At 35.7% G+C, this 144,179-nt stretch overlaps 2 protein-coding genes across 5 annotated transcripts in view; both read right to left on the bottom strand.

Moving 5' to 3' along the window:
* Positions 1-2,343: 2,343 nt before the first annotated feature.
* LOC142337841 (uncharacterized) lies at positions 2,344-86,347 on the bottom strand. Its single transcript, XM_075387392.1, has 8 exons — positions 86,169-86,347; positions 85,201-85,736; positions 37,110-37,259; positions 30,069-30,223; positions 29,027-29,468; positions 6,831-7,086; positions 6,260-6,390; positions 2,344-3,857 (listed from the first exon to the last, which is right to left on the bottom strand). The coding sequence occupies exons 2-8, from the start codon at positions 85,516-85,518 to the stop codon at positions 2,511-2,513; spliced, it is 2,799 nt and encodes a 932-aa protein (XP_075243507.1). The 5' UTR covers positions 85,519-85,736; positions 86,169-86,347; the 3' UTR covers positions 2,344-2,510.
* Positions 86,348-107,115: 20,768 nt separating this feature from the next.
* Positions 107,116-144,179, bottom strand: part of LOC142338616 (cathepsin G-like) — a 78,811-nt gene continuing 41,747 nt past the window's right edge. For 2 of the 4 annotated variants that reach the window (XM_075388450.1, XM_075388448.1), the window contains 4 exons: positions 142,706-142,841; positions 136,355-136,405; positions 135,299-135,545; positions 128,581-129,226 (listed from right to left, as the gene is read on the bottom strand). In XM_075388450.1, the coding sequence (XP_075244565.1) occupies positions 128,996-129,226; positions 135,299-135,545; positions 136,355-136,405; positions 142,706-142,841 (665 nt within the window). In that variant the 3' untranslated portion in view covers positions 128,581-128,995. Of the gene's footprint in view, positions 107,204-128,580; positions 129,227-135,298; positions 135,546-136,354; positions 136,406-142,705; positions 142,842-144,179 lie in introns of those variants that run through there. The other 2 variants (XM_075388449.1, XM_075388451.1) reach the window with 2 other exon arrangements.

A 144,179-nucleotide genomic window follows, 5' to 3' on the forward strand; every position in this document is an offset into this window, starting at 1 on the left:
TTTCACAAATCATTCTTCATTCGCCATGACTTCAAAAATAGTTTCAATTAGTTTGTGATTTACTTCCAAATTGGAAATGAGTTTTAAAATATTCTTGTTGACAAATATTCTGATTTTTGAAGCGATTTGATCCAATAACTCCTGACAAAAAGACGAATCAAAAAAACTGAGTGAAAGTTTTTACGAAAGAGAAAACTCCTATCTGGACGGCGCGCTTTGTTCTAAATTAATAGTTTTCACTTGCTTGTAAGTTTATTCAAACTGTTTCATAATTGCCAGGTATTTTTGTACAAATTAAGCAATCTATTCATAAAAATCTTATACATTTCTTGCACCCTGTTTCTTGTCTGAAAAAGGGTTTTTCGAAACAAGTTTGTAGCTCAGAAAACTATTCTAGAATCTTTGAGATTTTTGATTTAGAGATTATAGAGAAGGGGTCTAGGAAATAAACCTCCACGGAAAAAAACCCACTTAAGTTTAGATAGGAAATAAACTCCCACGTAAAATAGCCCCCACGCAAATAAACCCCAATTTTAAAAACGAATTTCGGTCGTTATAATTTGTTCGGTTGTGATAGTTTCATATCAAGTCCCACGGGCCGCTGAGGCATGGCCAAACGCGCTAAATTCGCAGCTCTTTAATAGTAAAGTGGGGGTTTATTTCCGTGGGGGTTTATTTCCTACCTAAAATGAAGTGGGTTTTTTTTCATGGGGGTTTATTTGCGCAACCGATAGAGATCTTTGATTGAAAAGATGCAATGATTCTCGGTATCTTTTCAATGTGTGCCCCCCCCCCAAGTTTACAGGATGGATATTATTTTTACCCCCAGACACACGTGCCGTATTTTTACGTTTTGTTTTACTATGCTCTATAGCGGGGGTGCATAATGTAATGAAGGGGCGCAAACGGACAAGATCCGGTTCACGATTGTTTTTTAACTAAAAGGTTTTCCAATAAAGATGTGCGTACCAACAGACGTGGCCATAACTTTGATTATTTTTTTAATGACTCGACAAAGCGCAGCTAAAAGAGGTACAATTGGTTCTGTTTCTGAGTTTTCAAATTAAGTCAATGGCTCAAATATCGCGTCAGTAAATCAACTAAGATTGGATTATTTGATCTCGAACTACAGCCGGGGTATCGATTCAATTTTGCCTGATTCTGTCTGGGCCCCGGCGTTAGTAAACTGATTATGTCATAAAGCTCAGAGGGGGTAGCACTCAGTGAAAATGTCAATACACTCGAGAATTTGAAATCAAAAGAATGATCTGGAAGAAAACGGTGAAGCCAAAATTTTGCCAAACTAAATATCCACGTTTTAAAAAAATTGCTTCAAACATCGTTCGAGATCAATTAATTAACATAATAAGGAGTTCTGAGCGCAATTTCAGCTTTTAACTGCCACTAATTTACTTAGAAGCTTTAATTCTCAATAAGAGTAAAAGAGAACACGCCAAAATCGAGCGTCAAAAAGTCCAATTGCTCAACCGAACGAAAAATATTCTAGAACAAACGGTCAAGCAATATTCTTTCCATAAAATAGACAGCGTCCACTTCGTTCGAGAGCAATTGAACCGCACCGCATGATTTGTGTCTACGATAGAATATAGAACTGAAAATGAACAAATCGCTTGAGTACATACCGCATTTGACCTGTGCCCAATAAAAACTATACAATTTTCTCGTTTTCGAAGCTTAATATTTCAGCATTAGGTTAAAAGAAATCTGATTCCGAAAGAGAAACTAAAGTTAAAACACTCAACTGGCACTTTCAAAGAACTATTGGTAGACTTTAAAAAGATGACAATTGAAATAACATGAAACAAAAAATTGATTCTATCAATTGCATAAAACAATCAAAAATCATCATGAAATCAACTGATAAAACGCGAACAACTTTGGCGGTATTTGATTCAACATCAACAACATTTTTCTACCAAATCATAAGAACTTTGAGTATCATTTGGTTCGATAATCCACAATTGAATTTTATAATATACTTCATCCTGAAAATAGCCATATTTTTCAACAAAGACAAAATTTATCATTTAAATTTTAATTTAAACAATCAGTTAATGTACTGTTTCCAAAATGTTCTTTGAGATTCATTTCCTCGCATCTTCAAAATTCATTTTTTGGGCTCGACAGTCTTTACGACAGCATCAAAAAATCTTCGTTTTAAATTGAAATAACCACGAGAAATGCCACATGCTAACATTTATAAACCAAACATTCTCTTTCATTAGATTAACCTACCGATTGGGTTTCCTTAAATAATCTAATAAAAATTGCATTTATATCTTGCCACTTTATCTTGAAAACAGGTGAGATAATTTTGTGAGGGTGGCGGAGGAAATAAATTTGAGGTATCGCTATCATTCCTAAAAAAAATCACTTTCCATTTACCTTTTTAGATCTCTCGAATGCCCGTTTCGAATGATCAAAATGAAGTTTATCAGCGATTTGGAAACGTCAGATTTTCCCTTCAAATTCTAGCAGAGCTTTTAACTTCACATCGGAGCAATTGGCAACAATGAGGCTTCTAACACATTCGAGTAACATTTCTTTCCGTTCAATTTGTTCACGCAGTTGGCCGCGTCTTCTAATGAACAAAACATCAGTTTGCATTGCGTGTTGTTTCGATTGTAACTTTTCAGCTTGGACGAGATGGGTCGAAATACTTTCTGCAATTCTGCGTCGGGTAAACTTAGTGGAATGTTTCGCAATAGAACGAAAAACTCTTTGGGCAAAGCTAAAGACCCATTCGGCTTAGGAGGACAGTATGCCGTTTGAACAGCTGGCATGTACGAGTCAAAAAATGAGTTCACACTCGCGTTTGTGGGCGAGAATTGATTCATTGGCAAAATCGGAGGCGAAATTAGAGACGTTTGATGACTGTAAGGTTGCATGTAATCAAAAACCCCTGCATTCGGGACAATTGCAGCAGTTTGTAACGCGTGCTGGTTGTTGTAAGTAATCGAGGGTTCGATTCCCGACGATGCCAGTTGGGTGGTTTGGGTAATTTCACTTCTGGTGGAAGCAGCGACCAAAGGAGGAAAAGAATAGCCCAAAAATCCCGGACTGTGAGGAGTTAAAGGCGATACAGAAGCTTGCAGAGGACTTACAGACGCAGTCGGAATTGAAATCTTACTTAAATCTGATGCTTGACCAGTCGTGAACAAGCTCGGATTCTCGTTAGGAATATAATTCGGAAATGCAAAACTAGGCCACTGGCTCGGCAGGGTTTGGTTTGCAGGCCCGGTTCCGTCCCGGGTCGCAACACTCTGACCCAAGTTCTGGTTCAGAATTGGTGGCGATGTTTCGTTCAACCAAGAGAACTGTCGATTCAACTCAATGTTTGGAACATCTGGTTTGTTTCCAGATAGATTGAAAATGAACGGATTCGGTGACACACCAGAGAAAAAAGTTGAAGAGTTTGGGGTGACAGGGGTTTTCGGTGTCACTTGAGAATCCAGTTCGTCATTTTTGGAACCATGGACTTTAACATCTGCGCTTTCTTTTTTGACCTCAGTATTTAAGTTTGCGTCAATAAGTTTTCCTTTGACCTGATCGGGATCTGAAATTTGACCTTGAACTTGACCCAATTGTTGTTGAGCATCGACCTTTTGCCCTTGACCAGGAGCAGCAGCTGTTGGAACTGCCGCGACATCCGTCAACTTCGCAGCCAGTACTGTAGGCATGCTCTTGTACGGGTATGGAATCTCAGCACCCGTTAGTTGATGAAGCATGGCTTGTTGGGGAAAAGGGAGAGCAGCTGTCGTGCATCCGTAATTGAGGAGTTGTTGGAACCCGAGTGGGTTCTGTTGTTGCTGAATTGCATAGGACAGGTACTGGATCTAGAAACAAACACAAACCGCCTAACTTGGGATGAAATGCTCTCGAAAGACAACCGGGGCAGTTTAATTTATACAGTGGATGATGGGTGCGGCTAGAAATGTTTTTTTTGGGTTGCAAAAAGCCGAACCCACATGGTTTCGAACCCCGGACCTCCAGGATGCCAATTCGACGTCTTATCCACTAAGCTCTTAGTCCTCGTTATTTTAGCAACAAACTTTAGAACAGAAAGAGAGCAACTAAAGGCCACTCAAAAAAAAACTCAAGCGCGAAAAAGTCACTCAAAGAAAGTTCCAGAACAAAAGTGCAAAAATAGTCATGCGAACATTTTGCTTAAAAAAGACACACACGTTTACAATAACTGCTTCAAATTTCGTTCGAGAGCAATTAAACAAGACAAAATTACACTCACTAGACAAAAATCAGTTCAACACAACCTTGCCTATCAAATATTAAAAGAGTGACAATGGGAGGTATGTTTAAGATCTAGAATGCAGATATGCTAAATTAACATTGCTATCTATCATTCCACAAAATTTCGATTAGTGAAATAAGGAGGGGCTCAGTCCTTATTTTACCCCCTTATAATGAAGATTATGAATACACAATGAGTTTCTGATCAAAAACCCGCATTAACCTTATAAAACTTACATTTTGTAGAAAAAATATTCTGGGGGGCACTGCTTATTTTCAATGTCTCCGCCGTCTTCATGTCTTCATTCCTTTATTGCACAGACCCCCCCCCCCCCCCCCAAAAAAAAAACACTGAAAAATTACACACAAAATCATCGAGTTCTTTGCAAAACAACAGTGCTTTGTTAAGGTTATACTCAGGAAGCGAATCCCTTTTATTCAGAAAAGCCATCGGCATGGATTCGACCGAAAATAGCAGTCAGAACTTACAAAACAACTTTGAAAGCATTTTGGTAATTTGAATAGCAATTGGATTCATGCTGTGCTGCGGATACTCTTAATCCAACAACAAAGAAATCCTGACCCAACAATTGGCCGACATACAAAATAGCGGACACTTTTAAGCCGACAATCAAGTAATTAAATCCGACTTATCGAAAACTTAATTTCATTATTATCCGCGCTCTAAGCGGACAAGTTGTCTTAGTTTAAAAAAAACATCAATTGGCGCAAATTACTTGCTAATTCGGCCATGCCTCATGAAATCTGTCGGCTAAAAGGGGTGTCTTCTAACTTGTGTGTCGGCTAATACCTCTAGCCCCCAAATAAATACAGCGCATCGTGACACATATTCTTTCATAAACTGCCAACCCGCCTTGACAAAGGTGACTTTATTCCTAACTACTCAATTATCGATCAACCAAGCAGCAATTAAGATAAAAGCTTCATTTAAACACGATTTTCGGTGTTTCCATAATCAAAGCTTTGATGGTCAAGACTCACAGCCGATAAAATGCAGAAAAATTTTTTGTCAAAAGTATTGCAACTTTTGACTGGTTAACTTGACTAAAAACCCAAACAAACTTACAGCTATAAAATCTATACCTTCGCTAAAAAAAATTACGAGAAAAATTTCGTTTACTGCCCAAACAGAAGAGAGAGTACTCACCAAAAATGAAGTAAAGTTAAATTTACCAACATCGCGGATATAAAATTAGGGAAAACAAGATTTACTAAAACAGAAAATTTATAAAAAATTACGTCAACGCTTAAGTATACTTAAAGTCACGTAATTTAATAAACTTCCTCGTAAAGATCATAACTGCTTATTATTATTCTCGAAGGTCCAAAGATACCGATTCATTAATGAAGCCGAAAGAGAAACAAAACCGCTAATAAATTATCTCAATTTTGCTAGTTTTGTACATTTGATTTTATTCGCCCCAAAGGCCTACCTCCCGACCTATATTTGCAATCCATTAAAAACTTTATACATCGAAAACCAGGTGACATAATATACTCTTAAGTCCCAAAACAGTATTACAAAATTTGATTTGAAGAAATCGGATACTGCGTGACATACACTAAGAGCTCCAATTAAACATAAATGGGTCTTTCCCATTAATTTTCAGACTATACCGGATAAGTTTAGCCTGGGTGAACTCTATGACCTCAATATAATCATAATGAAGGAAAACTGCACATAAAGAAACTTAAAATATTCTGGAGATTCAATGATTCAGAACTGAATTCAGTTTATACTTTTGAAACGTGCTGGTTCAGCGCTGAAAAGCTCTGCGACTCAAGTCCGGGCTATACCCCCCCCCCCCCAGCTTAGTAGTCATATAATCTATAGCCCCCATCATGGTAACTATACCATAATAAGGGGCTATAATTTCGTTTTGATGGGGGGGCTGCAATGGGAAAGACCCAGATATATTACTTCATAAAAGAGCAGATCTGAGAACTTGTTTAGAAACTGTGATAATACCTGCTGCAAATGACTTATAGCAGCCACTTGCTGGTGAGGAACCAATCCAGAGCCACAATCCACACTCTGGCTGTTCCCCATTCCTCCTGCTCCTCCGCCCGATCCCTCGATCCCAGATGCCCCCACCACTCCTCAAAACATTAGATTCATTTAACTATTTTGGCTACAAATTAAACTGCTTCAGCTTTTATTTGTTAATTAATTAACCTTGCATTATAATTGATAATATTACAGGTTCATATTGATGTGTTTCATTAGTCGAAACACGTAATCAAAGAAAAATCATTAGTTTGTTCAATCATGATAATGAAAAGAAAACTTTGTTCACGGTGGAGTGGAAACAAATCTAAGTCGACAGGTATTGACTTTGCTAAAAAAAGATGTTGAGAATCTTTTATATCAAAATATGTCATTAGATATTAACAACAGTCCCCCTGGCCCTTGAGATATTTACAAGATAAATTTTTGCGACATATACAACAAAAATTAAAATCAAAGAACAAATTAATAATTGCGAGTTTCAGCTTCACCTCGCTTTAAACTAGTCTTTAAGTTTAAAAACTCTACTAACCTTCAACAACTCCCAAGCCGGCTGGATCGCCAACTATCCCGGATCCACTGTTCACACCACACATCATTGATCCAGCATCCTTTGGAAGGGGTTCTCCAATACCAGTCGCTACTGCGGGTTGTGCAAAGGGGGTGTTGCCAATAGGGTTTGGTAGGATGGGTGTGGTGCTGTTCAGGATTCCATTTGGACTCATTTTTGGGGGGTAGCCATAGATGCAGTTTGGATTAATGCAGCTGGGAACGTTGCAAATTGGCATCTAAACATTTGCAAAACTCAACGCTTGTGAACGATTTTCGACGGGCGAATTGCTCTAAAACGACTGGTGAGCGAGAATAGTAAAAGCTTAACTGAGAAAGAGGAACATGAGGTACTATAAAAAGCATCAGGTGCTTAGCAGGCGGGGGGTAGCTAGATTATGATAGGAGAGGGGTGGATGCGAGTGGCGAGAGATGGAGTAGACCATGGGTGATGATTTTGGGGCAAGTAATAGGAGAATGTACAAATTAATGATCTTTTCAATGATTCAAAGCCAATTTGGCAGTATAATCACTAACTTGATTTGCAGAAAAACACAGCGAACAAAACAAAAAATTAATTTACAGCTCCAATATGGTTCGCGCTTTAATATTTCCTTTTTGTAAAGTTTGAGCATCTGCATTGAGTGGCTTATTATCGTTTCCCTTTCCCTCATCGCTTTAATCGAGTTGCTTTACTTTGTACTCAATGTTAGTTGCGCGCATTGACTTATATATGCAAGCAAATGATTAATAACTTTGCTGTGCGCCCCCTCGCTTCCTTTAGGTTTTCTTTAATATTTCTGGCAGGGATTCAAGCTTGTTGTGAAGTTGTAGTTGCTCCGGGATTTCCTCTTCAAGAATGCGAACAATTCGTGGATAGATTACCTTTACTTTGTCGGAACGATCTCAATCTTCAATTAATCTGAAGCGCAGTGTTCTTTTAGCCTTATTTTCTCACTGAAATATTATGCCTTTGACGTATTTATCCGCTCTTGACCAAATCTCTTCGCCAATAAATAAGTTTTAAAAGCTTGATTGCTGTTCTCTTCTGCATTTCTTATTTCTTTTAGGCAGGGTTCGCACTTCGATTTCTTGAATGAAATGCTTTTCGAGTCACCTCGATGACGTTTCGTGAACGGTGCCTTTTGCGGTCTCTCTACCAGATTGGACAACTCTTTTCACTCTAAAATCAGCGGACAGAAAGTAACCCCTTCTTCTACTTATGGTAAGGAAGATTTACACCACCCAGTTCGACTCAGTGGTTCAAAATCTGTCCTGATAATAATTTTTTGAAATTAGATTTGTCAACAGTATTATCCACTACACTGTAGAATACCATTTCATTACATGATAATTGTATAGTCCTGATAATTATACAAAACATCTAAAAACACCAACACAAACCCAGACTCGGCTTCGTGAAGGCTAATAAGGGACACCGTCATTCTTCGTGTACGAAGTTTCCTTTAAATAGGAAGTTTGGTCCATAGAGGGAAAGATTGGCAATATATTTTGAATTTTCTTTTCAACAATTTCACGATAGTTTAGTTGTAAAATCACTGAGTCATGAAAAAATTAGAACTCTGAAGAACATTATTCCAAAATTCTATACCGACAAAAATCAGTATTCAGCTCACGTTATTTTTCCAGCAGTTGATGCTTGGTTTCAAATTCCCTCATTTGCTTTTCTAGCTCTAATCATTTTCATTCAAACAGTGTCTGCTCTAGACGCAAGCTTTGTTTCGAACTTTATCCCAAGTTCTTCATCTTTTCTCGACACAAGCTTTGCTGAAGAAGTTTCCGGAACGATTTCCGCATCCTGGCCGTTCACTATAGATCCTTTTTCTGAAGTTTGAGTAACTGACTTGACGGTTGCCTAAATATCGTTATACTGTCTTTCATTCATTGCTTTAATTGAGTTGCGTCGCTCTGCACTCAAGTTGCAAACCTTTGCTTATATATGTAAACTAATGAAATCTAACTCAGCTCTGCACTCCCTCGTTTGCTTCATTTGTTCTTGAATAAAAATCTGTGACAAAGATTCAAGCTTGTTGCGAAGCTTAGTTGCTGCGGGATTTCCTCTTCAAGAAAGTTAACAATTTGTTGATAGATTACCTTTACTTTGTTGGGTCGATCTGAATCTTCAATTGTTTTGAAGCGCAGTGTTCGTTTAGCGTTATTTTCTTTCACTGAAACAATACACCTTCGGCGTATTTATCCGCTCTTGGCCAAATCATTTCACCAATATATACTTTTATTGGCTCGGTTGGTTTTAATCTGTCCTGATAGTATTTTTTCGAAATTAGATTTCTGAAGAGTGTTATCCACTACATTGTAGAATACCATTTCATTCCATGATAATTGTATAGTCCTGATAATTATTCAAAACATCTTAAAAAACCAACACAAAACCCGACTAATAAGGGACACCATCATTCTTCGTGTACAAAGTTTCCTTTACATAAGAAGTTTGCGTCATAGCAGGAAAGATTGGCAACATTTTGTGAATTCTCTTTTCAACAATTTAACGATAGTTTAGTTGTACAATCACTGAGTCATGCAACAATAAGAATTCTTTACCGACAAAAAAATCAATATTCATCTCATGTTATTTTGCCAGCACTTGATGCTCGGTTTCAAGTTCCCTCATTTGCTTTTCTAGCTCTAATTATTTTCATTCAAACAGTATCTGTTCTAAGACGCAAGCTCTGTTTCGAACTTTACCCCCAAGTTCTTCATCTTTTCTACACACAAGCTTCACTCAAGAATTTTTCGAAACGATTTCCGCATACTGGTCGTTCACTATCGATCCTTTTTCTGACGTTTGAGTAACTGATTTGTTACTGAGTAAATTCCTTATTATTGTTAACCTGGCTTTCATTCACTCCTTTGATCGAGTTGCTTCGCTCTGAACTCAATGTTAGTTGCAAGCATTTGCTTATATATGTAGGCTAACGAATTCTAACTCGAAATATCTGTGACAAGGATTCAAGCTTGTTACGGAGCTGTAGTTGCTGCGGAAGTTCCTCTTCAAGAATGTTAACAACTTATTGATAGATTGCCTTTACTTTGTTGGGTCAATCTGAATCTTCAATTGTTTTGAAGCGCAGTGTTCTTTTACCGTTATTTTCGTTCACTGAAACAATATACCTTCGGCGTATTTATCCGCTCTAGGCCAAATTTTTTCACCAATAAATACTTTTATTGGCTCGGTTGGTTTTAATAGCTTGACTGCTGTTCTCTGCTGCTTTTCTTATTCCTTCTCAGCAGGTTTCGGACTTCGATCTCTTAATTTTCTTAATTGAATTGCTTTTCGAGCCAACTCACTGAGGTTTTGCGAACGATTCATTTGATTTTTTTCTTGCCTTTGGTGGTCTCTGCCAGATTCGACACAACTCCTTCCATTCTCCAAATCAGCGGAGAGAAAGTAACGGCTGTTCTACTTATGATAAGGGCTATTTACACAACCAAGTTCTTCTGAGTGGTTTAAAATCTGTTCTGATAGTAATTTTTTGAAATTAGAATTGTGAACAGTATTATCCATTACACTGCAGAATACCATTTCATTCCATGATAATTGTATAGTCCTGATAATTATTCAAGACATCTAAAAACAACAACACAAAACCAGACTCGGCTTCGTGAAGGGTAATAAGGGACACCATCATTCTTCGTGTACAAAGTTTCCTTTACATAAGAAGTTTGGGTCATAGCAGGAAAGAATGGCAACATATTGTGAGTTCTCTTTTCAACAATTTAACGATAGTTTAGTTGTACAATCACTGAGTCATGCAACAATAAGAATTCTGCAGAATATTTGTCAAAAATTCTTTACCGACAAAAAAATCAATATTCATCTCATGTTATTTTGCCAGCAGTTGATGCTCGGTTTCAGGTTCCCTCATTTGCTTTTCTAGCTCTAATTATTTTCATTCAAACAGTATCTGTTCTAAGATGCAAGCTCTGTTTCCAACTTTACCCCCAAGTTCTTCATCTTTTCCACACACAAGCTTCACTCAAGAATTTTTCGAAACGATTTCCGCATACTGGCCGTTCACTATCGATCCCTTTTCTGACGTTTGAGTAACTGATTTGTTACTGAGTAAATTCCTTATTATTGTTAACCTGGCTTTCATTCACTCCTTTGATCGAGTTGCTTCGCTCTGAACTCAATGATAGTTGCAAGCATTTGCTTATATATGTAGGCTAACGAATTCTAACTCGAAATATCTGTGACAAGGATTCAAGCTTGTTACGAAGCTGTAGTTGCTGCGGAATTTCCTCTTCAAGAATGTTAACAACTTATTGATAGATTGCCTTTACTTTGTTGGGTCGATCTGAATCTTCAATTGTTTTGAAGCGCAGTGTTCTTTTAGCGTTATTTTCGTTCACTGAAACAATATACCTTCGGCGTATTTATCCGCTCTAGGCCAAATGTTTTCACCAATAAATACTTTTATTGGCTCGGTTGGTTTTAATAGCTTGATTGCTGTTCTCTGCTGCTTTTCTTATTCCTTCTAAGCAGGTTTCGGACTTCGATCTCTTAATTTTCTTAATTGAATTGCTTTTCGAGCCAACTCACTGAGGTTTTGCGAACGATTCATTTGATTATTTTCTTGCCTTTGGTGGTCTCTGCCAGATTGGACACAAATCCTTCCATTCTCTAAATCAGCGGACAGAAAGTAACGGCTGTTCTGATTATGATAAGGGCGATTTACACAACCAAGTTCTTCTGAGTGATTTAAAATCTGTCCTGAGAGTAATTTTTTGAAATTAGATTTGTGAACAGTATTATCCATTACACTGCAGAATACCATTTCATTCCATGATAAATGTATAGTCCTGATAATTATTCAAGACATCTAAAAACAACAACACAAAACCAGACTCGGCTTCGTGAAGGCTAATAAGGGACACCATCATTCTTCGTGTACAAAGTTTCCTTTACATAAGAAGTTTGGGTCATAGCAGGAAAGATTGGCAACATAATGTGAATTCTCTTTTCAACAATTTAACGATAGTTTAGTTTTACAATCACTGAGTCATGCAACAATTAGAACTCTGCAGAATATTTGTCAAAATTTCTTCACCGACGAAAAAAATCAGTATTCATCTCATGTTATTTTGCCAGCAGTTGATGCTCGGTTTCAAGTTCCCTCATTTGCTATTCTAGCTCTAATTATTTTCATTCAAACAGTATCTGTTCTAAGACGCAAGCTCTGTTTCGAACTTTACCCCCAAGTTCTTCATCTTTTATACACACAAGCTTCACTCAAGAATTTTTCGAAACGATTTCGGCATACTGGCCGTTCACTATCGATCCTTTTTCTGACATTTGAGTAACTGATTTGTTACTGAGTAAATTCCTTATTATTGTTAACCTGGCTTTCATTCACTCCTTTGATCGAGTTGCTTCGCTCTGAACTCAATGTTAGTTGCAAGCATTTGCTTATATATGTAGGCTAACGAATTCTAACTCGAAATATCTGTGACAAGCATTCAAGCTTGTTACGAAGCTCTAGTTGCTGCGGAATTTCCTCTTCAAGAATGTTAACAACTTATTGATAGATTGCCTTTACTTTGTTGGGTCGATCTGAATCTTCAATTGTTTTGAAGCGCAGTGTTCCTTTAGCGTTATTTTCGTTCACTGAAACAATATACCTTCGGCGTATTTATCCTCTCTAGGCCAAATTTTTTCACCAATAAATACTTTTATTGGCTCGGTTGGTTTTAATAGCTTGATTGCTGTTTTCTGTTGCTTTTCTTATTCCTTCTAAGCAGGTTTCGGACTTCGATCTTGTAATTTTCTTAATTGAATTGCTTTTCGAGCCAACTCACTGAGGTTTTGCGAACGATTCATTTGATTTTTTTCTTGCCTTTGGTGGTCTCTGCCAGATTGGACACAACTCCTTCCATTCTCCAAATCAGCGGACAGAAAGTAACGGCTGTTCTACTTATGATAAGGGCGATTTACACAACCAAGTTCTTCTGAGTGGTTTAAAATCTGTCCTGATAAAAATTTTTTGAAATTAGACTTGTGAACAGTATTATCCATTACACTGCAGAATACCATTTCATTCCATGATAATTGTATAGTCCTGATAATTGTTCAAGACATCTAAAAACAACAACACAAAACCAGACTCGGCTTCGTGAAGGCTAATAAGGGACACCATCATTCTTCGTGTACAAAGTTTCCTTTAAATAAGAAGTTTGGGTCATAGTAGGAAAGATTGGCAATATATTCTGAATTCTCTTTTCACCAATTTAAGGATAGTTTAGTTGTACAATCACTGAGTCATGCAACAATAAGAACTCTGCAGAATATTTGTCAAAAATTCGTTACCGACAAAAAATCAATATTCATCTCATGTCATTTTGCCAGCAGTTGATGCTCGGTTTCAAGTTCCCTCATTTGCTTTTCTAGCTCTAATTATTTTCATTCAAACAGTGTCTGCTCTAAGACGCAAGCTTTTTTTCGAACTGTACCCCAATTTCTTCACCTTTTTCCCACACAAGCTTTGCTGAAGAGGTTTCCGAAACGATTTCCGCATCCTGGCCGTTCACTATAGATCCTTTTTCAGAAGTTTGAGAAACTGATTTGACCGTTGCCTAAACATCGTTAATCTGCCTTTCATTCATTGCTTTAATTGAGTTGCTTCGCTCAGCACTCAAGTTGCAAACCTTTGCTTATATATGTAAACTAATGAATTCTAACTCAGCTCTGTACTCCCTCGTTTGCTCCATTTGTTCTTGAATAAATATTTGTGACAAAGATTCAAGCTTGTTGCGAAGCTGTAGTTGCTGTTGGATTTCCTCCTCAAGAAAGTGAACAATTTATTGTTAGATTACCTTTACTTTGTTGGGTCGATCTGAATCTTCAATTCTTTTGAAGCGCAGTGTTCGTTTAGTGTTATTTTCTTTCACTGAAACAATACAACTTCGGCGTATTTATCCGCTCTTGGCCAAATCTTTTCACCAATAAATACTTTTGTTGGCTCGGTTGGTTTTAATAGCTTGATTGCTGTTCTCTGCTGCTTTTCTTATTCCTTCTAAGCAGGTTTCGGACTTCGACCTCTTAATTGTCTTAATCGAATTGCTTTTCGAGCCACCTCACTGAGGTTTTGCGAAGTATTCATTTGATTTTTTTTTCGTGCCTTTGGTGGACTCTGCCAGATTGGACACAACTCCTTCCATTCTCCAAATCAGCGGACAGAAAGTAACGGCTGTTCTACTTATGATAAGGGCGATTTACACAACCAAGTTCTTCTGAGTGGTTTAAAATCTGTCCTGATAAAAATTTTTTGAAATTAGATTTGTGAACAGTATTATCCATTACACTGCAGAATACCATTTCATTCCATGATAATTGTATAGTCCTGATAATTGTTCAAGACATCTAAAAACAACAACACAAAACCAGACTCGGCTTCGTGAAGGCTAATAAGGGACACCATCATTCTTCGTTTACAAAGTTTCCTTTAAATAAGAAGTTTGGGTCATAGTAGGAAAGATTGGCAATATATTCTGAATTCTCTTTTCACCAATTTAAGGATAGTTTAGTTGTACAATCACTGAGTCATGCAACAATAAGAACTCTGCAGAATATTTGTCAAAAATTCTTTACCGACAAAAAATCAATATTCATCTCATGTCATTTTGCCAGCAGTTGACGCTCGGTTTCAAGTTCCCTCATTTGCTTTTCTAGCTCTAATTATTTTCATTCAAACAGTGTCTGCTCTAAGACGCAAGCTTTTTTTCGAACTGTACCCCAATTTCTTCACCTTTTTCCCACACAAGCTTTGCTGAAGAGGTTTCCGAAACTATTTCCGCATCCTGGCCGTTCACTATAGATCCATTTTCTGAAGTTTGAGAAACTGATTTGACCGTTGCCTAAACATCGTTAATCTGCCTTTCATTCATTGCTTTAATTGAGTTGCTTCGCTCAGCACTCAAGTTGCAAACCTTTGCTTATATATGTAAACTAATGAATTCTAACTCAGCTCTGTACTCCCTCGTTTGCTCCATTTGTTCTTGAATAAATATTTGTGACAAAGATTCAAGCTTGTTGCGAAGCTGTAGTTGCTGTGGGATTTCCTCCTCAAGAAAGTGAACAATTTATTGATAGATTACCTTTACTTTGTTGGGTCGATCTGAATCTTCAATTCTTTTGAAGCGCAGTGTTCGTTTAGTGTTATTTTCTTTCACTGAAACAATACAACTTCGGCGTATTTATCCGCTCTTGGCCAAATCTTTTCACCAATAAATACTTTTGTTGGCTCGGTTGGTTTTAATAGCTTGATTGCTGTTCTCTGCTGCTTTTCTTATTCCTTCTAAGCAGGTTTCGGACTTCGACCTCTTAATTGTCTTAATCGAATTGCTTTTCGAGCCACCTCACTGAGGTTTTGCGAAGGATTCATTTGATTTTTTTCGTGCCTTTGGTGGACTCTGCCAGATTGGACACCACTCCTTCCATTCTCCAAATCAGCGGAGAGAAAGTAACGGCTGTTCTACTTATGATGAGGACGATTTACACCACCAAGTTCTTCTGAGTGGTTTAAAATCAGCCCTGATAGTAATTTTTTGAAATTAGATTTGTGGACAGTATTATCCACTACACGGTAGAATAGCATTTCATTCCATGATAATTGTATAGACCTGATAATTATTCAGAACATCTAAAGACACCAACACAAAACCAGACTCGGCTTCGTGAAGGCTAATAAGGGACACCATCATTCTTCGTGTACAAAGTTTCCCTTACAAAGGAAGTTTGGTTCAAATTAGGAAAGATTGGCAATAAATTGTGAAATCTCTTTTCAACAAGTTAACGATAGTTGAGTTGCACAATCACTGAGTCATGCAACGATTAGAACCCTGCAGAAATTTTGTCAAAAATTCTTTACCGAAAAAAAATCAGTATTCAGCTCATGTTATTTTGCCAGCAAATGATGCTGTTTCAATTTCCCTTATTTGCTTTTCTGGCTCTAATAATTTTCGTTCAAACAGTATCTGTTCTAAGACGCAAGCTTTGTTTCGAACTTTACCCCAAGTTCTTCATCTTTTCTACACACAAGCTTCACTGAAGAATTTTCCGAAACGATTTCAGCATCCTGGCCGTTCACTATCGATCCTTTTTCTGACGTTTGAGTAACTGACTTGTTACTGAGTAACTGCCTAATTATCGTTAACCTGGCTTTCATTCATTGCTTTGATTGAGTTGCTTCGCTATGAACTCAAAGTTAGTTGCAAGCATTTGCTTATATATGTAAGCTCAAAACATCTGTGACAAGGATTCAAGCTTGTTGCGAAGCTGTAGTTGCTGCGGGATTTCCTCTTCAAGAATGTTAACATTTTTTTGATAGATAACCTTTACTTTGCTGGGTCGCTCTGAATCTTCAATTTTTTTGAAGCGCAGTGTTCTTTTAGCGTTATTTTCTCACTGAAACGTTATACCTTTGGCGTATTTATCCGCTCTTGACCAAATCTTTTCGCCATTAAATACGTTTTAAAAGCTTGATTGCTGTTCTCTTCTGCATTTCATATTTCCTTTAGGCAGGGTTCGCACTTCGATTTCTTGATTGAATTGCTTTTCGAGTCACGTCACTGACGTTTCGTGAACGATTCATTTGAATTTTTTTTGTGCTTTCGGCGGTCTCTCTGCCAGATTGGACACAACTCCTTCAACTCTCCAAGTCAACGGACAGAAAGTAACGGCTGTTCTACTTATGATAAGGAAGATTTGAACCACCTAGTTCTGAGTGGTTTAAAATCTGTCCTGATAGTATTTTTTTGAAATTAGATTTATGAACAGTATTATCCACTACACTGTAGAATACCATTTCATTACATGATAATTGTATAGTCCTGATAATTATTTGAAACATCTAAAAACACCAACACGAACCCAGGTTACCCCAAGTTCTTCATCTTTTTTCCACACAAGCTTTGCTGAAGAAGTTTCCGAAACGATTTCCGCTTCCTGGCCGTTCACTATAGATCCTTTTTCTGAAGTTTGAGAAACTGACTTGACCGCTGCCTAAATATCGCTAAACTGTCTTTCATTCATTGCTTTAATTGAGTTGCTTTGCTTATATATGTAAACTAATGAATTCTAACTCAGCTCTGTACTCCCTCGTTTGCTCCATTTGTTCTTGAATAAATATTTGTGACAAAGATTCAAGCTTGTTGCGAAGCTGTAGTTGCTGCGGGATTTCCTCCTCAAGAAAGTGAACAATTTGTTGATAGATTACCTTTACTTTGTTGGGTCGATCTGAATCTTCAATTCTTTTGAAGCGCGTTTTCGTTTAGCGTTATTTTCTTTCACTGAAACAATACAACTTCGACGTATTTATCCGCTCTTGGCCAAATCTTTTCACCAATAAATTTTTTTATCCACTCGATTGGTTTTAAAAGCTTGATTGCTGTTCTCTACTGCTTTTCTTATTCCTTCTAAGCAGGTTTCGGACTTCGGTCTCTTAATTGTCTAATTGAATTGCTTTTCGAGCCACCTCGCAAGCGTTTAGTGAAACATTAATTTTAATTTTGCTTGTTGTTGTCTTTGGCAGTCTGTTTGACAGATTGGACACAGCTCCTTCCAATCACCAAATCAGCGGACAGAAATTAACAGCTGCTCTCCTACTTATGACAAGTAAGATTTACACCACAGTTCAATTCAGTGATTTAAAATCTCTCCTGATATTTTTTATAAATTGAATTTGTGAACAGTATTATCCACTATACTGTACAATATCGTTTTATTACATAATTGCATAGTCCTAATAACTAATCAAATCTTCCAAAAAACCAATAAAAAAACTAGACTCGGCATCGTTAAAGCTAATAAGGTACTCCGTCTTTCTACATGTACAAAGTTTCTCTTAATTAGGAAGTTTGGTCCATAGGAAAGATTGGCAATGTCAATGTGAATTCTCTTTTCAACAAGTCAAAGATAGTTTAAATTGTAACGGCTGCTCTACTATCAAAGTCAAGGAAAACTTTACACCGCCCAGTTCGTTTCAGCGGTTTCAAATCTGTTTGGATATTGTGTTTTCGCAGTTAACTTTTGTGAACTGTATTATCCGCAATACTGTAGATTACCGTTGCATTACTTGCTGCTCTTTTACTCTTGATAACTAATTGCTCAGCTTTGCTGTATAACAAACTCGTTTCACTCAGAATAACAAAATAATTCAAATTGAAACAGTCAGTATTTTGTTGAGTTTCGTTAATAACTCGATTTTTAAACCGAAAATAGGAATTCCCGTTCCTACAAATTGTTGCCCTATAACATGGCTATAACTATGCAAATTTTCAGCTTTCGATCTCAAGAATTGAAGAAAAAGTCACACTTAGTGTAACAATAACTGAACAACAATAACAAATTTTCTAAATTTAATGTTTGCAAGTCTCTCTATTGGCTTCAATAACACCTATGTCGAACTAGAGTAGGGGTCGTTAAAGCAGTAAAAGCAACAGACTATGTGCTTTGCAAAAAATTTCTCTTAATTAGAAACTTTGTTCCTCAGAAAGAAGGTTTGAGACTATCAAAGTTAATTCTCTATTCACAAGTCAAAGTAAAGTTAAAACTGTACAATCGCTAATATGATCTACAGAAACAAGACACGATAACAAGTAATTTACCGCTCAAGAAAGTGTGCTTCAATACGCACTGTATGTCTGTTTAATATTACCAAATTTTACCATGATTTTTGGTAATTTTTCAAGCTCTATTTATACTGCCGTACATGTCAAAATTGCATCTCTGATTGGTTGTAGAATACTATTTCGTAAGATTCCCTGAATACACTGCCTTTGGGGTTCGGGATACCGTATACTGAGCCCCGCACTCTCTGAATTCGAATGAAAATAGCAAAATTCATCGAATCTGGCTTACCAAGTTGGGTATCTCTTGCTCCGTTTGAGCTAAATTTGTGTTATTGTGAACACTTGAAAAGGTGGCAATAATAGCGTAGTTAGAGTTTGAGTTTCAGTTTAACTTCAGGTATGACGATTGTGTACTAATAATAGCTGCTAAATATTAATGTTGAACAAAGTGAACAAATCCGTATGGCTTCAGTAGAATGTAGCATTAAATTTCGCTGTTCATGCGTATCTAGCTTTAATGCTTGAAATGGCCTTGAAGCTCTATTCAATTTGGTTATTGAGTTAGTAAGCTCAACCACAACATTGCCGGCCCTTTTTTCTATCGCGAAAACATCTTTTCCAGGTAGTACTGGGGCGAGCTTCACTACTGGTCTCTTGTACACTCCGTCGTTCGTTTGAACTATCACTGATCGAATCACACCGTCAGACCCATCGATGGTCTCTGTAAGTCGACCTAAATTGTAATATCCACGCTTATCGCTGTCTTCGATCGACCAAACAACATCGCCTTCTTTAAGGGTTTCGTTTGCCGTAGATCGCCATTTTTGCCGATTGTTCAGAGTTGGCGGATTTTCTTTACGAAATCTGTCCCATATGAGATTTGCATAAACTTGAGTTTGTCGAAAGAGCTTTCGATAGTCAACAAGTTCTTCTGAGCACGGTAGGTAGGGTAAGCAAACGTTCCTGTTGCCAAGCAAGAAGTGATTGGGGGTCAATGCTTCTAAGTCATTAACATCTGAATTGACTGGAGTCAAAGGTCTTGCGTTCAACGTCTGCTCTACAATACATCGTAGTTGACAGAACGTCCTCTGTGACTGATCTGTTCCCCAAAACTGCATACATTACTTTCTTGCAGTTTCTCCCCAACCGTTCCCATACTCCTCCAAAGTGAAGTGCTGCGGGTGGGTTTAACTTCCATCTGATTCCTCGTTCAGCTAGAAGTTCTTCGATCCCTTCTTTGTTCCATGCCGCAACGTACTCTGCAAACTCCCTTTCAGCTGCAACATAATTTATCCCGTTGTCATTGAAGAATGTACTCGGTTTGCCTCTTCGCGCAATAAATCTCATTATTGCATTGAGACAACTATCTGTGTCCAACTTAGGTACTACCTCTATATACAGCGCACACAAGCGCTTTTCATTTCTTCGCTCAATCCTCACAATGAAAGGGCCAAAGTAGTCAACTCCAACATTTGTAAAGGCTGTTGGAGCTTCTAACCGCTCTTCGGGTAGATCTGCCATTACTGGTGTTGTCGTTTGTACTCTGCCTTTTCTGCAGGTAACACACTTGTTCTTGATTGATCTTGAGGCGTTTCTTATGCATAGGATCCACATCTTCTGCAGCAGAATGTTTCTTACATGCTCAGTGCCGTCGTGTTGATTGTCCTTGAGCTCGTTTTGCAAGAATAGCTCAACCGCATGATGTTCCAATGTAGCAATACTGGATGCTTTGCATTGAAATCCAATAGAGTCCTTCTTCATCTAGGAAGGGTGAGAACTGTACGATTTTGCTGCCTTTTGAAATTTCCTTTTCAACTTTGAGAGATTTCATCTCTTCACCAAACTGTTCTTGCTGTAGTAACTTGAAGATGATTGACTTTGCTTTTTCTCTTTCTTCAATTTTGGCTACAAGTGTTGCTGGCTTGTGTTCGTTCAATGCTCGCTGTACTTATGCTACTGTATTCACTAGTCTGTTGAAGTTACTGAATCGTTCCCACTGAATAACAGCTTTCTTCTCTTCTGACTGTATCATGAAGACTGATGAGGGTATATTCTCTTCATCTGATGCAAAGATTAGGTTCACTTGCTCTGGCCATTCATTTTCTGGTCGTTTCAACCAAGCCGGCCCAGGTGGGCCAATCACTTCTACTAAGTTCCTCGATGTTGATCTGGTGCCAATCTCTACTGGGTTGTTGATACCGCTCACATGTTTCTACTGTGAAACATCAGTTGTGTCTACTATCTCAGCCACTCGATTGGCCACAAGCACTTGTTATTTACGATGGAAACCGTGTATTCACTGCAATACCGTAGTTGAGTCTGACCAAAAACTGCAACTATTTATATTCATCTCATGTTCCTTGACCATCTGTTCGTTCAACCTCACTGCCATGACTGCCGCTTGCAATTCCAAACGTGATATTGAAAGATGCTTTATCGGTGCCACTCTGCATTTTTCAATGACAAATGGTAAGTCAGCTGAGTATTCTTTTGGTTGTGAACGTAGATAGGCCACTGCACACATCGTCTTCAGATGCGTCAGCAAACACATGAAGTTCGGTTTTATCCCTATCTTTGTTGAAGTACCTTCTATCGATGCTTGTTTCAGCCACTGTTGGAAGTTGTTCTTTCCATCTCAAGAATTCTGCTTCGTCACCAGGCTCCACTTCGTTGTCCCAATGTTGCCCATTCTTAGTCCAGTTGCCTTTCAGAAGTCGCCTCATGTGAACACTGAACGGAGCAAACAATCCCATCGGGTCGAATACTGGGTCGAAAATACCAATGGCAAAATCTTCCTCTGGGTTATAGGTGCTTCAACTTCCTTGTTTATACCTCTGCATATTTGAAGACTGTCATCAATAACGGTCCATTGTAGTCCTAGCACTGAGGATCCCTCCGTATTGGGTTCCACTTCGACTTGCTTTGTATTGCTGATTGACTTCAAGTCTTCTGGGATTGCTTTTGTAACTGCATCGTTGTTGCTTATCTACTTCTTCAGTTCAAATCCATGTCGTGAGAAAAGAGGTTGCAGTTGATTGAAGACTTCATTTGCTTCTTCCGGGGTTTCTACTGATTTGATGAAATCGTCCAAGTAGTTGTTTTGTATTGCCTTTGCTGCAATTGGATACTCTTTCGTTGTCCAGTCCCACTCGCTTGAGAGCACAGTTTGCACAAAATGGAGAACTTTTAGCTCCAAACACGTGACGCTGACATTCGTATATCTGAACTGGTTCATTTGTTCTTGGACGCCATAAGAACCTCAAGCAACTTCTATCCTGTTCGGGAACTTGCACTTGTAGAAACATCGATTCGATGTCAGCTGTCAGGGCTATTGGTCCTTCACGGAATCTGGATATTGTTCCAATCAACCCATGTAGCACATCAGGTCCTGCTAGTAGCGTATCATTTAGGCATACTTCTTTGTATTTTGACGCAGCATTGCAAACACGTCTTACTTTACCAGGCTTGTTCGGGTTTAGCACTGGATGGTGTGGCAAATACCATTCTTTCCCGAAGGTGCCTTTCACTTCGGACTCAACCAAAAATTATATGAATCCCTTTTCTACATCTGTATCTATTGACTGTTGATACAACCTTTTCAGGTTTGGGTCTCTTTGGGATCTTCGTTCCAGTGAGTAAAGCTGACCCAAGGCTGAGCTGTAGTTGTTCGGCAGGTTTGGCTCTGGTTCACTCCACAGCGTTCCCACTTCGTACCGCCCACCTGTCAACTTCTTCGTACTCTCTAGTATCTTATGTGCCTGCAGTTCCTTCTTTGACTGACTGACGACGTTGATTTTGGAAGTATAGGTTTCTATGTCCCACCAGGTTGGTTTTTCTCAGCCACTTTCACATCTTCAGTGAAGGCGAAATGACAAACATTTTGTCTTCTTTTGCCCGTCATGGGTCCACTGCCTGCCCATCCTAGCTCTGTTAAAACGTCGAAAGGTTCACTTCGTGTTCCTATCTTGTAGTCCAATGGGCGTTGTAGCTCATAAGCATCTTGACCAAGGATGATGCCAACTTCCAGCAAGTTGAATCTTTTGTTGGGTAGAACACTCAAGTGATTGGAGCTTTGCTTCAGCTTGTTGTAGTTTTAGTTTGTGTTTCCCAAGGAGATTGAAGGGTCTGCAAACGCTTCGATTGAATGCACCTTTGAATGTAGTCCCTTTATTTTGAGAGAAACCTTCTCTGTCTTCAGATCCTTTGTTCCGTGTATGCTAGCTATGTTGAGCGTCACATCGGTGCCTTGGGCTCGTAACTTCTCTTGCACACTTTAATCGATGAATAAAACCGTTGATACACTGTCGAGGAAAGCATGTGTTCAGCCTGTTGCCACCGCTCTGTATTGAGACAGGCACTATCTGAAGACAGCTAGTAACTTCTTCACTCTGGTTGGTTGTTGCTGCGCTTACGTTGACTGAGTGATTGCCCTCGTCCATTTGGTTTTCTGATTGTAGCAATCGGTGTTGCTGCTTGATGCATCCATTGATGCCGCACGCATTGACTTTACAATCTTTGATTGCATGTCCTTTTCCTAGACATTCGTAACATAAGCGTTGCTTCCTCACTGCTGCGTACCGATCATTCACACTCACGTTCCTGAATAGTGGACAGTTCCATATTTTATGAGTGCCATCAGCTAGCGGACAGTGATCACTTTGCGTTTGCTTTGTTTCCTTAACGTTCGAACTAGCACTGAAGTTCGATGTTTTTGAGAACTGTTTGTCTCTATGTATGCCTCTTCGGTCTTGTTCTCTTCGCTCGCCCTTGAAAGCTGAAAACCCTTCGTGCACGAATGCTATCCTTGATAGCCAATTTTCAAACATTATCAGATCAGGTCAATCTTCATCTTTATCATCAACATAGAACCACCACTTCTCTTTGAGAACTTGAGGTAGTTTATCTACTGCCATATATAGTGTCGAGCTTTATTGCAGATCACCAATCTGCTTGTAATCTTTGAGCACATTCACAAAGTTCGAAACAATAACTGAGAAACTGATCAGACCTGTTGAGTCGTGAGGTTTAACCTGACTTGCTATGCGAAGACTCTCCAATTGTGCATCAATGATCACATGAGGCCTTCGAAATTTCCACTCCAGAATGTTCCATGCAGCACCATAGAACTGTCCAGAATAGACCATTCCAGAGATTGCTGACCTTGCCTCGCCTGTCAGGAGAGTCTTTAGATGGCTCATCTTCTCTGAGTCTGGTATTGGTCGTGGATCCACTGTAGCAATGAACATACTAGACCACTCCGGCCATTCGAGGGGATTTTCATCAAAGTTGTTCAACTTCAGCTTTGGTAGGCTACTGCTACCTGCATACCAACTGTTGTATCGTAGTAGACCAGCTCTGCGGGAAACGTAACGGTCTTCAACACTTGAGGAACGGTCTCGTGAACTGCGATATCGTGAGAAGTGACTCTGCCTGTTCACTTCAGCGGTTGTTTCGAAGCGAGCTGTTGATCGTTCTGGCCTTAGGAGGCTCTCGATCCTACTGGCCCAGTCAGAGACATCTTTCTTCTTTGGGGTCCAGTTCAAGGGTGATTTGTCTCCAGCTCTAGTTGATTGGGAACAGGCATCATTCTCTAATGCTGTTCTCTTCACTTTGCGCTCTAGCCCGTGCTCTTCCTCCAGTAGTTGGTGCTTGGTTTCCAGTTCCTTCATTTGCATTTCCAGCTCTAGCCTCCTCCGCTAAAATCCTGCCTGTTCTAGTCGCATCTTGGTTTCGAATTCAACATCGAATTTCTTCATCCTTTCCTCGCGCCTTTGCTTTGTTGAAGATGTTTCCGAAACATTCTCCGTCTCTTGGCCACCTGCTGTTGCTCCATTTTGCACTGTTTGCGCAACTGGGTTGTCCGTTGGGTAGTTGTCATTGCTCTCGCTGTCGTTCACTGCTTGAGTTGAGTTGCTTTGCTCTGCATTCATTGCTGGTTGCGTGCCTTTGCTTATATAATGCAAGCCAATGATAGTCCAAACTTGCTTGGCACTTTCTTGCTTCTTTCAGATGTTCTTCAACAAAATTAGCTTGATAGGGCACTAGCTTGTTCCGACGCTGCGGGTTGCCTGGGTATTTCTTCCTCTAGAAGGTGAACAGTCTGTTGGTAGAGGACCTTTAGTTAGTTGGGTTGATCTGAATCTTCAATTATTATGTAGCCAATCCCTGTTTTAGTGTTAACATCTTCCACTAAATCTAGGAACTTCTTGTCGTACTTTTGAGCTGCTGATTAAAACTCCTCTCTGCTGGTTGTGCTCGAATTCCTTGGTTGCTGTTTGCTTTGCTTGTTCCTTTTAAGCGAGGTCAACTCTTCAACGTGTTTTGTGAATTGCACTCGCACCTTTCGCTCTGCCTCACTGGCGTTGCGCTGTCGATTCGTTTTTCTTTGCGGGCTGCCTTCGGCACTCTCTTCATCAGATTGGACAGCCGTTTGCCTTCCACTGTCCGGGTCGGCGGACCAAATGTAACGGCTGCTTTCCTATCAAAGTCAAGGCAAACTTTACACCGCCCAGTTCGTTTCAGCGGTTTCAAATCTGTCCGTATATTGTGTTTTTGCAGTTAACTTTTGTGAACTGTATTATCCGCAAAAATGTAGATTACCGTTGCATTACCTGTTGCTCTATTTCCCTTGATAACTATTTGCTCAGCTTTGCTGTATAACCAACTCGTTTCTCTCAGAATAGCAAAATAATTCAAATTGAAACTATCAATATTTTGTTGAGTTTTGTTAATTACTCAATTTTTAAACCGAATAAAAGAATTCCCGTTCATACAGATTGTAGCCCTATAACTTGGCTATAACTATGCAAATTTTCAGCTTTCTCTCTCAAAAATTATAGAAAAACTCACACTTAGTGTAACAATAACTGAACAACGATAACAAATTTTCTAAATTTAATGTTTGCAAGTCACTCTATTGGCTTCAATAACACCAATGTCGAACTAGAGTTGGCTTCGTTAAAATTAGTAAGAGCAACTGACTATGTGCTTTGCAAAAAGTTTCTCTTACTTAGGAACTTCGTTCCTCGGAAAGAAGGTTTTGAGAATATCAAAGTTAATTCTCTTTTCACAAGTCAAAGTGAAGTTAAAACGGTACAATCAGTAATATGATCTACAGAAACAAGACACAATAACAAATAATTTACCGCTCAAGAAAGTGTGCTTCAATACGCACTGTACGTGTTTAATATTACCAAATTTACGAGTTTCAACTGACTTTTGGTAATTTTTCAAGCTCTATTTATACTGCCGTACATGTCAAAATTGCATCTCTGATTGGTTGTAGATTACTATGTCGTAAGATTCTCTGAATACACTGCGTTTGGGGTTCGGGATACCGTATACGGTGCCCTGCACTCTCTGAATTGGTAAGAAAATAGCAAAATTCATCGAATCTGGCTTACCAGGTTGGTTATCTCTTGCTCCTTTGAGCTAAGTTTGTGTTATTGTGAACACCTGAATACGTGGCAATAATAGCGTAGTTCGAGTTTGAGTTTCAATTTAACTTCAGGTATGACGATTGTGTACTAATAATAGTTGCTAAATATGAATGTTGAACAAAGTGAACAAATCCGTATGGCTTCAGTAGAATGTAGCGTTAAATTTCGCTCTTCATGCTATTCTAGCTTTAAAGCTTGAAATGGCCTTGAAGCGCTATTCAATTTGGTTATTGAGTTAGTAAGCTCAGCCACAACATAAATTTACAATCACTCAGTCATGAAACAAGCAACAGTGACAAAAATTTACCACTCGTGAAGGAATCCAGCTTTACACAGCAATGTATGTTAATTTAATATGACCAAACATGTCAAAACGAACCTTTCAATGGCTCTGGACAAAGATGTAGGCATGCTAAACAAATCTCCATAACGTCTTATTTTATTGAAAAGTTGATGACAAGGCTTTTAAATAAGTAGAACTTTGTCGAATAATCTATGCCAACCACATAATCCATCGCAAAGCAATGGTCAGGAAATAAATGAAATAATGAAAATGATTTAGTATATTGTGCATAGGTGACAATACTGATAAAGTGGTAGTGGCGGATTCCGGATCTTTTTTTGGGTTTCGCTTCATGTATGACATTATCGTACTATCAATAGTTACTATATGACTATCTTGCAACAAAAAAAATTGATTGCATTTTGCTTGAATGCAGCAATAAATTTTGCTCGTCAGGCTATTCTACTTTACTGTTTAATTTGCCATTGAGTTGAATTGTTCATTTAAAAAGTCTAACACGCTGAGAGCAGATGACCTCTTATCCGTTCCCTACCCGAATGCGTCTGAGACCTGTACTACTACGCTATAACACTCTAAATAATGTATAGGTAAATTTACCTGAACAGTGTGCAGGTAAGGCCAAGTGCAGGTAAAATTTACCTGCACAATTTTCCCCGGAATTGCTTACCTGCACATTATTCAGGTAATTTACCTGCAAATTTTATTTGTGATTTTAAGGTATGAATTTGAAGGAAAATTTTTACAGGAAAACTGAGTTTGAAAATAAAATTCGTAGCTTTTCTTTTCAGATAGCAAAGACAATTCCATAAAGCTTCCCTATGATTTTTCCAAAGATGGACTGAAGTGAACAAAAAATTTAAAATATCATTAACAAAATTTCATTTTCGTTTTTAAAACACTTTCAAGATTTCCTGAATTGCTCTGGGACTTTTCTTGGACCGGAAGTTACTATTGAAAAATGGTGAACAATGAATATAATTTTGTTGACTGAACTGAAAAAATTTAATCTTCCACTCAGCAAAAACACATTTAAACCAGAAACCGCAAACTTGGCTAGTTCCAAGCCTCCCCTGCTCTAACGAAAAATTTGCTTTGGCAAATGGAAGACTGAGAACTTAATACATACCACCGAAAGTTATTCTTTGTAAATTCATTCACTGTAAGGGTAAATTACCTGCACATTTAAGGTAAATCGTGCAGGTAAAATTACCTAAAATTTTTACTGTTCAGGTAAATTGCAGGTAAAATGTGCACGGGGACTACATGCACATTTCAGGTAAAATTACCTGCAATTGCAGGTACGTGCAGGTACCGTGCAGGTACTGTGCAGGAACGCCAAAATACATGCACAGTTCAGGTAAATTTACCTGCATTTTTAGGTAAATTTACCTGCACGTTTTTTAGAGTGAACGGCTTTGCTATTTCCTCGCCTACAGTCGCTTTTATAGCAGCAGATTTAATTTAGGAATGAGAGCAAATTGGATCACGCAAAAATAATAATTCAAGCGTGGAAAAGTCACTCGAAAGCTAGAAATAATGTTATATGACAAAAGAGCAAGAATGGTCAAACAAAAATTTTGCAGTGGCAAAAATAAGACAAAGAGGTTAACAATAATTGTTTCAAACTTCGTTTGAGAGTAGTTAAAAAGAAATTCATTGAAAATTTATAATCAAGGTTGTACATCAATTTGGGTGCTCGTCATCATAACGTAAAAAGTAGGAACTAAACAATGCTTACTATACGTTCAATGGTCTTATCTCAGAAAAAAAATAAAATTCATTCAAGTGTTCAATTGCTCATCTCATTTCTACTGAACATGCTCAAGTATTTTATTCTGTTATTGAAAACTTTTCAGTATAGGCGATATTTTTCCAGTTTTCTTCTCATTAAACTATTTTTCTTTCACAAAATTAATTGTCTTGTCTGGTTTTTATTTCAATTGAAACAGCTCTGCACCTTTATTTTCCCTATTGCATCACAGCTGCGATTTCTTTAGGGTTAATTTAAATAGTTAATTGGAATGGGAGAACATCAGATTTGATCAATTTAAACCGACAAAGGCCATATTTTTGACATACTTAACAATTTCGATGCCCCAGTTTAACAGTTGATTTATAGGGTAGGAATTCTAAACCGACAATGTTTTAACAAACATTCAACTGAATATATTCAAGAGCACAACTGATTTGAAAACGACCAACATGTTTCAAACAAATTTTTTGGCAAGATACAGTGGGCGAACAGCAATACCTATTTAACATTAACAGCATTTCAAATAGTCATGTTGAAGTAAAAAAGAGTTCTGGACATAATAACCAACTTTTTTGATGTAACTAAGCTGTTTCAGTCTGGTTTTACAAGTTAATATTGAAATACGCCGGTTCAGTGTACTGAAACACTCTGGGTGGTCAGCCCGGGTCGATATCGGAGGTTAAACAGGAATTGCATTCGGTTTTAATTCCTTTCTATTAGAAAAAAGGTATCTTCAATTGATGTTGATAAAGGTCATTTAATCATACTTGAAGGTTTTCATCATATAAGGCTAGTTGACCTCCACGCGAGTAAGTAGGCAACATTTCTTGGGAATGTTTCCTCCAGAATAAAATTGACTGAATAAAATTCAGAAACTTTGTGTATCATTATTGTATTGAGAATAGCTTGTAAAGTCATAATAGTTTCAGATACAGAACTTCGCACATCAGCTGATATAGGATTACAAGGACTGCAAAATTTTCATTTTATTTGACCTGTAAGTTGGTGGGTGTTTGGTTGGTTGAGAGGGGGAGGGGGGGGGGGGGAGGGGTGGAGGGTGAGTCAAAATCAATTACCTTTCGGAATTTGTTCCCACTTGTTCGCGTTTTCCCAGTTACCCCACTATCATCCGAATTGAGAGGTCGCTTCTTGTTGGCCGAAGACAAACTCCCACTACCTGAACCAGTCTCTTTATCTTTCTCGCTTCCCAAACTTTTCCCATATTCCCCCACTTCTTTCTTCGCTTCATTCGGACATTTCTGAGACAGATTCCTATTGGATGACATTGCAGCTGCCATGGCCCAATCAAGAGCCGTAACGTAAGAAGGTGAAGTTACAAGCCCATAGTATGCAGCAGCAACGGCGTTATGCATATTTGCAGGTCCACTGCCGTTAGGGTTTGCAAACTTGACATTAAGGCGTTCTCGAAACCCTGGAAACTTGCTTCCGTTCAAATGGCTGATAGCTCTCTCGGCATTGTTGTGTGTATCAAGGCGGACAAAGCCCACACCACGTGACCTGTTAGACAATTAATTGAAAGAATAATAAATCAAAATTCTTTTTTTCACAGAACGATATATGCGCCGTTTACCCAAAATGCATAAAAAAGCAAAATTTAGATGTACGAATCAGATAATTTTTTTCAAAAAAACCAACTGGTCCTCGCTTCTTTCTTCAGAAACTGACGTGAGCTTCATTAGAACCTTAAACATGCAACAAATCCGTTATACTTTAAGTGCGCCTGCAATTTGATATAATCGGAGCAATCTACAATCGATTTCGAATACCTATCTTGCAAGATATTTGCAAAAAAAAAATGCATCTTACAAAATTTCTGCCACATTACCACTTGCAACATTACCACTTTTTACAAGAATCTTGCAACAAAACCTTGTTTTTTTTGCAAGAACCTTTCGAAATAACTATTTTTTTTTGCAGGAGCCTTGCAAGAATCATCTGTCTCGACTATCCTTACAAGACGAAAATTCCATTTTTCTGTAAATCGCTTCATATAGACTCTTATTTGAGTCAGCTCAGCTAAAATTTAGATCAGGCGGATCGTTAATGATGTTAGCACAAAATTTCAGATCTTCAGTGCGTTCAGTGTGACTACTTTACCTTCCAAGTGAGTCAAAGAGAATCCTGGCAGTGATGATTTCGCCATAAGAGAGAAAGAGACGACAGAAGTCCTGCAGGGAAAATGTCCTTGGGAACCCACTGACGTACAAATTGGCATCCTTGATCTGGGGAGAACTGGGACGGGCTATGGAAACCTAACACAACAAACAATATCCATGAAACTTGATGGATGATTGTTCTGACCCCTCTTGAGGGGGAAGGAACTATATACTCAAATGGGTTTTTTTTGTTCAGTCAATTTTGGCCGATCGATATATTCATCGTAGAAAGTTGAGACTGCTATCATTAGAAAGCTTATCCAGCGCAGAATATGGAATTAAAAAGATTTTTTTAATTTTCGTTTTTTTACAGGGAGTTAGCGAGGTTTAAATTTTGAGAAAATAGAGTGAATTCCGGTGAGCTTTTATTCACATTTTCCGGAATTTTTTTACTAAAACTTTGCCAATTTTGCTAAAATTTGTTAATTTTTTTTTTAAAAGTGTTGTTGATTTTTATTTGAAAAGACAAAAAACTTTATTGTAGGCTATTTTTATTAATTTTTTTGTCAAAAATTCTGGCTAAATGTTTCAAAATTAAGACTTTTTCATCAAAAACAACACGAAATAAGTTTCTTCGGCCCAGTTTGATTAAATTTACAGGAAGTACAGATCCAACCACCACTAACACAATCTTTTTAGACTCAAAATGGGGATTTTCTAATTCAAATTCCGTTGAGAGTGCTCTGTAATTAAAACTTTGCCGTTTTTGTTAAATTTATTCGTTGATTATCAAAAACGCAGCATCTATTTTTGAGTTTTTAACTAAAAAAATATCAATATCTAGAACAGTCGAAGAATTAAGTGTTCCTAATGAACAAACAGCATTAGCAGGGCTAGTTTTGTACCAATCTTGGACTGGTATAATCCAAAAATGATTCTACATTAATTAAATAACAGAACATTTCAAACCAAAGGTTATGGTTGTTTTGACTTTAAGTATTTGATTTTTAAATAAATAGTGACTTAGTGAACTTTGCCTCTATTTTTCTCTTAAATTGGTCAACTTGTAGCTTATTGTCAGCAATGAAAGAATAATTTTTCCTTCTATTGAAGTCAAATTCAATCTTAATTGCGGTTTTACGTCTTAAATTATGGTTTTCTGGCTTTGATATTACTAGATTTCATAAAATTTTTTTAGGTATTTGCCCATTTTTCACGTTTTCTAGTTTTGTCAGATTATCACGTTATTGACAGTTCGTATATCACATTATCGGCTTTCAATTAAAGCAAAATTGATAAAAATTGAAATCCTTGAAGATATAGATTATGATTTTAACGGCTTCGACACTACTTTCTCGAAGAATTTATTTGTATTTTTTAAATTTTGTCTTTAACTGTCCTTTTTACTTTGTCTTTTAAGTCGCATGAAAAATCCAGTACAAAGACCCGGTTTCACTGGCTTTTCATGGAAGAATAGATGATCCGATATTTTGATATTAGTAGATAGCTGATGGCTTTCATAACTTTGCAATTTTGCTCCTTTTGTTGTCTGTTTGTTATCTAGTCTTGTTAATTAAAAGCCAAATATGACATGATTGTTGTCAAATGACTGTTTCAAGAGGGATTGGTGTCAGACAATCTAATGTTTTTAAAGAATTCCTTTACTGGCTTCGACACGAAAAAGTAAATTAATTTTTGATTTTTGTCATGTTTGACGTTCTTTTTGTAGACGTAAGACATATTCTGGATAGTTTCAATTCTGAGGGGCTTGCTTTGGAAAAATAAACTAAACTATTTAATTATTTCATTCTGTAATTAATGGCGCTCATGTCTTCGGAAATTTTTTTTCGAAAAAAAGTTTAAGTGTTACTTAATTTTGCAATTTTTTTCATTTTTATCTACATGTTACCTAACTTCATTTTTGAGAGGTTACATAATACAATATCAGTGCTCCCAAAAAGTGCAATCGAACATATTTTGATGGCCATAGTATGGCTTTACGGTTTCGAAAGCGTTTTCTGCCAAGTTTCAATTGATTTTTTGTTTGTTGTTTATTTGTTGTTCTTTTTGTAACCCCATAAAAAATTGAATACCGACAGTTCTTAATTCCCTCTATAGAAGAATTGGTAAGGTTACACCTAAGGGATATTTTAGTTGATTTCTAAGAGTTTTCATTACTTTGAAATTAATTGTTTTAAAAAATCGGTTTTAAAAAAATTAATTGTTTTAAAAAACGAAAACAGTAAAGAATTTTACAACTTTACTGTTTTTGTTCTTTATTGTCTAATTGTTACCAAGCCTTTTTATTGAGTAGTCCCATATCTTTTCGGATGAATTAAAAGTTATTTTGTTTAATATCAGTTTTATCTGACGCTATTTTGACTTTAAGTTTTGTTGTTTAAAACGGACATGAAGTTTTTGATTTAATTAATTTTTGTTGTTGTTGTTGTTTGATTTTGTTCCTCTTGACTCGCTTTCTTAATATTTGCACATCACATCAATCTAATGCACCATTATTCACTCCACCACTGAGTTATTTGCTTTGGAGGCTATCTTTTCGTTCATACACCAATTTTTAAAAATACTTAATTTTTTTTTTTGGGGGGGTTCTATGTTCCTCATTTTGTAGAAAATCATGCCAAAATTGTGGATGAGCGGGGTCGGAACCTTATGTGCAATTGCACATTACCGAGCAGCCTTGTAAATGTATAGTACCAAGGTTTTAAATCTCACGAATAAGCCCATGGTGGCTGGGTTATATTTAAAACAATGACAGACCGACTATCGAAGCTGTGCTTTTAAAAGTTTTTTCAACAATCGAAATCTCAGGACAAAAGTTTTTGAACATTTGACTTTGCACAGTCAAAACTTTGAAAAATAGGCATCATTGAGCTAAGGTTGCGAAACTAACATTAGTTTTGGAATAGGGCAAACCTACGGTTGGACTCAATAACCCATCCTCAAGATGTCACCAACTTGGGGAATTTGTAATTAAGTTATATACAATTTCAACAATTTTAGAGTGTGCGGATTGCAGTAGCAAAAACTCTAAAAATTATTTGATAATTTGGCTATATTCAATCAGCTCAATTTAATTAAGTTCTCAAAAAGGGGTCAAAGACTGTCAACGATTATCCTATGATTTAAAACTGAACAAACTTTAGTCATTTATTAGTCATTTTCTTGCCATAGATATTACTTCGCAGAGCAGAATAAAATAACGAATCAAAATATAAACGGGCATTAAATTTTAACATAAGCCTTTCTAATCCCTTCGCTTGAAAAAAAAACGCAATTTATTCCATTACATTTTTGTTAATATAAATAGGGTCAGATTGCTCAGAGAAATAATTAGAAATTCTGAGACCAGAAAAAACTCTCTGCATTCTAATTCTGCTTTTTTTCGAAAAGTAGTTCAATCGCCTAAACTTCTGAAACATTTCCTCACCACTAACAAGGATGACTATTCTTATCCATTACTCTCCCATATCTACAGCTTAAAAAACTGAATGACAAAAGGCTATTCATAAAGACTCAGAATTATAAAATGTCAGGAAGACAATAAATTTGATGACTTCTGGCTCAGAGAGACTTTAAAAGCTCATTAACTCTAAATCAAGTTATTTTTTGTCCCATATACTGCTCATGCAGTGACAATTTTATAAACCAATCAACGCACATACGATCAAGTTGAACTTTCAAAAATTACCTTTCAAAAGCAAATAAGACACAAGAATTGCTTCTAATCAGGATTACAATCAATCATTTTGGAAAATAGGCATTTTTGAAGCACGATATTCGGCAACGTGCGCTTGCATCATATTTAGACCCTCCCATCGCAAATTTCAAAAACAAAATTAGCTCAATCGGCTCATTTGACGTACGGATTGACAGATAGTGGTGGCTTAAGATTAAAGAAACTAGCTTAATTGGGTTAGTGCGAGTAATTGATAGCGCGCAAACGTGTGTGTGAGGGGAAAATTTTCCTATAATTGACCTCAAACTCGTTAAATTATGCAGCTTTGCATCTTTGGTTAAACGTATACGTACAGACTTGAAGAGCTCTGAGAGCACTGAATTCGATCGGGATTTACTCAATTGTACCGTTTTCAAGGACAATATGTCAAATTGTCAGACAGAAAACTGCAAAAAAACCAGCCGGCCCTAAATAATTTTAAAACTATTTTGTTTGAGAACAATAATAACTGGATTAATGGAATGTGAGCCAGATTTTTCGACGAAGGGACTATGCAGAAAAATTACAATCTCTGCAATCTTTTGAAAGACCAATAAGGAAACGATAGGCACTGTAAACATAGCCGGCAGATTGCCGGAATAGCTGCGAAATAGACTTGCGTGCCCTAAAATACAGATGGAAAAAGATACAGAAGTGAGTTGATAATAGTTATAGCCGCCGCCTATAAAACTTACAATTTTATTTCAAAGGAGGTTGTTTTTGGGTGCAAAAAAATTTTCCCTGTCGCGTCTCGAACCGGCGATATCCGGATTAACAGCCAGTCGCCTTAACCACTCGGCTGTCGGACCATACAATCTGTTATCTTACAATCAACCTTGTTTTAGGAACAGATTCTGTTTCTGAATAACCGCAATTTAGGTCACGCAGAAAGCGTGAAATCAAGCGCGAAAAAGCCATTTAAGCAGTGACGAGACAGAATGTTCTAGAACAAATGTAAAACGAAAATGAAGCGTCAGACGACGAAACAAAAAAAAACCAAGAGCACCGCAATATAGCTACGCTCAGCTTACAGCTTCGCAGCTATAATCACAAATTAGCAAGATAAGCATAATCTGAGCAAATAACCTCGAAAATTTAAAAAAAGCAGTAAAAATTGGTGAAATGTTCACAAAACTTTCTTGTTTAAATTTCAGGCCAAATTTGCTAAATAGTACATTAGCTTTATGAAAATTTGCAGATGGGTTAGATGTTTTTAAATCTCGTATCGTTAGAAGTTGGTCACCTAAGATGAAATCGTTTACACAATTTTTAGCGTGTCCGGACAAAAACAAATCCCAGATAAAACAGTCCCAAATTGTAAAATATTGCATACAAAATTGGCCCAAGAAAGCAAACAAAACAGTCCCAGACGAAAGAGTCCTAACAAAACATAGAAAATGATATATGCACACCAATTAACAAAGAAACTCGCTTAAATTATTCATATGACGGTAGGTTATTTAACAAAGATTAGGCTGATTACAACATAGTTTTTGCCAACCAGATGTATTTTGAAACAAGTTTTTGGTTTAATCTTAATTAATATCAATTAAAAACAATGCATTCAGATGCGTAACTCATAGATTACGCTTGTTAATTGTTTGTAGATTAGGTTAACAATTGTGCTGATATTTATTCGGGACTATTTTGTCTGGGGAAATTTAACAATTTGGGACCGTTTTGTCTCTGACAGTTCTGCCGGAAAGGTTAAAAAATGTGTAAAAGATCTCATATTATGAGAACAACTTCTAACGATATGAGATTTGAAAAATCTGACCTCTATACAAATGTTTTCAAAATGAATGCATAATTTTGCAAACTCGGCTTTAAACATCAGCAAGAAAGTTTTGTGAATATTTGACCAACTTTTACTGCTTTTTCAAACTTTCTGAGGATATTTGTTGAGATTAATCTTATCTTACTAATTTTGGAATACATTGCCCATCGTTTCCTTATTGGTCTTTTAATAAAAGATCGCAAAGATAGTAATTTTTCTGCATAGTCCTTCAGTAGGAAAAAAAGTGGTTCATATTCCGTTAATTCAGTTTATTTCAATGTTCTCAAACAAAATACTTCAAAAAGTATTCAGGGCCGGTTGGTTTTCCTGTATTTTTTTGTCTGACAATTTGACATTGTCCTCGAAAAGTGTACAAATGAGTAAATCCCGATCGAATTCAGTGCTCTCAGAGCTCTTCAAGTCTGTAATTATACGTTTAACCGAAGATACAAGGCTGCATAATTTAACGAGTTTGAGGTCAATTTTGGGAAAATTTCCCCCTCCTACACACACGTTTGCGCGCTATCAATCCCTCGCACTAAGCCAATGAGGCTCGTTTCCTTAAGCTTAAGCCACCACTATCTGTCAATCCGTACGCAGTCATTGACAGCGATTCCCCCGACGTTATTAGGTTATGGCTACACGAACTGGCGTCAAATGAGCCAAAAAGAACTTGTTTAAAAATACATATTTATGGCAAAAACTATGCTGTAGTGAGCTTAATATTTGTTCAATGACCTACAAGCATATTAATAACATAAGAAGCTTCTTTGTTAATTGGTGTGCAATTATTAACCTCTATGTTAAGTTGGGACTATTTCGCCTGGGACTGTTTTGTCTCCTTTCTTGGGATTATTTTGTCAGTGCCCATTTTGTCTGGGAATATTTTGCTATTCGGGACTGTTTTGTCTCGGACTGTTTTGTCTGTTCTTTTTTTACGTTAGGTAGTTTAAATGTTTTTAATTTGGACCAATTAATTAATCTGTGATCTATGGGTAGGAAAATAGCGACTGCTGCTAATCTCAGCAGCGATCGACCAGAACGAGCTCGGCCGCTTATTTGCAAATTTTTGCAAACCTGGCAATATTTCTACAATTTCTAAGGTGCAAATTAAGGCACACAAAGAGAATTTGCAAACACTTACAAACTTGGCATGATCTGTCAAAAGTTTTCACATTTGATCTTTTAGACTAGTAGGGCTTCATTCTTTCAAACTCCAAACGAGCTTAACTGAAGTAAGCCTCGAGCTAAGTGGAGTTCGTGAACTCTCCGAATAAAGTGAAATTTTTTGGTGCACTTTTTTACTTTTAGTAGTTTAACATTTGTCAATCCGGCCATTTTAGCTCAGCAAAACTCGGCAGAAAATTCAAATCAGTCAAGTAAATAGCTTGGGATTAAAAGATAGCAATTAGAATAAATGCTACAGACTTAGCTTCAGAGTAATTAAAAACTTGAGCGAAAGTGCACTCAAAGTTTTCAAAAAGTGAATCGTTGATCAGTCAAGATTTGAGAGCATGCACAAATTTCACCTTTAACTTTTTGGGTCCGACGAATTGTCCGTTGAAAGTGTCCACTGCCCTCTTGGCATCCTGTGCCAGTTTGAACTTGACAAAGCCATAACACAGTGACTGTCCAGTGATCTTGTCCTGCACCACTTTGGCGTTGTCAACTGGACCTATCTGGAATAACAAAAAGGTGTTCACTTCAGAACCTTTGCATGACATTGACAAATAAGGTAAACAAAAAGAACGAAAATTAGAACAGAAACACCCCTCCCCAACACTGGGTGAATATTGGCCGATCCGGGGTCCTTCCAGCTCTACGTCTTAATAAAGTATTTGGCATTTTTTATAAATCTATCAACAAAGAATAAGTATGAAACAAAAGTAAGATAAGGTAAAAGTCAAAGGATTAACAGCAAATATACTATAAAGTCAGAAAATAAGTTGAACGGATCAACCCAAAACGTTTTAAGATGATAAAAAATAAAAAACAAATATCAATAGAATCCTTTACAGGGGTAAGTGGAAACAAATAAAAAGTATTATACAATTGCATTCTGAGGAAGGATTATCAAATGCAAAGATTGTTAAATTATGCACCTAGAAACAAAACTTCGGTTAAACGCATCGAGTGACAATCTTTTCAAAAACCTTGTGAAATACAATCTCTAAAATTTTTTAACGACTACAGAGTTTTATCCGAAGCCAAGATTGAAAGTTATTGAAATGTTGAGATCAGTAAAGTTTTACAAGCGTCGAGTCCACTCTTCAACCGATGAAACTTGTTGGTTCCAAAAACATTTCGAATAAGTACATTTCCACTCGAACCATAATTTTTTTTAAAAAAACTATCAAATCTTTTATTCTCGGACAGCTCCGTTGATAAATAGACTCATAATTTACTTGATTGGATTACATACTACAGAAAAAAAACTTCTATTGTTTTCCACCTTCAGCAAAAAAATATTAATCATTCTTGTGCAAATTGTTAGATTATAAAGACAGCCGGCCCAGTTCGAGCAAGTTAAAATTTTCAAGTTATCGAAAAGTTAAGTTCATACAACAATTGTTTTTTTAAGATTTCGAGTATTTTTAAAAAAGAATTAATCCAATTCAATGTAAATTGCAGAGCATATTCGAACACAGATCGGACCTTTCATAGGAGCACCATCTGCGTCGCATTTTGTTTAGAAATAATGGTAATGGGGAAATTAGAACGTAAATAAATTTGTGAGTCGAAAATCTCAAAAAAATGGTTATTAGGATCTTTTCCGTTTGTGCCCCCTCCCCCCAGCGCATATTATTTTATTTACTATGTAATGACACATGCTCTCTAACTGGGGGGCGCATACCGTACTTGGGAGGGGGGAGGCAAAAACGGAAAAGATCCGGTTATTATTATGACAGAGACTTAAGACATCGTAAAAAGGCATTTTGAGCCTCCTCTCGGACCTAACTGTCTAATTTTTCCATTACTGAAAAAGTATAATTTTTTAACCATGTTTGTGCAACATGACAGCTTTCATTTCACGGAACATTCTAAATGAAAAGAATAAATATCAGTGGGCATATCAGACTTAGTTAACATCAAGAGCAAGATAACTGTCAAAACATTCGGAACACGAACATGAACTCGCGTACTGGTGTTTTGAGAAATCAAAATTAAAAAAATTTTTGTCAAGTTTTCATCACAGCCATAAAAATTAAGCAACCTTTGAAAATTAAACATCAAAGCCTATTTAACAGCAGTCTGTGAGCTGTAACGGAAATAGATTTAACGTATATTTGCTTTTTTTATGTCAATTAGAAACCAATTTTAAATCAGTAACAACTAAAATCACCATTCAGCGATGAGTAAACCCGGGTCCAGCCCGAATTGTTAACTTGTAAGATTTTGCAAGTTTCTTGCAAAAGATGGTTAACTCGTAAGAACTTGCGATTCGAATGGTTAACTTGTAGAAACTTGTAAGTCGAACGGTTAACCTGTAAGAAATTGCGAGACGAATAGCTAACTTGTAAGTTTCTTGCAAGTTCGTTCCGGTCGAGCGCAACTCCTATTGGTTAATTCAATTTAACATTCAGTCATTTATCGTAGAAAGCGCATGGGAGTTAGTTGCTATGTTTGGATAACAATACAATTCGATCTAAGTAGACAAATTTGTTGATTTTTGAATTTTATCAATTCAAGAGAAATCCTTTTGCAATTCCATTAAAAAACAGTAGATCTCAACTAGTTTCTTCGCGATTGCTTTTTTAAAAGTGTTCCCAAAAATTTGACTTCGATTGAATTTTCAAAGCCATATGTCAGCATTTTCTCAAAATAATTTAGTGGCCTTTCATTTTTATCTTATTATAATTTCAATTCACACTTTTGCAGATTCTATATTTTACAAACATCCGTTTACGTTCATGTCTTGCAACCTTTTTACGGTTTAGTGTGTGTGTGTGTATGTGTGTGTGCCTGCGCTTGTGTGTGCGTGATGCGTGTTGTGGTGTGTGGTGAGTGCGAATGTTTAACTTGAAGTAACTTGTGAGTCGAATGGTTAACTTGTAAGTCGAATGGTTAACTTGTAAGAACTTGCAAGTTTTTGGAAGAAAAACTTGCAAGGCGATGCATCGCCTTGTAAGAACTTGCAAGTTCTTACAAGTTAACCATTTGGCCTCGATCCAGGAATCAGAGATTAGAGAGTTACTAATTTTAACTAATTTTACCTCTCCCAAATAATAAGACAAAATTTGAAATTTTTGATTTCCTGTTAATCCTGTTCTCTTTATACTAACTTCCGAGAGCTTCAGTAATTCAAAGTGAATAGTTTCAGTAAAGTAAAGAGGGTTCATTTTCATAATCTTTTCTGTCTCTTTTTCTCAAAAAAAAAACAATTTTTTTTGCCATACTCTTTTCTTTGTCTTCTTTTTCTTTGTCTACTTTTGATTTGCGTTGTAGTCAATAAATTAAAATCCAGCGGTGAGCATGTCAAGAGACAAGTAGTTCTGTTAATCAAAAATGAGTTTTGGATGTCCTTTGCTTAGTAACTGACAATTTTAGTAGTAACTCATTCCAGCTTTGTTATACTGTCAACTTCTTTATCGTGCTTAATCATAGAGCTAACACTACGTTCGACCGCTAATTTAAATTTTTCAATTGATTGCAATTAATTTAAGTTTTTCAATCACCTGATGGATAATTGACTTCCGAGCAATCAAATAGCTGCAATTAATTGAATACAATAATTAATTGCAACTCACATAAGTATATCAGTCGGGTTGCACCTCCAAAACGTTAGATTTCCCATTTCAAATCCTTTACTCTGTTTGGTAGCTAGTAGTTCACCTTTCAAACTGATGATATTTTAGACAAAAAGCCAAAAAATGACAGAAGTTCAACCACGCACACAGACAACAATAAAAAATATGCTAAATTATTATTTCGGGCCAGAGCATCCAAATTATTATTTTTTTTGAAACATGTAAATTACTCAGACTATAACCCTAAGGTTAGATATCTACATGCTCTAAAATGTTAAATAAAATAATCAGCATTGTTATTAATATAGTAATCTTCAAATTGTGGCTGTTCGTTTTTATAGGTAAAAATAGGATTTGAAGGCTCCTATTTGTCTATTAACGGGTACTTACCTGTGTTGATCGAGCAAAAACTCGGTTAAAACATTTTTAAAGCAAGTTTTACTGTTAAAAGTTCTTATTGAAGAGGGCAATTTGTTCCATTTTTGAACGCTTTTCAAGATTAAAGATTTGTTACTCCACTTCGTTTTCGTTTTCTTTTTTATAATAATTTGATTTGTTCTGTCTGGCGTTATGGCGACTAGTGAACATTTTAAAATTTTCGGATGTTTCCCATTGTTTTATATCTGTTTGTAGCTTCATTAGGCTAACTTTTGAGATAAACAATTCGGCTGGTAGGATACGATCCTTAATGAGAAGATCAATGGAGTGGTCAAATTTTTGACGAAAATAACAAACTTTTATTCCCCAGTTAATTTGCCTGTTTATGCGGTTTATGTTTTTCACTGTAAGAGTTTGGAGGAATACTCCACTGAAAGAAAGATGAGAGAGTACAACTGACTTGAAAACATCAATTCTTACTTTCAAAGGTATTTGATTTCTTACAAGATACAAAGAACGAATTGCATTAGCCATTTTGCTTAAAACTGTATTCAGGTGATTTTCAAAGGTTAAGTTTGAATCAATTTGTACTCCCAGATAACGACATGCATGAGCTGGTTTGATAACTTCGCCTTTAAAAGAAATTTCTGGATCCGAATTAGTATGATCTGTAAAGAATAACATCTCTGTTTTATCGGCATTTAATGTGAGTTGATTCTCTGTCAGGTATTTGTCTGTTTGTTCTAATATTTTTTGAATTTTTTGGGGAATATTTTCATTACGTTCAAATTTGCATATAATACTAGTGTCATCCGCAAATTGAACGACATCATTTTCGCCTTCCAGCTTTTCAGCTTTCTTGAGAAAGATTTCATGTGAAATTGAATTGAAAGCTTTTGCAAGATCTAAGAACACAGCACCTGTGTCGTTATCTTGCATATTTTCCTATTATTTTTTCAATAAAGTAAAGAACAGCATCAGTAGACGACTTTCGAGATTGGAAACCGAATTTTTTTTTGTTCAAGAGCGCAAATTTTTCAAGATATTCTAATAACTGATTAAGTAAAAGCCTTTCAAAAACTTTTGCAAAAGTTGGTGTTACAGAAATTGGACGATAATTAGTTAAAACAGAAACATCTCCTTTTTTGAAAATTGGTGTGATGTGTGCATCCTTAAGAATTGTTGGAAAAACTTTCTCTTGAATACAATCGTTAAATATAATCTGAAGATGTGTCCCAATAGCATATTTTCCGGATTTCAATGCCCAAGCATTGATGTATCCCGGCACTGGTGCTTTGTTGTTGTCTAGATTGTCAATAACTTTATAGATTTCCCTCAAAGTAAAAGGTCTAAAATTAAACTCTTGAAAAGTTCGCTCCATTTTTTCGACGTTCAATGGAACAATCTGCCCTCTGTAGATGCCCATTTCGCTGAAAACTCTGTTAAAAGCGTTACATATTGATTTTTTGTCTTTCGTTTTTGTACCATTCTCATCAATTTCAGTGATGTTTGGACTGTTATTTTTCTTTCCAATTTTTTTCTTAATGAATTTCCATTTCTCTTTTGTGGTTTCAATTTTCTTAAAAAAATCCTCTGAAAGTTGATTTTGTGCTTCTTTTAACTTTCGGTTTACAAGGTTGCGATATTTTTTAAATGACGCAAAAGATTCAGCACTTTGTGTCAATTTGTACTCATTGAAGTAACGATGTTTCTCAGAAACTAAATGTTTAATTTCTTTTGTCATCCAAGGTTTTTCTCAAGTAGTCTTTTTTATATTAGAAACTAATTTCTTCTCTGTTGGTGCATTTTTCTCGAGTATTGTCAGAAAAATTTTGTTAAACTCTGCAAACATTTCATCGCAGTTTTATTGTTGATAAACTGTTCTCCAATCTGCAAGAGCCAGATCTCTATTAAATTTTTCCTCGACAAAATTTTTTGTATCTCGTATTAAAAAAAATTTTGTTTTTCTTCTAACAAAAAAAGTTTGCTCTGAAAAAATATTACATTATGATCAGTATCGAAAGGAGGTAAGCAGACTTTGCAACTAGTGATTTGCTTATTAGACGAGAAACAGTGATCTATCCAACTTTTTTTATTGTTGCTTATGCGTGTAGGAATATCAATGTTAGATAACTGTAATCCTAGTCCCGCCGCTAAATTCTGAAGGCTTTTCTGCCCATTTACGCTCAACATATCAATGTTATAATCACCAAATAAGAGAATATTATCTGTAGCTGAGAACGCATTAGAAACCTCTGCACTTAATTCGTCTAAAAAGAAGTCACCCAGGCTTTGATGTGGACAATAGGAGATGTTAATGAGACATTTTTCAGTTAAAGGGTTGCCTAGCTCCAGCCACAAAGTTTCAAAAATTTTCGGATCAGCTAACTCAAATTCTCTTCTGCGCTTAAAATTTATTTTCTTAGGAATCCATATTCCTACACCCCCACCCTTAGCTGCTCCTGTTTGATGTGACCGATTTTTATGCACAAAATTGTGCTCAGCGCTGAGGTTTATATTCCAGCTTTGATCTTCGCTCATCCAAGTTTCAGTTACAATAACAAAAGTTTCCGAATCTAGCTGCTGGAGCAAGTTTGATATATCTTGATACTTATTCTGTATGCTACGAGCGTTGAAAAGTAGAAATTTAATGCCAGTTTGAGCGCCAAATATAGCATCATCCAAAGAAGAAAGTTTTGAGTCATAGGGTCCAGGATTTTTTTCTATGTCACCACAGAGAAGCAAAAAATTTCTGTTAGGAAAACGTGAAACACTACGAACAGCCGCAATGAATAATAAAATCAGCATTCTCTGGACAAAATCAGCATTCTCTGGATAAAATCAGCATTCTCTGAATTATATTAATTTAATAATGACGGTGTGGTGGTATAAGCCGAACGGGACTACAGGCGCAAGTGAAAATGGCTGACATACCAAATTAGAAATTTTATTGCCGTCCAATCAGAATTGGATGATCGCACAACAAATGTTCCATGTTTTCAAATACGATATAAAAGTTAACGTAAATGTGCTTAGAAGCCGCGTTAAGCCGAAAGAAAAAAATGTGTATTTTGGAGAGAGACTGATCTCACGTTCGGTTGTGATAGATTCATATCAATGCATGGCCACACGCGGTAAAATATAATCTAGAATTAGACTATGCAAAATGTCGGTTAGTTGAACGCGTAAAATTAGTGTTTTAAAATTCTTAACCAATCAGATCCGTTGAAAATTTGATATTTTGGTACGTTTACTTGATTGGTCAATTTCAAACGCATCACTTTGAAGTATTTTATTGTGAAAAATACCAATAAAACAGCGTAACGGAGGTATATCCCGATGCAAAATCTCGCCTCTCCGCCCGTCGAGTAAGGGAGTGCAGCCACGGAGAACCCGAGTGGAGCGCAACCTGGCCACACCATAATGACGACAACTGATTTAATTCGCCATCTCTAAAATTTTAAGCGCTTGATTTTGGCGGAACGATTTATTGGCCAATCCCATTTCATTATTTTAAATTCGTTTCTGTGCCCGTTTGCCTCAATTTCCGTTGTATTTACAGTCATTGATATGTAATAAAACAATACTGGAGTGCAAAGCACAATGCGAGGATACATTAAGGGATACATTGATCCTTTTCGATTCATTTATTTTTTTGCTAGAAAACTTGTCTCCAAGACGAGAAGAAAAAATAAAACGTCAAAGGCTCTTAACTGAAAGTGAATTCATTAACATCGGGAAAAACAAAAACACCGTAGGTTAAAAATTTTATAATGATTTCTGCTCCTTTCAAAAACAGCTCATCCAAATATCCAAATCCGAGCACTTGAAATTACAACAGACAGCAAAATATAGCCAAAGCTTGAATTACAAATTTGACAAACTAGGCGACGTTTTTCAACATCCTCTTCCATTAAAAAAAGTGTCAATCAAGTTGCAAAAAATAATGAATTTTCATTTCGTTTCATAACAAAGCATGAATCATTACAAGTCCTCAGAATGCTGCGCCCAACTAAGCTGAACCCATACTGAGGAACGAAAACAATGCCAGCATGGACTTTCAGTAATGCTTCGGCAATTTTAGCAAGACCCATCACAGAACTATTCAAAGCTTACCTACCTTAAGGAGAAAAAAATTCCCTAAGAACTAAAATTAACCAACGTGATTAACCTGTACAAAAAAGGTGAGCCAGATAATCCAACCAATTATAGACCAATTTCTCTTACACCTCTCAAAAATTTTTTGAGAAACTATACAAAGCGCATATGGAAGACTATTTGCATGCAACACAATTATTAATCAACAGACAATTTGCTTTCAGAAAATATTCTACAGTAGACGCATCAGTTTACTTCACTCAGCGCGTTAGAAAGGAATTGATTGAAAACAAGTTTAATACATGTGCCTTTCGCGATCTCTCAAAAGCCTTCGAATCAATAAATCACACTATACTAGTAAAAAATTGATGTGTTGGATTCAATGATTTATCAGTAAAATTTTTATCAATTTTCTTAGGCGGTAGGATGCAAAGAGTAATTGTGAATGGTGAAACGTCAGCCTGGATTCAATAACATCATTGGGCCCCCGGGGTACAATTCTCGGACCGCTTTTCTTCAATGTTTATGTAAACGATTTAGAACTAAAAACGTGCAAAATTATCCTATACGCTGACGATTCTGTTCTTTAAGCGCTTGATTTTGGCCGAACGATTTACTGCCCAATCCGATTTAATTGTTTTATATTCGTTTCTGTGCCCGTTTGGCTCAATTTCCGTTGTATTGAAAGCCATTGATATGTAATAATACAATACTGGGGTGCAAAACACCATGAGAGGATACTTTGAGGGATATATTTTTCCAATTCGATTCATTTATTTTTTGCTAAAAAACTTGTCTCCACGACAGCGAGAAGCAAAAATAAAACCTCAAAGGCTCTTAACTGAATGTGAATTCACTAATTTTGGGAAAAACAAAAACACCGTAGTTTCAAAATTTTATAATGATTTTTGTTCCTTTCAAAAACAGCTCATCCAAACATCCAAAGCCAAGCGCTTGAAATTTCAACAGTTAGCATAAAATAGCCAAAGCTCGAATTATAAATCTATCAAACTGGGTGACGTTTTTCAACATCCTCTTCCATTTAAAAAAAGTTTCAATCAAGTTGCCAAAAAATAATGAATTTTCATTTCGTTTCATAACAAAGCATGAATCCTCATAGGTCCTCAGAATGCTCCCCCCATCTAAGCTGAACCCATCCAGATGACCGAAAACAATGCCATCTTGGACTTTCAGTAATGCTTCGGCAATTTAAGCAAGACCCCTCATAGAACTATTCAAAGCTTAACTACCTTAAGGAGAAAAAATTTCCCTCAGAATTAAAATTAACCAATGTGATTAACCTGTCCAAAAAAGGTGAGACAGATAATCCAACCAATTATAGACAAAAATCTCTGCCACCTCCTCTCAAAAATTTTTGAGAAACTATACAAAGCGCAGATGGAAGACTATTTGCATGCAAAAAAAATATTAACCAACAGACAATTTGGTTTCAGAAAATATTCTACAGTAGACGCATTAGTTTAATTCACTGAGCGCGTTAAAAAGGAATTGATTGGAAGCAAGCTTACCATATGTGCTTTTCTCGATCTCATAAAAGCCTTCGAATCAATAAATCATACTATACTATTAAAAAATTATGTCTTGGATTCAATGACTCATCAGTAAAAATTTCATCAAGTTTCTTAAGCGGTAGGATGCAAAAAGTAATTTTTAATGGTGAAACTTCGGCCTGGATTCAGATACATCATTAGGTCCCCGGGGTACACTTCTCGGACCGCTTTTGTTCAATCTTAATGTAAACTATTTAGAACTAAAAACGTGTGAAATCATCCTATACGCTGACGATACTGTTCTTTAAGCGCTTGATTTTGGCCGAACGATTTACTGCCCAATCCAATTTAATTGTTTTATATTCGTTTCTCTGCCCGTTTGGCTCAATTTCCGTTGTATTGAAAGCCATTGATATGTAATAATACAATACTGGGGTGCAAAACACCATGAGAGGATACTTTGAGGGATATATTTATCCAATTCGATTCATTTATTTTTTTGCTAAAAAACTTGTCTCCACGACAGCGAGAAGCAAAAATAAAACGTCAAATGCTCTTAACTGAATGTGAATTCACTAATTTTGGGAAAAACAAAAACACCGTAGTTTCAAAATTTTATAATGATTTCTGCTCCTTTCAAAAACAGCTCATCCAAACATCCAAAGCCAAGCGCTTGAAATTTCGACAGTTAGCATAATATAGCCAAAGCTCGAATTATAAATTTAGCAAACTGGGCGACGTTTTTCAACATCCTCTTCCATTTAAAAAAAGTTTCTATCAAGTAGCAAAAAATAATAAATTTTCATTTCGTTTCATAACAAAGCATGAATCCTCATAGGTCCTCAGAATGCTCCCCCCATCTAAGCTGAACCCATCCAGATGACCGAAAACAATGCCATCTTGGACTTTCAGTAATGCTTCGGCAATTTAAGCAAGACCCCTCATAGAACTATTCAAAGCTTACCTACCTTAAGGAGAAAAAATTTCCCTCAGAATTAAAATTAACCAATGTGATTAACCTGTCCAAAAAAGGTGAGACAGATAATCCAACCAATTATAGACGAAAACCTCTGCCACCTCCTCTCAAAAATTTTTGAGAAACTATACAAAGCGCAGATGGAAGACTATTTGCATGCAAAAAAAATATTAACCAACAGACAATTTGGTTTCAGAAAAAATTCTACAGTAGACGCATTAGTTTAATTCACTGAGCGCGTTAAAACGGAATTGATTGGAAGCAAGCTTACCATATGTGCTTTTCTCGATCTCATAAAAACCTTCGAATCAATAAATCATACTATACTATTAAAAAATTATGTCTTGGATTCAATGACTCATCAGTAAAAATTTCATCAAGTTTCTTAAGCGGTAGGATGCAAAAAGTAATTTTTAATGGTGAAACTTCGGCCTGGATTCAGATACATCAATAGGTCACCGGGGTACACTTCTCGGACCGCTTTCGTTCAATCTTAATGTAAACTATTTAGAACTAAAAACGTGTGAAATCATCCTATACGCTGACGATACTGTTCTTTAAGCGCTTGATTTTGGCCAAACTATTTATTGGCCCATCCGATTTAATTATTTTACATTCGCTTCTGTGCCTGTTTGGCTCAATTTCCGGTGTATTGAAAGCCATTAATATGTAATACTACTGGGGTGCAAAACACCATGAGAGGATACATTGAGGGATACATTGATCCATTTGGATCCGTTTATTTTTTAGCAAAAAAATTGTCTCCACGACAACCAGAAGAAAACTTAAATTGTCAGAGGCTCATAGCTGAATGTGAATTCATTAATGTTGGGAAAAACAAAAACACCGCAGGTTCAAAATTTTATATGATTTCTGCTCCTTTCAAAAACAGCTCATCCAACATCCAAATCCGAGCGCTTGAAAATTCATCAGATAGCAAAATATAGCCAAAGCTCGAATTTGGGAAACTGGGCGACGTTTTTCAATATCCTCTTCCATTATAAATTTCAAATAAGTTTCAATCAAGTTGCAAAAAATAATGAATTTTCATTTCGTTTCATAACAAAGCATGAATCCTCATAGGTCCTCAGAATGCTCCCCCCATCTAAGCTGAACCCATCCTGATGACCGAAAACAATGCCATCTTGGACTTTCAGTAATGCTTCGGCAATTTAAGCAAGACCCCTCATAGAACTATTCAAAGCTTACCTACCTTAAGGAGAAAAATTTCCCTCAGAATTAAAATTAACCAATGTGATTAACCTGTCCAAAAAAGGTGAGACAGATAATCCAACCAATTATAGACGAAAATCTCTGCCACCTCCACTCAAAAATTTTTGAGAAACTATACAAAGCGCAGATCGAAGACTATTTGCATGCAAAAAAAATATTCTACAGTAGACGCATTACTTTAATTCACTGAGCGCGTTAAAAAGGAATTGATTGGAAGCAAGCTTACCATATGTGCTTTTCTCGATCTCATAAAAGCCTTCGAATCAATAAATGATACTATACTATTAAAAAATTATGTCTTGGATTCAATGACTCATCAGTAAAAATTTCATCAAGTTTCTTAAGCGGTAGGATGCAAAAAGTAATTTTTAATGGTGAAACTTCGCCCTGGATTCAAATACATCATTAGGTCCCCGGGGTACACTTCTCGGACCGCTTTTGTTCAATCTTAATGTAAACTATTTAGAACTAAAAACGTGTGAAATCATCCTATACGCTGACTATACTGTTCTTTAAGCGCTTGATTTTGGCCAAACTATTTATTGGCCCATCCGATTTAATTATTTTATATTCGCTTCTGTGCCCGTTTGCCTCAATTTCCGGTGTATTGAAAGCCATTAATATGTAATACTACTGGGGTGCAAAACACCATGAGAGGATACATTGAGGGATACATTGATCAATTTGGATCCGTTTATTTTTTAGCAAAAAAATTGTCTCCACGACAACCAGAAGAAAACTTAAATTGTCAGAGGCTCATAGCTGAATGTGAATTCATTAATGTTGGGAAAAACAAAAACACCATAGGTTCAAAATTTTAAATGATTTCTGCTCCTTTCAAAAACAGCTCATCCAACATCGAAATCCGAGCGCTTGAAAATTCATCAGATAGCAAAATATAGCCAAAGCTCGAATTTAGGAAACTGGGCGACGTTTTTCAACATCCTCTTCCATTATAAATTTCAAATAAGTTTCAAACCAAGTTGCAAAAAACAATGAATTTTTATTTCGTTTCATAACAAAGCATGAATCCTTACAAGTCCTTAGAATGCTGAACCCAACTAAGCTGAACTCATTCTGAGGACCAACAACAAAGCGAGCAAGTACCTTCAGAGATGCTTCGGCAATTTTAGCAAGACCCCTCACAGAACTATTCAATGCTTACCTACCTTAAGAAAAATTTTCCCTCAGAACTAAAATTAACCATTGTGATTAACCTGTACAAAAAAGGTGAGACAGATAATCCAATCAATTATCGACCAATTTCTCTTACACCTCTTCTAAAAAATTTTTGAGAAACTATAAAAAGCGCAGATTTGCATGCAAAAAAAAATTAATAATCAACAGACAATTTGGTCTCAAAAAATATTCAACAGTAGACGCAATAGTTTAATTCACTGAGCGCGTTAGAAAGGCATTGATTGGAAGCAAGCTTACTATATGTGCTTTTCTCGATCTCATAAAAGCCTTCGAATCAATAAATCATACTAAACCCTTAAAAAATTATGTCTTGGACTCAATGACTCATCAGTAAAAATTTCATCAAGTTTCTTAAGCGGTAGGATGCAAAATTAATTTTTAATGGTGAAACTTCGGCCTGGATTCAAATACATCATTGGGTCCCCGGGGTACACTTCTCGGACCGCTTTTGTTCAATCTTAATGTAAACTATTTAGAACTAAAAACGTGTGAAATCATCCTATACGCTGACGATACTGTTCTTTAAGCGCTTGATTTTGGCCGAACTATTTATTGACCCATCCAATTTAATTATTTTATATTCGCTTCTATGCGCGTTTGGCTTAATTTCCGGTGTATTGAAAGCCATTAATATGTAATACTACTGGATGGGTCTACTGAATGATTTCTGCTCCTTTCAAAAACAGCTGATCCAACATCCAAAGCCGAGCGCATGAAAATTCATCAGATAGCAAAATATAGCCAGAGCTCGAATTCAGGAAACTGGGCGACGTTTTTCAACATCCTCTTCCACTATAAGTTTCAAAAAAGTTTCAAATCAAGTTGCAAAAAACAATGAATTTTTATTTCGTTTCATAACAAAGCATGAATCCTTACAAGTCCTTAGAATGCTGAACCCAACTCAGCTGAACTCATCCTGAGGACCAACAACAATGCGAGCAAGTACCTTCAGAGAGTCTTCGGCAATTTTAGCAAGACCCCTCACAGAACTATTCAATGCTTACCTACCTTAAGAAAAAAAATTTCCCTCAGAACTAAAATTAACCAATGTGATTAACCTGTACAAAAAAGGTGAGACAGATAATCCAATCAATTATCGACCAATTTCTCTTACACCTCTTCTAAAAATTTTTTGAGAAACTGTAAAAAGCGCAGATGGAAGACTATTTGCATGCAAAAAAAATTAATAATCAACAGACAATTTGGTCTCAAAAAATATTCAACAGTAGACGCAATAGTTTAATTCACTGAGCGCGTTAGAAAGGCATTGATTGGAAGCAAGCTTACTATATGTGCTTTTCTCGATCTCATAAAAGCCTTCGAATCAATAAATCATACTAAACCCTTAAAAAATTATGTCTTGGACTCAATGACTCATCAGTAAAAATTTCATCAAGTTTCTTAAGCGGTAGGATGCAAAATTAATTTTTAATGGTGAAACTTCGGCCTGGATTCAAATACATCATTGGGTCCCCGGGGTACACTTCTCGGACCGCTTTTGTTCAATCTTAATGTAAACTATTTAGAACTAAAAACGTGTGAAATCATCCTGTACGCTGACGATACTGTTCTTTAAGCGCTTGATTTTGGCCAAACTATTTATTGGCCCATCCGATTTAATTATTTTATATTCGCTTCTGTGCCCGTTTGGCTCAATTTCCGGTGTATTGAAAGCCATTAATATGTAATACTACTGGGGTGCAAAACACCATGAGAGGATACATTGAGGGATACATTGATCCATTTGGATCCGTTTATTTTTTAGCAAAAAAATTGTCTGCACGACAACCAGAAGAAAAATTAAAACGTCAGAGGCTCATAGCTGAATGTGAATTCATTAATTTTGGGAAAAACAAAAACACCGCAGGTTCAAAATTTTATATGATTTCTGCTCCTTTCAAAAACAGCTCATCCAACATCCAAATCCGAGCGCTTGAAAATTCATCAGATAGCAAAATATAGCCAAAGCTCGAATTTAGGAAACCTGGCGACGTTTTTCAACATCCTTTTCCATTATAAGTTTCAAATAAGTTTCAAATAAGTTTCAAATCAAGTTGCAAAAAAACAATGAATTTTTATTTCGTTTCATAACAAAGCATGAATCCTTACAAGTCCTTAGAATGCTGAACCCAACTAAGCTGAACTCATCCTGAGGACCGACAGCAATGCGAGCAAGTACCTTCAGAGATGCTTCGGCAATTTTAGCAAGACCCCTCACAGAATTATTCAATGCTTAACTATCTTAAGAAAAAATTTCCCTCAGAAATAAAATTAACCAATGTGATTAACCTGTACAAAAGGTGAGACAGATAATCCAATCAATTATCCACCAATTTCTCTTACACCTCTTCTAAACAATTTTTGAGAAACTATAAAAAGCGCAGATGGAAGACTATTTGCATGCAAAAAAAATTAATAATCAACAGACAATTTGGTCTCAAAAAATATTCAACAGTAGACGCAATAGTTTAATTCACTGAGCGCGTTAGAAAGGCATTGATTGGAAGCAAGCTTACTATATGTGCTTTTCTCGATCTCATAAAAGCCTTCGAATCAATAAATCATACTAAACCCTTAAAAAATTATGTCTTGGACTCAATGACTCATCAGTAAAAATTTCATCAAGTTTCTTAAGCGGTAGGATGCAAAATTAATTTTTAATGGTGAAACTTCGGCCTGGATTCAAATACATCATTGGGTCCCCGGGGTACACTTCTCGGACCGCTTTTGTTCAATCTTAATGTAAACTATTTAGAACTAAAAACGTGTGAAATCATCCTGTACGCTGACGATACTGTTCTTTAAGCGCTTGATTTTGGCCAAACTATTTATTGGCCCATCCGATTTAATTATTTTATATTCGCTTCTGTGCCCGTTTGGCTCAATTTCCGGTGTATTGAAAGCCATTAATATGTAATACTACTGGGGTGCAAAACACCATGAGAGGATACATTGAGGGATACATTGATCCATTTGGATCCGTTTATTTTTTAGCAAAAAAATTGTCTGCACGACAACCAGAAGAAAAATTAAAACGTCAGAGGCTCATAGCTGAATGTGAATTCATTAATTTTGGGAAAAACAAAAACACCGCAGGTTCAAAATTTTATATGATTTCTGCTCCTTTCAAAAACAGCTCATCCAACATCCAAATCCGAGCGCTTGAAAATTCATCAGATAGCAAAATATAGCCAAAGCTCGAATTTAGGAAACCTGGCGACGTTTTTCAACATCCTTTTCCATTATAAGTTTCAAATAAGTTTCAAATAAGTTTCAAATCAAGTTGCAAAAAAACAATGAATTTTTATTTCGTTTCATAACAAAGCATGAATCCTTACAAGTCCTTAGAATGCTGAACCCAACTAAGCTGAACTCATCCTGAGGACCGACAGCAATGCGAGCAAGTACCTTCAGAGATGCTTCGGCAATTTTAGCAAGACCCCTCACAGAATTATTCAATGCTTAACTATCTTAAGAAAAAATTTCCCTCAGAAATAAAATTAACCAATGTGATTAACCTGTACAAAAGGTGAGACAGATAATCCAATCAATTATCCACCAATTTCTCTTACACCTCTTCTAAACAATTTTTGAGAAACTATAAAAAGCGCAGATGGAAGACTATTTGCATGCAAAAAAAATTAATAATCAACAGACAATTTGGTCTAAAAAAAAATTCAATAGTAGACGCAATAGTTTAATTCACTGAGCGCGTTAGAAAGGAATTGATTGGAAGCAAGCTTAATGTATGTGCTTTTCTCGATCTCATAAAAGCCTTCGAATCAATAAATCATACTAAACTATTAAAAAATTATGTCTTGGACTCAATGACTCATCAGTAAAAATTTCATCAAGTTTCTTAAGCGGTAGGATGCAAAATTAATTTTTAATGGTGAAACTTCGGCCTGGTTTCAAATACATCATTGGGTCCCCGGGGTACACTTCTCGGACCGCTTTTGTTCAATCTTAATGTAAACTATTTAGAACTAAAAACGTGTGAAAACATCCTATACGCTGACGATACTGTTCTTTAAGCGATTGATTTTGGCCAAACTATTTATTGACCCATCCAATTTAATTATTTTATATTCGTTTCTATGCCCGTTTGGCTTAATTTCCGGTGTATTGAAAGCCAATAATATGTAATACTACTGGATGGGTCTACTGAATGATTTCTGCTCCTTTCAAAAACAGCTCATCCAACATCCAAATCCGAGCGCATGAAAATTCATCAGATAGCAAAATATAGCCAAAGCTCGAATTTAGGAAACTGGGCGACGTTTTTCAACATCCTCTTCCATTATAAGTTTTAAATAAGTTTCAAATCAAGTTGCAAAAAACAATGAATTTTTATTTCGTTTCATAACAAAGCATGAATCCTTACAAGTCCTTAGAATGCTGAACCCAACTAAGCTGAACTCATCCTGAGGACCGACAGCAATGCGAGCAAGTACCTTCAGAGATGCTTCGGCAATTTTAGCAAGACCCCTCACAGAATTATTCAATGCTTAACTATCTTAAGAAAAAATTTCCCTCAGAAATAAAATTAACCAATGTGATTAACCTGTACAAAAGGTGAGACAGATAATCCAATCAATTATCCACCAATTTCTCTTACACCTCTTCTAAACAATTTTTGAGAAACTATAAAAAGCGCAGATGGAAGACTATTTGCATGCAAAAAAAATTAATAATCAACAGACAATTTGGTCTAAAAAAAAATTCAATAGTAGACGCAATAGTTTAATTCACTGAGCGCGTTAGAAAGTAATTGATTGGAAGCAAGCTTAATGTATGTGCTTTTCTCGATCTCATAAAAGCCTTCGAATCAATAAATCATACTAAACTATTAAAAAATTATGTCTTGGACTCAATGACTCATCAGTAAAAATTTCATCAGGTTTCTTAAGCGGTAGGATGCAAAATTAATTTTTAATGGTGAAACTTCGGCCTGGTTTCAAATACATCATTGGGTCCCCGGGGTACACTTCTCGGACCGCTTTTGTTTAATCTTAATGTAAACTATTTAGAACTAAAAACGTGTGAAAACATCCTATACGCTGACGATACTGTTCTTTAAGCGATTGATTTTGGCCAAACTATTTATTGACCCATCCAATTTAATTATTTTATATTCGTTTCTATGCCCGTTTGGCTTAATTTCCGGTGTATTGAAAGCCAATAATATGTAATACTACTGGATGGGTCTACTGAATGATTTCTGCTCCTTTCAAAAACAGCTCATCCAACATCCAAATCCGAGCGCATGAAAATTCATCAGATAGCAAAATATAGCCAAAGCTCGAATTTAGGAAACTGGGCGACGTTTTTCAACATCCTCTTCCATTATAAGTTTTAAATAAGTTTCAAATCAAGTTGCAAAAAACAATGAATTTTTATTTCGTTTCATAACAAAGCATGAATCCTTACAAGTCCTTAGAATGCTGAACCCAACTAAGCTGAACTCATCCTGAGGACCGACAACAATGCCAGCAAGGACCTTCAGTGATGCTTCGGCAATTTTAGCAAGACCCCTCACAGAACTATTCAATGCTTACCTACCTTAAGAAAAAATTTCCCTCAGAACTAAAATTAACCAATGTGATTAACCTGTACAAAAAAGGTGAGACAAATAATCCAACCAATTATAGACCAATTTCTCTTACACCTTCTCTCAAAAAATTTTGAGAAACTATAAAGAGCGCAGATGGAAGACTATTTGCATGCAAAAAAATTATTATTCAACAGACAATTTGATTTCAAAAATATTCTACAATAGACGCATTAGTCTATTTCACTGAGCTGGTTAGAGGGGAATTGAAAGAGAACAAGTTTACTACATGTGCCTATCTCGATCTCTCAAAAGCCTTCGAATCAATAAATCATACCAAACTATTAAAAAAAATTGATGTCTTGGATTCAATGATTCATCAGTAAAAATTTTATAAGTTTCTTAAGCGGCAGTATGCAAAGAACAATTGTGAATGGTGAAAATTTGGCCTGGATTCAATTATATCATGGGGTCCCCGGGGTAAAGTTCTCGGACCGCTTTTATTCAATCTTTATGTAAACGATTTAGTATCAAAAACGTGTGAAATCATCCTATACGCTGACGATACTGTTCTTTAAGCGCTTGATTTTGGCCGAACGATTTATTGGTCAATCCGATTTAATTGTTTTATATTCGTTTCTGAGCCCGTTTGGCTCAATTTCCGTTGTATTGAAAGCCATTGATATGTAATAATACAATACTGGGGTGCAAAGACCATGAGAGGATACATTGAGGGATACATTTATCCAATTCGATTCATTTATTTTTTGCCAAAAAAAAAATGTCTCCACGACAACGAGATGAGAAAATAAAACCTCAAAGGCTCTTAACTGAATGTGAATTCATTAACATTGGGAAAAACAAAACACCGTAGGTTCAGAATTTTATAATGATTTCTGCTCCTTTAAAAAACAGCTCATCCAAATATCCAAACCCGAGCACTTGAAATTACAATAGATAGCAAAATATAGCCAAAGCTCGAATTATAGATTTAGCACAATGAGCGACGTTTTTCAACATTCTCTTCCATAAAAATAAATTTCAAATCAATTTGCAAAAATAATGAATTTTCATTTCGTTCCATAACAAAGCATGAATCATTACAAGTCCTCAGAATGCTGCGCCCAACTAAGCTGAACCCATCCTGAGGAACGAAAACAATGCCAGCATGGACTTTCAGTAATGCTTCGGCAATTTTAGCAAGACCACTCACAAAACCATTCAATTTTTACCTACCTTAAGGAGAAAAAATTTCCCTCAGAACTAAAATTAACCAATGTGATTAACCTCTAAAAATAAGGTGAGACAAATAACTCAACCAATCATAGACCAATTTCTCTTACACCTCCTCTCAAAAATTTTTGAGAAACTATAAAAAGCGCAGATGGAAGACTATTTGCATGCAAAAAAATTATTATTCAACAGACAATTTTTTTTCAAAAATATTCTACAGTAGACGCATTAGTTTAATTTACTGAGCTGGTTAGAGGGGAATTGAACGAAAGCAAGTCTACTACATTTGCCAATCTCGATCTCTCAAAAGCCTTCGAATCAATAAATCATACCAAACTATTAAAAAAAAATGATGTCTTGGATTCAATGATTCATCAGTAAAAATTTTATATGTTACTTAAGAGGTAGGATGCAAATAGTAATTGTGAATGGTGAAACTTCGACCTGGACTCAACAACATCATGGGGTCCCCGGGTAGAGTTCTCGGACTGCTTTTATTCAATCTTTATGTAAACGATTTAGAATCAAAAACATGTGAAATCATTCTATACGCTGACGATACTGTTCTTTAAGCGCTTGATTTTGGCCAAACGATTTATTGGCCAATCCCATTTAATTGTTTTATATTCGCTTCTGTGCCCGTTTGGCTCAATTTCCGTTGTATTGAAAGCCATTCTTATGTAATAATACAATACTGGGGTGCAAAACACCTTGGGAGGATACATTGAGGGATACATTGATCCAATTGGATCCATTTATTTTTTAGCTAAAAAATTTGTCTCCACGACGAGAAAAATCAAAAGTCAAGGCTCTTAACTGAATGCGAATTAATTAATTTTGGGAAAAACAATAACAACGTGGGTTCATCATTTTATAATGATTTCTGCTCTTTTCAAAAACAGCTCATTCAAACATCCAAATCAGTGCGCTTAAAATGGAACTTAAAAAATGAAGTTAGATATTGCAGTAAAACAGTCAGACCTTTTAAAAGTTTGAGGAACTCATTCGGTGAAATTTCAAAAGAGCAAACATTGCAAAACTCGAACCAAAAATTTAGCAAACTAGGCGAAGTTTTCCAACATCCTTTTTCCTTAACAAATTTTCGATCAATTTGCAAAAAATAATGACTTTTCATTTCATTTCAAAATAAAACTTGAATCCTTACAAGTCCTCAGATGCTGAACCCTAAGCCCATAGAACCGACTACATTGCCAGCAGGGGCTTCCAGTGATGCTTCGGCTATTTTGGCAAGACAACTCAAACTATTCAATGCTTACCTACCTTGAGGAAAAATTTCCCTCGAACTGAAATTAGCCAATGTGACTAACCTGTACAAAAACGTGAGACAGATAATCCAACCAACTATAGACCAATTTTTCTTACACCTGCTCTAACAGAAAATTTTTGAGAAACTATACAAAGCGCTGATGGAAGACAATTTGCATGGAAAAAAATTATTAATCAACAGACAATTTGGTTGCAGAAAATATTCTACAGTAGACGCATTAGTTTACTTCACTGAGCGCTTTAGAAAAGAATGGATTGAAACCAAGTTTACTGCATGTGCACTTCTCGATCTCTCTAAAGCCTTCGACTCAATAAATCATACTATACTAATTGAAAAATGAAATGACTTGGATTCAATTATTTGTCAGTAAAATGCAAAGCGGTAGGATGCAAAGCGAGTAGTAATATAGTGAGCTACACTCCCCGGGGGGGGGGGGGGGGGTGAGGTCCCCCATGTATTAAGATAGGGTATAGCGTATTTTTCGGGATTTGGGTCCTCCCTAACGTATTAAGATAGGGAATGAATTAGCATGTATTAAGATTAGGTATAGCGGTGTTAATGTATTAAGATTAGGCAGAGTTTGCATGTATTAAGATTGGGTATAGCCGCCATGTATTAAGATTAGTTATAGCCGGCGACATGTATTAAGATTAGTTATACGCGCCGACATGTATTAAGATTAGTAATAGCCGCCGACATGTATTAAGATTAGTAATAGCCGCCGACATGTATTGAGATTAGTTATAGCCGCGGACATGTATTGATTAGGTGCCGCCATGTATTAAGATAGGGTATAGGTTTTGTGTATGTATTTGTGCATGTACATTTTCTAGTAGTATAGTCGGTGCAAATGTGGGGGGTAGGTTCGGAGACGCTCCTGATTGGCTGAAATTCAGCCAATCAGGTTCGGAGACGCTCCTGATAGGCTGAAATTTTGAGGGGAAAATATCAATGTTTGTGTAGTTATTAAGTGATTACGTGAGAACAATAGAATTGGCGTGGGTAATTAATTGCTGTAATTATGTGAGGGGTAATTATGTGACAGGTTGAATTTTGTTTACAAATTTTATGTTATTAAATTGTGAAATTAATTGGTGGGGGTTTTCAATTACCCTAGTTATCTGAGGGGTAATTATGTGACATGTTGAATTTTTGTTTACAAATTTTAGGTCAATTGCAAAGATTGTTCCCCTAATTGTTTGAATCAATTGTGTAACAAATGTCTTTTGCGCGCTCATTAATTGGAAAAAATTCAATGATAGATAAAAATGAATTAAAATTGTATAAAATTACAGACACAGTATAAATGTAATAGAGAATACTAAAGAATTGTGCTATGGTAAAAGGATTTAAGTTATATGTTGAGTGGTGCTGTATGAATACCGTCAGACTGAACAATGCGCTTAGGGTAGAAATAGGACAGTCCCTTCTTTGTCTGCTCATACGTAGCAACACAATGGTTTATTGTTCTGAACCCTCTATTTGTTGAAGTAAGATTGATAATTTCATCCATCACACGTCGATATTTCTCCATGGGTCCATCTCCGTTCTCTTCTAGTGTTCTTTTATTGAGACCTTTACTGCTGAACTTGTATTTGTCAGACTGTGCATCGTAGCAACAATAAGTTTTGCTACAAAGACAAATCATTTCCGTACATCTGAATTCTTCCTTGAAAAGTCCTGGTTCCCGTTTATCATGCTTCTTATGCTTAGAACAACATGTTCTAGGGAAGAAATTTTGAATAGCATCTGCTTGGAAAGAGTCGTTACAGTCCTGCTTTCTCAATGCTTCCCATTCTTGTTTTTTAGCAGGTCGAATACAATCATACAAATTCTCATGAGCTAAGGCTAAATAGAGGGAATCTGTATCCATCTCTAACTCCTCGAATTTATCCACGTCGCAAAATCTGTCAAAGAAGTTATAGTAGAGCTCCAACATACGTAATTTAGCGTACTGAAGTATGAAGAATCCAACTATTATAGGTTCGCGGTGTTCAATTTTTGATTTTGCTAGCTCAACTTCGTAAAGCTCTTTTGAGACATTGTTCAACCGCTTAAACATTTTCCCATTGATTGCTTTGTGCGTCTTCTCATCGTTCAAATATTTGGTTTCTGTATGTTTGCTTCTGTCCATAATCTGATAACCGTAAGAGCTATTACCCAATAATTTCATAGTCTCAGCAACAACGCTGGAATCAGGATTTTCATCTCCACCTCTTCTAGCGTCTACCACTGACTGTACAAAGGTGTTGAAACATTTGCGCGGCGTGTACTGTACAAATCTATAAATTCTTGTACATTTCAGACCGAGGCTGATGTAGAAATTTAGTAGGGGAGTAATAATTGTTCCATTTTCCAGATTGAAACTTGAAATTAGCATTCGCTGAGGTTGCTTCAGTAAGTTGTTTTCGACAGCGTAATCTCTCATATAATCCCCAATATCAGCTCGACTAACGTTGAAATTTTTAAAAATAGGTGGGAAATTCGAAAACTTGTACTTCAAACCTGTGGGAACTTCCAAATCACATTGTACGTATCCAAACATCTCCCCATCTCTTATTTTAGCTAGTAAAGACTCTTGCTTCAAAGGTAATTTGAAAGGAAAGTTCTTTCTCACGTGATTTCTGACATTTTCTTCTTCTTTAACACTTTTCCACCATTTACACTCCCAGATTTCAACAATCTTATATCCTTTACTTTTTAAGTAATCTCTTCTCAATCCATCATGTTCTCTTTTTCTAATCCCTCTCTGTGTTTCCTCTTCCGAGAGACTTGCTTTAGCTTCCTGACAAGGACAGAAATGAAAGTAACAACCCATGGCTTCAAACACCGTATTACAATGTGTGCAAAATCCGTCTACGCTAAAACAATCAATCTTCTTCTGTTTTCCGGTTGTGTAGTAGCTCTCAATTTTACATTCGGAACGTTGTGATTGAAGATATGACATAACCATGTTCTCAAATGTTCGAGATCTGTTTGTTCGAGCCCTGAATTTTTGAGAATCTGTATCAAATTCCCATCGAGTGTAAAGTCCAGTGGGCATCTCTTGACACATTGAAAAGGGATAGAGTTGGCTAGCGTCAATACCTACGATAGACTTGCAAAGGTTTTCAGAGTTTCGTATGAAGGTCTGATCAACTACTGCTTTTCTAGTAAAAACAATAGATGGACCACCAGTCATATCCTCACGTATTTTGTCATGTAAATCTTTGTCAGCTTCAACAAATGGAAAAAACTTGTGGTTTGTTGACTTGTGAAGACAGATATTAGCCAAGTTCGGATGTGTACATCCGAGTTTTAACATATCGATACCCTTGTTGTGATAAAACTCCATCATTTTTTGCATTGCCTCCAGTGTTGGAACAACATCCTTGTTGTTGTACCACTTGACAAAATCTCTGAATGTAGCCATTTTTTCTTGCTCCCAGACCACTTTCAGGTAATTGTAATTGTCAATTCCAGATGGAGGAACATTTTTCAACCTCAACTTTTTTAATGACTCTTGTTGAGAAAATCCACTGTTAAGCAATTTAGTGAAATCAGTAAATTCCTTCTCCAGTGGATTATAGTTTCTCAGTTTGCTAAAGAAACAGTCGTAAGGAGGGAGAAAAGTTGCATCGAGCTTTTCGGGAGAGTCAAACCACTCATAGGGGAAGAATCCTTTGGTCTCATTTGTCTTGTATGCTTTAAGGAAAGAATCAAGTGATGTAGCTCCACCGAGAAAGTTGAGGATATCGAGAAATTGTACATCACCAAACTTAAGGGAAACAAAGTGATTTGCTTTTTTAATAACAGTAGGTTGAATGTCGCGCTCATGAATAAGATAGGGTAGGAGATAGGACTTAATGAGATTTAAATCATATTTTCCACTGTTGAATCCGAACACAGGTAAAGTGTTCACATAACGCTCAAAGTGCTGCTGTAAGTCCAAAAGCTGGTTTTTCTGCATTTGGAGAAATTGCGTAGACATATCAGCTTCATCATCTTCTTCGGTACGTTCATCTTCACACTCAAATGTTGAAGCGTTTTGATCTTTTCTTTTAATTAAATTTTCGCCAATTGCGTTAACTCGTGCTCTGATTACTGCTTCAATAGAGGAAAACTTTGTCCACATTTCAGTTTTACTTTTGTTTGCTAAGTCTTCAATAGCTTCAACAAAAGATATAATGAGAGCTTTCGGATCTTTATCGCATAGGAAGACAGGCTCATCAATTAAATTGGAGGAAATAGAGACAGAGATTGGTTCATGCTTTCCAATCCAAGTGGTTGTGTTTGTATCTTTTAATTCGTCGGAGGGTACACATATCGATTCAAAGTCAAAAATAGCCAAGTTCTTGAACAACTTTTGATCATCGTTGTAGGAAATTCCAAATCCGTCAAGCTTATCAAAAAAGGTCTCGCGCAATGTATACACACTCTTTGGGTAAATATGCTGTACTCTATCTCTACACGTTTTGACATGGCGAATGAAATTTCCCGCTTTCTGAATGAACGTATCGCAACTGGGACAACGGAATCGTTTAAAGAATGTGTTGATATCATCTACATAGCATATGTGGTTGTTGTAACGTAATAAATTAATATTTTTCTCATACATTTCAATACTTCTCCTCGCAAGTTCACCAACAAAATCTCCATCTACAATGTCAATATCGTAAATAAATATGTTGTGTTTTATCGCATTTTCAACAAATACAAGATGATCGATCGATACCCCTCTGAAATTGATTGCGTCTTGTCCAGATTCGTGGAGGAATGCACTAAACAAATTTTTTGCATTGATCTCAAGCTCCGATGATCCATATAAGTGAACAGCTATAGCTCGGAATAAGCAAAGATAATCTTTGTAAGTCTCACCATAGCCATTCGATACGAGACAATTCACATCTGGTCGTCTGAGTAACTGCTCAGGAAGAACAGCATCGATACATCCCATTGGAATGGATTTTAGGAGTGCGCAAAATATTGTTACATTTGTAGTCAGAGCAAATCGCCATTTTGTATTCTCCCGCTCCTGAGCACACGTCTCCACTAAATCCATCTTTTCAATCCTGTCCTGAAGAGAGACTAAGTCTCCTTTGGAACAGAGTAGATGAGATTTCTCGAAGAAAGTGTTGTTCTCGTGAGCGTAGAAGTATCGATACTCGTCCGTATCCACATTTCTTAATATAAATCCTAGAGCTAAGTTGACTTTGGCTGCACAGTTGAGTTTTTCGAATACTTCTTTCAAATTTTATTAATTTCATGAGGATCGAGCTTGGACAGCTTGAAGTTGAACACTTGATGTCTTCCATTTTCCATCTCAGTATCGTCAAAAAAGTGCTGACAAGCACTAAGTTCTTGTTGTAGCTGCTCGTTGTCCTTTTCCAGCTCCTCTGATTCTAGAACTTCTTTAAGCTTTTCACTCGATTTTGTTCCAACTTTTGTTGAAGTTCCATGCTTTCTCCTCTTGTGTTGTTGAAGAGAATAGAAACTCGGAAACTCCTCCAAGCATACAGTACACATAGTGCTTAGCTTTGTATCCTTAGGAGCGTGATGCTTAGCAATGTGGTAATTCATGTCTTCTTTCTTCTTTGTACTGAAATGTGGACATTTGGGACAAAATAGAGTCCCACTATCACAAGACTGCTTGTGTCTTGCCATATTCTTCTTCACCACCATTTTGTTGCACTTTGTGCATTTCACTGGGAGATTTCTATCGAGAGAAGGCATTGTTTTGGTACAAGATGAAACAAATTCGGGTATTGTGACGAGCAACTAATTGTGACAATAACAAAGTGAGAATGAAAGAAATTATTTTTGTACATTTAGGGAACGCAGCTATGACGCATCACTCCATATATGGAAATTTATCATTTCCATTTTAAGAAGCTTGTTGTCATAACCGAACATTCTAGAACATAATGAATAAACCAATCAGATTCTTCCATTTACAAATACCTTTAATATTTAAGAACATTCTTTTTAAATGTGTGAATTCATTCCTTGGAGTAAACTCAAAAATAGCAAATCATTCTTATATATCTTCTTAATCATTTCTTTTACATTTTATATAAGTTTTCATATTTCATCCAGCCATAATCCAAAAACAGACTCACAACAAATTCAAACAAATTGTTCCAATCTTAACAAACTCTGTGATTCAAATTTGTGTCTATCCGCAATTGACAGAATTCGGTGCTTGCAAACAAATCTAGTCCTATTGAAAATTGAAATTAGCACATGAATGTGCTTTTACAACAATGTTAAAGATGTCGAAAACAAATATTCATCCATACTTCACGAACAAATATTTACTTTACAACTTAACGTTATTGTCTTGGAACCTCACAACCAATCAAAATCCCGTGTTAAAGAAATTATACTGAAGATTAACGATTTTATTTTGTGTAATTGTTTCTTAATTTTAATTTTCTTTTACATAAACAGAGTATTGCGTGAAATTTTGCTCATTTGCGAAAAATGTTAATCAAAAATCATTTACAGTTGTTGGAAAAAATATATAAGAGGAAAGAAGGAATTGCCGATGCTTACAAAGTTGACGAGATTGATGTTGATTCCTATTTTTTCTACAATTTCTTGGACATTTGCGTTCAGAATGACAGAATAATCCGATTTAGTAAAGGATTCGAATATGCAACATTTTCCATTAAAAAATTCAAATATGATGATTATATAACGAAACAATCATTTGATTTATCGTCAGAGCTACACATTAACAAGTACGAAATTTTATTTATTTTGAATTCTGTTCCCGAAATTTTAGAACAGTACAGAAATCTAGCACAAGCGAACTGTATTCCAATTCCTGACCCCATAGCAATCACTTCATCTGTACAAAGCGCGTTGTTTTTTCATTATTATACAGATTACAATTCTGAAGGAGTAAAAATTCGATTTGGAATTCGGCTCCCAAATATATATATACAAAAGTTCTGTTCCAAAAATGGAATACTTTCCGAGATTGACTTAAAATTTAACGAAGTTGAACAAATTTATCAGAGCTTAACATTTTTGGTAAATTATGTCACTTCGTTCCCACTGAGCTATCCTTATTAGTAAACAAGTAGTCATATCATGTGATACATGTATTATTCAAAAACCATATTTGGTTTCTATTCACGCATTGATGTTCCTGCTTCGTATACGAGCATCATTTTATAACAAATTCTTCCATATTTGGATACATTAATTGATTTCCATTTCCTGTTTCGGTTACTAACGTCAGTTTTTCTACAAAATATTTCCTTCTTTGGTTACTTTGTTCTTATTGGACGGAATTCACTATAAATAGGAGCGACAAAGTTAGACTTCATCATTCTCTTTCATTTCCTCAAAATTAATTTCACCTCTGTTCCTCATCGTCCTGCTAACTATTCTTCAAAACTTTATACAATTGAGTTCCTACATTCATATTCTTCTTATCTACAGATCTTACTTCAGTTGTAACGTTTATCTGTTTCTAACTTAGATATTCTTTTTGTCCTACTATAAAGTGAAATTTGTTGCTTTTCTAACTTACTCTCTACTTGACAGTTTTCAATACGTTCATTTACAAACTTCTTTTGTTTCTAAAAAATCCACTTCTATCAACTCATCTGAACAAAATGGAGTTTACTGTGCAAAACAACAGTCTTCTGTACTCATTTTCCTTCACTGAGGAGACTGCTCGGATAAGTATTAAAGACTTATCAAACGGATTATATGAGACTGTAATGACTTTACCCATCACTGTGTGGCATATTATTGAACACCAGCGACAACAGTTCGACACCTATCATCAGGGCCAGGTTCCAATTACGGAGAATCAGCTTGGAACTCAAGCGATGGGACACGAAGTTGCTGTTATTAGTGGGCACCACTATCCCCACGTTGCTGGGACAGAATTTCCACCTACCTACGTCGCTGGCAACATTCAATATACTTTCCCTTGGGAAGAAGGGCAAATTCCCAACTCTTGGTTCTCTAGCCCGGATGTAAATCAAGTTTTGAGTTCAGTGGAGGAGTCAGGGAATTTGCTTCAAACTGTGTCAAGCTTTGATGGGAGCGAGCTAAGTGTTGATACTAGCACTTGGACAGCAAATGAACAACAGAACTTTGATCCGGCACAGTACTATGGTTCTACTGATATGTCGACTACTCCATCAATGACAACACCTTCCATAGAGGATGGAACGGCGCACAATCCAATTTTGCTGACTGATGAAAATTCAACAACTTCAATCAGCGTTCAACCAACTGATCCTCCAGTAATATTTGAACGTTCTAGACCTTTTGGGAATGAGATTCAAAACTTACCAGAGTATGTTGTGAGAACTCTGTTTGAATAGATTCGAGATGGTACAATTTTGCAGCTTCATTTGTAATCGATCTTAACGGAAAAGTTGTATGTTGATTTATACATTTTCCTGGTGATGTATTTAAACATTCTTTATAATATAATTTTTCTCATGTGAGCTTTCTTTTCTAAACCAGTTCACAAGGATATAATCAAACAAAATTTTGAATTTTGAAACTTCGTTACAAAACTTGATATTTAACGGAAATAGCATTATCAAAACTCGACATTTAACAAAAGTACTTGATCAAAAATTTGATATTTAAGAAAAAAAACTGAGCAGAAATTTGATTTCTAAGAAAAAAACCTGTATGAAAACTCGATTTTTAAGTTGTTATAGAAAAAGAAAACTTGTCATTTTACAAATTAAAAAATCTCTTCCTTTTTTGCGTTAAATTATACCGTAAACTGGTGAAAATCAGGAAAAAATTTGCGCTTTATTGTATCCAATTGGAAACTGTTTTTTGATATTTAAACGAAAAGATTGAACGAAAACTCGACATTTAACAAAAATTTCGTTGAGAAAACTCGACTTTTATTAAAATAAATTGTTCCAAAACACAACAGTTAACAAAAACTTTTATGAGAAAACTCGACTTTTAAAAGAATAATTTGTTACAAAACTTGACATTTAACAGATTAGAGGTATCAATTTAAACATTTAAGAAAAAGATTGTATAAATTGAGAAATTGAATTTTCTTGATTTTTAAACCAAATATAAAACTGATACTATGTAAATAATTGTGATGCAATTACAGATTTATTACTTTCTAATTTCAAGATATAACAGAGAATTATCAATTAAGCCATGGCCGTCTAACAAACAGTCAACAATTTTTATCAATTCACCCTCATATTTTGAGTTTTTAAGAGATTGAATTCTGTCCAGAAAAGAAGATCCCATTGTTTGTGTGCTTACATTTCTTTGTTCAGCGCGCAGTAGATGTCTCTTGAACTTCTTTCTACTCAATCTTTTTTTAGACACACTAGGTAACTTCTCAACATATTTGTTCTCATAATTGTGTTGTACTGCTCTGTCTAACTGAGTAAAGACAAGTCCCGATTCTTCCAAAATATTGCCAAAAAATTGATGTTTATATAATGTATATAAACAATCAACTGTCTGATATAAATAGGAGAGATCTTCCAGTTTTTGAAGCAAGTCTTTGATGGAGAAAGAAATGAGAACAATGTGATATCGACAGGTTTTCAGGGGGCAGAAACTGTTGTGTGAAGCAACAACATATTCACTTGTAAGAATATATGGTCTATAATCTTTGACAGATACAGATATAAACAACGCCTTTTCACAGAATTTTTTGTAAAAGTGTGGTAAAACCTGACACATAACTGCTGCCATTCTGTAATATTATTTAGTTCTAAAGAAATTGATTTCCTTATTTGAACTTAAATTCCAAATAAGGAAACTAATTTATTTATTATAAATAAAACCGAATTCCAAATAAGGAAATCAACTTATAAATTATAAAGGAATTCAAATTCCAAATAAGCAAACCAATGAAATTGTTATGTGCAATTTAAAATCTCATTTGAACTATGAATCAATTCAAGAAACAGCGGATTAAGAAATTTCGATGTTTTACTTGTTCAAAATATTTTCGTCACTACTTCTCTCTAATGCAACACAGACGTGCTAAACACAAAGACTCTTTTTCTATAATGATTCAAAAGTTTTCTTTATTGAAAATTTCTGATTAGAAATCCTTTTAAGGAAGAATTCTAAATAGACACATTTTTCTCTTCCTTTTTAGGAAATTGTGCGAAAACAATGATGTCATTAGCATAAAAGGAAATTCTGCGTTGTAGAGGCCCTTAATTTTTTAAGCAAATCATTTAATCAACTTCTCGCAGCTTACTCAAGTTACGTAAATGTCTCTCTCCAAAGTATCTCCTTGTTACTCGAGCGCATCTGAATGTTTACAGATTCACAACCTAAATTGGGTACTGATTCCGTCCCATTTTATATTGACTTTGGTTCTCATCCAAACAGATTTGGGAGATTTACTGTGTCCCAAATATTTAGAAATGGACAAAATTACTCGGAACCAACTTTTCAAGTCTTTAAAAAAGATAAATGTGGAACATTTGAAAAGTACCAACAACTGAGAATTGGAGATTACGAATTCAAGAAATTTTGTCTTCTGAAGAACGATCTGCTGAATGGAGACTGGGAAATTCGAGAAAATCCAGCTCAATTTGAGAAGAACCCAAAAATGGAAGACGTGCTGCAACAATGTCACAAAGCAAGAGAGATCAGCATTGGAAAAAATCGAAGACTCTACGTTACCTTTATACAGTACGTTCAGGACAATCCAGCTTCAGTTTATGTCCAGATCCGACTATTCTGTCGCAAAGAGAGCAATGAGTTCAAGCAAGTGACTTACGTCAGCTATAAAATGGAAGAATTCAAGGAACTCATTGAAAATCTTAAAGACTTCTCTAATATTGAACAATGTACATTTCAATAACTACTGCTGCGCAATATTATGTGTTTTTTATATTGAATGATGAATATTTGGTGATTATATGTATTTGACTTTCAGTAAACATTTTTTCATTTGAACCTTTTTTCTTCTTAGAATGAGTTGGGATATTGGATGCTCTAGAAACATTTTCTTAAGTCTCAAAGATAAATCAAAAGTTTTTCACGTCAGGTTACATCACGAGCTTAAAAGGTATTCATATACAGTTCTTGAAGCGCAAAATTTTCCCAATTTGGATAGTTTAGACGTAGAGTCCCAAATTTCTGAATTCAAGTGGGTTATTCATAATGGACTGCGCAGAACAACTCTAACATATCGTTCTGACAAACAAGAAATTTCCATTTCTCAACATCGCTGGAACGGATATCAGTGGAGTTTTCTTACAAAGATTGATTTGAAAAAAGAGGAGTATAAAAATCTAGTAGATCATCTACCAACACTTCTTTCCTATATAGAAAATTACAAAAAGACTTGCATTATTTTGGACGAAACAACTCAGAGTTAATGAATATTGTTACTCTGGTAAACATTTTCAATTGTTACGGAAGCATACTTTCAATGTTCCCTACGAACGAAAAAAGTAAAAACTGTTTTCTCGCAGCGTGTAAAATTTGGGACCGAAATGTCGATTTGGACGAAATTGATCAAAAGTTTCCTCACGGAGGAAGAATTGGATATGGAAACTCTCTTTTGGACTTTTTCTTAGCTAGATCAAAAATTTTTCGTCTACATGCAATTTTACATGATTCTGCTGGAGCTGTGAAAACAACAACAGACGAAGGACCAGGTTATTGTTACATGCTGCCGCAATTACCCAGCTCCTGTCTTCTAGGTCATATAACTGGATTATTCTTTTGTCTCTACATCAAAGTTTGTCATCCTCATATTTTTAAAATACTAGATTGTTAATCATTTGTCAATTATCTCAGCTAAAAAGAGGATGACTCTCGTTGTGTTTGATATTGAGTGCTTGGAGGGAACAGTTGTCAAGGAGCTGGGAATTTTCAAGGACGGAATTGTGTTAGGATATACATTCCTCCCACCGAATGACTACAAGCCAACATTTCAAGCAAAGTGGAACACAAAGAATTTACATGGAATAAACTGGAATAATGGAAAAGTTGATTACTCAGATCTTCCAACCATAATTCATCAACATTGTTCTCCTACAACCGAATACTTTGCCAAAGGATTGGAGAAATGTAAAATACTATCCAATTATTTGTGTAAGGATGTGGAAAATTTGGACGATTTTGGATGTCCAAAAGCCTCTAAGTTGATTTCCAACGAAGATACAATCTGGGAATGTAGTAACTACCCCTACCGACACAAGAAAACATTGCACTGTGCAGAGAAGAAAGCTTATGCTTATGGAACTTGGGTTCTTAATTTTTTTGACAAAATTTAATATTTGTAAAAATTTTTATATACTTTGATTGTAATGTATCATATTGTCTTTTAATTAATTTTTAAAATCATTTTTTTCTCCTACAAAACACAGAAAAGTTGCTTCAAAAATGAGAAAGTTGAACAAATTTTGTCCTAGCGTTACACAGTTATTCTTCATTTCAATTCTGTCGTTTTTCTTAATTTTGAATTTATTCTCCTTTTTTATGCTTTCTGTTATTAATTCTTGTGAAGAGACAGTGTTTTGGCTGTCGCTGTTGTTTGTTTCTTTTTTATGTTTAGAAGCTTATCTCATTTTTTTATTTTTTTACATCACAATTCAGTTGAAACATTTTCTCTATCGTCTCAATGATTACGTTTAAATGACTGATCATACAGATAAAGGATTAAATTTGGGTAATTTTGTCTTTGATGATAATAATCAGGAACGACAATCATGGAAATGTTTTGGACAGACTTGTAATAGGTCTCTAGTCGTTTTTCTGTCCCAATTTTTTGTTATACTCGTAATTCTGGTCTGTTGTATAGTACGAATAACATTGGCTACAACGTGTGAAGAAACAACAGTTTGGATTGCAATCCTTTCTAGTACAGTTGGTTATATTTTACCTTCACCTAAATTATGAACAAGATAATTTCCACAAAAGAACGAATTTTTATTTCATTGGTTGGTCCAAGCGGATCTGGGAAATCTCATCTTATACATGAATGGTTAACAATTGGAACTTTTCAACCAGAGTTCGACAAAATTTACTACTTCTATCAACATTATCAATCTCTTTATGGTTTAATGTCTAAAGATGTTAAAAATATTGAGTTCATAGAAGGAGTTGACTTTGAGTTTATTCAAAACCTCCCAAATAACGGAACAAAGTATCTGTTAATTTTTGACGACTCTGTGAGGAGATTTCCAGCTCTAAAGATTTCGTTAAAATTGCAACAGCTGGAAGACATAAAGGACTCAGCACAATATACATCAAACACAATTTATTTCATCAGAGTAGATTAGGAAGAGATATAGAGTTACAAAATACTCATATCGTCTTGTTCAAATCTCCTAGAGATGTACTGCAAATAAACACTCTGAGCCAACAGTTGGGATTAGGTTCACAATTAAAAGATTGGTATACCAAAGCAACTTCTATTCCTTATGGTCATTTACTTATTGATTTAACTCCCAAAACAGTCGACTCTCTTCGATTTTGTACAAATAGTGGATCGATTCCTTCAATTTTTTTCCTTCCACAACATAAACAGCAGGCCACATTTTTGAGTGATGAGCACACAACATCTCTCTACTCTGACAACGTTCCAAAGTTATTCCCGGAACTTCAAAAGAACTTACCTAAAAAATTGTCCGAAAGAATTTATTCAGTTCCTAAACGAGTGCATCGTAAACATGCTCAGAGGAGAACTGCAAGATATTCAAAAACGAGACGTAAAAAAGTATCAAGACGAAATTCACCAGCTTATTCTAAAAAGAACTGGAATAAATAAAAGGAGAGCAATTTTAAGTTCAAGGAAAGGAATAGAACTTATATCAATTCTAACTCCGTCTATCATTAACCGTCTTTCTTGAAATTGAACAGTTTGTTTTGATTCCTCAGCAGCTTTACGAACAAAAATTTAAATTACATGTGTATAAATTCGACAAGAGTGAGGAAAAAGTTAACTTCGTTCCACAAAATTTAGATTCTCTTCACAAGGACATCACCGCTAACACAAAATCATTCAAAAACGAGTCAGTTGTAGATCAAATACTCAAATGTCCTCGAATCAAGCTATCCCTCAGGGACTCCATTTTACTGGATGGAAGAGATACAAATGTAGCATTTACCGATTTTATTTACGCATTGAAGAGAAAAAATATTGCATTTCCTGACATATATTACACAATACTTGATGCTACAGGGATAAGTCCGAGCAAAATTGTAAACAAGGATGCCAAAAGCAAAGACAGAGGGAGTTGGATCCCTTTCAAAATCTGAAAAAGCGAAACTTCAACGATTATACAAAGAAGGAAAAGCTGCATTTGGATCGGTTAGAAATCTTCAAAAAGCGAGCGGTTTATCAAGAGGCAAGATTATTTCCTTTCTCCACACTAAAAACTCCTATACAAAATACCGTCAAGCAAATCGACATTTTAGACGATTACCTGCATTTGCAAAGCGGATAAATGAAATTTGGTGTCTTGATTTAGCTTTTATGGATAAATTGTCAGAGTTTAATAACGGAGTAAAGTATTTATTAATCTGCGTTGATGTATTTTCTCGTTTTGTCCGTGTTCAACCAATGAAATCAAAGTATTCTACAGACGCTGTAGCAGCTTTCAAAAAAATGCTACGAAAAAACAACATCCCACAAAAAGTATGGGTTGATCAAGGAACAGAGTTTGGTGGCGAATTTCGGAAATTTTGTGGACAAAAGAAAATTAAAATTTATTCAACGAGAAGTGAAACAAAAGCTGCCGTAGCTGAGAGAGCTATCAGATCTTTGAAAAACATTATTTATCGCTTCAAGGAAGAAAACGGGCATAAGTACCTTGTAAAAATGGGATCTTTCCTAAATACAATGAATAGTAGAGTGAATAGATCTACAGGTAAAGCTCCAAAGGAGGTAAAAAACAAAGACTTTTTATCAATTTTTTACAAAAATCCGATCAGACAATACAAAAAACCTCGGTTTAAAGTAGGGGATAAAGTACGAATTTCGAAATACGATATTCCTTTTAGAAAAGGATACAAGTCACAGTTCACGAGTGAAATCTTTGAAATTGTTAAGATTGCTACGTACAAACCTCCAACATACAACCTAAAGGGAGAGCAGGGTGATGAAATACTAGGAAAATTTTATGAACAAGAGCTCTCAAAGTGTATCATTTAGTGATGAACTCTTTTACGGTAGAGCTGGTTTCCAACGCATCCTTTGATTGTTATCCAAATAATACTTTGAGTTCTTTTACCAATTTCCTTCCCGAACAGATTAACCTTGAAGGAGAATGGGAGGTGGCAATAACCGAACTATCATATCCATCTTTGTACCAGAATATTACAGATGGAAAATTTTTCTATCTAGATGCTGCAACTCCAGATACAAAACCTTCCGATTATTATACAATTGATGCAGGACTATATCCATCAATATCTGATATTGTGAACGAAATGAACAAACAAATTCAGGAAAGAGAAAAGTATGAGAAAACCCCAATCAAATTAAAAGTCAACAGAATTACACAGAGAATATCCCTAAGCCTTCCTAATGAAAACTCGTTACTAGTTATTTTCAGTACTGATCTCTGTCACGTATTTGGGTGTGAGGAAGCTGTTTACGGAATGGGTGTTTTTATGAGTGGTGCTGGACCACATTTTCCTAAATTTCCCTATGATATTGTTAGAATTCATACTCTCATGATATACAGTGATATTGTTGAATACAATATTGTAGGTGATACAAAAGCCGCGCTTTTGAGATGTATTCCGTTTATTTCTAAAATTAAGAATGGAGACATAATATCTACTGGACAATATATGAATTATCAAAACTTCCCAAATCTACAATTTAAAAAAATTCTTAAAAATTCTTTCCACAGCATTAAACTTGAGCTCCGCGACTCATACGGTGAAAAAGTTCCCTTCAATTCAGTAGGTGTAACAAGAGCTGTATTGATGTTCAGAAGAGCTTCAGACAATCATTTTTAAAATTAAGTTTACAAAAAATGGTTGCAGACAGTGATTTACCGTATTTTCGTGGTTATTCAAGACAAAGGGGAAGAGGATTTGGAGCTTTAGCACAAACAATTGGGAGAACTGCAATTCCTTTTTTGAGACGATATGTTGTACCAGCAGCTAAAAGAGTTGGTGCTGACTTGATTGAATTAGCTGCGCCAGAAATCGGAAATGTATTAGCTGGAAGGAAAAAGTTCAAATCTGCAGCCACAGATGTTGGAAAGAAAACTTTACGTAAACAACTAGGAGGAGGAAAACCTAGAAAACGACGTATTATTCGAAAACGCTCGCCAAAAATCAGTCGACGTCGTCGAACTAGGAGGGATATTTTTACCAAACTAAAATGAATACCAGATCAACAAATGACAGTAATTTCCGTTATGGACACTTTACAAATTCTTGCTTGGAGATTTTTGACAAAATTCCGGTTTTGGAACCAATTGAATCATCCCTTATTCAAGAAGTTTATCCCAGCACTTCATTGGATGAAAGCAGCATTGAATTTGAATTTGAAACAGATAGAAGTATTTATCTCGATATGAGAGATATTCATTTACAAATTAAAGTTGGATTACAAAAGGGAAGATTATTTGACGATTTCATGAAAAAAGAGGAGCATGGAAAACCAGATATGGGTATGACTTTCACTGATGATGATTTACAATATTTGACTCATGTCAACAACTTGTTACACTCTCTTTTCTCCAACTGCGAAGTGTATTTAAACAATCAACAAGTGTACAACTCTAACGGACTCTATGGCCACAAAGCTCTGATATCCAATGAATTCAATGCTTCTACAATGAATAATGAAGGAATTTTGGCTTGTCATGGATACGAATTTGAGAAAGATCCTAGTGATTATGAAAAAAGTCCGTTCATAGACAGGGAAGAAGAGCTTTTGTTGAAAGATGGGGTTACCTTATATGGTAAACTTGCAATCGACTTATTTCATTGTGAAAAATTATTACTTCCAAATACAAAAATTAGACTCAAATTGATTCGAGCGAGACCAAATTTTTACATGATTTCCTACAATCCACATGTTTCCCTTAGAGTTCTTGACTGTTCACTTTTTACGAGACGTGTTGTCGTTAATGAGGTCTATCACCAGACAATCAAGTATCAACTAACACATCAACCAGCTTGCTATAATTTTATGGAGACAATTGCGCGAACATTTATTATTCCTTCTGGACAAAATCAATTTATTCAGGAAAATGTTTTCAATAATGACCCAATCAGACGAATTGCAATAGCAATGAACACTAATTCAGCATTCACCGGACATTTTCAAGAAAATCCTTTTCATTATCGAAAGTTTGGACTGCGGGAGCTGAGAATTGTTCGAGGGGGGAGAGCTGCTGTCTCAATTGATACAACCAACAATTGTAGAGCTTATGTTACAACAATGAAGGCAATGAACTTCAACGAAGAAATTCCTGCGTTACCGAATGATTTCTTCACAGATCATTATGTGCTTGTATTCGACCTCACATCACTCCAAGATGCTGGTGAAAATGTTCATTATCCTGAACTCAGTGGGGAAAGTCTTCGCTTAGAAATGTTCTTTGAACGTCCACTAACCAATGTTACCGAGTTAATCGTTCTCGGAGAACGAATCTCAACAGTTAAAAATGATCAGTTTGGAACAGTTGCTAAAAATGTCTGAAGAACTCTGCATTAATCAAGATTTTTTAATTTTCTTTTCAATTTTTTATGGTTTTTATATTATTGCCTTCTGCGTTGGAACATTTGTTGGATATGTACTTTCATCGCCCAGTTGCAACCCTTTTCACACTATAATATCAAAATAGGGAATGGATGAAAATTGGGGTAGACCTACTCCAAACTTATATGTATACCTTATTTGTGCAGTATTCCTGGGACTTTTAATCATCATTATTATCTTTCATCCCGATGTCAAAGGTAATAGTGAAGGCAGAGTAAGTAAATCTACAGGAGATCTGATACGTAAAATTCCCCAATCTAAAGATTGTTGCTTTATTGAAAAGAACGAATCATTTCAACTTGATTGTAATGTGAGAAATCCCTGTTCAAACGGAGCTTGCGAATTGAAGCAGAAGATTATTTGTCATGGATAATCAATCTCTTCAACAAATTATTGAACGCATTCCTGAGCTAAAATTCAAATACATTGGATCGTTTCCAGCAGATTACATTCCAAATTTACCCAAATTCAGCTTTGCAATCATTAACACTGCTTCGAGTAAAGAAGTCGGTGAACATTGGATATTGATTGCTCGACTCAACAGAAGTTACTATTATGCGGATTCTCTGGCTCGATCAGTAACACATTACAAATTTTTAGGTAAAAAGTACCAAAAAATAATACATCGACCACTTCAGAAGATGCAAAATTTGTGTGGATTCTACGCAATTTTTGCAGCATTTCAACTATTTAAGTTTTTCCAAACCAACTTGAACAATATTCATGATGTACACGTGTTAAATTTTATAAGTAACTATATGTAGTAGTGTTCATTTTGGTATTTAGTAAGCTGAAGTTAATAAAGTCGATAGTATATGTTTCTCGTAACTGTTTCTCGTGGGTTTTCTAAACTTTTTTTATCGAACTTTATTAACCACTCGGCTAAGTGTACCTTAATGTTCATTGAAATTTATACAATTTATTGTAAATGATTGAGTAATTTTGTATTTTGATGCTCATAATTTATACTGTGTCTGTCATTTTATACTATTTTAATTCATTTTTTTCTTTTATTTAACATCTTTTTTCAAATAATGTACAAAAAATAATGCATATATGCATGTAATTAGCAAGATGGCGCAGTGGGAGCGCACTGGGCCCATAACCCAGAGGACGGTAGATCAAAACTACCTCTTGCTATCTTGACTTTTTCCAATTAATGAGCGCGCAAAAGACATTTGTTACACAATTGATTCAAACAATTAGGGGAACAATCTTTGCAATTGACCTAAAATTTGTAAACAAAAATTCAACATGTCACATAATTACCCCTCAGATAACTAGGGTAATTGAAAACCCCCACCAATTAATTTCACAATTTAATAACATAAAATTTGTAAACAAAATTCAACCTGTCACATAATTACCCCTCACATAATTACAGCAATTAATTACCCACGCAAATTCTATTGTTCTCACGTAATCACTTAATAACTACACAAACATTGATATTTTCCCCTCAAAATTTCAGCCTATCAGGAGCGTCTCCGAACCTGATAGGCTGAATTTCAGCCAATCAGGAGCGTCTCCGAACCTACACCCCACATTTGCACCGACTATACTACTAGAAAATGTACATGCACAAATACATACACAAAACCTATACCCTATCTTAATACATGGCGGCACCTAATCAATACATGTCCGCGGCTATAACTAATCTCAATACATGTCGGCGGCTATTACTAATCTTAATACATGTCGGCGGCTATTACTAATCTTAATACATGTCGGCGCGTATAACTAATCTTAATACATGTCGCCGGCTATAACTAATCTTAATACATGGCGGCTATACCCAATCTTAATACATGCAAACTCTGCCTAATCTTAATACATTAACACCGCTATACCTAATCTTAATACATGCTAATTCATTCCCTATCTTAATACGTTAGGGAGGACCCAAATCCCGAAAAATACGCTATACCCTATCTTAATACATGGGGGACCTCACCCCCCCCCCCGGGGAGTGTAGCTCACTATATTACTACTAAAGCGTAATTGTGAATTGCCAGCAGGGGCTTCCAGTGACACTCATTTTGGCATGACCACTCAAACTATTCAATGCTCACTCTGAAATTAGCCAATGTGATTAACCTCTAAAAAAAAATGAGACAAATAATCCAACCAATCATATACCAATTTATCTTACACCTCCTGTCAAAAATTTTTGAGAAACTATAAAAAACGCAGATGGAAGACTATTTGCATGCAAAAAAATTATTATTCAACAGACAATTTCATTTCAAAAATATTCTACAGTAGACGCATTAGTTTATTTCACTGAGCTGGTTAGAGGGGAATTGAAAGAAAACAAGTTCACTACATGTAACTATCTCGATCTCTCGAAAGCCTTCGAATTAATAAATCATACCAAACTATTAAAAAAAATTGATGTCTTGGATTCAATGATTCATCAGTAAAAATTTTATAAGTTTCTTAAGCGGCAGGATGCAAAGAACAATTGTGAATGGTGAAAATTCGGCCTGGATTCAATTATATCATGGGGTACCCGGGGTACAGTTCTCGGACCGCTTTTATTCAATCTTTATGTAAACGATTTAGAACCAAAAACGTGTGAAATCATCCTATACGCTGACGATACTGTTCTTTAAGCGCTTGATTTTGGCCGAACGATTTATTGGTCAATCCGATTTAATTGTTTTATATTCCTTTCTGTGCCCGTTTGGCTCAATTTCCGTTGTATTGAAAGCCATTGATATGTAATAATACAATACTGGGGTGCAAAACACCATGGGAGGATATATTGAGGGATACATTGATCCAATTGGATCCATTTATTTTTTAGCTAAAAAATTTGTCTCCACGACGAGAAAAATCAAACGTCAAAGGCTCTTAACTGCAAGCAAATTCATTAATTTTGGGAAAAACAATAACAACTTGGGTTCAGCATTTAAAAATGATTTCTGCTCCTTTCAAAAACAGCTCATTCAAACATCCAAATCAGTGCGCTTAAAATGGAATTTAAAAAACGAAGTTAGATATTGCAGTAAAAGTCAGATCTATTAAATTTTTGAGGAACTCATTGGGTGAAATTTCGAAAGAGCAAAAAATTGCAAAACTCGGACCATAAATTTAGCAAACTAGGCGACGTTTTCCAACATCCTTTTTCCTTAACAAAGTTTCGATCAAGTTGCAAATAATAATGACTTTTCATTTCCTTTCAAAACAAAACATGAATCCTTACAAGTCCCCAGATGATGAACCCTAAGCCCTTAGAGCCGATTACATTGCCAGCAGGTGCTTCCAGTGGTGCTTCGGCAATTTTGGCAAGTCCACTCAAACTATTCAATGCTTACCAACCTTAAGGATGAAAAATTTCCCTCAGAACTGAAATTAGCCAGTGTGCTTAACCTGTACAAAAAGATGAGACAAATAAACGAACCAATTATAGGCCAATTTCTCTTACACCTCCTCTCAAAATTTTTTGAGAAACTATAAAAAGCGCAGATGGAAGACTATTTGCATGCAAAAAAATTACTAATCAACAGACAATTTTTCAAAAATATTCTGCAGTAGACGTATTAGTTTATTTCACTGAGCTGGTTAGAGGGGAATTGAAAGAAAACAAGTTTGATACATGTGCCTATCACGATCTCTCAAACTTTCGAATAAATAAATCATACCAAACTACTAAAAAAATTGATGTCTTGATTCAATGATTCATCAGTAACAATTTTATAAGTTTCTTAAGCGGTAGAATGTTAAGAGTAATTGTGAATGGTAACACTTCGGCCTGGATTCAATTATATCATGGAGTCCCCAGGGTACAATTCTCGGACCGCTTTTCAATCTTTATATAAACGATTTAGAACCAAAAACGTGCGAAATCATCCTATACGCTCACGATACTGTTCTTTAAGCGTTTGATTTTGGCCAAACGATTTATTAGCCAATCCGATTTAGTTGTTTTATATTCGTTTCTGTGCTTGTTTGGCTCAATTCCCGTTGTATTGAAAGCCATTGATATGTAATAAAACAATACTGGGTTGCAAAACAACATGGGAGGATACATTGATCCAATTGAATCCATTTTTTAGCTAAAAAATTTGTCTCCACAACGAGAAAAATCAAACCTCAAATGCTCTTAACTGAATGCGAATTCATTAATTTTGGGAAAAACAATAACAACGTGGGTTCAACATTTTATAATGATTTCTGCTCCTTTCAAAAACAGCTCATTCAAACATCCAAATCAGTGCGCTTAAAATGGAATTTAAGAAATGAAGTAAGATATTGCAGTTAAAAAGCCACATCCATTGAAAGTTTGAGGAACTCATTCGGTGAAATTTCAAAAGAGCAAAAAATTGCCAATCTCGAACCATAAATTTAGCAAACTAGGCGACGTTTTTCAACATCCTTTTTCCTTAACAAAGTTTCGATCAAGTTGCAAATAATAATGACTTTTCATTTCCTTTCAAAACAAAACATGAATCCTTACAAGTCCCCAGATGATGAACCCTAAGCCCTTAGAACCGATTACATTGCCAGCAGGTGCTTCCAGTGGTGCTTCGGCAATTTTGGCAAGTCCACTCAAACTATTCAATGCTTACCAACCTTAAGGATGAAAAATTTCCCTCAGAACTGAAATTAGCCAGTGTGCTTAACCTGTACAAAAAGATGAGACAAATAAACGAACCAATTATAGGCCAATTTCTCTTACACCTCCTCTCAAAATTTTTTGCGAAACTATAAAAAGCGCAGATGGAAGACTATTTGCATGCAAAAAAATTATTATTCAACAGACAATTTTTCAAAAATATTCTACAGTTGACGCATTAGTGTATTTCACTGAGCTGGTTAGAGGGGAATTGAAAGAAAACAAGTTTGATACATGTGCCTATCACGATCTCTCAAACTTTCGAATAAATAAATCATACCAAACTATTAAAAAAAATTGATGTCTTGATTCAATGATTCATCAGTAAAAATTTTATAAGTTTCTTAAGCGGTAGAATGTTAAGAGTTCTTGTGAATGGTAAAACTTCGGCCTGGATTCAATTATATCATGGGGTCCCCAGGGTACAGTTCTCGGGCCGCTTTTATTCAATCTTTATATAAACGATTTAGAACCAAAAACGTGCGAAACCATCCTATACGCTCACGATACTGTTCTTTAAGCGTTCGATTTTGGCCAAACGATTTATTAGCCAATCCGATTTAATTGTTTTATATTCGTTTCTGTGCCCATTTGGCTCAATTTCAATTGTATTGAAAGCCATTGATATGTAATAATACAATACTGGGGTGCAAAACAACATGGGAGGATACATTGAGGGATAAATTGATCCAATTGAATCCATTTTTTAGCTAAAAAATTTGTCTCCACAACGAGAAAAATCAAACGTCAAATGCTCTTAACTGAATGCGAATTCATTAATTTTGGGAAAAACAATAACAGCGTGTGTTCAACATTTTATAATGATTTCTGCTCCTTTCAAAAACAGCTCATTCAAACATCCAAATCAGTGCGCTTAAAATGGAATTTAAAAAATGAATTAAGATATTGCAGTAAAACAGCCACATCCATTGAAAGTTTGAGGAACTCATTTGGTGAAATTCCAAAAGAGCAAAAATTGCAAATCTCGAACCATAAATTTAGCAAACTAGGCGACGTTTTCCAACATCCTTTTTCCTTAACAAAGTTTCGATCAAGTTGCAAAGAATAATGACTTTTCATTTCATTTCAAAACAAAACTTGAATCCTTACAAGTCCTCAGATGCTGAACCCTAAGCCCTTAGAACCAACTACATTGCCAGCAGGGGCTTCCAGTGATGCTTCGGCTATTTTGGCAAGACAACTCAAACTATTCAATGCTTACCTACCTTGAGGAAAAATTTCCCTCGAACTGAAATTAGCCAATGTGACTAACCTGTACAAAAAAGTGAGACAGATAATCCAACCAACTATAGACCAATTTTTCTTACACCTGCTCTAACAGAAAATTTTTGAGAAACTATACAAAGCGCTGATGGAAGACAATTTGCATGGAAAAAAATTATTAATCAACAGACAATTTGGTTGCAGAAAATATTCTACAGTAGACGCATTAGTTTACTTCACTGAGCGCTTTAGAAAAGAATGGATTGAAACCAAGTTTACTGCATGTGCACTTCTCGATCTCTCTAAAGCCTTCGACTCAATAAATCATACTATACTAATTGAAAAAAGAAATGACTTGGATTCAATTATTTGTCAGTAAAATGCAAAGCGGTAGGATGCAAAGCGTAATTGTGAATGGTGAAACTTCGGACTGGATTCAATTATTTCATGGGGTCCCCGGGATACAGTTCTAGGACCGCGTTTATTCAATCTTGATGTAAACGATTTAGAATTAAAAACGAGTGAAATCATCCTATACGCTAACGATACTGTTCTTTTGACATCGAATTGCTACCTTGATCTTTGTAAAAATAACTTGAACACTCAGTAAAAGATATACTGGACTACTTTACGTCATTATGACTTAAATTAAATGCAGATAAAACTGAATTTATTGTATTTGGCAAAAAGAATCAACCACAACCACTACAAATTGGAGAACAAAAAATTGAACAGAAAACTCAAAATATCTGGTTGTAACTATAGATATTGAACTCGACTATCACACAGAGGTTAGGAATCAGATCTCGAAAATGGCCCAATGCTTACACAGCTTAAGAGACTGCCTACCAAAAAAGTTACTTCCTGTTTTGATTAATTCTTTAGCAATTAGCCATTTACAATATCCAGCTGTACTATTGAGGACAGTCGATAATTTAATCGTTACCTTAGCAACAGAGTTAAGCTGGGCAGTAAAAGCGTGTTGTCATCAATCGAAATTCGAATTATCTGCAGATATATTAAGCTCCAGGAGAAAACGCTACCCTTTCGCCTCCTGCTTGACTGCAGATTAACCTGCCACAACTTTCTCTTAATTACTAATCGAAAACCAGCATTCAATAGTTTAAATGGACTCTCGCTACCTACTTTTGTCTGCCATAAAAATCAAATAACTGAAAAGTTTTTCATCAAACGGTTAGTAGGAGCAAACACTACGATAAAAGCGTAATCCGAAGAGGTATTGAAGTTTTGAGCAAGTTACCTAAATACATTTTTTCAGCTCAAGTCATTACGCTCGATTTAAAAGAAATCTGAGATTTTTTGAACAGTTTGTTGCAAACTATAAAAATCCAGTTTCGGTAAAGTTTCATGGCGAGGCTTTAAATTTTCGTGACTTCTTTAAAGCAATAATTATAAAATAAAATTTGGATTTGTTCCCAATTGTAATCAATGTAAGTGTAACTTTTCTCTATACTGAATGATTGAAAACGTGCATTATCTCTTTCGAAATATATAAATTTTGTAATATTGTAACAAATACTCATCTGACATAATACCTGTAAAATACATTGCCTGGAACTTTACACTTTTTTTAAATACTCAGATAACTGTTTTTCTTTATTAAGCCGCGATAAGTCGGTATCTGATATTACCTGCGAATAATACTAGTAGCTACAATCTTATAGCTACAAAAACCTACACTTCTTTCTGAATGTAATTACACTAACCACATTTACTGATTATAATTCTATTGTTCAGAAAGGGCATTGCCACTTGCCATTGAAGTGCGTGCAGGTTTCTCAAAAACACTCAAGAAGCCGAAGAGGATGCATGGCTGATAATGTTGACAAAAGAAACTTCATTTTCAATTGTTTGTCAGTTGCCCCAAATAAATTGGCGAATTCAGTTTCTTTAGTCGCTATCCGAGGAAATGCAATCATAGTATTTGCTAGAGCCACCCGAGGCCCGTAATTACGTTGACGAAAACTCAACTACCAAACAACACGATCAGGCTGGTCATGAGACTCATTTTGCAAGACAGAAAACTGGTTGTAGGGGTTACAATTTGAAAATCTGTCCAGATGACAGTTCGACTTGTTCATGATTTGCCCTAGTGATCAGCGGATTCAAATCTTGCGAGATTCCTGCAGAATCATGAAAGAAATCAATCTTGTACAAAACATTAAAAGGCCGTTTATAGCTCTAGGTAGTAATTTAAACTCCACGATGTGACGTTAAGTAAGGTTCCATAACGCATAGATGTAGTGGAATTCAATTATCTTGCAAGATTTTGCATTCGTAGAAATCTTGAAAGCAATTTTTCTAGCTTGAAAAGTACTGAAAAAGCGATAGAAACAGATTAAAGAATGAAGATTGGAAAGACGTCAGCCAAAACCAGAGAAAGTTGAGATATCCATTTCAAAACGTTGACTAATTTGGCAGTCAATTTTGCGCGAATCTCGCAAAATTTCGATTTCCTCAAACTTCTATGAAAGGTTAAATGAAGATAACATGATCGTTCACCTTGATCCAATTTTGTTTTCATCTTTTCCCAACTCAATTAGCGCTTTGAAAAAAAATTGCAACAAATATTTCACTTCATGAAAAATTCTTCATTTCGGTTTTTTTGGAAACATTAACAAAAGTCTTCTTTTAATAGTCGAGAAATTTTTTGGCAAATAAAACAACTAGAAACGCACTCTGCGATCAATATTCATTCGAAACACAATAAGAATTCTGATTCTAAATTAATGTTTAACAGGTATGTTTCAAATAAATTTCTCTAAGATGAAAGAAAATATGCAAAACAATCGGTGGTCTAGTTTTTCTAGAACAAAAAGTTTGTGCCCTAGTTGTTCTTTGCCGGTCCCAAGCCCGGAAATCAAAAGGAGGAGGGTTCAAAAAACATAAATCATACTAAAAATGTTTCAAAAAATCGGTTTTTAACAAGCCTTGAGACAGTTTTCCCCACATATTAGCTAATTCATGTTTTTTATTCATGTTTTTAACTCGACAGAACCCTCAACGCGGCAGGTAAAAAAATTGGATTCAAACCGTTGCCAGATTCTTGCGAGAAGAATTCAAGTCTTGAATCTTGCGAAAAACATGGAAGAATTGTGCATTATCCTGCAAGATTTTTCATTCGTTAACTACTAGGGTGATCAGACATTTGGGATTAATTAAGATTCCATAGAGAGATTGTAATGTAATTGCTAACCCCGACTCAGCTCACATTTTTGAGCGCTGAATCATACTATGCTTTTATTTTGTATTTTAATCTGTCAAGCATCATAATAAAGTCAAAATTGGCAATGATCAGTGCAAAAAAAAATCAGGATAACTGAATTTCTAGATTCTCTGAACTTTTTTTGAACTGACGTTACAATCCATCTTAAGTTTAGTATTGTTTAATGTAGCCGGGTAATTGCACTTTTCTAATGGAAAAAATCGAGTCTTTTAGGTGAGAACTGGTAGTTACAATGCATATAAGCACTATAGGTGAGCTGTCATGAGCCGATATTTTCCACAAATCCTACTGCTTTATTTTTGGTGCATGTCCTAATTATATTGACTTTTGCAAGTAGCCAAAATTCACTATGATTAATTTTCCGCAAAAATTATGTGGAACGATTGTTTATACTTGTTCAAAAACAAAACGAAAGCCGACAAATTGAAATGATACAAATTTCAACAATTCATTTTTTGACATTTGTAAAGGCGAAATGAAGTTAGCGCTCTTCAAATTGACCTTTTCCCTTAGTTTATGGGATTAAAGGATAAATTACTAGAGCATCTTCTCGGCTGTTAAATTAGTACTCGATTTTTGGGCAAATTGGGTCGGAAACTCACCTGGGAAAAGAGCAACCGGAGTTCGTCCTGGGTCATATTGGCCGGAATATAATTGATGATCAAATTTGTCTCGTCGAAGTCATTCGTAGCCACGGAGTATTGACCGCCAATCACTGAAGGTACGGGTTTCACAGGTGACGTTGACGCCCCAGATCGTGGGTTAAATTTCGGGCTCAAATCGTTCGCGGGTTGTGAAGTTTGTGCAAGGCCATTTTTAAAGGGCGAATTTTTTCTTAGGGTCAAATTTGAAGATAATTTTTGGTTGGAAAATGAGCTGGAATTATTTGGGCTTAATTTTTCTGCTGGATCGGGCGTCATTTTTGGGTCAAATGAAGTTTGAATTCTTTTAATTTCAACTTCAATAAAACAAAATACTTTTGTGGGCGAAAAATTTATGCGAAGGGTAATAATTCTTTTAAAGAAATGGGTTATTGCCAATAAAGGGTGAGAAATTGAATCTGAATTCGGACTGTTGACGCCAACGAGTGTTGTTGAGAAAATAGACACAAGCAAACAAAACAACTGATTTTTGTTGTCTAAATTTGTGAACAAAATTGAAGCTTCGAGAAAAGAGGCGAGTTTGTTCAGCTTGAGGTTAGTCGTGGGCTAATAAGAGAGCAATTATAACCAAAGTAGTTATGAAAAAAGACGTGATTTAAGATTTTGAAGACAAAATTGGTCAAAATAAAACTGAAAAATGAAAAGTTATATTGATGGTCACTTTTGGAGCTTATGGCTTTAAGAAGTTTTTTATCTTTATTTTGTTTATACATTAGCCAATTTAGCCAAAAATGTTTACAGATATTGGGCATACAAATTGTAACCAATTGTAACAAATTGATATTGGAAAGGCCTAATTTTGAAAAAAGTAAAATCCCTAAACGTTTAACTCTTTAACTCGTCTTTTTGTTTATTTTTTGTTAACTTTTCGGTATTGAAAATAAAAATATCATATTTTCGAACAATACTTTTCTCGAAGCTGCTTTTGTTAATAAAATTTCATCAAATAATGCACTCCAGAGTTGAGCCCAATGGTGCTAGGACAATAGATCGAAAGACAACAGATCGAAAGCGAAAATTGGGACAATAGATCGAAAATTAAATTATTCAAGTTGCGTATTGGCCAATCAGATTTGAGCGCTCATTTATTATACAGCATATAAAATGTTCTATTGTGCTATTTCGTTCGGTTGTGATAGATTCATATCAAGTCCCACGGGCCGCTAAGGCATGGCCATGGCTCGCGAGGCATGGCCATAATGTGGTAATTATATTGCAGCCCGCAGATAATGCTCAATTTCAACCAATAAGAATAGAGATTAATTTTCGATCTACTGTCCCAATTTTTCTGTTTTCGATCTGTTGTCCTTTCGATCTATTGTCCGGCCACCGAGCCCAATTTTTAATTATAAATGACTTCGATTTTAATTTTGGAACAAACTTTTCCTGTTAATTAAACTAATAGTTAACAAATTTCAGCCAATCAAATTCGTTCACAGTTTTGAGTGCTAAGCGAATCGACTTCTTAGCTGACACAAATTAAACCAACATAGTTGAATGTAGCTTAATTGGGCAATTTGAACAAAGTGTAGGAAATAATGGAGGACACTGGCAGAGCCGAACGGGCGAAAAGCAGAATGTCATAACATGAGATTTAGAGCCAAATATTCCTATGATCTGATCGGATTATTTTGATTTTATTACTTCAATGGCATTTTTCGTGAAAAATAAAGACAAAATAGTGCTACGAAGGTCTATGCGTGGTTCCAACCTCCCCCTCCCCCCGTCTGCGCCCGTTCGGCTCTGATTTCTTGCTCCGGAAATGTTTTTGCGTGTTAATAGTTTATTTCCACAGGAAAAAAAGAAACAAAAGAAAAGTTTGCCTGTTCATGTTGTTTTGCAAAAGCTTAATAGCTTAATGCTTGTTAGGGTGATAATAATGGTAATATAACATCTTTCGGCTGCGCACATTGTCGGCTAATAAATACTTAAACATTGTTTGGCTCTAACTCAATAACTAAACCCTGTGTCAGGAATATTTGCCGACAGTGTGTTCAGCCGAAAAGTGCAAATGAGAAACTTGGCCCATCGCTGATCTGATTGGTCGACAATGTCTACTTGGTGCAAACATCACTCAAGATTGTCGGCTAATTGAGCAATCGACACGACTCATAAGCTACACACAAAACCAACGACAGATTGAGGTTCTCATCTACAATTTGGGGGAGGTTAAATGTGCTGAAAAAGACAATATGGCGTCAGTTAAATTTCAAACGGTCACTCCATGTGCATGTTTGAAGCACAATTTATTATTCAACACACCCCCCCCCCCCCCCCCCTCCGACAACGTTTTTTTAAATATGTGCAGATGTATACCAGATTAATAAGCGGAGCTGATTGAAGTCACTCTTTTGCAAAGAAAGAAGGTCTACAACTAATTTTGTACAAAATGCTGAATTCATAAATTTGTAGGAATGCGGTGGAGCCGAACGGGAGTAGAGATAGCTATAACCTCAGATTTAGAGCCGAATAATTCCCCTGATCTTGAAGTCAGTACTTTAAAAACTTTTGGATCTTTTCAACAATTGCACTCCCCATTTTGCAAATAGGGGGCTATTCTTGAATAGAATTTAAGAGAGCCATTTGGTGACGTCTCAGCAAAAAGACGTACCAAAATATAAAGTAATTAACGAATCTGATTGGACGAAAATTGGCCGATTAAATGGACGACGCAAAAGTAATACAATACAGTATCAATAAGCCGAATTCAATACGATAGCTCCCTGTATTCTTTCTGAGAAATACAAGCATGGATTTTGAATTAATAAAGAAGGGACGCGGACAAAACCTTTTATTTAAACAATTTCTTGTTTAAGAAAAATAAAACTAATGAAAATGTGGTGTACTTTTTGCGTAGAACCGTGTTGTATAGCCAAATTGTTAACAAATCCGGATATTACAAGTATTATTCGGGTTTCTGAGGAACATAATCATCTCCCCCTACCATCGAAATAAAAACAATTAAATTTAAAAAAGAACTTTTAGTGATACTCGACAAAACCCAACAAGACCTTTGAAGGAAATTTATGAAAATAACCTTGATAATGTTTCCCATTCTGTCCCCCCTCGTTACGAAAACCTTAGGGGCACTCTTAATAGAAAACGATCTTTAACTTTACCACCAATACCCAAGACTTTAGACGAGGTTTTTTTTTCATTGGAAATTCTTGGACAAAACGTTGGATGGCCGCAATTTTTTACTTCATCAGGAGAGTGGTGTTGTTTTATTTGCCACTGATGCTGGTCTCAATTTTTTTCAACAATCAAAAGTTTTGTTGGGGGACGGTACTTTTAAAACAGCACCCCCTCCATACTTACAAATTTATGTTATTTACGGAACCCACGAAAATTACAAAATACCAGTTATTTGGGCATTTCTTGGCTCGAAGACAGAAGAAGTTTATAAAAAATTTTCGGAAACTTTAAAAAACCAATGTTTCGGAAAATTTCAAAAAATTTTGGTACCAAAGTTTATAATTACAGATTACGAAACGGGGGTCATTTCGGCCATTTCCCAAGTTTTTTCATATTCAACTCATTTAGGTTGCTGGTTTCATTACACTCAGTGCATTTACCGAAAATTACTAGAGATGAGTTTGACATCTCTATATAAGTCGGACGCAAATTTTCAAAAAATTGCTCAAAAATAATACAGTCTTCCTTTTTCTACCAGAAAAAGAAGTTATATCCGCGTTCATTGATTATCAAAACTCAATCAAAAATCAATTGGATCGCAACAGAAGCTTGCAAACATTTTTTGATTATGTTTGGATTTATTGGCATTTTGGAAGCCTGAAGTTAGAAATGTGGAACGCATTTGACCGGCCAGTTACCATGAGAACCACTAATAAGTGTGAAAATTGGAACTCGAGTTGGAACAAAGAAGTTGGGACAAGCAACCCCAATTTTTGGAACACCATTAAAAAACTAGGAAAAGAGAACCAAAATCAAATTTGGAATTGCTTCGACTGGAGCAAGATAAATCATCACCTTAGCAGAAAAAAATTTATGTGCTGTTTAATGAAAAAATACTTTGCCTGAAAAACTTGTATTTGGGGGGCTTGATTTCCCTTATTTCGTATTGGCAAAGTATGTCTGAAATATGTTATAAGATAAAATAGTCAATTTAAACTGACTTTCTATGTATAATTTTGTATGTGTTCAATTTAATTTGCGGCTATGCTGATCCGCTGCCATTTTAATACACGGAGCTATTTGTTCAATTAAACTTATATTAATCTATCGCATCTTGCCGCTGATTGGTCAATTGATTTTCTATAATTTGGTACGTCTTCTAAATACACTAGCGCCGAGCCATTCATTAACCAGAGACGACTAATAACATTTCACGCATGTACATACTATGTTAAATTGATTAGAAGAAAATACACCGTGGTATGGCAACTAGCCGAACCCGAATAAAAAGCGAAAAGAAATTCTGACTGGCGGGTCGGTGGGCGCGCTTCGCGATAACCGACCCACGATTTCCGGATTACATCCCACAGAACATGAGAGGCATGGCCATGAACAGCGGTCGGCAATTGAGCTTAAACTATTATTCGGCTATATGAACTGTAGGCCGAGTAGTATCGTGATAAAGCATAGCACAGAAGGGGTGGCGATCCTCTACTAGGTACCAAAGGGGGTGACCGGACAATAGATCGAATGGACAACAGATCGAAAACAGAGAAATTGGGACATTAGATCGAAAATTAATCCCTATTCTAATTGGTTCAAATTAAGCATTATTTGCGAGCGTGGCCGGTCAATTTGCCGACACACTTTTCAGCCGACATTTAAGTATTTATAAGCTACTCGTAAACCACAGTTCATGATAATTACCAGCGTGCTAATTGGGTAAAGTAGCGTCCCTTAGTTTTATAACAAACAATATTTGGCTATAACTACTAATTAATTTGGCCAAGCCTCAGCGGCCCGTGGGACTTGATATGAATCTACCACAACCACGTTCTTCGCAAACATGTTCTTCTCGCGATAACATTTGTGCGTTCTCAATTCTTATTGGTTAATGTCTCTTTTTCGGCTAATATTCCATTCGGCTAATTTTCTTTTCGGCAAACATTCACGGCACCATTTTAACCGAACTAAATATCACAAAAGAACATGCTATATGCTGTATAATAACTGTGTGCTGAAATCTGATTGGCCAATACGCAACATGAATAATTTAATTTTTGATCTATTGACTCAATTTTGCTTTTGATCTGTTGTATTTTGATCTATTGTCCTAGCACCACCAAACGGGGGCAATTGTTGGAAAGATCAAATGATTTTTGTGAAGAATCATTAATTGTGAAAAAAATTAGAAAATAAAGTAACGAAGGTCTTACCGTGGTGGCAGGGTAGACCCCTCCCCCACGGCTACTTCAGATAGATTGGTGGACCTGCTCTGTATTAAAGACCTAGCCGGGTTAGATTCCTAATTCAAAATTACCTAAGAAAATACAAATCTAGACAAATTTTGCTCATGAAAATAACTAGGCAGACCAAAATCACTTATGAACACGACCTTGACTCGTTCAAAGTTTCGATGCCGTGTGCTGGCACAAAATTCAGTATTAGCCGAAATTGTCAAATATAGTATTGGTTAAAAGAAAGAACAGTAAAGGTTAGTGCCAACATGAAGTAACATAAACCTTTTTTTTCTCTCTTTTTTATTTTTTCTTTTTTTTTTTGGGTAAATCCCGTATCTTTTAATTTTTTCTCTCTCCCTCATATGTGAAGAGCCGCAAAAACCAAATGTAATTTAGGCTATTGTTATGTGTGCGGGGGATCGATTTGGCCTGTGTATCCGCTTTTTATGAGAAAAAACTGATGTTCAACAGAGACACAAACGACGCTTGCGTTACAAAAAATTCATTGATTTTGCTGCAAAACATGAGATCACTGCCGCGAAACTTTGACGAGTTTAATGTTTACTTGAATACCATGGAATTGAAACCTGACTTGATTTGCATTACAGAAACTTGGCTTTCGGAACAGAATTCGAGTGAAATTTTTAAATTGGATGGTTACCATCCCCTTTTAGTAGCTTCAAGAAAAAAACGAGGGGGAGGCGTAGGTCTTTATGCGAAAGAAACCTTTCGTTACCGAGTGGAAAAGAAACTAACAACAAACAATCTGCAGATCATTAGTGTTTTGGTGCAACTGAAAAAATCGAAACTTTTAATTTCATGTGTATACATTCCACCTAACGCCACAACTTTTGAGACTTTCGAGATACTAGATCAATATCTCGATGAACTCGTTGTTCCACCAGAAACTCATCAGATTATTTGTGGTGATTTTAATGTTAATATGATTCAAAATGGAATTAAGCAAAAGCGTTTGAGAAACCTAATGAACGGAAACAACTTAGATATTCCAAAACCTTTAACACCAACTAGGAAAACTGTTTCTTCAAACTCATGCCTGGACATCTTTTTTTTCAACATTCCATTGAAAAAAAAGTGGACAAATCGGATGTTTCAGATCATCACACTGTACTAGCAACTTTTAACACAAATTTTAATGATAACTGCAAAGAATCAAATAATTTTACGAGAAATTGGAAAGCATTAGAGAATGAAAATGTGCTCAAAGAGGCCCAATATTTTTTAGGGGAAAACTAAAAAGTCTCTGCAGCCCCATGAAAACAATTGATAAACAGATCTCTGAGCTTCACAGTAGTCTCATGATAACTCTAGACAAATTTTGTCCCATGAAAAACTGAAACTTAGCAAAAGAAAAAACTGGATTGACAATGAAATAAAAAAAGAGACTACTAAAAAGAAACAATTAAGAAGAAAAATGAATGAAATAAATTCCGAAGAAAACAAACTTGCATACAAAAAACAAATTAACCTCGTAAAAAACTTGGTAAGGAAAAAAAGATGGACTTTCTATCAAGAAAAATTACACGTGGAAAGTAGGCAAAATACGAGAGAATTTTTCAACATCTACAACGAATTGATGGGAAAATCACAAAAACCAGAACAAGATATATTCACCCAAAACCAAGTTGAAAACTTCAATAACTTTTTCGCGAGTTTTGGGAAAAAAATTTCGTCTGAAATCGAACCCAACAATAAAACTAAATTACCACCGAAAAACATCAACTCTTTCTTTTTTTAGCAAAATTACCAAAAAAAATTAGAAGAGGTACTGCATAAAATTCGACCTAAGTACTGCTTAGACTGCTATGGCCAAAATTACATATTTTTAAAGAAAATGTCGGATCCTCTTGCAAGTTGTTTGGAACGATTGTTTCATAGATGCATTATCAAAAGTTATTTTCCTGATGCTTTAAAGATTGCCAAAGTTGTACCCTTACACAAGGAGGGTGACAAACATGAGCCAACAAACTACAGGCCAATCTCCTTGCTACCGACAATCGGGAAGATTTTTGAGAAACTGATCTATAATAGGTTGGTACAGTTCCTCGATCGCTATCACATTCTGAGTGAAAAACAGTTCGGTTTTCGGAACAAACGGAGCACAGTTGATGCCATTGCTACATTGGTGGAAACAATTCGTCAATTATGGACGAACAGAACTAATGTTTCTTGCTGCACATTTCTCGATCTAAAAAAGGCGTTCAACACAGTTGATCACGAACTTTTGTTACAAAAATGTTTTTGTTATGGTTTTCGTAAGGAAACATATAAGCATATTGAATCGTTCCTGAAGAACCGAGAGCAATACATTCAAATTGGAACAAAGAAATCTTCGTTGAAACTTGTAGAAACAGGTGTCCCCCAAGGGTCTATACTGGGACCAATTCTGTTCCTTATTTATATTAATGACATCAAATCAATGCAGAAAGAAACAGATCTAATACTGTATGCTGATGACACAGCAATTATAACAGGAAGTAGGAACATTGAACTACTGAACAATCATCAGTTAGCACTAAATGACACAAATGATTGGATAAAAGAAAACAAGCTGGTCCTCAACGCAAATAAAACAAAAAACGTGCTCTTTAATGGTCGACGGAAAATTCAGTTTGAAAAAGAATTTTCTTTCGGTAATGAAACGATTGAGTCAGTAAAGCAGTACAAATATTTAGGTGTGATTATTGATTGTCAATTAAGTTTCCAACATCATGTATCCTACATCGAAAAACGCCTTGTCAAGTTTTGTGGCATTTTCTACAGGCTCAGAAAAGTCTTATCATCTCGTCAAATGATCCAAGTTTTTAGAACATACATCAAGCCAATATTGCAATATGGAGTTCTCATCTATGGCTCAACTTCTAAAAATGTGTTAAAAAATCTGGAAAAACTTACAAAACGGTTAATTAAAATTATTTTCTACAAAAGGAGTTTCGAATCGCTGGGCTCATTGAGAGAAGAACATAAACTCTTCACTTTTAGGGAACTTCACATATATGAACTTTTCAAAACTCTGATTAATATCCTTCGGGGCGAATGCAAAATTGAATCCTTGTCAAATTTGTTGAGTGGTCAGGATCTAGAAAACCTTTCAGGCAGTCGGTCTAAAAGGATCTCAACTAGTAAGAACTCATGCGTGAAAAATTGTTTGTATACAAGGTTAAGAAGGTTATTAAACCTAGTTTTAATAATCAAACCAATGTTTGTAGACAAAGTAGAAAACCTGAAAGAAAACGAAATACGTAAACTTTCACACAATTTTTTGGACAATTTCATACTGGAAAATGAACAACTAACGGAAGCAATTTTTAGTTAACAAAAAAACAAAATTACGGATTATGGTATTTATTTTTTTTGTCTCTTTTGTTTTCAATTTACTAAAAACAAACAATTTGATTTACCCTTAGTGAATAGGTATTGACAGTGAATTATTTTCTGCTAGATGCACTTGAAAACAGGTCAGTGAGACCTAATAGTGTGCTCTTGGTTGGTGCGATTTCTGTTGATTTTACAAATAGTGTTCTATTTTTGCAATCATTGTAAAATTAATGATAAGTATCCTGTACCAACCATAAACAATTTATTATTATTATTATTATCATTATTCCTTATAAAAAGACTCGTTCAGAACAAAATTCGATATGATCCAGACTTTGGCTCGTTCCAGATATTAAAAGAAATGTTTGCCCCGTTCGTGTTTTTCGAGTAAAAACTATCGTTGATGATTAAATATTGTATTGTAAAAAGTAGTTAGTTACAGTTATTACGTTCTTAAGTTGCGCATAATTGTATGTATAACTAACGTGAAGAAATAGGCTAAGCATAGGCTAATTATATTCGAGCTATATCGCTAAGCACATAGCCGCCGCGCACGGCTTAGCCTGTTATTATTTGCGGCTATTCCTTTGCTGCTGGGTTTAAATTACCAGCCACTGGATTGTATCCTCAAAAAATTGGAAAAAATGCTTTTACTACAAACTCACTGCCTTTTAACGAGATAGGTTATACTGTTTGCCAGCTTTTTTCACTATCGCAACTTGTGCTACAGCAAAAGCACAGTACGATCGCATCAGGTAGCACTAAAAAATTTAGAGTTTTGCATTGTATTTAGCACTGCTACACCTCACACCGGTTTTGAAAAAACTAAATGTTTTTCTCGCCGTTGATATGAGTTTTTGTCCTTTTGACAAATAAAATTCTTTTTTTCTCTTATTCCGTTTTTGTTGCATCGTTATTTTTCTTCTTTTGACACATCTGCATCGGCAATGAATCAATAATCTTCAGGTACCAATGTGTGAGCAACATCGGCTTGACCAAAAAGCCATTTTAGGCAAAAAAAATAAGATAAACGCTATTTTTGATCATTTAAACATTAACCGATAAACTAAACATCGCATTCCATAACAGTTCAATAGTTTTTGAAAACAACAAAAACCATGCAAGAATTTCTAACATCTAGGGTAAAAATGAGGAAAATAGTAATAAAAGTTAACAAGGGAAGAATCTCATAATCGTCAGGTATGAAATTTTTGCTGCACGGAGCAAAAGAATTTAAAATGAAAAAAAAATTGTGAATAATGAGATTTGGTATGGTAATAAAGTGAATATATACAGTACTCACGATCTAAACTAGCGCAAAATTGTATGTATTTCTAATGTGAGGAAATAAGCTAAGCATAAGCTCTGAATAATCGAGCTATATCGCTAAGCACTTAACCACCGCGCACAGCTTAGGTTGTTATTGTTTGCGGCTAATCCTTTGCTTTTGGGTTTAAATTACCAGCCACTGGATTGTATCCTGGAAAAATTGGAAAAAATGCTTTTACTACAAACTCACTGCCTTTTAACGAGATAGGTTATACTTTTTGCCAGCTGGCATAGTCTGATTGGTTGGTTCACTATCGCAACTTGTGCTACAGCAAAAGCACAGTACGATCGCATCAGGTAGCACTAAAAAATTTAGAGTTTTGCATTGTATTTAGCACTGCTACACCTCACACCGGTTTTGAAAAAACTAAATGTTTTTCTGGCCGTTGATATGAGTTTTTGTCTTGTTGACAAATAAAATTCTTTTTTTCTCTTATTCCGTTTTTGTTGCATCGTTATTTTTCTTGTTTTGACACATCTGCATTGGCAATGAATCATTAATCTCCAGGTACCAATGTGTGGGCAAAATCTGCCTGACCAAAAAACCCTTTTGAGGCAAAAAAATAAGATAAACGCTATTTTTGATCATTTAAACATTAACCGATAAACTAAACATCGCATTCCATAACAGTTCAATAGTTTTTGAAAACAACAAAAACCATGCAAGAATTTCTAACATCTAGGGTAAAAATGAGGAAAATAGTAATAAAAGTTAACAAGGGAAGAATCTCATAATCGTCAGGTATGAAATTTTTGCTGCACGGAGCAAAAGAATTTAAAATGAAAAAAAAATTGTGAATAATGAGATTTGGTATGGTAATAAAGTGAATATATACAGTACTCACGATCTAAACTAGCGCAAAATTGTATGTATTTCTAATGTGAGGAAATAAGCTAAGCATAAGCTCTGAATAATCGAGCTATATCGCTAAGCACTTAACCACCGCGCACAGCTTAGGTTGTTATTGTTTGCGGCTAATCCTTTGCTTTTGGGTTTAAATTACCAGCCACTGGATTGTATCCTGGAAAAATTGGAAAAAATGCTTTTACTACAAACTCACTGCCCTTTAACGAGATAGGTTATACATTTTGCCAGCTGGCATAGTCTGATTGGTTGGTTCACTATCGCAACTTGTGCTACAGCAAAAGCACAGTACGATCGCATCAGGTAGCACTAAAAAATTTAGAGTTTTGCATTGTATTTAGCACTGCTACACCTCACACCGGTTTTGAAAAAACTAAATGTTTTTCTCGCCGTTGATATGAGTTTTTGTCCTTTTGACAAATAAAATTCTTTTTTTCTCTTATTCCGTTTTTGTTGCATCGTTATTTTTCTTCTTTTGACACATCTGCATCGGCAATGAATCATTAATCTTCAGGTACCAATGTGTGGGCAAAATCTGCCTGACCAAAAAGCCATTTTAGGCAAAAAAATAAGATAAACGCTATTTTTGATCATTTAAACATTAACCGATAAACTAAACATCGCAATCCAAAACAGTTTAAGAGTTTTTGAAAACAACAAAAACCGTGCAAGAATTTCTAACGTCTAGGGTAAAAATGAGGGAACTAGCAATAAAATTTAACAAGGGAAGAGTCTAATAACCTTTAGGTGTAAAATTTTGGCTGCTTGGAGCACCAGAATTTAAAGTAAAATTTTTTTGAATGATGAGATTTGGTATGGTAATAAAGTGAATAGATACAGTACTCACAATCTAGAAAGCGCGAAATTGTATGTTTTTCTAACGTGAGGAAATAAGCTAAGCATAAGCTCTGAATAATCGAGCTATATCGCTAAGCACTTAGCCGCCGCGCACAGCTTAGGTTGTTATTGTTTGCGGCTATTCCTCTGCTGCTGGGTTAAAATCGCCAGCCATTGGGTTGTATCCCCGCAGAGTTGGAAAAAGTGCTTCTACTGCAAATTCACTCTTTTCATAGGGATGGTAAAAACTTAATGCAAGCTGGCTTAGACTGATTGGTTGGTTCTCTATATCGACATGTTCTACAGTAATAGCACTGTAGGATTGCATCAGATAGCGCTAAAAATGTTAGAGCTTTGTATTGTATGTAGATCTGCATCAGTTTTTACAGAAAATACCGATCTTTAAAAGAGCCCATGCTGAAGACTTTGAAAGAATTTTCTTGATCGGCTAGGCTGTCATGCATTGTATAAGGTTTTTGTTCTCCATTTTTTGCGCTAACTCAAGCGCTCAATACAGAGCTTCGAATATTGTAATTTCACCGGTTCTCTGAAAAACCTGAAACCGCATCAAAATTGCAAAAAGACAAAACCCTAAACAATTTTTGTTGTGATCTCAAACAGTAGAAAGGGTTCATAAAACAACATTCAATAGCTTTGACACTCAAATGGATTAATACATTGCATAGTATTATATCTTTTTTGTTTTTCCAATTTGTCTGGTGGAGACGAAAAAATTTTAAAATGTATGACACAGACTTTAGCTCGCCTATGGCAAAAATGTCTGCTCGTCTCCGAGGATGAAGAGTGCCCATATAGGTTGCAAAATGTGGCTCGTCTATGTTGCAAAGTTGATGCATCTACCATGCAGATTTCGGCTCGATCGTAACTACTGGTTCGCTTATTTTGCTGGATAAAAATCCCCGCCTGTGTATGTTTCGAACGCAACGTACCCCAGTGTGCGTTCAAGTACACGGTGCATCATCAACGAGGGCCAAAAAAATCCAGGAAATGCGTCAGGACGTGTCCTGTAGCTGTAGATATTCGAGGCAACGGTTCACCGAATAGTTTCAGTTCAAATATAGCGTGTTCATATCTAGCAACGTCATAAGGTTGTTATATAGAGCAACGTGTCTATAAAAAGCAGAGATCGATAAGTCAACGTGTAAGCTATATTGCGTACTTAGCAACAATAAAGCCACGTATAAGAACAACGTAATAAGATTACGGCGATCATAGCAGCAAGTGGGTTTTTAGAGGGCAATTTTTGATGCTCAATTGGCCAAAATTTTGTCTGATAACAAATCAGTTTAATGCAAGTCACCATTTTGTACCAATGAATCCAAATCCCGAAAAATATCAAGCCGAAAACGTACTCAATCCGTACATATCGTGGTCATATTTACCTAAAATTAGGTTAAACGAACTTTTTTGGAGCTTTATACGTGATTTGGACGCAATTCTGTGTATTTTAAATGCTTGAATCTGATTGGTTAATAATAATTCGCTTTAAGTCTATTTACATAGTAACTTTTTCCAGCCCAGAAGAAGATGTTGGGAGGATCGCACTAATTTTACATGCTGTCGGACGAGCGACCCCTTGGACGTGCGCAATACGGTGGAGCGTGCGACGCTGTCTGAACCGTAACGCAGTTCAGTGATCCAACCAGTAGGGTAGCAACCCTTTGGGTTGGCCTCTTCATCTACCCAGACTAAGTCACCGGTCTATAGGAGTTGCTCGACAGGCGTTTGCCACTTAGAACGTCGGTTTAGCGCCGGTAAGTACTCTGCGTACGACTGTGCTCGGGCGTACCGTGTACGATGATTGAACTTGTCGACGCCAACGATTGACGCAATTGCGGGTGTTTGGTCATCAATTAGAAAAAACTGAGGTGTTATTGCACCTTGGTCGGACGTGTGGGCGCTTACGGGCGTTAACGGGCGTGCGATTAGTGCGTTTTCCACGAGACAAAAAGTAGTGTCACAAAATCGTCAGTGAGGCGACGAGAACCGAGGATGGTGTAATTTATTTGCTAAAAACTACGCACCAGCTTCTCCCAGATGCCACCTTGGTGTGGCACACTGGGCCGATTGAACCTCCACTTATTGCCTTTGTGGGCAAGTTCCGCTGAAGTATCGATGGTACTCCACTTCTCAATAATCTCGCGTAGTTCTTTTTTTGCGCCAATGAAGTTGGTGCCGTTGTCGAACAAATATTTGCTGGTGTACCCCAACGGGAGACAAACAAACTGCTTCACTCCCATCATGCACGAACTGGCTCCATGGACGGAACAATTTTAACATGAACGGCGCGAGTAATTAAGCATTTGAAGGGGAAACCCCACCTCTTCTTGGTAGTCCTACGCACAGTAACGTAAAACGGGCCATAGTAGTCGACCGGGGTGTTAGTTAAGGGAGGAGACTGGTATGCGAGTCTTTCTACTGGTAGGTCAGCCATGATGGGTTGAATAATGGCAGCGGGGAATATTCTGCGCGTGGCGCAGTTCGATTCAATCGAACGCAGTGAGTATCATAACTTAAGGATTGTATAGCGTTCCTGTATTTTAGCCCCCAGATAGTTAATACGGATGGTTTTTACGTGGATATGCGGTAGAAACATCTGTGCAAACATATGGCGTGCGTCAGGAAAGATAAGATATTTCGCATCAAAATCCACTTGCACCAGCCGTTTTATGCGGCCAGCCGATCGAATTAGACCATTTGGTCCGACGAAGAAGGAAAACGGGGCAATATGGCTGCTGCGTTTAACGGATTTTTTTTGAGGAGATATATTTTTTGGCATTAAAAGACTCTCCTTGAACGAGGTACTGGAGATGACGCTCGGCATAGTCAAGCTCAATTGGATCAATTATACTACCACCAACATAACGGTAGCATGAATGAGAGGGTAACAGCCGGAGCATGTATTATTCGTAGCAATTATTGATAAGAACTGGTCTTATCGAAATGGATTAGTTGCGGACGAGGCCAGTGATGTGTTAGTATTGTCAGTTTTTTTGGTTACTTTACAGAGTTTCATGTTTTAACTACTTCAGTGCTTGATTCGAACAGAAATTGTTTCGTTCTTAGGAAATCTGGGCCCCTCACCAAGTTACTTGATTGCAAAACCTCAGCGGACATACCAGGAGTACCGACATCTGCCGGGTTGTCATTCGAGGCAACGTGGTTCCATCCGTCAACGCTAGTGTGTTCCAAGATCTCGCTAACACGATTTAAATAAATATTGGAAGCTGGATTGTAGAGTTAAGCCATTCTATGACAGCAGTGCTGTCAGTCCACATAAAAACCCTGTTGACATTCACTGTGAGAGCTCCACAGATATCCTGTTTTAATCGAGCGGCCAGTAGCGCTGCCTGCGATTCCAACTTTGGAACTGCCATCACCTTCATAGGTGCTACAAGATCTTTACCCAAGGACAATCGCAAGCTTCTTTTGGGGCCCACTCAAAGTAGTTACTCGAGTTCGGAGAAATGCAACGGCATTGAAAACTTCTTGTGAACTATCGCCAAACATGTGTAGTTCCAGTAGTTCAAAGTTTCTCGAAAAGTAGCTGCTCGGTATAGTAATTTCTGAAAGCTTGGATGTTTTTTCGCTCCATTCGAGGAACCTTTTTACTGGGTCTTTCGGTAGTTCTTCATCCTAATGCTACCCGCGGACGCGCCAGAATTCCTTTAGTAATAATCGAGCACCAACGGTAAATGGTGTCACTAGACCAATGGGATCGAATACCTTAGACACTAGGCTAATTACAAAGCGTTGTGTTAATGACTTAGTTAATGTATTGGAGGTACCTCGACTCACAACTAGAGTATCAATGTTGTGATCCGATTTCAACCTGAGCACATGCGAAGATTCCTCCTTAGATGAAGCGGTTACTTTTCGTTCGGTGGACTCCAGTGACCCATCAGTTTGGTCAGCCAGATTTGGTACATTGCTTACAAACGTACTAAGCTTGAACCCACCTAGATGGAGAAGATGCACCAATTCCTTCGATCTATTGAGAACCCTCTCAGAGGACTCCACCGAATCTAGGTAATCGTCCAAGTACAAGTTTTCTAGGACGGCTTTGGTTGCTTCCGGGTACTGACCTATCTTTTTTCGGGCCAAGCGCAACAATTCATAGTTAGCGCAAACGGGCGAGACTTTGGCCCCGAAAATATGGCGCTTTCATTGATACACTACAACATTTGTTGTGGGGTTCTTCCGCCAGAAAAAACGCAGTGGTGGCTGATCACGGTCTGGGAAACCAACCTGGAGGAACAAACTCTCGATATCTCCGGACACGGCACCCGGCAAATTGATGCTGACGAAACTTGAGTACTACATGGATTAGAATCTGTAGCAAATCGGGGCCAGTGAGCAAAGATTTGTTCAAAAAATACCGTGAAACTTTGCTGCACAATTTAGTACCCTACGTTTTTCCCCGGTCTGTTCGAGTTGATTACGGGATGATGTCGTAGGTACCACTCTGTCTCTGACCGCTGCTCAGCCATGTGAGCGTCAGGAACTGTTATTACGTAACCCTTTTGAATGTCTTCATCGACGGTTTTCTCGAAATTTTCTTTTAATGTTATGTCTCTTGCGAACCGCTTCTCGAGAGATTTAAATCGTATCAGTGACGAAAGGTAGTTCTTCAGGAGCTGGATGTTGTCATCAGCCCACAACATACCAACATTGTACATTGACCATTATAGAAAAATTGTTGTTTCAAGTTTTCTAAGTGTTCGCGAGCATCCGGTGCGGATCGTGGGTCAACCTGATTGTACGCGCCGTACGATTCAAATTCGTACCATGATTTAACTTGAGAAGCCAGTTTATAATCGTGTTCATTATTGGCTTTGAAATACGTCGAGATTAAACTTGAACTTGACGGGAGTGGACCACTTAGAGCCAAACCTACGGGCAGGCGGACAGCGAATGGTGAGTACTTTTCGTCGGCTGAAAAATACTCTAACGGGCGGATGGCTTGGTAGACATCCTGTCCAAGTATCATCTCAATGTCTCCATAGCTTTATCTTAGTGGACCTGGGACTGCCCGATGTGGGTAATCTTCTTGCATGGACTTAACGTCAATGATGTCGGAACCTACATTTAACCTTTCCCTCACATAGTGACGTACAGTAAATGCTTTGAAGTCTTGATCTTTATGAGGTATCACAGTCAACTGGACCACCATTGTGTTGATGAGTTCTTCTGTGTTTATACCTTTGGGGGTAAGTTTTAATGCGGTACCTTCCAAACAGAGTGTAGCTGCGAGACTATCGGAAACCCAAGAGTTACTGCAAGCTGTATCGAACAAAACCAACGCAGTAGTACTATTACTAGAAGAATTGTTAAGTTTCAGCTCCGTCACCTGAAGGAGCCCTTTGACATCAGTAACTGAAGACAAAAATGTTGTTTTGCTTGGTTGCTGTTGACCAGTAGTTGGCCTACTTGTAACTGCATCCAACTTAGAATTATTGATGTTGTTATTTGAGGTATTAGCTGGGAAAATCCTTTCAGCTGCGTGAATTAATGTGTTATAGGAGCTGTTGCATCCATCTTTTTTTACCTCTACGGGGACTTGCGACTTGCCTAAACATGTTTTTATCACGCAAACATGAGAAACAGAGCTCTGCTTTAGCCACGCCCTTGGCTCGCTGCGGTGGAGTCTTTTCCTTAAGCAAACGACACTCCCAAAGCCAATGACTACCCTTGCATACGATGCAGCGTGGGTTAGATGTTGACGGAATGCTTGTTGCGGTTTTTGAAAACTCTTTTGTTGCGTATTTGCAGCACATGCCTTTGAAGCAACTTTTGACTTGGTTAATGGATTCATGTTATCCGCAGTCATGGTTTTAACTGTGGTGTTCTTTGTTAAATCGTGCATTTCGGCCTTTTCTTTTAATCAGTCGTTGAAATCCAGAAGAATAGGTTTCACCCAATGCTTTTTGACCGTGAAGAGTGACCATGACTTTTTCACGTTGGGTTGAAGCCTCTGTACGGCAGTGTCGAGAAGCGCAGCACTCTTTAAATCCGAATCGTATTAAAGAAATTTAAACACCCCGATAACAGTTGAAATTCACCCTGAAGAGTTAATGATGTTGAAGCTATTGTGCACCTTTCATGGTGAAAAACTGCTTAGTTTGTCCAAATGGGCACTCACGACTGCCTGTGGTTGGCCATATTTACGTTCTAAGTTCTTCAGTGCGTCTTTGTACATTGCGCCGCAGTAAGTGAACTCAGCTATAGCTGTTTTAGTTTTACCAATTACGAGGGTCTTAAGGTATGTCAATTTCACATCATGAGTGAGGGACTGAGAGTCAATTGCGCTTTTAAATTTACCATACCATTCGTGCAACTGGAGGGGATCATCTTTATATTGGGACAACTTCCATTCGGGTAGCTGGACCTTGTCTTGCTAATTAAGGCGTTAGTGAACGCCTTAATCAAGCCTGCTTTCTAAGATGCTGGCGCTGGAGGCGTGGGATGCGGTGGGCCGCCCCAGCACAATGGTATTGGAGCAGTATGCCCGTATGTTGGATGTATAATCGGCGTGACAAATGGTGGCACGATTTTAGTAGTTGTACTAAAGGGGTTAAGAGAGATGCTACAGGTTGCTGCTTGGTTACTATTGGGATTCTGTTGTGCATTCAACTGCAAGATGGGATGGCTGATGGCGGGGTTAGCTGTGCTTGGGGGTAGGTTTGGTTGAACGTTGTTGAAGACGGCTGCATTATTTGTCGCTGCTTTACGTTTGGGGGTTTATTCTGAGGAAAACGCCACAAGTATAGATCAAGGTTACAGTAAAGGAGATGTTTCAGTGCCCTAGGACACGGTACCCGGCGGGCTTGAGGTGAATGGACTATGTTTTGCTGTATGACTATGTTTTGCTTGGGGCGGGTAAGTATTTTGCTGTGCTCGCTGGGATAGAGGACGGAATCACGGAGAGCTGAGGATTAACTAATTGTTGAGGCGGGAGAAAAGGTGGGGGGTTCACGAGTGGGTTCGGAGTTGGAGGGAAATTATGCATGGGATGGGTAATAGGGAGTCGTGTTTCGTGTGGAATGTTGAATTGAGTTAGATTCTGTTGTTGCGCAAAAGGAGGGTTGGACAGATGCAGCTAACCAGTCATAAGAGAGCTTTTTGGTCCCAACTGTACAGCTGATTGATTCGTGATTTCATTTGCCTCTGGGTTTTATTGAAAAACCAGGTGCAAAAATGTTGCATTTTGATAATGCCATAACAGGTGTCGGTGGCCGTGGAGATTGCATAGGTGGCTGAAGTGGTGACAGTGCAACATTTTGCACATCGACTGACGTCTGGTTCACTGGGTTCACCACACCACTGCCTGAGGGACTATGTGACTAATCGACCCTTCGATCACTGACAGATTGCTGTAGTGGAGCGTGGAGTTAATCCCGATACAACGCCAAATGCTGAGCAATAGAAATTGCAACTCCTGACCGTGTGTACTGAGAAAGTATTTCAAGGTGGTTTAAGTTACGGGCAACATTATTTGAGTTTTCTGGAGGATTACCAATGGAAGTATCTTCAACGGCTTGATAAGCGGCTGCTGAACCAGGACGAGAAAAGTTTAGTTCACCTGCAGCCGTCAATGAATTACTGGGTGGAAACGAATTTACCCAATCCTGAACAAATTTCTGACTTCTATCTGATCCTCTATCTTTGGGTAAATGCAGTTCACTTGAGTGGTGACTGAACAAAGAACGGTTATCCATTTATTCGGCCTCATCTAATATAGCTGCGGCAACACTCTTGCTGTGGTTTTCCTTCAATTCTTGAAGTGCCATCTGCTACATTTGTAATTAAAGCTCCTTTTTGCTCGAGGCAATTTCGTATTTTTGTTTGGCAAGGAGCATGGCAGCTTGTTTTGGTTTGTCAGCCTCTTCGCGTTTTAGTTTTGCCATGAGAAAGTCATGTTCACGCTGACTGGACATTCATGGTCTTGTTCGGCGTGAACTTCTCGTAGACTGCCCTTGAGGATTAATGCCCTCGCATACGGTGTCTGGGTCAGCAACTGAGTCAATATAGCTTCTCGCGGCAAGCAAGAATTTATCATTGTTTTTAGTTACTTCATTCAACCATTGCTCAAGGACAGGATAAATTGAATCTGTTTCTCGGTTTTACTGGCCACGTCAAGCAGTTCTTCATTGTACTGCACCAGTTTACTGAAAACATCCTTCAACTTAGAAACCAAGCGTTTAACTTTAATCCTCCTGTCTTGCCAATCTATGGCATCAGTAATGTCCATGTAGATGTTGCACAATTCGGATTCCAGATTAGATTTTTCATCATAGAGATTTTTCAGTTTATTGCTGTTCGGTCACGATACTGGAATGGCTAACTTCTCAATGTAGAGTAATTTTCAACTAAACACGTGGAATGAGGGTTATACTGAACCCCAATGACGAAGACTTGATAATCAAGACAGCGAAGTGCAGGAAAGAAGTTACCTAGCAACGAATTAGTCTTTGAAAGTAAGTAACAAAAGTGAGAGAGCGTCTAATGTGCTTTTAAGCAACTTGAGACTCAACAGGAAGACCTCAACGAATCGAGCGACGAAACTGACGGGACGGAAACACAGATCGAGCGACGCACGACGAAACTGGAATCGAAAAGAACGGAAAGAAAATGTCGGCGACGGGTGCACGATGCGGTGGGAAAACTGACGGACTGATCGGAAACGAGTAGCCCGCAACGAAACGGGAAGACTGGAAAGAGCGGGCAGGAAACAAGTAAGCAATGAGCGGGGAGGTGTGGTTGTAATAGGCTACCAGACCACAGCAACAAACTCAACTCAACAAACTAGCCGTACCTCTAGAACAAACTTAAATCACACCCTAGGAAGGAGGAGAGAAGCTACTGCAAGACAAACTAGCACAAGTCATTATGAAGCTTTATGTACAAATAACAAACTAATTTACGGCAAAGCAGTAGTGTACTATATGGATGAAAAGAGCAAGAAATTTACTAGCCGTAACTCCAGAAAAAACTTAAGTCACGCCCTAGCAATATCCAAACCTAAACAACCGATCAGCATGCCAACAATATTAAACAGACTACAGCAAAAGTTAAATAATATGTAGTGTTTTTGTAGTCTATGAAAGCTGGAAAAGTGAAAAAATAATCTAGCCGTAACTCCAGAATAAACATAAGTCACACATCATAAGTATAACGGAAGCGTAGAAATATGACCCAAAAAAACGGAACGATTGGATACAAATATGAAAAAAGCAGTTTTAGGAGAGCGACGTTAATGAGAAATAAACGAATCACGGAGATTTGAAATGTTGAACGACGAAAAACACGCAGGCGGTACGATATTGCAATACGATTTTTTTTGTAGGCCGGAGGTTGTAAAATTATTCTCCCCTTTTTCACACCTTTTCTCTATTGAGTTTCAACAATTGAAAATCCTTCCAATTGGAATAACTAGTTTTCTGACAAATTTGTCAAAAAATTTGTACTTTTGTCAATTTTTTTCTATTTTTAATCAGTTTTTTGCAAATTCTGTTTTCAAAACTGATTTTCTAATGTTCTGAATTGCATCAAAATTGACCAAAAATTTAGTATAATGTTCTCTTAATTTTGTCTATATCAGAAGTTATCTTTTGATATACGAACCGACTATGTCAATGTTTTCAAAATTTTGTTAATTCGACCAAAAATTTTCAAAATCGATGTTTTCTCGTTCCAAAATCTATGTTTGCGAGGGTAAATGGTGACCCTTTACGGATATTTTCCAAGTTATTGCTTAATTCTCTTACCCCTTAAAAGTATATTAAAAAAATCTTTGGGTTGGGTTTCCTGCCGTATAATTTAACCTTTAAATACTATATTTCAAAAATTTAGAGTTTCGGTTCTGTCTTACAGTATTTTCATTCATCAGCACAATGACGTTGTGGCTGATCTGCTCAATGTTGGGTAATTTTGATCCAGGCCTCCTGAAGCCATGTTGTATGAAGTGTAATTCGAACGCACCGTACCCCTGTGTGCGTTCAAGTTTACGCTGCTTCATCAACCAAATCCAGGAAATGGGTCAGGGCGTGTCCAATGAAGTATTGTTATTTTGTCATCGATCTCAATTTTCGCCATTCCTTTTCAAAGGGAATCAAAAATTTTGAATGGGTTGCGTTCAGGTATCACCACAGTAAAAACCACACCTCTACAAACACACCTAAAAAAGACTTCAACCTCGGAATTTAAAAAAGTGAGGTCAGTAGTATAATGTGAGCAAGGGGAATATATATATATATATATATATATATATATATATCTATATATATTTATATATGTACATATATATATATATATATATATATATATATATATATATATATATATGTGTGTGTGTACATGTATATATATATATATATATATATATATATATATATATATATATATATACATACATATATTTATATATTTATATATATATATATATTATATATATATATATATATATTTATATATACACACGCACATATATATATATATATATATATATATATATATATATATATACATATATATATATATATATATATATATATATATATATATATATATATATATATATATAATCACTAGAAACACTTTCCAATCGTCGTTTTTCACTAAGTAGGCTGAGTTGAGCAATGCGAGACTGAGTTGAACTGCCTTCGAAAATCATGCATCAGTTAATGAGATTCGATTCTTGGCCTTCCAGTTAAATTGCATAAGTAGAATTGCTGTTTATTTAAAACCTTTATGTATTGGTTCCGATCCGAAAATTGTATAATGTATGGAATTCCATTCAGCTGCTTTATTAATTTTGGAAATAGATTTACACTTGATGTAGTTCTTCCTATTTATGATCGAAATCCTTTCTTCCAAAAGGGCAGTGAAATCAGCAGAATATCGACAAAAAATTGACATTTTTTATCAACTTACTAAGGCTGTGAATAACTATCGACTTCAAGAAATTCATTGTTTTTCTATCAAAGCTATCAAACGAAGATGTTCATAAACCTAAAATTTGAATACCAAAACTGTTCACGTTTTTTTTGAAAAACGCACACAATCGATCTGTCAAATCATTGTGAGCGAGAACAATAAACCTCTCAAACTAAATTTATTAAATTAGTGGAAACCATCCTAGATAATAATTAGAAAAATGTTTACTTATCAGATCCAGCCTAAACGAAAAAACTTCACATAGAGTTATATGGTGTTAGATGAAAGTCGTTATAGTTAATTACCATTTTGCAAAAGAACTATTTTTTCAAAAAGCTTATTTACACAAAGTTTATTTTGAACATTTTGTTCTTCCAATTTTTCTATGTCTCAGTGTTCCAAAAAGTCAGTTTAAGAAATACTTTTTTTGTAATTTTTGTTAATATTTTTTATGACTTTAAGCACACAATTGTCGTTTCCCTCAAATAAAGTTTTTCAAATAAGTTTTTTAAGTCGATAATTGATTAAGCTGATGTTTCTTTTTTGCAATTTTCCATTAAATAAAATTGAAAAACAAAAAATATTACAATTTTTTTTGTGAACTTCATAAATTTGAAAAAAATCAGTTTGCTCATTTATGTTTAAAAAAAACTGTTTTTACCTAATTTTTTCAATCGGAATTTATGTTTTTTTTGAAATTTATGTTATTTGGATCCCTTAGATTTTTGAGATCTGAGTTTCGGTTCTGGAAAGTAGTTATCTCTTTTGAACTCTACCCGTTTCTTAAAAGCAGACCTCTTCGTTGGTTTAAATTTAAAACGCGCCAAAAACTTGTGAAATGTGAGCTTGGAATAAGATAGTACGAAATCTCTTTAACTTTTCGTTTTGCATATTTCTTCAGTTCTTTTCAGGTCGGCTAAAACTTCTTTTACTTACCCCAATATCTTTTCCTTCAGAAATAATACTCAAATTTAGATTATACCAATCAGAAGGAAGCATTGACATAATATTCGTATATAGTATCCAATCAGGATATTAAAAATAGGCAATATGAATGTAAAAAATAGTAAACACCACTAATAATTAACTATCTTATGAAGTGGATTGCGCCTGAAAAACAAAAAAACACAGACTATTAGTCCGATTATTCCAAAAAATATGGAGAATACGACAAGCTGCTAGAATTTTTTTATCTAGCTGCAAAAAGATCAAAATTATTGCTGCTGTTTGTACCAGCTGATTTTCGGGACGTTTAAGAAATTTGTAAACAACATGGTTTATATTCACTGAAGCACAACAATTATCTTAAATGCTGTAGTTCCGTGGCGTGAATCACCAGCGGATAAAAGACATGTTCTCAAAACATGCTGAGACATTTATTGAAAAATAAAGAACAAAAAGCTTTCGAACTGTTCAGCTTTCGAACTGTTCATATTTCACGACCTCTTTCAACTTCTTTTGCAAGATCTTTGCCAAGAGGGTCCAAATATCATTGAAAGCTCCACTATTTGAACTATGTTTTTTGAAACTTTCATCATGTTAAATTCTGAATCCGAAATCCTTACAACGCCAGGAATTCCATTCACCTGCATTAATAACTTTTTAAGTTATTTCACATTTAATGTAAATCTTATCTATAATCTAAACTGCTATTTCTAATGTGAAGTGAAATCAGTAAAGTATCAACCAAAACTAAACCTTTTATCAACTACTTAACTAGGCCTGTGAATAGCTTTCGATTTCAGGCAATTCATTGTCTTCCTATTTACGCCAACAAACAAAGATGTTTCAAGGTTAGCTGAAAGAGATTTTTAAATCAAAAATTTTCACGTTTGTAGTGCCAAATGCACACAATTGACATTCCAAAAATAATTGTGACCGAGAACACCAGAACTCTTAAATTAATTTACTAAATGCTTTGAAACTATTCAATTATTTTTTGTAGGAGAAGTATTTTTACTAAGTTTTTATGTTAAATGTAATCTATTCAAAATAAGTGTCGTCTTATTTAACTACCTGTTGCTAAAGAGCTCGTTTTTCTTAAAACTGTTTTTGAGAAAATTATTTTTGAATGTTTCCTTTTTCGAATTTTTTGTTTCTCATTGTTCTAAAATTCTGAAATTTAAAATTCTGCTCTAATTTTTTGGAATTAAAATTTCCTTGAAAATAAGTGTCGTTTCTCTTAATAAATTTTGACTCAAAAAAGTGCTTTTCACTTCTTAAGTTTCTGGGCGAAAATTGTGTAAACTGATGTTTCCTTTTTCGCCATTTTCCTTTGCCAAAATTTCAAAAACAAAGTTTTTACAATTCTTTCAGCAACTTATTAGAAGGTATATTAATTTGAAAATATCAGTCTGCTCGGTTCTTTTTGGATTAAAAAAGGCTATTTTTACATAATCTTCTTGTCGAGAAGGTTTTGCTGTGGATTGCACTGGAATACCAAAACACGCAGACTACGAGCTCGATACCTTCACAAAATACAGACAATACTTTAAGCTGCTAGACATCATTTTTTGCATTGAGCCAAAAATTGGCTTATTTTAGAGGCAGAAAGGCACAAAGGCTTATTTTAGAGACATTAAGAATTTCGTAAACAATTTGACTTTCGTTTACTGAGCACAAAAATATTTCAGATGCCGTAGTCAGGTAACATGAATCACTGCTGTGGTTAAAAGACTCCAAATCACAGCAATGAAAGGTTATCAGTGTCTTTTAAAGCTCGCTTATCGGAACTACGAGTTAGCCTTTTAAGTTAGCCTAAAAATCTTGATAGCATGCCATTAAATTGACTTTTTTGTCGATAATTTTGTAACTACCTGACATTCCTATGTAAAGAATTCCCATTTCTGATTCATCATCACGTGATGTTAATAAAGGAAAAAAATAATTTTTACTTTATTATATAAACCTATTTTTATTGGCTATGCGAATTGTATTGGGTTTCATAAAAAAATTTTGGCTACGAGTTTGGATTCTGTCGGTCTCGATTACCCTTGTCTTTAGTCAAATTTGATGAGGTAAATAAATCATTATTTTTTTTAGCTAAAACACTAATATATTTTTTCTGCTTACAAAATGCAGATAATTTTGTTTCGTTCGTTTTTTTCAACTCAACTTACTTTTTTTCAAATTTCAAATTTTACACAATTCATTATTAACGCAACCGATCGATAAATGTTCAGTCTCAGCTTACTTTAAAAAAAACTTTAAGCTATTGAAAAAACCAAACCGAAATCTAGAACAAGTTACTCCTTTATCATTGTTTGAGTACCACAGAGACAACCAGATTCAAATTTTTGAGAGGACATCAACGTTCAGGTAGACAACAACGAATCAAAGCCAAGTGAGGAGAAACGGCAACGAGACAAAAACAGCAGCTGAAGTACATTCAAGAAAAACAGTAACTGGAAAGGGTAAGCACTCAAAAAAGTCTTTTGCAAAGTTTTCGCAAACTGTTTTACTTTTCATAAATTTTTGATAAGGCCCGTCTGCATAATCAGTTTTGCTACTGAATCCTTACTAGAAATAACGATAAAAGCAGATTTGTTTGAATTACCAAATGCAATAAAATGTTCTCATACTTGTCCTTCAACCATTGGTATCGAAGAAAAAAGTTTGTTAGTACCTTGGAAGTGAGTTTGACCACTCGAAATAATTGTGTGGTTCAGAGATGCTTCAATTTGATATTTTATACAAACAAGATCTCCACAGGGGACTTAAAAAGACAGCGGGTTTAAGGGGGTTTAAGGATTAAAATGCAACGATTTTGTGTACGTCTGTTTTGAATGTTTTTTTTTGGTAAAAAGTACTACAAAATGGTGAAGTCTTTCAGAACAAGTAACTTAGTATAAAATTTTTTTGTTTGTGATGTTTTTTAATTTATTGCTTTATGTTTTTCACTTTTCAAAAAAAAACAATCTCTCGGAGGAGTTGTTTGATATTTTTGAGGAGATATCAGAAGAAGAAAGAAACTGGTAATAATTTTAAGAAACCAAACAACAAAAATTACTCTCTCGATGGGTCGTCGTTGCTTGGAGTAAATAATAGATTGAGAGAAAATCAACCAAGAGGTTCCACTTGGTGGTCTTGCAGGAGTTGGTTAATCAAAGTCAGACAGACTTTTGATTTACTCTGAAAGTATTCGTTACATGCAGCATTTCATGACGCCCAGAACATTTTACAGCAACTCTGAAGATCGAGCTACTATTATATGTTACCATTTTTCAAATATACCATTTTTCAAACTTTCTTTTCTTTGAAAAACTTTTGTTTTGTATATTGTTTTGTGTTAACGGTTTCACTAAGTTTCGATGAAAACATATTTTGAGTGAAAGACAAACCAAAATTAGTTGCTTAGTTGCACCTCATTGACTGACCTTTTATATCACTCATTTGAATACGTATTCGATAATATAAAATAAGTCCATTCTATCTCGAACTCTTTTGAACGTATTTGTTTTTTTTCCTCGATAATTTTTTTTTCCTGTGTGTCTCCATGCTAACCTGATTTTGAAGTTCTATTTACTTAACTTAGTGGCGCTTTCCTCGTTAGAACTTTTAACGGGCCAGCGGTTTGAATTGTTATATTATCAGGAGCCGTTGGTTATAAATTCCATTATCAGAGGGCTTGTCCAATGTTTCACCATTGTCCAATCTTTCACATTATATTCGTTAGTTTTATATTTAACACAAAACATCGAAGAAGAGCCCAAAAAAGTAAATTTCTGCTTTTTCGTTAAAAAAAATGATTAATAATTTTATTTTCTTTTTCTGATATCTCCTCAAGCATCAAATCAAGCAACAATTCTGAATGATTGTTTATTAAGTGAAAAAGTAAAGCATTCAAACCAAAGAACATCACATTGAAAAAATTACATTCAGATAAATGCAATTAGCAATTTCTTTCATTTTCTCTTTTGGAACAAAATGTTTTGTTGTACTTCAGTGGGCATAAGCCTTGTTGCTTTAAAATTTTTAAAATGCCTCAAAAATAAGATGCAGCAATAAACAGAGTAATATTCAGTTTTTTAGCAAGGCGGAGTTTACATGTCTTACAACTCCTGTGTTTCGCAATCTTTTTGAAGTAGTCAGCCTCTAGTCTTTTTTGTTATTGTAGTGCAACCCACTATGTGATCCCAAAGACTGAAAAAAGTAACATCCCCAGATAGAATTTTTGACCACTAATCTAGAAAAGACTGTCATACCCAGGCCAAATCATTCGTTTCAACTCATTGTTTTGCCCTTCAATGACCACAACTTAGTTCATTTGAGTACTTCACTTAGTTGATCAATTTTAAAATCCTTTCTGATGAAACTTTGTCTGTGGCAGAAGTCACATTTTATTCTGTTCGTCATCTTGTAATTTTGTTTAGAACTGTTTTCATGATTGACGTGAACTATTTTTAGTTTCTTTCCTTTCGGATTTAATCTAGTTGCACTACTCTCAATTTTAATCCAAATTTCAGTTGATCTAAATTTTCTTCAAACCCGCAAAGCAAAACCCTGCTCTATTCAATCAAACAATTGCTCATCAATTGAAAAACAAGTCACAGTAAAAAAAATTTTGGTACGTGATTTCGCCCAGCAAAATCAAGCCAAAGTTTGTTTTGGATCGGAATTAGATTCCGAAGCAAACAATCCGTCATTTCGCTCCACGAAATCAGTCAACCTAAAATCAGTCACTACAACTTAAAAAACAAAAATACTCAATACAAAAAATTCGAAGTCAGCATTTAAGCTAACTGGCTTGGTAGTTACAACATGGCGCAGTGAGCGCACAGAGAGTTATCACGAAAAAGATCAACTCAATCCAACCAGTTATGGGAAAGACCGCTCTCGGAGCCCCTAAATTGATGTGAACAGTAGAGTGTTCAACTCAAATCAACAATCCTGTCTAATGAAAGCATCGCAATCGATTGTCTTCTGGGGTAAAAACCCAAACAAATAACTCCACAAATGTAACCCAATTACAAAGAGCCAATTGAGGACACTTCGGAACAATCTGAGCGAGACTTTTAAACACAAAATTTTGATCTCAGTTGGAGACAAAATGTCGAGAAGTGATTGAGGCTAGAATCCTTTGCGGACAAAAAAGCAAGGACAATGTGCGACCAAAATTTGTTGCAAATTGTGTTTAGGAACCGAGGAGAGCACTTATAATTATGTATAGGAACCGAGGAGAGACAGGTATTGACACAAAAAATTTTACATGAGGAAACATATGATCGCACATTTGGACGATGATGGGAAATGCTTGAACACGCCTTCATTCGTCCTCTAAACATCACTTTCAAAACAAAAAAATTTTTTCTCAAGAAGGAAGAAGAACAAATCTACAGTTCAAAATGTATTGCCCAAAACCAGTAACTTCGAGCCTCATTGTTAAAATGAGGTAACCAGTTTTGTCTTCATAACAAATATGTCTGACACTGACAAACAAATCTAGCTACTTCGAGAAACAGTGGCACCCTAGAAAGCTCCGAGAATCGCAATCAAAGTAGAGATGGGTCAAATAAATCAACAAAGTACTGCAGCAAACAATTCGCAGAGCGCAAAAACAATATAACAAAAACGGTTGTTTTTGTAGAGCGAATAATAAAAAAATCAACATGGACGAAAAATGAACAATCGCGGAGACAACAACCTCAACAAGGACAGAGGCAGCAATAGGTGTCGCAATTGTGGCCAAATTGGAACACAACCCATAGAAAGAGATACCTTATGATTGGTAAGGAATGCAATCATTGCTGAATGAAAAACCATTTTGCAAAGCTATGTCGAAATTGTTTTGAATGGGCTTCGAAACAACGTCAACAAAAGACATGTAGATAACGTTGGAGCTGAAAAATAAATCGAAAACACATTAAGTAACATATAAAACGACAATGAAACGTTTACTTCTAACTACAACTCATCTGAAAATAAATATGTTGCAAAATTTACAATCAACTCACAAACCTAAATAAACCTATGGACATGAATTTTACCATCCGAAACACTGATTTTTCACAAATATTAGATTCGGCCAGCGCCTGTTAAACCTTATTTTTGGAATTGACAAAAGAATTCAGGTACGATTCTACAAATGCGAAATGGTCTGAGAAAAAGATTAAAGAGTCTATAACTATGTCAAAAAATAGTCGATACACTGGGATGCATGAAAACTGCGGTCAAAGATAATGATTAGAATATCAAAAAAGTAAGGTTTGTTGTAGTAGCGAATCTTCATTGTTCGATTCTGGGAAATGATTTTTTTTGATAAACTTGGAATTTGCATCATACAAAAACCAAAGTCGCAACATAAAGTAAGCTGTGAGTAAAGTAATCACTGTTAAGTAATCACTGAACATAAAGTAATCACTGTTAAGTGAGTAGAAAATAGCTGATATGTTTCCAAGACTGATAAATTGCCTCGGAAAACCTTAAAAATTGTATCAAATCATGTTTCAACAAAAACTATTGAACAAATCGTCAAAAGGGACAAAAATTATTTAACAACAATATATTTGACTTTTGCTGACAGCGAACTTGATTTGCAACCAGATACGGCCCGCAATTGAAATTTCAACATTGTAGGTAGCAATATGACACGCACATATTTCCCTCGAAACGGGATTTTACGGATTGACAGATGTACCCATCAAACTTCAGAAGGCCATTGATTGACCACTAATAGGACCAGGTAATACTTACTGTTTTCTCGATGACTTTCTCATAATTAATAAAAAAAATGCAAAAACCAATTGCTATTAAATAAAAAGTGCCATGAAAAAATTGATGAGGGAATTGTTTGAACTAACTTAGGAAAATGTCATCTGGCTAAACTTGAAACCGAAATTTTGGGCCACAAAATACATCAATGGTTATGACATCACTTCACAATAAAATAGAAGCAACCCAAGTATTAAACTCTCTTGGAAATCTGTAAAAACTACCCTCATGTTTAAGATTGGCTCATCATCTTAAAAATTTTACACCAAACTTGTCACAAGTATGTCTTACAGTAAGACCGCTCTTAAAAAAACGGAAATTTGAATGGACCAAAAATCAAAAAGAAAACTTCGATGAAATAGAATCTAAGATCGCTAATGCCACTGCAAAACCGGTGATTCAATCCTGAATCAGACACCCGTATCAAATGTGACGCATCACGTCAATGACTACACGCGCCATTGGAGCAGCTAACTCACAAAAATTTGTAAACAGTAGTAAAACAGAGTAACGCTATAATTTGAACAGACTAGAATTATGCGTGTAACAATGCTTGATCTATCAAACACCTCAATTACTAAATTTATGGAACATCATTTCAATTTATCATGTATCATAGAGCTTTATTATCACTTATTAGTGAACATAGGTGAAACGAGTTATAAAATAGCATATTGACACATTGGGTTGAAAGACAGTTACCGTTTGGTTTACAAATGACCACCTTCCGGGTTCAAAATGGGATCAATAGATTACATTTTTTAAGAGTCGCAACAAGACCCTGCCAAAATTTTGACCTATGATAAACTCAATAATTATAGTTTGACATACTATTCTGAAAGAATCGGCCAAAAAAATTTGACTTCTTAATCTAAGAAATCGCCAAAAACTGTAAATTTGTGCCTCATTGTGAAATTGAGGTAATCAGAGACGTCTTTATAACAAATATGTCTGACACTGACAATTAACGCTATCTACTTCGAGATACAGTGGCACCTGAGAAAGCTCTGATCATCGCAATCAAAATAGGGATGGGTCAAATAAATCAACAAAGTACTGCAGCAAACAATTCGCAGAGCGCAAATGCAATATAAAACAACGGTTCTTTTGCGGAGCGAACAAAACACAAAATCAACAATCACAAAATATAAACAATGCCGGAGACAACAACTTCAACAACGAGAGAAGTAGCAAAAAGCGTCGCAATTGTGGCCAAATTGGAGCTCAATCCATTGATAGAAATACCCTATAATTGGTAAGGAATGCAATCAAGGCGGAATGGAAAACCATTTTGCCAAATTATGTCGCAATTCTTTTGAATGAACTCAGAAACAACGTCAACAATAGACAAGTAGATAACTTTGAAACTGAAAACTAAATAAAAAACACAGTACCTAACGTCTAAAATTACAATCAAACGTATACTCCTGACTGCAACGCTTCCGTAGTTAAATAAGTTGCAAAAACTTATAATCAGCTCACAAACGTATTTACACCTATGGACGTGAAATTGACCATCCGGAACACTGATTTTTTCACTAATTTTAGAATCGGGCACCGCTTGCCTAAATCGTAAGTTTGAAACTGACCAAAACAAATCATGTAAGATTGTATAAATGCGAAATGGACCATGAAAAATATTAACGAGTTTAGAACTCTCTCAAACAAAATAGTCGATACACTCGGATGTTTGAAAACTGCGGTTAAATATAATGATTGGACTATCGGAGAAGTATGTTTTATTGTAGTAGCAGATGCTCATCATACGATTCTGGTAGAGATCTTTTTTGATAAACTTGGAATTTGGATGAAGTAGAAATCGCTGACAAAACATAAACTAAATTGAGTTAACAATCGATGTCAAGTAAAGAGAAAATAGCCGAAGAATTCCCAGTGTTCATAATTTGCGTTGCAAAATCTGAAAATCATTACAAATCAAATTTCAACAAACATTTTAGAGCAAATAATCAAAAAGAACGAAAAATACTAACTCATCTTCAACCAAAATTCGAAATTAGACTCGTAAAACTGTTAAAAAAAGGAGTTATAGAAAAATATTCAAGTAGTTCGGACAAAAATTTTGTATCTCTTATCGTCGTCTGTTAAAAAGAACCAATCTGTATAACTAGCTCTATTTTGAAATTTCCTGAACAAATGAATCCACAAAAACAGATCTCAGATGCCAAAATCATAAACTCTCTATTACAAACAATATCCCAAACACCTAAATCTACCGCTCCAAAGGATAAAGATTACTTGACAATAACAGATTTGCATTACGCTTGGAGCCCACTTAATTTGCAACAGATACGGCCCGGGACTGTAATTGCAACGTTGTAGGCAGGGATACGAGAGGCACATATTTCCCTCAAAACGCGATTTAACGGATTGACTGATATACCCGCCGGATTTCAGAAAGCCATTGATTGAACACTTATAAGACTAGATTAAACGTTCTGTTTTCTCAATGACTTTCGCATAGTCACCAAAAAAATACGACGACCAATTGTTTTTAGTCAAAAAGTGCCTTTAAAAACATGTTGAAAAAAATCTCTGAATTAATTTGGGAAACTTCCATCTGGCTAAACATGAAAACAAATATATGGGCCACAAAATACAAATGGGTATGACATCACTTTGCAATAAACAAGAAGCAACCCAAATGTTAAAGTCTACCGGAAATCCGGAAAATTTTACCTTCATTCTTAAGATTGGTTGATCATTTTGAAATAATTATACCGAACGTGCCACATGCATGTCAACTACTAAGACCGCCTCTTAATAAAAAACTTAAAAGTTGACGGGCCTAAAATCCAAGCAGAGAAATTCAATAGATTAAAAACTAGGATCGCAACTTCCACCAAAAACCGTTGTTTCAATTCTGAATTAGAATCCAGTATCGAATGTGACGCATCACGTCAAGGACTACGAGTGCCTTTAGGGCAGCTAACTCACGAAAATTTACAAACAGTAGAAAAACAGAAGAACGCTATAATTTCAACAAACTAGAGTTATGCGTGTATTGTTGATGCACTGGGGTTAGTAGATTGCGTTTTTAGAGAGCCGCAACAAAACCCTGCCAAAATTTCGACCTACGATGAAAAATTTATAATAGCAAAATTAGATGCTATCAAACACAGCGCGAAACGCTTTCTAATTAACGGGGAGAATGGCATTCATTTCGCATTGCAAAAAAACACGAAATTGAGGTAAATCTAAATAACTCAGATTATGACAACACTTTTGCGGAATTCGCAAAGCGAATTGAAGCAGTAAATAACACTACTCCAACTAAAGCTGATAGTTCTACAGAAAATAATCTAAATTCCATTCCTAGTCAAAATAATTAGCAAACACAAATAAATCGCGTTTTGTTGAAATCGCCCTTCAAAAACAGTTCAACCAATTTCTCTAAAATAACTCAAATTGCCAGTTGCCTCATATCTTTTAACAATGTCTAACTCTGATGATGAAACCCTTAGCGTCATCAAATCTAACACGCTCCGCAAAATCCAAATCTCCGTTAATGCCGGTCCTTCGACAGACTCCAAACAAACACAGGACACTAACAACAGCAACTCAAGCGCAACACCAACAACTCCTGATCTGTATGACGACGCATTTAACTTTGCCCTCTCGATTATATTTACGAAGACACCCCTGGCTAGCCTCACTTCTAAAGATGCGGTGTTCAAAGAGATCCGGGACTTTATTCTCACACGAAATGAAAAAGATGCAAATAAATATCGCCCAACGTACAGAATTTCTGGAGGAAATAATTGTAAAGTCAGGATGCGTCTGCGTAGACGATTGAGTTGAAATACCAAGTTCGATCAAAAAGTCTATGTGGAAGCAATCCACGCCACACAACCTGGAACCTGGAGCATGACAGATATGGCGTTGAATGCTTACTGGCCGTACATGCAATGCGACGTTGTCAGCAGAACAGCAAAGGGTACCCCCAGCAAAAAACAGCTAAAAACTTAAAACCAATAACATTTTCAACAAAATGGGCCACCAATGTTCTTTGACGACCAATGTTTTCCATGAGTATTTGGAGGACGAATGTTCATCGATGGGAAGACCAATGTTCACCAACGTTCTTTGGCGACCAATGTCTTCCATGAGATATCAGAGGACATATATATATATATATATATATATATATATATATATATTATATATATATATATATATATATATATATATATATACATATACATACATATTTATATATATATATATATATATATATATATATATATATATATATATACATTTATGTACATAATATATATATATATATATATATATATATATATATATATATATATATATATCGATGCAAACAATCAATACGGAGGTTATTTCCCCTAACATTATTTTCCCCTTCAATATCCCCTATCACACAAAAACTTGAAAGTTTTGAACGTATTGAAAGTGATACTTTGAAGGAAATATTGGAAGCAGATGCCATTAATGACCGAAATATCGTGCGTCGCATAAGCATATACCATTAAACACAACATTTGCACCTCTAAGTTAAACTGTAGTTGGATCTTTTTCGTTTGTACCTCCCACCACCCCCCCCCCCGTACGTTGTGCGCCTCCCAGTAACAGAGCACGTGCCATTATAGTTTAAAAATCAGTATGTAGAAGAATGCACGTGCTTATGGGAGCTGCAAATAACATTCACCCACTAAAGGGGGGAAACTGTCGGAAATTATCCAGATTTGCAAAGGGAAAAGATACTACGCAAATAAACAAACATACCTTTTTGCCTAAAGAATTTTCATAATCAGTTGCGCTCTTGCTTTCCGTTTTTCAATTCTCCTGGAGAACATATTTATGAAACAATGATCTCAATCATTATGTGTAATTGGTGAGCAAACTAGCTTTATAAATTAGTCATCAACAGCCGCCACCTCACGTTCAACACAAAATAAAAACTAGTAAAATTTGATACGAATAGCTTACTGCAATCCCGGGTCACCGATCATTCAACATTCTTCGATTTCGTACAAGGTCATGAATGAGTTTTAGTAATCATACTAGGTCATATATGATTTGAATGAATTATTGGTAGTCATACAAGGGTCACAAAGGATTTCTTAGAAATCATACAGGGATTATACCAAAAACTTCAAAGCTTAAAAATTGTGTAATTTAATTTTCTATTGAATTTGAATAAATTTCTCGGAAATTAGACAAGGTTAAATATGCCACAACGGGAATAAAAGATACCACAGAATTATGCATGCCGGCTAGCGCTTTGTTTTCGCAGAGCTATATCCACACAGAGAGCCTCAAAGAAGAAAAGATCATTTCCCTAAATCTGCCGCAATTCTGCAATAGTTTATCTAATCAGCATGAAATAGGCATCCCGGGTAAAAGCATTTCTGATTTCCTACCAGGAACATAAATGATTTAGTACTGACCATGATTGATTTTTTTGTAAGATCCTTGAGTGAAACCAAAGAATTCATATATGATCCTTGTATGATTACCACGAGATCATACGTGATCCCAAAATGTTTACCAAGAACCTTACATCTTTTTTCATATTTTTAAAAACCATTTATGTTTATTGTCAATTTTTACTCGGTTCGGCATCACTATGTTAATTCCCGTCATCACTTTGTAATCCGCCAAGAGACCTTAACGTACAACATCATTTGCAATGTAGGAGACTAAATAAAGTTATTATTAATGTATGTACAATCAAGTTCAATCAATTTAAAAGGCATCAATAGGTAAAATGGAAAGTTCGAAATTTCGGAAAAATGAGTTTAGGGTCCTGTTTTTACAGAGCTTTTTCCTTTAAAACCAATTGATTTCTCTTGTTGCTGGGAGCCATTTCAAGCGCCGGGAAGGTCTTCTGCTGGTTCTTCTTGCTTTTACTCTTTTTATTGGTGTTCTTGACCAGCCTCGTTGAAGTTAATTAGTTCGTCGTTTTTCTATGCGTGTTAAGGTATCAATAATTCTTTATTCAAGGTAAAAAAGTTGTTATTAAGATTAGCTATTCAAGAAGTAAAAAATTTTGAGAGTGGGAAGAGTAGAAAAGAAAATAAATAAACAGACAAAAAAAAGAAAAAATAAAAGTAGGGCTGCGCTCATGTTGGGGATTGAATTGCTGCGCCTCATTTGATCAAAGAAATAGAGAGATGCGCTAGTTGTAAAAAATGTGATTTTGTTCAAGAAACCAAGCGTTAAGACGCGTTAAAATAAACTGAGGGAAGGTAAGAAAAAGTGCAGTTGCAACATTTAGTAACTTGTCTTCAAAAACAAAATTAAAGTGTTTTGAAGAATGAAATAAAATACAGAAGGAATAATAAGAAGCAGTTAAATGTGCTATGCTAACCTCAACCTTAAAACCACTGAACCAAACCGCGTATAGCACGTATTATGTCGCTAGTTGTATAACCGTAACTTAATTTTGATAACGATATCAGTGGAGTGAATGTGAAAAATATGAACGTTTTCTTGGTGTAAACTGTTGTTAACGATTAAGATTGTTCAGTAGATAAAAGCTGTGTAACTTGCATTTGTTTTTCTTGTCTTTCTCATAGCTGATCCCCGAATTTACTAGGTGAGCGGCTGGCTTAGTTGTTCGATTAGGACGTTGTTTCTTCAACTTTTGCCCCGAATTAACTAAGCAAGCGGCTGGAAATAAGTCATTGGATGATGGCTGTCTGGTTTTTCTACGATATAGGAACTGGTAAAGAACATTAGAAGGATAGATGGTCCAGTGTGCTTTGATAACTGTTTTTCGGACGTTGTCTCTTTTTCTGGATGAGTTCAAGTATTGATTTGATCTTGTTTTCTTTTGCCCGTTTCAGGAGCTCCTTTACTAATCTATTCTGAAAATCTCCTCTTGCAGGTACTGCAAAGTAGGAGACTAAATAAATGATTAATTCCAAATAGATAAACAATTTTTTGATATACTCTGAAGCCAGTTTATACCTAAAAATGCTCTTTAATAAAAGATGATTTTTTTTGCTTTTAACCGCAAACTCGTTTTCTGAATATGTTTAAATTTCAAAGTTGTTCTTAAGCGCACACAAAGAATCAAATGTGGATTTCAAATGCAATATAATAATTCCACAAGTCCACTGACTACTTTGTACGAGAATTTGTAGCACCGGCCAATGTTTTATGTGTCATATATAACCTTCTATGCATTTTCAAAATTTTTTGAGCATCAATAGAAAAAAGAAAATCATACTGTTTTTAGGCTTTTACAGTTTTGGTATGATCCTTGTATGATTTCTAGGAAATTACATATGATACTTGAATGACTAGCAAGAATTCAAACAAATCATATATGACTTAGTATGATTGCTAAGAATCATATATGTTTTAGTTCGAAATCAAAAAAGTTGCATGATTGGTGACCCTGGTTGAAATAAATTACAGATTTTGGGTCATTCAACAAACAGTGGAGCCCGCCTCAGGGAAGTAAGCGAATGCTTACAATTGTATTGAAACGATCTCCAATTTCGGCCTTGATTGAGCACATACATGAGCACCAACCTTGGACTAAAGAAATGACTCGGAAGCCACTTCTACACAACTGGGGCCGTTTCTACAGTGCGTCTTGATCGCTTCTTCTATTGAAAGCAAACGCTGACTGCATGCAATTGCATGCAAACGCTGACTGCATGCGAACGCTGACGAAATAACCAATAATTTTGACTGAGAAATTTTTATATCATATGTGGTGTATCGCTTCGAATCAGGAAACGGAAGTAAATTTTGGGGAACAAATTTTTAGCAAAAAACTAAACAATTTTGTATTATAGCAAGAAGAGTTTTTTTGATCTTTTCCGTTTGTGCCCCCCAGCTTAGTGGGCGCATAATAATTGCACTCCCAGACGCACGTGCCATATAAATACATAATGATTTACAATGTAATGGCACGTGCTCTTTAACTGGGGGGCGCTTAACGTACGGGGGGACACAAACGGGGACAAACGTGAGAAGAAAAAATCGGAAAACAGCTTTTAGAGTATATGCTGAACGACGCAAACGACGCGGATGGGAAGTCAATGGAGATATCAAGAAGCCAAAAGAGCGATAATTAGCTCAATACTGTAGGTGCCGGAGTTACGTCTAATTAAGTTACTTTAAAGCTATTTAACCGTTGAAGTTTTGAGGAACAAATTTTTAACAAAAAAAGGAAAAAAATTTGTATTAGAGCAATAACATTTTTTGGATCCTTTCAGTTTGTGCCGCCCCCAGCTTATTGGACGCATAATAATTGCACGCCCAGACGCATGTGCTATATTAATACATAAAGATTTACAATGTAATGGCACGTGCTCTTTAACTGGGGGCGCTTAACGTACTGGGGGACACAAACGAAAAAGATCCAATTTTTTAATTATCCAACTTCTGAAAGATCTGAAAAAACTGCAGACGAAACCTTAAAAGATATCCAGAATCATTTATGTTTAATTTTGGAGGTCCTTTCAGTTCAACTAGATCAAGCAAGACTTTTAATTGAACATCAGGTGAATTATTTTTTACAAAAAAAATTGAAGTATTAGTTGTAGTAGCAGATATAAATTAAAAACCAAGTAAATTGCGATTAGGAACTGTTTGAAACAGAAAGGAGGGCCTGAGATTATCAAAGAAACTGAAGAGAGAATTTTTTTCGGGCTTCGAAGCACACTTGAGCTAAAAACCAAATACACTGCTACTCAAGAAATGTACACCTAACTCCCCTGACTTGCCATACAAATCCATATCAAATCAATCCTCAGTCGAGACCAGATGGTTATCATGAAAGATTCTACCAGAATTTTGCAAATTTGCCTATCTTGAAAGACCTGGCAGAAATATTGCTATCTTGCAAGGTTCTGGCAGAAAAATGTTTATCTTGCATGATTCTGCCAGAAAAATTGTTGTCTTGCAAGAATATGCATATTCTAATAAAAATTTTGCAGAATCTGCCAATTTTGAACCGGGTTATTTAGATGAAGACTCAGTTAAGTCTTACGAAACGTTGCCAAATAATGAGTGGAGGGACTGCTAAAACAGCGAAATGGAAGTAGATAAAAAATACGCACTCCGCAAAGCACGCGGCAGATTACAGATGCCGAAAACCATTTCCTTAAATCAAGAAATGTTCGCTGACCAATTTTAAAAGCAGAACGTTCGCCAGGAACTGATTTTTCCTCAGGCAGCCTTGATTGTAACAGGAAACAGGGAATTTGGTAAAGTCTCGGAGGATTGTTTGAAATGCTCCCAAGCAGCAGCTCTTTAGCCAAAAAAATAAACACTCAATTCTTCAGAGTCCAAGAACTAAGAAAATAAGGATTCGGTGCGAAGCAATAATTTGGCCAAAAATGTGAGAAGGAAAAATCGGAAAACAGCTTTTAGAGTATATGCTGAACGACGCAAACGACGCGGATGGGAAGTCAATGGAGATATCAAGAAGCCACAAGAGCGATAATTACCTCAATACTGTAGGTGCTGGAGTTACGTCTAATTAAGTTACTTTAAAGCTATTTAACCGTTGAAGTTTTGAGGAACAAATTTTTAACCGAAAAGTAAAAAAATTTGTATTAGAGCAATAACATTTTTTGGATCCTTTCAGTTTGTGCCGCCCCCAGCTTATTGGACGCATAATAATTGCACTCCCAGATGCACGTGCTATATTAATACATAAAGATTTACAATGTAATGACACGTGCTCTTTAACTGGGGGCGCTTAACGTACTGAGGGACACAAACGAAAAAGATCCAATTTTTTAATTATCCAACTTCTGAAAGATCTAAAAAAACTGTAGACTGAACCTTAAAAGATATCCAGAATCATTTATTTTTAATTTTGGGGGTCCTTTCAGTTCAACTAGATCAATCTAGACGTTTAATTGAACGTCAAGTAATTTAATTTTTACAAACAAAAAAATTGAAGTATTAGTTGTAGTAGCAGCTATGAATAAAAAACCAAGTGAATTGCAATTAGGAACTGTTTGATACGGAAAAGAGGGCCTGAGATTACCAAAGAAACTGAAAAATGCTTGAATTTGCTTAATATGAACTCAAAATCTGTTTGAGTCACTTTTGACTTACATATAGGAAAACAAAAGAGAGAATTTTTTTCGGGCTTCGAAGCACACTTGAGCTAAAAACCAAATACACTGCTACTCAAGAATTGTACATCTAACACCACTGACTTGCCACACAAATACATATCAAATCATTCCTCAGTCGAGACCAGATGGTTATCATGAAAGATTCTACCAGAATCTTGCAAAACTGCCTATCTTGCAAGACCTGGCAGAAAAATTGCTATCTTGCAAGGTTCTGGCAGAGAAATGTTTATCTTGCATCATTCTGGCAGAAAAAATGTTATCTTGAAAGATTCTGGAAGAAATCTTGCAAGAATATGCATATTTTTATAAGAATCATGCAGAATCTGCCGATTTTGACCCGGGTTATTTAGATGAAGACTCAGTTAAGTCTTACGAAATATTGCCAAATAATGAGTGGAGGGACCGCTAAAACAGCACGAAATGGAAATAGATAAAAAGTACGCACCCCGCAGAGCACGCGGCAGATTACAGATGCCGAATACAATTTCCTTAAATCAAGAAATGTCCGCTGACTAATTTCAAAAGCAGAACGTCCGCCAGGATCAGATTTTTTGTCAGGCAGCCTTGATTGTTTAAGGAAACAGGGAATTTGGTAAAGTCTCGGAGGATTGTTTGAAATCTTTGCACCGAGCAGCTCTCTTCGAATCAATAATTTGGCCAAAATTGTGAGAAGACAAAAACGGAAAACAGCTTTTAGAGTATATGCTCAACGACGCGAACGACCCGGATGGGAAGTCAATGGAGATATCAAGAATCCAAAAGAGCGATAATTACCTCAATACTGTAGGTGCCGGGGTTACGTTTAATTAAGTTACTTTAAAGGCAATTTAACCGGTGAAGTTTTGAGGAACAAATTTTTAACAAAAAAAGAAAAAAATTTGTATTATAGCAATAAGATTTTTTGGATCTTTCCGTTTGTTCCCCCCCTGCTTATTGGGCGCATAATTTTTGCACTCCCAGACGCACGCGCCATATTAATACATAATGATTAACTATGTAATGGCACGTGTTCTTTAACTGGGGACGCATAACGTACTGGGGGGGGGGGGTAAAAACGGAAAAGATCCAATCTTTTAATTATCCAACTTCTAAAAGATCTGAAAAAACTGTAGACGAAACCTTAAAAGATATTCAGAACCATTGATGTTTAATTTTGGAGGTCCTTTCTGTTCAACTAGATCAAGCTAGACATTTAATTGAACGTCAGGTAAATTAATTGTTACAAACAAAAAAATTGAATTATTAGTTGTAGTAGCAGCTATAAATAAAAAACCAAGTGAATTGCGATTAGGAACTGTTTGAAACAGAAAAGAGGGCCTGAGATTATCAAAGAATCTGAAAAGTGCTTTAATTCGCTTAATATGAACTCAAAACCTATTTGAGTCACTTTTGACTTACCTATAGGAATTTAAAAGAGAGAATTATTTTCGGGCTTCGAAGCACACTTGAGCTGAAAACCAAATACACCGCTAATCAAGAATTGCACACCTAACACCACTGACTTGCCATACAAATACATATCAAATCATTCCTCAGTCGAGACCAGATGGTTGGTAGAAATCTTGCAAGAAAATGCATATTCTTATAAGAATCTGGCAGAATCTGCCGATTTTGACCCGGGTTATTTAGACGAAGACTCAGTCAAGTCATTCTAAACATTGCCAAATAATGAGTGGAGGGACTGCTAAAACACGAAATGGAAGTAGATAAAAAGTACGCACCCCGCAGAGAACGCGGTAGATTACAGATGCCGAAAACCGTTTCCTTGAATCAAGAAATGTCCGCTGACCAACTTCAAAAGCAGAACGTCCGCCAGCAACAGATTTTTTGTCAGGCAGCCTTGATTGCAAAAGGAAACAGGGAATTTTGTAAATTCTCGGAGGATTGTTTGAAATGCTCCCACCCAGCAGCTCTCTAGCCAAAAAAATAAACACTCACACCTTGAGAGTCCAAGATCTAAGAAAACAGGGATTCAGTGCGAAGCAATAATTTGGCCAAAGTTGTGAGAAGACAAAAACAGAAAACCGCTTTTAGAGTATATTCTGAACGACGCCAAAGGGAAGTCAATGGAGATATCAAGAAGCCAATAGAGCGATAATTACCTCAATACTGTAAGTGCCGGAGTTACGTTTAATTAAGTTACTTTAAAGGCTATTTAACCGGTGAAGACGCGCTGAATTACAGTACAAAATCTAGTACTACAAAACTGACATTAATTTCACCTTTAATTTCATTTGCTGGAAGATTTCATTTAACTGCAACAAGAAAATACTGAAAAGGGGGAAAGTGATACATGAACATAGCCATAGATTTTTAGCGATACAGGAAATTTTATTTTCTGGATTCATATTTGCAAACTGATTTATTTAGCTCATATATTTTACCCTCTAGTTTGGTCCGCAAATTGCCTAACAATTCATACGTTGATGTTTGTTCACACGCCCTGCTTGATGATAAAACTAATTATCATTTCAGTTACTTTCTCAATTTTCATTTCTGCCTGTTGGATCTCGTGATTAGATGCGTCAATTAACGTAGAGATTCTACCTAGCGTTTTATCTAAGTAATAGAAAAAAGGGGAGAAAGAAAGTGATAGGCTTTGATTCCGCGAATTCCAAATTGCAATCATTGAAAAATCACCTCCACTGACTTCCGCTACAGACCTCTGACTCCACAGCAAGGATGTAAATGCACCAACATATGATATTGTTGGAGCTAGAATAGTTTTTGAGGGAATCGCTATTTTTAAAATTTTAAGCATGATGTAAGTCATTCGAAATTTTCAAAACTTGCTATGTTCCTTGTATGTACAGTCTGATGATGTGAAACTTTCTGTGCAGTGTTCACCAATAATGTAAATGAGGCTGCGAAGAAAAGGGACAGACTGGGATGTTTCTTAATCGACTCTGGGCAGACTGGCAAAAGTATTTATACTGCTATTTGTCTGGTACAGTAATGGTTACAATTGAGAGTCAATGGTACAGCGCTGAAACTCACTGTGAGCAAGGTCCGGGTTTCTTCTTCGCAAAAGAGTTCTCAATAACTTGGGCGCGATTATGTCCTTTGAGGGTTTCTTCTCTGCTTTGCAAAATCTGGTAATTAAAGTTCACATTCTCAGTTACAAAAATTTGCTTATCTCAAAATATTGCGCCAAATTAACTTAATTTTTTTTCAATTTCAGCAAATTTTACCCCGACCCGCGCTTAACCTGCAAAATTCTATCATGCTTGAACTCTCACTTTGGCTGTTTTTATCCACTGTCTGTAATTTGACAGCCGCATATACAGCCCTCCGCTACCATCACAGTAAGCACAGGAGGTCATTCCGTAAGCGCATCGAGCCACTCTCTTCCCCCTGATGTCGTCTACTAGAACTATTGGGCCCCCACTGTCACCTGGACCAGTGGCTGTCACCCTGGCATCTGGTTTTTTCAGACATATTTGAGTCGTTGGCTGGCATAAGGGAAATTTTCACGAAAATATTGAAATTGGGTAAATAAGAGGTCAGTAAATTTCACTCAGAAAAAAATCTGTTTTATAATCTTAAAGTTTGGCCGAGAGCGTAACAAAACTTAATTTTTGCATCATACGTTTTTGAGTTCAAGACAAGATATTAACAACATTTTTTCTATGTATTTTGTGAAACAAAGACAGAGGTAAGCACAATTCAGAGGTAAGCAATTCCGATATTCATATATTTATATAAATTTTACATTACCGACCGTTGAGGGATGGGAATGCCCACTAAGAGGGACGGGAAACAGAATAGATATTCTATATTGCAATTAGTTGAACTAAGTCACATATACTGCCGATCCGTACTATAGATACTTAAGCGATCATGAGATCACATGTATAACTTGAGAGCTCAACCGCTATTTCTACTCTTGATATATACATTCTTTTATTTATTGCAAATAAGTTATATTAGGCATGTGTTAAAAAGTTTCAAACATAAACACGGCATTTTTGTTTTCCTGCAGAGTCAGTAGAAAGAAACTTAACCTGCACCAATGTGGCAGGAAAGATGTAATCTCAAAATAATTTTGCTCAAAAGTGTTTCTCTTGTGGAATACATTGGGCGAGAAATTAACACGAAAATCTGACAGAAAATGGTGTTCTAATAGAAATCTCGATAGAGTTAAAAATTTTTGTAAAATATAACAGGAATATATAAACCTGAGAGTTGTAGAAAAAAATCCCTATAACACTAAACCTAGCGCAAAATGGTTATCACAAGATTCTTGCGAAAAAAATTTTTGTTATAAAAACATTCTAGAATTGGATATTCATTAAAAATCTGGCAAAAAAAGGTTAACCATGGATCGGCCTCTAAAACTGTTTAGGAACCAGTATCACTCCTACAGGATAGTAACCCATTCCTGCTGAGCCCAAATTGCTCAACTATAGAACTATATAATGTTTTTTCGTATGATCATTTTCAGAGTTCAAACTTTTCAGTATGTTGATAAGAAAAATGGACTATCTGTTGTGTAAACTTGATATTCTGCATAAGAGTAAAATTTTTTACTTTCATAACAAGATCCTCCAACAAAGAAGTTTGTCTCATGGTCTGATGAGCTTAAATATCCCAAAATATACCAATAAAATATCACTGCGTCATGCGGTGACCGCTGCTTATTAACTTAATTAATAATGTCGCTAGTTTGAATATTGAGAACGGTTCAAAACTGTTGAGCTATTCTGCGCGTATTTATGAATCATCAATCAGTTCCTTAACCAAACTCTCTTCATTTCACCATTTTAGTCTAATTGTACCAATATTCTCAACCCAATCAGTTTTATTTCGCTCAGTTTCTTTGATTCAAGTATTGTGATCATGAGAGCACCTATTGGACCAATACCAAAAACAAAAATAGCACCCACTAGCACGGGACTCGTTTCACATGCCAATCTTGTGAAATTTTTGTACGTTAATCCTAATTTTTTTTGCTTATTTTATGCGTACGTATCCACTCTAAAAATAAGCTTTTTTTTGCAAACTTTCAATTTTAACGATTATTTGAAGTTCAACTTATTGATTTTTTGACTCGTACAACTGAACACGACAATAGTGTTCAGACAGGGAATCATTCTTCCTCAAGAGTATTCTTCCCAGTCCAACAATTGATTCTTTGCTGTCAGTTGATGGATTTGCCAATTTTATGTTCTTTCAATACATTTGAGGTCAGGTTTTATTACCTCTGCAGAAGTTGAGTTTCCCCCGTTAAATAATATAATTATACGTTTTTAGAATCTAAATATACCAATGAATTCAATTGAACCTTGACATGGCAAATTCCCATGAATGAGGTGAAATATTTTGGAAAACCAAAAAAAATTTTTGGTATCGAATATAAAATTAAAATAATTATTTTGGAGCATCTTCCAACAGGTGTACTTCAAATTTTAGTGATTTTGCAATGACATTTATCAGGACTAAAAATTTTATTTTATTATGGTCCCAATTTTAATCTAAAACTCACCTTAAAGATTTTTTTGACCCGAGTTGCCCACGAATTTTTAGGTTAGTTTTCTTGTGTTAGGTTTTTTTTCTGGGGAACCAATCGAAGAGAAATATTTTTCTCATTGGTTGTCTTTGTTGGACTAAAGTTTATTGTTTTTAAAATACATCAATTTGTACCTCTAACTAACCATCCAACTATGTTTAATCTATTACAAATGAACAAAGCCGATCAAAAACCATCCATGATCAGACTATAGAGCCTTTTTAATATTTGTTTGTGAACCTCATTTTTGCGTTTGTTCTAAGACATCGAATGTTTTCCAGTAATTTGGGTCCTATATGAAAAACTCAATACCAGAATAAAGCCTGGTGGATCTTTTGTACCTGTGCACCGTGGAAAAAAGTTTGATCAACTGAGCATAATTTCTTTGTTATGCTCATTTTTGTCGCTCATTTGGCACACACGTGTACTTGATTGTTATCATCAGAGATTATAGTGTCTGAACCATTAAAAATTTCCTTTTTTTAAAAAAAATTAGTTCGTCAAAGGAACCCGTCCGAGCAATAAAACGTACTTCTAATTCCCTGTTATCTCTTTTTATATCTCTAATCACCAACAAGCACGTCCCCGGCATTGGAACACTTCCAAAAACTGTTAAAAAAACAAAGCTTGTATGTTCTGTTCATGGCTCAGGACGTTCCCACTTTCGCAGTTATGTCAAATTAACATATCAAAAATGATATTTCGGAAACATTTGTTTTAGCACCAAATATTGTTAGGCTGCTGCAAGAAAAGCTAATTTTTTAGCAGACCTTTGAAACAGAAACAACAGGAAAAAGTATTTGAGTTTTCAGAGGAACCGGAAAACCTTAGTAGTCTTCAATTACAAAAAAATTAGTTGAGCGTAAATTATGATAATATCAGTTTTCCTAAACCGTGTTGGAGGTAAAAACGAACCCTTTTATTTTGCATTTCATTGCATAATTGACCTTATTGATTAAGCTTCATCAGTCTTTTCTAAAACCCCTTGAAAAAACAAAGATTTCTTCTAAGTTAACTGTTTTTCGTTTGATTCGAAGTTAACTGTTTTTCATATTGTATAATTTTCACAAAACGAACGTTTTAGTAAAAAATATTGGTAAATATGGCTTGAGAAGTTGCAAGAGTTTTAATAAATCAATATAGTTGTCTTGTTTTGCATGGATAATCAAAAACTAACCCAAAAACAGTAAGAAGTTGTGGCTCAATGTCACGTGTAATCAGTGAAACGTTTATTATTTAGGCACAAAACATTGTTTCAGAAATGAAAAATACTGAACGCTGAAACAATTATGTTGATAACTGTCATAAATCGTCCGATTATGTAGCCTACAATGTCAGTTGACAAAATTTTGTCAATTTCTTTCAAGATTTATTTGCAACAGCCTTCGTAAAACGAGGGAGCTAAACAGCATATAGAAGTCAGAAAGAACTTTGACAGTTGCGCAAACAAGCGTCAAAACATGGTGAAATGAGTCAATCTGCTTATAGAAATTATAAACATCGCAAGACAAGTCCTGGTATACACTTAAACAAAAAAACAGCAAGGAAAAGGCAATTTGAACGTACTGGTTGATTTAATGACTACTGACAGCTGTTCTGTCAACAGAAACGCATGAGGTTACACAACTGAGAAATAATTGTTGACAATAGCATTTGAAAACTGTGGTTGTTTCAAAAAAATCGAAAATCATGTTATCACTCAATTTGAGCCAAAAACGCCGCCACAAGAATGCTAAATTGTTCGCAGCAGAAAACAATATGAGAGCTGTAGCTGGGTCAAATAATAGCAAATTCGAATCGGCTTTCAAGAACAGGAGGCTTCTCACTTTTTCCAAAAATCAATAAATGTGAAAGCATCAAAAAGAAGAAAAAATTGAAGCACCCAAAATGCATATGACATTAAATTGTGACTAAGTAGCAGTAAAAAAGGCGGTTTAAGTAACAAACGGCTCAGATTTCTTCTTCAAATCTTGAGAATTTTTTTCTTTGTGACAGCAATTAATTAGAATAAAAGTTATGGTAGCAAATATACCTGCAATGTTGAGTGAAAAATCGTTTTTAGGAATGTTAACAAACAGTTAAATTGTTATGCTGAAATTTTGTTTTTAACACTCCGACAACGAATAAGTTAATTTTGAAAGCATCAAAATGAACAAAATAAAAAATAATATCAAATTAGATAGAACCATAAGCTACGTACAAAAAGGATCAAAAGTAAGACAAAATTTATAAAAGAGAGCAGGTTTGACCTCCTAATTGTTTTTTTGGACAGAATGAAGAAATGTTCATCAATGGTGAATTTTTGTTTACGTACAGTTGCAAAGTTCGTCTGCTGAAAAAGACGTGGGAACAATTAAGAGTATAGCGGAAAATCTGCAATCCGTCATAAGTCAAATTGTCATAAGTTGCTTCAATTTAAAATCTTACAAAATTCTGATCAACAAGACCGGAAACACAGCAAAATAGAGAGAAGACATGTCCGAACAAATTTTTAAAAAAATGTTATTTTTAAAAAACTGCAATTTCAGAGCAGGTAATCTACGAATATAACGGAAACTGAATGCAACAGAGACTTCCTCTTGTCAATGCACATTGCCAGAATTACCGATAACTAGGCAAATCGCCAAAGTAACTATGATTTGGCCAACTAGAAAAAAATAATATAGAAAATTTTCTAAAAAACACTATTTTTAAAGTAAAAAAATTACCAGTATTACAAAAAGCGATTGAGACAGTTTAAGCTAAGAACTAATTGAATTCACTTTCTACTTTTTCATAAGAATCATGAAAAAAAATCTTTATTCAAATTTTTTAATAGAGAGCAGCTCAGATTTCCTAATTGTTTTCTTCTGAACAGAGCGGCAAATGTTCATCACTAATGAATGAACTCTTTTACGTAGAGTTGCAAAACCTGTCTCCTGAAAAATGACGTTGAAACAATTAAGAGCCTAGCTAGACGGAAAAATTGATGTCCGAAATTGTTATAAGTTGCTTCAAATTAAAATTTAATAAAACTCTCAACAACAAAACCGTAAACAGAGCAAAATAGAGAAAAAACATTAAAAAAAATAAAATGTTATTTTTTTTTAAAAAAAGCTGTCATTTCTAAGCATTTATTTTCCAAGTATAAATAAGCATGAATGAAAACAAAGACTTCTTCTATTCAATCAGACAAGTCGCCAAAAGTGACTATGATTAGACAAACTAGAGTTAAATGACATAGAGAATTTTTTAAAACAACTATTTTCGAAGTCAAAAAGATACCACAATCACAAAAAAAACGATTGAGACAGTTGAAGCTATTGGAAAGAACGAAAAAAAACAATTTTTTGTATCTCTTTACTATATGGAGAAGGTGACAAAACGCTAAAGTGCTTGTTTTTCAAAGATACCCTCAAAAATAAACACTAAATATTGTAAACGATTGAATTGTGGCTAAACAATTAAAAATTTTTGTTTCTCAAAAAAGCAAATTTTCCCGAAATTTCTCTTTGTAATGAAATTCTATACGAGGAGAGCTTCAACTTGGTACCACATATGCTAGCCTGGGATGCACTCAAAAAGAGTCAAAAATTGTCTGACCAAAAAAAATGGGGCTAGCATAAAATTCTCACAAATTTTTTCAGAAAATGTTGGAACAATTAAATTTTCGGCTCATTATCTTTTCAAAACATACCTGCTATTTTAGCGAATAGACAGAAAGTATCTAGTTTTGAACTTTCTTCGTCAAAAATGAGCTCAAATACATCACGAAAAGATATATCCTAAAGATTCTGTCTAATAAATAGTTACTTTGAAAACTCTTTGTCGAAAAATTTTACGAGATTTCTTCTACAGAATTTTCGCAAGGTTAGTTAACTCCGAGCAATAATTTGTCAGCAAGATCAAACAAAGGTAAAAAGATTTTAGAAGATGCGTAGAGTTGCATCGCAAAGACGTTAAAAGTGTTACTCATAGTATATTTAGCGGAAAACTTTCTGCTTTTCCTAAGAAAGATGGTTTCATGAAAATTTTCCTCCATTTTTCGAAAATTTCCACACGAATTTCCAGTCGGATCTTCCTTGAGGACAGTTTCCTGTAAAACCCCAGGTAACGAATTGTGATCACCTTCAATACGAAGGCCCATTCCAATTGCTGTGTACAAACCACCTACACTGTGATCGACTTCAGTGCAGATTTTTATTTCAGAATTTGGCACTTTCCATGGTCTTTTGAGTCTAGCTAGGGCTATATCATTAATTGCCGATGAAGCGGGATCGTACCTTAAACAAAGAAAAAGATGACTTGCAGAAAATTTTTACTGACATTATTTTAGATTATTTTGGAGTTATCTGCGACCAATTACTGAAAAAAGTTGCCACCCTTCAGATATTTTATCTCCTTTGTTTTTTTTGTTACTTTTGTCGTTAGCCTTTAACAATACGATTAAAATCAAAGCAAATGACGAACAGTTTTATACAGAAATAGATTTAAAAAAGCACCAATTTGAACAAAAATTGGACAAAGGAACAAAAATCATCAAAAAAAATTAATCGCTCTCAAGAAGGTTTGCTAGTTGTGCGAGACTCAACACATAGAATATCAATTTGAAAATCACACACTCCAGTTAAAAATAACGAGTTTTTCAAAAAATTTTCCGAGTTAGTTTTCTATATCCGAACCGCATCAATTGCGCCTTTTTCACTTTTCCAACCTTAGCTACATTTTTCCTCGGTGATGTAGGATATTTCCAAATGAAAAGCAGTCCCCAAATTTGATTACATTATATTGATTCTTTCTAGTACGTAGGCTGTTTGTTTTGATGTTTTGTTTTCTAGTGTGTGGCAGTTGAATCACGAGTTTCGGTTCTTCTCTGTTTCTCAAGATTCAGCAGTAAAAGCTGACTTGTGTTACAATGTGGTATCATAAGTTACTGCTGTATTATGCTTATTGCTTGTCCTTCTCTTGTTTTTTTCAAGAAAATGACATATTTTGATCGCGGTCAGCTTTCCTGGAATTTAACAATATAACTATAATATGTCGCTTCTAGCTAGTTTCTATTTTGTCGCACATAGTTCAATCGGCCTCACACCTCTTTGGCACTCTTTTTGCCAGGGGCTGCTCGCTCGGTTTCCTGTCGACTCTATTTCATGTTCGTAGACAATTGGTCAGATGACGTCCCTTACCTCAACTTTTTGTTTTGTCTTCAGCTATCAAACTGACTCTCCTGCTTTTTGTTTATTAGGTACCTTGTTGTTCCGACCCACTTTTGAGGGGGAGGAACTATATATTCAAATGGGTTTTTTTTGTGCAGACTATTTTGGCCGATCGATATAATCATTGTAGAGAGTTGTGAGTGGTATGATTAGAAAGCCCGTCCAGCGTAGAATATGGAACTAAAAAGAACTAAAAAGATTTTTTTTTTATTTTTGATTTTTAAAGGGAGTCACCGAGGTTTAAAGCGTTTAAAGTTTTGTGAATAGCAAACAATATTACCTTGTTTTAATACATTTTCCGTATTTTTTCCAAATTATAGTTAATTTTTGGTATTTCATTTTATCTCTAAAGATAGGGTAGGGTTGCTGAATTGGTCGGTGTGTGTTTGTGACTAGAATTAATGCTAAACTTTTAAATAATTCTGAATTTTTTTCCGGCAAAAGTGGGAGCAAATACGCTTTTTTTTAACCCACTTTGTTCAAATTTGCTGAAAGTGGACACCACCTTGAATTTGTACTTATATTCCTTGTAAATTCAGTAACAAAATAAAACTCTTGCCGGCCTTATAAGTCTTCTGGAATTACCATATTGTGAGTTTTTGGCAATTTTAAACTCGATAAATATACAAAGTTCATGATTTTTTTGACATACTGAAAAATTGAGTTTAAAAAGTGATCTATTTCGCAACCACTTGAACAAATGAGTCAAATGAGGATATTTTTAGCCGCGCAGCAACAATCAGGTCTGATCTGCATCTCACCATGGATCCTTACCGTTAAAAAATTGATTTTAATTGGGTGCTGCCTTATTATAAAAAGTTCCGCATTTATAGTTTTTTATGTAAATTTTTGACAAGAGTAACAAAACAGGAATCATTTATTGACAGATGCTATTTTCAAAAAAGGAGGCCCTATGGTTTCAGAGTTAAGCACATGAATTTTATGGGTTACCAATTGTTTTCGTAAACTTTTTTGGAGAGCTTATGTTTTGCTTTAATTTGTTATGCTCGTTGTAGTCCAATAACTTATTCTCCCCAATTAAAAGATCCAATTGATTTTAAAAAAAAATAAAAGTGAACCTAGATATTGTTTTCAGTTGTTATCTAATGTCGCTTATGACTGTAAATTCAATTGTTTTATGAAAATGTCAGTGAATATTTGTTTGAACTTTGCATCTAATTTATTTACTTTTCTCAACTTCAGGCATAATCTCAGTAAAAACAGGAGAAACTAATTTCCTCTGAGTTATGAGTTTTTGTTTGTAACGGTTTTTTAGTTAACTGAATGTTTCTTGGTTTTGATTTTACGAGTTCTCTGTTTTTTTTTGGTGTTTTGAGCATAATGGAATATTTTGTAAGTTCATTTTTTCCTTTTCGAATTATCACATTGAAAAGAATTATTGACAGGTCCAATGGAAAAACAAGATAACTGAAAACAAAACACAAGAGTTGCGAGAAGCCATATCTGAATGTGTTAATTGTTTATGCTGAATAATTTATGCTTTTTGGCTGAGACACATTTCCCTTATAAAAGTGGAGTTTTTTCATCTTTGCCTATGTTTGCCTTTCTTCTTTTTAGTATACAACATATACGTGATAATGATGGGTCTCAATTTAATTTTAAGGAAGTACAGTTGAACTTCTTTAATGACTTCGTTTTGTAGCTATTTGTTTTAATGACTTTCAAATTAACTTCTATTTTTAAAACAATTGTTTCAACTGTCCCTTTCTTGCTTTTAATTTTGTGTTTGCCTATAGTGAGGTTGAATACTACTTCACTAATGAGAAGTCAACCTCATTAATGAGAAGTCTCAACTACTTTTCCTAACTCCATGATTTGTTTCGTGATTGGTTATATGTTTTGACTGATAGCTTCGACCATTTAGTATCATTAAAAAATTTCGATATTTTTCTGCTGTTCAATTTTTTGGTCTGTTTTTGTTGTGATGTCTACGTAGATTTTCCATAAAGAGGACGCGTTAATGTTAAGATGAGAAGTAAGTGATGATTTACGGTCCATGCAAATAACAAACTAAAATCATAAGGCCTTGAACACTGTGATTTCGTAAAATTGATTGTGAAATTTGAGCTTCTGCCTGTATTTGTTTTAATTCTGTAGTCTTGCAATTTAGTCTCATTATAAACAGGCGCAGTTGGCTTCGTGAGGTGTTGCAATTTATTTTAACCATTCTTTGAAATCCTATGTATGCTACGGCTTTTGAAAATATTTGTTTTCAAAAACACTCTGGATTCTTGAGCTTCGCCATTTGTTGAATCAATTTTCGGTCGATTTGTAGCTGAGTCTCTGTAAGAACAGTTATGAACGCGTTTTCAGTGAGCTATATTTTAATCTTTAAAACTTTTTTTCTTTCAATTGTTTGTGTCTGGGCATTATTACTACCCTTACTAAGAGATTTCATAAAATGTTTGAGATTATGTGTTTGTAGATTTCAAAAGGTTTATGGTTTCTTTTAAATTATATCATTATTGGTCCAATTGGCTTCGAAAAAATGTGCAATTGGAATATCTTGATGCTCTTAGTGACAGATTTATGATTTTAACTGCTTAACAGTGTTTTTAGCCGGTATTTTTTGTTGTCATTTTTTTGTTGTGGTATGACCTTTCCTGGATAATGACAGATCTCAATTGCTTACTATGGAGATATAAATGAATAATTTGTCATTTTCAGTTTTTTTAATGATATTAATCAATTCGAAATAATTTTTTCCATAAAAATAGAAACGTATTGAGGACAGCTCCAAAATCTTTTCTAATGAATTATAGCTTATTTTGTTTTTTTTTCAGATTTTATCTGATACGAGTTTGATTTCGTTGTTATTTTTTCAATATAGACATCGAGTTTTGGTTCGTAATTAATGTTTGTAATTTGATTTTTATAATTGCATTTTCTAGTAGTCTTATAAACAACAGGTTCCATCGCCCCTCTAGCGTGGCTTTGTGGTATCCCATTTGTAGTTTATTGAACGATATATGTTTTTGGAAATTTTTGCTTTCATTTGGAACACAATTAAGCCAATTAAGTGTGGGTGAGTTGGGTCGGAACATAGCGTGCCTACGCACATTAACGAGCCTCGTTGTTTGATCCAAACATCATTTGTTATTGAAGCTGTTGATTGTACAGAAAGTCAGCAATCCGGGTTGACCTTTCTTGGCAACCATATCCAAGAACCATATATGGTCCCATACAGGCCATAATAATTTTTCTTATATGATCTTGCTATGGTTGCCAAGATCTCCATATATGATTCTTATATGGCATCCAAGAATCCAATATGGTGAATTATGCGTTCTTTCAACGCCCATACAAAGCTAATGCAGCAGTTCCAGCTTAAAACGCTTTACACAACTTATGGCATATTGGTACCATATATGTTTCTTACATGGTCCATATATGGTTCTTATATGGTTCATATATGGTTCTTATATGGTCCATATATGGTTCTTATATGGTCCAAATATGGTTCCTAAATGCTTCTTAAATGGTTCCGGCATGTTTCTTACATGGTTATTATATTGTCACATTACCTTACAACAAAACCTCTGTGATTAGTTACATGGTGGTTACATGATCCATATATGGTTCTTATATGTTTCTTTGATGGCTCATATATGGTTCCAACATGTTTTTTACATGTTCCAAACATGGTCCTTAACAGGTTATTACAACAAAACCTTTGTGATTAGTTACATGATTCTTACATGATCTACAAATGGTTCTTACAAGATTCATACATAGTTCTTGCATAACCGACAAATTGTTCCATAACGGTTCCTGTATAGCTCTATGGTTTTCTCAATATCCACGTATAGTACGCGATTTTTGCATGGCTGCTCTGTGTTTGCTGCATGCATATGGATGCCAAGAAGAATATAAAGGAACTGAATCTGCTTTTTCTAAAGCTTAATGTCATATTAAAATCACCAGTGTAATTTTTACTTGTTTTTCTGTTTTTTTAACTTATAAATGCCTTTTCTAAGACCCACTGGTTCTCAAAAAATCCACATATAGTACGTGGCTTTTGCAATGTTTCTATGTGTTTCCTACATGCATATGCTTGCCAAGAAGAATAAAAAAGAACTGAATTTGCTTTTTCGAAGGCTTATTGTCTTTAATATTACCACTGTAGTTTTTACTTGTTTTTCTGTGTTTTTTAACTTATAACTGCCTTTTCGGAGGCTCCACAGTTCTCTAAATATCCACGTATAGTACGTGTTTTCCGCATGCTTGCTCTGTGTTTCCTACATGCATATGTATGCCAAGAAGAATTTAAAGGAACTTAATTTTTTCGAAAGCTTAATGTCATATTAATATCACCACTGTAATTTTTACTTGTTTTTCTGTTTTTTGAACTTATAGATGGCTTTACTATGGTATCCGGGAAATCAAAAAAGTATATACCCTTTCATAGCTTTTTCATAAATTTTATGCATTACTTCAAATTTCCCGCGATTTGAAGCTATCATGTCCGATGAAATAATAAGTGAAAATCAGTAGTCGATGTGCCTGTACAAGCAGGAAGTGAAAAAGAATTACAAGAGTGACGTCTCAAGCAGTTTGTCTCCAAGAGTTCTGTAGGTTGTTATTTGGAAAGCAAAGTAGAAGAAAAGAAGGACGGACGAAATTGAAGAGACGTACGGATTTTCAGTCATCATGCAGTGTAGCGCAAAAATATGTCAAAGATTGAGACGCGGACATCCCTTCACGCGTCATGGGATCAAAAAGGAGTATCCCAAAGTGGTGCAACTGAAATGTATGTTCTGAGAACTACATGAGTAAGTCAACTTTTAAAAATGTTTGTTGTTCAGACTATAAGTTGCGATTAACTGTTTTTAACCAGGTTCTTGCAATCGAATCAACCAGCTACAGTCATAGAAGGAATTTCATGTTCAAAAAGAAATGACTATACCCTTAATGAGTGGATTATTTGATTTTTGGTTTTCTTCTAATTGGACAAGAATTGCCAGTCGTTATACAACACAAATCTTAATCTTGACCTGGTAATCATATTATTCTTTTATTTTTTTTGAAATTGGTGCAGTTATTAGCTTCCAATTTCAATTTCATTTCAAGATGCTGCTAAATATAATTCGGCAATTTAAAACAGAAGGATTTCTTTTAGAAAGGATTTTATCATCGGACTCAACAGGAGCACCCTTTTCCTTTGTCATACAAGTATCATATATGATTGATTGGTAGTCATACAATCATCATATACGATTTCTGAGTAGTTACAAAAAGTGTCAAAAAATGAAGATGACGCTCAGATTGCATTTGTAGAGAAAACAGTTGATTTGGGCACCTCTTTCTTTCTTCAACGTTAAACTAAAATGCATTGACAAAAGAAAACAAAAGCTGGGGTCCGCGTCTAGCTATCATGTCCGATGAAAGAAAAGTGAAAATCAGTAGTCGATGTGCCTGTACAAGCAGGAAGTGAAAAAGAATTACATGAGAGACGTCTCAATCAGTTTGTCTCCAAACTTGTCGGAGTAGAGTTCTGTAGGTTATTATTTGGAAAACAAAGTAGACGAAAAGAAGGACGAAGTTGAAGAGACGTACGGGTTTTCAGTCGTAATGCAGTGTAGCGCAAAATTATGTCAAAGATTGAGACGCGGACATCCCTTCACGCGTCATGGGATGAAAAAGGAGTATCCCAAAGTGGTGCAACTGAAATGTATGTTCTGAGAACTACATGAGTAAGTCAACATAAAAAATGTTTGTTGTTCAGACTATAAGTTGCGATTAACTGTTTTTAACCAGGTTCTTGCAATCGAATCAACCAGCTACTGTCATAGAAGGAATTTCAAGTTTAAAAAAAATGACTAAACCCTTAATAATCATATTATTCTTTTATTTTTTTGAAATCGGTGCAGTTATTAGCTTCCAATTTCAATTTATACGGGGTTTTGTTTACATATTTCACTTTAAGTCTAATATTCACAAAACTTTAAACCGCGATGACTCCTTATAAAAAGCGAAAAATGGAAAAATCTTTTTAATTCCATATTCTACGCTGGACGGGCTTTCTAATGATACCACTCACAACTCTCTACGATTATTATATCGATCGGCCAAAATTGACTGAACAAAAAAACCCATTTGAGTATATAGTTCCTCCCCCCCCCCCTCAAGAGGGGTCGGAACAAAAAAACTTGGGACGTCTGCTGACTAGTTAGATTTGTGAAAAGCAATTATTTAAATCTTTTTACTCTTTATGCCACATGTATGACACAATTGGTATAGTGGTTATCGCGCCATTTTCTCTGAAGTCCCCAAGGTTGGCCGTGCGTTTCGGTTTTGGGTCCGTTATTTTTGGTGTTCTGTTTTTGCCCTCCTTTTCTTTTTCTAAAACAAAGTTGAGAGCGAGACCAAAGGATAAAATCGAGCATTGTCATTGAGAATTTACATCAATTCAAAGATGCAACATCAATATCGCATTGTAAAGTTCTAAGTACACACCTCCAAATAAAAAATATCTTATTTTGACGTAACTGGAGTGAAGGAGACCACGCTTGAGGCAATTCGCCGAGTTAAAAAGTTATGCTCAACCTACAATAAAACTGGGACTTTTTCTTAATTGTTTTTTCGTAGATTTTACTCAGCTAAAAAATTTTGTGTCCGTGAACTGCAGCATGATCCGAGGCGACACGTTTAACTTCTTCTGCTTGACCCGAAAAAAAGGATGGGCCAAAAGGAGTTGAGCAATCGTCAAGAGTTTGACACAGATGCTTTTCAAGAGTCCGTTTCTTTGCAATTGCATACAATTTCTGTTTTTGCTAATGGTTTTAACTTAGTCAGTAGGTACGCTCCAATCAAACCATTCCATTCAAAATACCACAACCTAGATTTTATAAAACCGTTTTGAACTTTTAAAGCACACGAAGTAAACATTGCTGCATAAGATGCAGAAAGGCTGATCCGAAGTTCAAAAATTTTAGTTTTCAAAACTTTCACTCTTTGAGACAAACAGGAATTAAAAAACCCTTTCCCAAGTTGTCACTATCGGATAGTCACAAAAGTGAATAATTGGCAGTTTTTCACTGAATTTAAAAAGCCAATTTATTAAATTTGCAAAAAAATAATTTGGAAATATCAGTAATGTTTTTTTGAGCTTGCAGAACACTCCGACGCGTTTTATTACCATATTGTTAAACATTAATTGACCATTTATTGAGAGGTGGCGCTTTAAATTAGATGGAAGTGAAAAAAATACTTCACTTACCGAAAACACTAACTTGATTTTTCTGTTAAAGTCCTGAGAATATATTACGACCTTGAGAAGATTTTAGAAAACTTAAGATGCTGCTAAATATAATTCAGCAATTTAAAACAGAAGGATTTAATTTAGAAAAGATTTTATCATCGAACTCAACAGGAGCACCCTTTTCCTTTGTCATACAAGTATCATATATGATTGCTTGGTAGTAATACAATCATCATATATGATTTCTTAGTAGTCATAAAACCAGCATATATGAAATCTTGCTAGTCATACAACCATCATATAAGGCTTTTTAGTGGTCATAAAATGATCCTGTATAATTTTTCAGCAGTTATACAAGGATTATATATGATTTCCTAGTCATACAACGATCATATATGATTTCTTAGTCGTCATTAAAGGATCATATATGATTTCATAGTAGTCATTTAAGGATCATATATGATTTCTCTGCAGTAAAA

This window comes from Convolutriloba macropyga, chromosome 4, assembly GCF_964194025.1.
Source record: "Convolutriloba macropyga chromosome 4, txConMacr16.3, whole genome shotgun sequence".
Classification (NCBI taxonomy): Eukaryota; Metazoa; Xenacoelomorpha; order Acoela; family Convolutidae; genus Convolutriloba; species Convolutriloba macropyga.

Bases quoted from the DNA above. Each gene is read 5' to 3' on its own strand.
- LOC142337841 (XM_075387392.1), bottom strand. From the start codon at position 85,518: ATGACGCCCGATCCAGCAGAAAAATTAAGCCCAAATAATTCCAGCTCA. The intron at 37,260-85,200 runs GTGAGTTTCCGA...TTGTTATTCCAG, and splicing joins TCCGGTTGCTCTTTTCCCAG to ATAGGTCCAGTTGACAACGC. The intron at 7,087-29,026 runs GTAATTGATTTT...GCAAATGTTTAG, and splicing joins GTGGGAACAAATTCCGAAAG to ATGCCAATTTGCAACGTTCC.